Here is a 111,753-nt window from a genome sequence, read left to right as displayed (position 1 = left end):
TTTTCTTGTTGTCTATTCTAACTCCTTCCCCTTCTTTTTCTTGGCTTATTGCTACAGCTAGCATTCCTAGTACGATATTAAATAATAATGGTGATGATGGACATCCTTGACTCTCCCTCAGCCCTCTTAGCTAAGAAGATTGCCTTACATTGTACAGAGAAAAATTACGGCCACCTGCTCCTCATTTATCCCTCAGATGCCTTGTGTCACTTTCCCCTTCACCCGTCTCACAGGATGTAATGGCCTCAATTCCTTAGCCCAATTCCATGCCCTTTCTTCCAACAAGCTCCCCCCCCCACTCTCACTTTCTCTCTACTGGCTCATTTCCTATTTGCTGTGGACCTGCCCATGTCTTCCCCATCCTGAAAAACCCCACACTTGATCCTTCCATCCCTGCTATCATCCCACATCTCTTCTGTCCTTTGTAGATAAACTCCTTGAAAAGCTGCCTCTACTTCCTCTCCATTCGCTCTTTTCTCAACCCCTTACAATTCAGCTCCCTGTTTCATCATTCCACTGAAGCTGCTGTCTTCAAAGTAATGAATGACCTGTCAGTCACTAATCCAGCAGCCTCTTCTCCATCCTCCTTCCCCTTGTCTCTCTCAGTCTCGGATCCTGCCCTTCACTCCATCTTCTCTGGTATTCTCTCCTCTCTGGGTTTTTACCACACACACACACACACACACACACACACACACACACACACACACACACACACACACACACTTTGCTGGATCCTCCTCCAGGTCACACCCTCTCACTCTAGGTGTCCTCCCCAGGGCTCTGTCCTACTCCTTCTCCTCTTCTCCTCCTAAACTACATTTGATGATCTCATCAGCTCCTGTGGATCTAATGACCATCTTTGTGCTGATGATTTCAAATATACTTTTCCCACCCCAAACTCTCTGCTGCCCTCCCATCTCACATCTTCAAATGCCTTTCAGAAATCTCCAACTGGATGTCCAGCCAACATCTTAAACTCTGTATCTAAAACAGAGCTCATCATCTTCCTCTCTAAACCCTTTCTTCCCTCCCAACTTCCTCTCCCTCTCCTGAGCTAAATTCCTCATTCTTAGTAAAAGTCTTCTTGTTATAATATTGAATATAATAATGATTATAAATCATAATTTCATGGGGCTAGGAATGCCCACCCCTTGAGTACTGCTAATCTGTTCAAATTCCCCATTCCTGTGAAGGTTCCAGGTTCTTGTCAGAGAGAGTCACACAAGATAGATCCCATGATGTTAATGGAAACTCATGTAATTCCCTGACCCAGGGCCTTGAGGCCACATGTAGCTTGCCTGGCCCATCAGAAATCACAAATGTCCATGTTAGTCAATATCATGTTCCCCGACCTGTGATCAGTGTTCCTTGTTTATGTTCCCCCTTTTAATGTTCCTCATTTACATCTCTAAAAATGCCCTGTCAGCTCACAACAAGGTCCTTGTACCAACTAAGATGGTCTTGGGCCCAGATTATCAGCAAATCACTAGCCATTGCCAATAAACTGATCTTGCGGGAACTTATGCCCAGGTTTCAATCATGACAATTGGTGACTGCAAAAAGAGTCCAGTGTGGGATTCTGATGAAAAAATTTCACCCTTTGAAAAAAATTCCCTGGAGCACACTCTAGCTGATTTCACTGAGGGCTTCTCTTCAGGGGATCATTTCTGGAGACTGCACTCCCCCCTCAAGTCTGATCCAGATTTTCTCTGATCAGGAAAGTCCTTTTATCTTGTTTGATTGGGGGAACCTAAGGGAGTCCTTTTGTATTCCTTGCTTGGGGAACTTCTTTGTCCCTTTATCTGATTCAACTGGGAAATTCTTTTTCTCCCTTTATCTCCTTTGACTGGGGATCTTTTATAGGGGAACCCCACCTGCTACCAGAAGAGTGTCTATTAGAGATAGAGGGATCTCTCCTACAGATAGAGAAGTCCTTGGTGGAGATAGAAATTAGAAATTAAGCTCTTGCTATCACCCTGGTGCCCAGACAGGTCATTTCTTCTGTGATTTAAAGAATCTTTGTTATAGATAGAAAAAAACCTTTTGGAAGTAGAATGAATTCTGTCTTCTGTAAATAACCAGAAACTCTGAATGCGGGTTTTGGTTTTGGTTTTTCCTGTTGTGACAACTGGCAAAGAGTCTAGAGAATTGAAGTGTTGGTGTTTCCCAACTAGCAGCGACTTGGCATCTAAGTCTTTGGTGAAAGTTAGGGACCAAAACTCTGCTAAATGTGTATGTGTGTGTGTATTTTGAGTACACACTTATTCCTTCCACATAGAGACTTTCCCCATCATGTTTTCGATGTCACAAGTCAGCACATGAAATTAAAAGGCAATTTGGAGGGAAGTTTTACAGAAACTGCAGATGACAGGCAAAAACCAGCAGACAAGTTTAAAAACTCAGAAATTTATTTTAAAAAATGTATAGTATTATATAACATCAACATACTTTATTTTAGCACAATTTCTTTTTTAGAGTTAAAATAAGTAAAAAGTTAGTTTGCAAAAAGAATGCAAAAGCTAACAGATGACACACAAGGTTGGTATTTTTACTTAACATTAACCTACATATAGCCTATGAGCAAATACTTAATCCAAGTTTTCCGATAAGGTACTATAAACACCCCATAAAATAAAAAGAAAAAGTTCAGACTTCTCTGATACAAAAGGATGGCCAAAAAACTTTATATGTATTTTCCACATTGGGAGGGCACCACACCCCTAACATTTCCCCTCCCCCCCGAACTGTGAAAAGGATAACCGTAGCAAACTGAGTTTTCCTATTGAGATGTCTCAGGAAATAGAGTGGCACCTTGAATGCGGGAATCTAATTTGCAAGGTAGAGATTCCCTGTGCCCAAGATGAAAAGCCTTTCTGAATCTAGGCTATTCCCTGTTACAGACAGCACAGCGTCTTCTTATTCATTCAGGAGGGACCCCAGAGCTGCAGGAGGAAACTTTCCTCCTACAGGGGCAGGAAGTCTTGTTACACAGAGAAACATCATTTGTGGAAGGAGAGAAGAGCCCAACTTCTGGAGACCCCAGAGAGATTTAAGGCTGTTTTTGTCTTCATAATCTGTTCTGATCTTTATTTCCCCAGTCTGAGGGGGTGTTTTGGCAGAGTTTTAGGAAGCAGAACTTGGAGTTCTTCCAATTAACAAAGCTTACTCTGTCAATCTATGTTCTATGTGCTTGCTTGTTTATTTTCTGGTCTCTTTTGTCATTTATCCTGAGTGACAGATTCTGACTTTTGAGTGATGGAGCACATAGGGCAAGCCCCAGTACAACTAGGAGAAGTTTTGGTACTCTCAGAGAAAGGGAGAGGATTTAATCCTCTGGAAAGTAGAAGGCTTCCTCATGCAAGCAGAACAGTCTCTTCTACAAGCAGAAAAATCTCTTCAATTCCCAGAGGAGGAACTTGATGACAAGTCAATGAATTTGATTTTTGACTCTAAAAGGTGTGTGGATCAGCTCTGATTTTGATTGGCAGCAAGTAGGAAAACCTTTGTGGTTCAAAGATACCACTAATTATTGGGAAATAAGGCTTGCTTCTAAATAACACAAGAGGTCAATTGTGTGTGTGTGTGTTCATCCTTTGTTGACAAAGAAGACCATGCCATCAGAGAAATAATGACATGACTTGCATTTGACTTTGTTTTGAGTGAGGAAGGGCTGTGCAGGTCACCAGCCTCACTTCTCCTCCAGAGCCATCTGAATCCAGTGATCAGATATTCATCAGGATGACTGGAGATGACACAGGATGAGGCAATTGGGGTTAAGTGACTTGTCCAAGGTCACACAGCTAGTGAGTGTCAAGTGTCTGAGGTGAGATTTGAACTCAGGTCCTCCTGACTCCTGCACTGGTGCTCTTATCCACTGCACCACCTAGCTGCCCCTGGTCAATTGTATAATTATGGGAAATACAAAGTATTCCTGCTGGAATTCCCTTGGAAAACTTCCTAAGATCTTGGGACCAAGGAAAGCCCCTTGTATGAGAGAAAGCCTGTCTGCCATCAGGGTAGGTAGAGCCCCCTCCCTCCCTGCCCCAACCTTGTTCTCTCAAATTCTACAACAGGATTTAGCTTCCGCCCTTCTAAAAGGCTCCACTCTGGTTCAGAACGTGGACAATGTCCTTCAAGCTGCAACCAATGTCGGAGTCTGCCAAGAAGGCAGCCCCACCTTCTTCTCCAGTTTCATCAAAGAGGCCATGACATATATTTCTCGTATCGAATATCTTGGCTTTGTCCTGTCTGCCAGTGTCTGCACTGTATCTCTTAAGCATGGGCAAGCCCACCAACTGTCCACTGCAAAGACTGGAAAACAGCCTTGTGCCTTCTCAGGTTCAGTAGATGGAGGTCAACAGCAGATGCCATCTTTGGTGAGATCCCCAAACCTTTAACTGCTCTGACCAAAGACCCTTCCAAAACCCTTGTAACCTGAACCAGGTCATCTCATGGCTCTCACCATCCTTGAGAAAACTTTACTTGGATTCCCAGATGAGTCTTTTCTCTCTTTTTGTGCATGAACATAAAGGACTGTCATCGAGGGTGCTCACCCAGGACTTTGGACACTCTTCACCAGCTGGGCTACTGCCCTTTTGGCAGAAACAGCCTTTAAACTTGGTTTTAGGGCCCCACGTGTCATTCAGTCTCTCTAGTCTCTTTGAGATACCACACTTCAGACTTTTCTGATCAGAGACTTGCTAGTGTGAAGTGACTGTTAGGGAAGGAAAATGTGATTCTCAAGCAGGATTCAGTTCTCAAGTCCACCATGCTACTCCTCAGATTTACTCACCTTGAGTAAGCCTCTCTGTAACTGTTCTGTTGTGGTTGATGTGGCCAAGTGATGACCTTACCAATATTCCTCTACAGAATCCTGAACCAATGGCTCCTCTTTTATAAGGAATGGAATTCAGTACACAGGTGCTGCCATGGTCTCTGATCGTGATACTTGATGGTCTGCTTCTCTTCCATCCAATCTCAGTGTTCAGGATGCCAAGATCATTGGCCTTGCTCAAGCTTGTTGAGCATAAAGCGCCATTATCTACACAGACTCACACTGTGCCTTTGGAGTCTACCAGGATGGGGAGTTTTAACCCTCAGTAAGGCTATTTTGAATGCTGACTTTGTCAAAGACCTTTTAATCATTATATAGCTACCCAAGACTTTGGGCATTATATACTGCTCTGCCCATACTAATGGCACCAATTCTGAGGGATCTGACAAGCTGATGCAGCAGCAAAACTGGCCATGTTGAATGGCCTCACCCATGTGTTTCACCTTGCCACAACCAATAGTGTAAATTTCCCTCTTCTCTACAATAACATTGACTTGGTCCATCACAACATCAAGGTTGAGAAATGGAAACAGGTACAAGGTAAAACAGATCTCTGGTCTCTAGGTGACTGTGGAGGGTTAGCCACCTCTTCCCTGGGCTTCCAACACTATTTGTGTCTTTTTGTTCATAAGGGGTGTTAACCTGAAAACTTGGTTAAAAGAAAGACTTCAGACTAAAGGCATGCGTTATTTATTAATTAATTGATTCCCTCTTAAAGATAACAGTCATAGCGCTATGGAGTCAGAGGTGACTCTGACTACCTAGTACAGAAATCATCTGTCTTAAGTACATTTTGCCGCAAGAAAAAAACTCTCCTAATTAAGGAAATCATAAATTCAGTAAGACAGGACAATTAACAAAGCAATGTTAGTCAGGCCTTGAGATTCCAGGCTGGGTAAGCATATGTCTCAGAAATCCCACCACTAGTAAGCGGCAGGCTTCCTGCCCCAAACAGATAACTGACGCAGGAAAGGGCAAACAATGATCAATAGAAACCCAGGATACCTATATTTTCTTTGCCATTAATATCCCATAACATAGTATGTGTCTATAGATAATAAGATACAAAGGAAAGTCTCATTATTCAAGATATAGTGTCTTAGGTTAAAGGTCTCCTTAAGGAGTGTAGAGTCGGCCTTGGCTGGCATTTGCTGACATAGGAAGAGGCACTCTCTGAGTTTACTTCAGAGAGAACAAAGAGATTATTCCAAAATTTTATATTAAACATTATCAGGGGTGGACATACTTTGGCCCTCAAGGAATAGTGGACACAGTAAGGTGGTCTTGGGTCTCCCCCCGAGGCGGCTCCTGTATGTTCTGCCTCCCCAACTTGCAGAACATTTAATCAGCACGCTTTCTGTAACATTATGTTCAGTGGGCACCCCTGGACATACTCTTCATTTTAGTGTTTACAAATTGATTTTATAAAGATGCCCCAGGCTGGCCATTATAAAATTTGTCTTGTTACTGGAGACTAGCTCACTCGTTGGGTTGATTCATTTTCTGGTTCTAAGGCTATAGCTGCCTTTGTTGCTAAGGTACTTCTCAAAGAAATTGTTCCCTGCTTTGGCCCCCCAGCTCATGATTCTGGTCGAGTATCTCATCTCCTGAATACTGTGCTTTCCCAGATCTACTCTAATCTTAGGGTCGCTCCTAAATCCCATGCCCCTTAGCATCCTCAGAGTTTGGGTCAGGTCAAATGCAAGACTCTCATTGATAAGTTTTCTTCTAAAACTCACCCAAAATGGCCAGATCTTTCCCTAACCTTGTTTCATCCACAAAAAAATTGCTTATTGCTCTCTGTGAAATGCTATTTGGTCATCCTCCTATTGAGGCAAAGCCTTTCTCTCTATCTTTCCTGGCAGAAGACATATCCATTGTTTCCTACATACAAGGACTACAAGGTCAACTGATAGAACTTCACAAGGCAGGGGCTGCAGCATAGACAGGGCCTTTGAACTTTTTGCTGCACAGTTTTCAACCTGGCAGTAAGATCGACATCAAGAACTTCCAACAAACCAGCAGAACTCAGTCTACCTAGGTAGCCCTTGTCAAAAACTTCAGCTTAGCCCAGCTGTGATGGAGATTGGAGATCAGGACCGTTGGAAGCTGCCCCTAGATCTGGAGCCCCAATCACAAACAAAGGACAATTGCCATCTGTTGTTAAGCATTGCGATTATCCTAAGCAACTCTCCACATCAGAGTCAATGCCTCTGAGAACACAAAAAGTCCGACACCTGGAGGAGAATGGTTGCTTCGCTCTTTGTCACTAGCCCAACCAGCAACCATATCTAGAAGGTCAGGGGATGAATGCTGCTCTTCCTGACTCTGGGAGATAATCCAGCATGGGGAAAAGTGTCCCTGTGTACTTTGCCTGCTTTGTGGTTCATCCTCTTTCCGCTTATTAGGATTTGCACCAAACTCTCTTGCGGCTGCATTACGACTATTTTAGCTAGGCTAGTTACCCTTTGGATTATTTTGTGGCAGAGACAAGGGCTCTTACACAGCTCAAACAGACCCCTGTCTAGAAGACAGACCTGCTTAGACTCGGCCGGCCCCTCCTCTGCCTCCCGCATCCTCCAGGAATGGCCAAAGAGGCACATCTTCAGGTGACACAGCTTTGGTTCTGGTTCCAACCAACAGCTCTCTGGGAAAAGCAAAGAATGACTGGTTCCCCATCAGAATTTTCCATTTCTAGAACCTCACTGACTTTTGTAGGAGCAGGGTCTAAGGAAGGACTGTTCCCTGCTGTTGCTTTTCTCTTAACCACGGTCCTTTTTTCATAGGTCTCCTTGTTTTTGTTTAATGACATTAAATATAACTATTGTTCCTCATTCACATCCTACTCTCTGTGACTCCATTTGGGCTTTTCTTGGCAAAGATCCTTGGAGTGGTTTGCCATTTCCTTCTTCTACTCATTTTACAGATAAGGAAACTGAGGTAAGCAGGGTTAAGTGACTTGCCCAGGGTCACCTAGTAAGTGTCTCAGGCCAGATTTGAACTCAGGGAGATGCGTCTTCCTGACTCCAGGCCTGTTACTCTATCCAGCTCATCACCTGACTGCTCCTTTTCCTTTCATTAATGTTTGGGCAAGGACTAACACTCAAAGTCAGATAGGGCACAGCTTAGGAGATGCTAGGATTACTGGATCCCATGGCTGTTGGGTTTCTTGTCATATCCACCAGAGCACTCCTGACCTATGGGTCCTCCTCATTCCAGCAGCATACAATGTTATTATACTATTTTACTGAGGGGACATCCTTTTGCTCCATTCCTAGCTTGTCAACTGTGAGATTAGCAGTACAGATCCTAACATAACAGGTTTCACACAGCCAGTGAACATTAACAGGGAAGCCTCATAGGTATTCCAGATTCTCACCACAGTTAGAGCCAATGCCTCTTATGATAAGACAAAGATGCCCCTTGTTGGTTGGCGTGGCCTTTACCAACTTTTCCTCTCTGTATTAACAAAACAAAGACCAATGACATGATTATATTTTAGGAGACAGCATGGTGTAACCATATATTTTCAACCCCTGACATACATAGAGCAGAATCCTTCATATGTGCTAAGATTGGGGTTTTCAATGGCACCAGAGGCTCCCCTAAGAATTATACCTTTGTAACTCTTCTTTATGGTAACACAGCAGCCTCTGGAATGTTCTCAAAGATTCCTGAGATGCCACAGGGACTGGTGATCCTGGGCCAGTTGTGCATTTGTGCAGGAGAAGCCTTTCATTCCTCCCTCTTGACTGGCACAGAACTTGTGGAATACCCTCCTTACTACCAGCAGTATCCGTGTTTAATCATTCAAGGGGCCAATTAGGAAAAAATTGCTAGAAATTTAGAAACATGGTGGCATGAACGCAGAAAGAGAGATTCTGGTTATCAGCCTCCAAACTCTGTAGCTGAATACCCCAAGGCAAAGATTCCTCTGGTCTCTGTTCCAGAAGTTGAGGGTGACCTATGTCATGGAACCAGTTAGAAACATCTCTACTGAAGTTGAGAAATGGGCTCAGGAAGCAACTGAGGCCATAGCTGAAATGGCCATAGCCAGCACCTTCCTCCAGGTGGAGACGATTCCATAGCAGAAATGGTATTTGAAGCATCATCTGGTATTGGATTTTCCCTCTGCTGTCCATGGCAGAGCATGTGCTGTTTCAACCTGCTGTTCCTACATTAACCACAAGCGGTTAGATGGCTCATTGGATAGAGCACTGGGTCTGGAGTCAGGAAGATCTGAGTTCAAATCTGACCTCAGACATTTGCTAGCTGTGTGACCCTGGGCAAGTCACTTAACCTCTATTTGCCTTAATCCACTGGAGAAGGAAAAGGCAAACGTCTCCAGTATCTTCGCCAAGAAGACCCTATGGTCCATGGGGTCCCAAAGAGGAGGAGATGACTGAACAACAACAAAACATTAAGGAGACATCATCACCAATGTTCAAATCATGTCAAAAACTCAATAGATTGCCAACGAAACCCACGTAAGTGACAATAGCTCCCTTCTTCTTGGTTTCAAGGAGATGGCATCCTTGTTACCATAATTAAATGGACCTTTATTTTCTTGGCTCTTACAATTATCCTTCTACCTTGCGTTCAACTCTGCACTAATTGTTATACTAAACAAACTCAAATAAAGTTCCTAAGAATATTATGCTAATCAGGCATGTACAGCAAGAATGAGAATATGCAGAATTGTACAAATTCTACATTTCTCTTTCACTTCTGTAACGCAGTTTCTGCCAATATAGATTGAGTTTGTAGATAAAGTAATTCATGGGAGAAATGTCTCCCAAGAATTGAAGGGGAAAATTGTGAAGTCATAATCCATCAACCTGTAATCAATCATTTACTTTTAATCAATTTTCTGTTTCCTGTTCTGTTAATCTGGACAATTTATATTTTTGTAAATATTCATCTATTTTGTTTAGCTTCCCAATTTTATCTGCGTGCAATTGGGTGAAATAGTTCCTAATTATTGCTTTTATTTCATCTTCATTGGTTGTGAATTCACCCTTTTTATTTTTGATACTCATAATTTGGTTTTCTTCTTTCTTTTCTTAAATAAGTCATGGTTTATCTCTCTTCTTGCTTTATTTTGTTTGTCATAAAACAAGCTCAGTTTCATTTTGTAGCTCAATTTTTTAAACTTTAATTCTATTAATCTCTCCTTTGCATTTCAGGATCCTATTTTGGTGTTTAGTTGGGGTTTAAATTTGTTATTTTTCCAGGTTTTTTTAGTTGTATGTCCAATTCATTGACCTACTCTTTCTCTCTCTTACTGATGTATAAACATTTAGAACTATAAAATTTCCCCTAAGTACTGCTTTGACTGCATCTCACAATTTTTGGCATATTGTCTCATTGTTGTCAGTATATTTAATGAAAGTATTGATGGTTTCTATGATTTGTTCTTTGATCCACTCATTCTTTAGAATTAGGTTGTTTAGTTTCCAACTAATTTTACATATGCTTCCAAGGTCCTTTTTTATATATAATTTTTATTGGATTATAGTCAGGAAAATATGCATCTAATATTTCTGCATGGTTTGCAAGATTTCTATACCCTAATACATGGTCAGTTTTTGTGAAGGTGCTATGTACAAAGATGTATGTATACTCCTTTGCATTTCTATTCAGTATTCTCCAGAGTTCTATTGTTTCTAACTTTTCCAAAATTCTATTCATCTCTATAACTTGTTTCTTATTTTATGGTTATATTTATCTAGGTCTGAGAAGTTAAGTTGAAATTCCCCTACTAGTAGGGTTTCTTCCTGTAATTCATTTAACTTTTCCTTTGAGAATGTGGGTGCTATGCCATTTGCTTCATATGTGTTTGGTAATGATGTTAGTTCATTGTCTATGATACCTTTTAGCAAAGTGTAGTTTCCCTGTTTATTTATTTTGCTTTTACTTTGTCTGAGATCATGATTGCCATCCTTGCCTTTTTAATTTCAGCTGAAGCATAATAGATTGTGCTCCAGCCCCTCCCTCTATTTTCCCTCCCTCCTATTTTCTTATACTTTTTTTACCATCCCCTCCTCAAGAGTTTGCTTCTGACCATTGCCTCCCTTAATCTACCCTCCGTCTTATCTCCTTCCCCTTCTCATAATCTCTTTCCTTTCTACTTCCCCATTGAGTAAGATGAGTTTGTGTACTCTGCTGAATGTATCTATGCACTCTTGCCTCCTTGAAACAGTTCAGATGAGAGTGAGGTTCTAATGTTGCCCCCATCTACTCCTTCATCGTCCCCTCAGTTGTATAAACTTTTTATATGTACACCCCATTTATGAAGTAATTTTCTCCATGCTTCCTCTCTCTTCCCACTCTCACACTGCAACCTTCCATTTTTCTTTTGAGACCATCTCAACACAATAGGACCCAGGCCTTCTGTTTGAAACTCCCTCTAAGATCTATTGATGACAAAATTCTGAGGAGTTACATGTATCATCTTTCCATATAATACTATAAACAACTTAACCTTGTTTGGTCCCTTATTTCTCACTAGTGCTTACCTTTTATGCTTATCTTAAGTCTTGTCTTTGAGTATTAACTTTTCTATTCATCTCCAGTCTTTTCATCAGGAATACCTGGAAGTCCTCTATTTCATTATTCATTTTTCCTTTATGAGTATACTTGGATTTGTTGGGTAGATTCTTCTTGGTTGTAATTCTAACTTCACTGCTTTCCAGAATATCTTATTCCAAGCCCTCTGTCCTTTCTAGCAGTAGCTGCTAAGTCTTGTGCAATCCTGACTGTGACTTCTTGGTATTTTAATAATTTTCTCTGGCTGCTTACAGCATTTTCTCCCCAACCTATAAGCTTGGGGTTTCAGATACAATATTCCTGGCAGTTTTCATTTGGGAAGTTTTTTTTCAGGAGATGAATGATGAATTCTTTCAATTTCTGCTTTGCTCTGTTGTTCTAAGATATCTGGACAGTTTTCCTTTATATTTTACTGAACTATGATGGGTATGGGGGTTTTTTTGTTCATGATTTTCAGGTAATCCAATGAGTCTTTTTAAAATTTTGTTTACTCATTTTTGTTACATTTTAAGTTCCAAACTGTGCTCCCTCCCTCTCTTCCCTCCTCACACTAGAGAAAGCCATCTTTTGATATAGATTTATAAGCATATATAAAACCATACTACGTCTGCTTCTATGTATCAGCTTTTTCTCTAGGAATGGATAGTATCTTCCTTTATAGGTCTTTTATAATTGATTTGAGTATTTATGGTACTCAGAATAACTTCATCGGTTACAATTATTCTTTGAACAATATTGCTGTTACTGTATACAGTGTTCTCTTGGTTCTGCTTACTTCACTTTACGTTATTTCATGCATGTCTTTTTTCTAAAACCAACCAGTTCATCATTTCTTACAGCTCAGTAGCATTCCATCACCATCATATACCACAACTTGTTTAGCCATTTCCCCTCAATTTCCAGTTCTTTGTCATCACAAAGAGAGTTGCTATAAGTATTTTGAATATATGGGTTCTTTTCTTTTTGCTCTGATTACCTTGGGATACAGACCTAATAGTGGTGTTCTCAAAGAGGACCAAAATGATATCACCATGATAAACTCAAGTTTCAATGTATCCAACTGTGGCTGATCGGACCAATACAAGCTCGGAATGATCTACCACAGATTGGGCACAGATAAGCTGTGTGAACATTTGGGGTGGATACTCCAAATCTGTGCATCCTGTGTTTACTTTGTGCTGTCTCAATTCTGCTTTGCTCATAAAGCACAGCATGCTTTCTGACGTGGGCATGCCATGCTGAGAGATCCTGTGCCAATATCTCCTGAGTCACACAATAAAATCCAAAATTTTTGAGGGAGACCTTGAGAGTGTCCTTGTATCGTTTCTTCTGACCACCATGTGATAGCCTGCCCAATGCCAGTTCTCCATAAAACAATCTTTTCAGCATGCGTACATTTTGCATTGGAACAACATGGCCAGCACATTGGAGTTGCACTCTCTGAAGCATAGTTTGAATGTTTGGCAGTTCAACTCAGGAAAGGATTTCAGTTTCTGGTACCTTATCCTGCCAGGAATCAGCTGGCCTGATCATAGACATATCCTTTCCAAGTTAAATATTCACATTCAACAAAAGTGCCACCCCCAAGGCAAAATAACTACTGGAAGAATTAATGTCCACAAATTAAAGCTGTTCTCTGAGCATGAATAGTTTGCTGCTAACTTGGAGGGAAAGTTGAGCCAATACACAGTTGGCAACAGTGGAGCAGAAAAGGAGTGGGCAGCTCTCAGAGATTTGGTGTACAGCACTGCATTTGCTCATCTGGATCAGAACACTCACAAACACCAAAACTGGTTTGATGAAAATGATGGGGAAATTCAGAAGCTGCTAAATGAAAAACGAGAACTCCACAGGATTTACCAGCAGGATAGGTCATCCACCTCTAAGAAGGCAGCATTTAATTCCATCAAAAGCAAAGTACAAGCAAAGATTAGAGAGATGCAGGATTCCTGGCTCAGTAAGAAGGCAGATGAAATTCAATTTTATCCTGATAGTCACAATCCAAAGCATTTTTATGATTCCCTGAAAGCTATTTATGGACCAAAAACCTATGGTGTATCACAACTACTCAGTGCTGATGGAGCCACATTGATTAGTGATAAGGACATGATCCTAGAGAGATGGACTGAACACTTCAAAAGTGTTCTCAACAGACCATTATCAATCAATGCTGAGGCCATTGACCATTTACCTCAGGTTAATAGTAGTATTGCTGGGTCAAAGGGCGTACACAGCATTATAGCTGTTTGGGCATAATTCCAGGTTGCTCCCTAAAATTGCTGGATCAGTTCACAATTCCACCAATAGTGCATCAATGTCCCAATTTTTCCACATCTCCAACATTTGTAAGTTTTCCCTTCTATCATTTTAGCCAATCTGATAGGTGTGAGATGATATCTCAAAGCTGTTTTAATTTGAATTTCTCTAATCAATAATGACTTGGATCATTTTTGCATAAATATGTATAGTTTTGATTTCTTCATTGAAAAATTGCCTGTTCATATCCTTTGACCATTTATTAATTGGGCAATGACTCATAGGCTTATAAATTTGACAAAGTTCCCTATATGTTGGAAAATTAAGACCTTTATCTGAGAAACTGCCTATAAAAATTTATTTTCCCAATTTTCTGTTTTCCTTCTAATTTTGACTACATTGGTTTTGTTTGTACAAAAACTTTTTAATTTGTAATCAAAATTACGTCTTCTCCATCTCACAATGCTATCTCTTGTTTATGAATAAAGTCTTCTCTTATTCATAAGTAATGTGTTCCATGTTCTTCCAGTTTTCTTCTGATATCTTCTTTTGTACCTAGTTCATTTTAACCCCCTCCCACCATTTTATAGTTAAGGAAAGTGAGGCTCAGAAAGTTAGGAGTCAACAAGGTGGTGGGAACCTGGGCTGCCTTCAAAGAGGCATGTGGCCCTTGACCAGACCTGTCCTCTGCCCTAGCCGCACCTCATATGAAGGATTGTATTCAGTTATGAACATTCGAGTCAGGATGGGTGTGACAGCCAGTAACCCTGTGGCTCTACTCTCCATCCCCATGACTCCCTTTCCTGGCTGCAGTCCCCTGTATGTCAGTCAGTCAGTCAACAAGCATTCATAAAGCACCTACTACGTGCTTTCTTTTCCTGAGAAAGACAAAAAGTCCCTGCCCTTAGAGAACTCACATTCTAAAGTGGAAGACCACATGCAAGAGGCTACATACATAGACAGAGAAATACAGACATATATAGATATGGGTTTTGTATTTCAGTCATTTCAACTGTGTCCGACTCTTTCTGACCCTATCTGAGGCTTTCTTGACAAAGATACTGGAGTGGTTTGCCACTTCCTTCTCCTGTTTATTTTATAAATGAGTAAACTGAGGCAAACTAGGTTAAGTGGCTTGCCCAGGGTCACACAGCTAGTGAGTGTCTGAGGCTAGATTTGAATTCAAGAAGATGTCTTTCAGGTTCCAGGTCCAATTCTCTATCCATTGCCCCCCACATAGTTTATATTCATACATAAATCTCTATCCATACTTGTACCTACATCTGTGGGCAGCTAGGTGGTACAGTGGATAGACTGTCTGACCTCAGGCACTTTCTAGCTGCTTGACCCTAAGCAAGTCACTTCAGCTGGAGAAGGAAATGGCAAAGCACTCCAGTACCTCTGCCAAGAAAACCCCAAATGGGGTCAAAGAGAGTCAGAAGTGACTGAAATGACTAAACAACAACCACCTCTCTCCAAAGCCACCAATGACCTTTTTGTTGCCAAATCCAATGGCCTCTTCTCAATCCTCATTCTCTGTGACTTTTCTCCTCTACCACCCACTAACTCGCCCCCTCCTACATCTGCTAAGATATTACATATAAGTTATAATGGCTGGCTCAGTATTAAGGGCCAGCTAGATGCAAGACCCCATGCTCTGTGGGTACTGGGGATAGAAAGGTGAAAAAAATCCCACAGATGCTTATTATCTACTAAGGTGATGACAATATCCCCACAGCTAAGTGTTACACAAGAGGTCTTTCTGACATCAAAAATCAGCTGCAACAGACGTCAGAGTCCATCCAGTCCAGCCCATCCTGACAAAGACACCCTCTTCATTGCCTGAGAGGTGGGCTTCTGATCTCTGCAGTGTGCTATGTAGTAGAAAGATAGCTGGATCCGGAGTCAAGAGAAGTGGGTTCTAATCCTGAATGAGATGCATGGTAGCTGTGTGATGTCAAAGAAATAGAATGTCACCTTAGGTTTAAAACCAGGTGCCGCGACAAGAACATTTTTATTTATTTACAAGCAGCCTGCTGGGAGCTTCTTGGCTCATGATGCCCCAAGAGCGCTGGGGACCAGGCAGGACCAGACAGCGCAGGGCCAATGCCATTTTCTAGGCTGCCACTGGCAGGTGAACACCTGCGTCTGGAGCGTTACGCCAAGGACTCTCTGGATTTACAGACGCAGACCGAGCACATTATGTCAGGGCTCTGAGCTGTACAAAATGGAATGATTGTTGCAGCTTCTCACAGGGTGGGGAATCTGCAGCCTCGAGGTCACATGTAGCTCTCAAGTGCCACTGGAGGACCTCGAGGTCTACATGTGGCTCGGGGAGCTCACATTCTAACGGCGGACACACAGGGACAAGAGAAGGTAGAGCGAGTAGCTTGTTCTGCTGGCCCCAGAGGACAGAACGAGGAGAGGGCGGGGACTGGCAAAGCGTCTGATTTAGGATGGTATGTCAGAGCCCTCCCTACGGGGAATGGACTGCCTCCCGAGGGAGGGAACTCCCCAGCCCCGCAGCTATTCCTAGGCATATTCGCCTTGATGGGTAGCGAGCTCCCGGTGATCCCACCCCACCCCACCACCCCAGTCCACCACCCCACTCCCCGCTGGGCGTGGGAGCATCCTCCAACACGGCTCCCCAGCCCCAGCCCACACGGCCTGCAGTTGGCGGTTTCCATGGCAACGGAGGACGCGAGGACTCCTATTGGTCACGGGGGACGCCCATCAGCTCGGTCGCCTCCCGGGTTGGTCCTAGTAGGCCGCCTTCCCGTCTCCAGCCTCTATGCAGCCCCGGCTCCAGCCGTCTGCCCAGCAGCTCCGGACGATGAGCGGCCTCAGTCACGGAATCCGCCCTCTGGGGGCCTTAGTCGAGCGGAACCCGGGCCCGTGGGGAGACCCCTTGGGAGCCAGGGTGGACCAGTGTCCGGGGCCGTGGGACCCGGTCACCGCCTCCAGGCTGCCCTCTGAAATTGCGCGTGGAGAGGAGAAAGAGGAGGAGGAGAAGAGAGAGCAGGAGCCGAGGACTCAGAGCGGGGAAAAGACTGGGCTGGAAGTGCTGCTAAACGTCCACGAGAATGTACGACTGGGGAAACTGAGTCCAGGCGGGGCAGGGACCCTCCTAAGCCGAGCACTCTTTGCCCCAGTCTTGGGGAGAGGGGCTTTAAAGGCCTCCGAGTCCAACCCCCTCCTTGGACAGAGAAGGCCACTGAGGCCCAGAGAGGAGAAGGAACGTGGGTAAAGTCAGATAGGCAACGAGTGGGTGTTTCCAAGACTAGAACCCGGGTTCACTGACTCCACTGAGGGGGGAGGTGGGGCCCCGGGGACAGAAAACAAATGGTCTAGGGCTGGATGGGGGCTACAGAAAGCAACCCTTTCATTTTACAGATGGGGAAACTGAGTCCCAGAAAGCCGCCAACTACAGTGGAACCTTCATTTTCCCCATCTGTAAAACGGGACTGTGATGAGAAAGGAACTTCCCTGATCTAGATCAGTGATCGTTCATTTTACAGACGGGATGGCGGAGCCCCAAAAAGCCAAGGGGCTCCCAAGCAGGCAGTGGCAGACTCCAGCCCCTCAGAAGCCCCGGCCTCACCAAGCCTCCCCAGACACCTGTCCCCAGGGTTTCCCTGTCTAGATTGGGGACGGCTGCTCTGGGGCCGCCTCAGCCCAAAATACCTTGTTTTCTTGCCTTTCCAGAGCGTGCCCAAGACCCCCTCCAGGGGCCTCAGCACCAACTTCCCTCTGAAGTGTTCCCTGCTGCAAACCGAGGAAGAGGAGGAGGAGGACCCCAATGAGCTGGGAGGTCGCCCTGAGGGGGCTTATGAGACGGACAGTGAGGGATACTCTGACTCCGACCTAGAAAGGGGAGGTAACCTCCCAAAACACCCCCACCCTGCTTAAGGCCAGGCCTCATCACTCCCACACTGACCAATTTGGAGCAGCTAGTTAGGAGGCTGCTCTTGGCCTAGAGGAGACAGTGAGGATGGGAAACATAGGGTCACAGAAACAGAGCTGGAGGGGTCTGCAGAGGTCATCCCCTCATTGTACAGATGAGGAAACTGAGACCCCAGGAAGGGAAGGGACTTTCTCATGATTGCACAGGAGGTAAATTCCATACCTGAGTTTAAACTCAATCTTCAGCGACCCCAAACCCAGAGTTTATTCCTCCTTACTATGATCGAGCAACTGTCCTGGGATCTTGCCCCTCTACTGTCTCCCTCCCTGATCTCATCAGCTCCCATGGGTCCAATTATTGTCTCTGTGAAAATGATTCCCATATTTCTATATCTACCCTAGTCTTTCTCCTGAGCTCCAGTCACCAACTTCCTATTGGACAGTTTTTTAAATTAAATTTTATTATTTTCAGCCAGCAAAAATCTACCTTCTCTCCCTCTCACTCTTCTTCCCCCAAAAAAAGGAATCAAAGAGAAACAAAATCCTTGTTACAAACATGTACACTCAAGCAAAACAGATTTCTACATTGGTTCCATCCAGAAGGAATATAGATGTATAATATATACCTCATATATTTAATATATAACATATTATATGTAATTGTATATAAATAATACAACCCAATATAACATATAATAATACATCATAATATACTTTGATATATTGTAACATAACATAATTTTATATAGCATCTTATAATATATAATGTATGTATGAATATACATTATTCAGAGTAGAGAATGATTATAAACGTAAACTATATAATCATTCTGTACTCTAAATCTTTCACCTTTCAGTTAGGAGGTAGGTAGCATGTTTCATCATTAATCCTCTGGATTCTTCATTCTAAGTTGTTTGACTTTACAAGATTACCATGTTCTTCTCCCTTCCCTCTGCATCACACAAGTCTTCTCAGGTTTCTCAGAAACCATCCCCTTCATCATTTCATACTCCATGATAATATTCCATTATATTCAGAGACCACAACTTGTTCAGCATTCCCTGATTGGCACCCCCTTCAGATTCCTATTCTTTGCCACCTCAAAAAGAGCTGTAAATACTTTTGTCTATCCTTGCTTTATTTTGCTTACAAGTACTCTCCCATAATCTTTCCCTCTAATTTCCCCTTCTCTTCTTTTCCTGCTATTTCCCTGCTGTTGTTTTTCAGTCATGTCTGACTCTCCATGATCCAATTTGGGGTTTTCTTACAAAGAAAGTGGAGTGGTTTGCCATTTCCTTCTTCAGCTCATTTTAAGATGAGGAAACTGAGGCAAAGAGAGTCAAGTGACTTGCCTAGGGTCCCACAACTAGTAAATGTCTAAAGCTGGATTTGAACTCAGGTCTTCCTAACTCCAGCCCCAGCTCTCTATTCACTGCACAACCTAGCTTCCCATTTCCCTGTTGAGGGAAATGTATTTCTGAGCCCAACTGTATGTACAAGTGTGTGGATTCTTCTTTCCTTTGACCTGTTCAGATGAGAGGGGGTTGAAGTGTCAGTCATCCCCTGCCTTCCTCTTTGTATAGACTTATACTTGAGTACACCTCCATTATGTAAGGTGATGTTTCCTGACCTTCTTTTCCCTCCCCCCACCTCAGTGTAATCCTCTTCCCCTCCCTTTCTGTTCTTTTCTAAAGATCGTCAAAATATCACAGAACCATTCCCAGGCTTTGTCTAATCCCACTCCCTCTATGATCCTTGATGATGTTAGGGCTGTAAGGGACACAAGTATTCCCTCCCCAACAAAAGTGGTTTATACCAGTTTAATCATTTGTCATCGTTCTTCTGTGCATACATTTTTATGTTTCTCTTAATTCCTGTGTTTGCACTTCAAAGTTTCTGTGCAGCTCTGGTCAGCCTCAAAAATCAGAAATGCTTGAAAGTCTTCTTATTTCCTTAAAAATCTATTCAGCCCCCCAAGTAGGATTGTATTCAGTTTTTCTGGGTAAATTGGCATAAGTTGACTGTAAACCCATGTCATTTGTCTTCTTGAGTGTTGTATTCCAAGCTCTCTGCTTCTTTTTGGTGATCACTGCTAAATCTTGTGTGATCCTGACTGGATCCTCATTACTTCAATTCTTTCTTTCTGGCTGACTGCAGTATTTTTCCTTTGGCCGGAAGCTCTGGAGTTTGACTATAATATTTCTGGGAATTTTCATTTTGGAGTTTCAAAAGGTAACTGGTGGATTTTTCAATTTCTACTTTGCCCTTTGGTTCTAAGAGATGTGGGTAACTTTTTTTAAAGATTTCTTGAAATATAATGTGGAAGCTCATTTTTTGATCATGGCTTTCAGTCCAGTGTTTCTGAAATTATTTTTCTTCTATTTGTTTTCTAGGTCAGTTGTTTTTGCTATGAAGTGCCTTACATTTTCTTCTATTTTTTGAGTCTTTTGACTTTTTTCTCTAAAATTTTATGTTTAATAGTAGTTCCAAATTCTCTCTCTCCTTATACTCCTCCCCCACATATCAAGAAAGCAAGAAATACATACCCATCATGAAGTTTTGACTGTTTTAATGCTTCTCATTGTCTCAGGGAGTTCTGACCAGACCATGTCCACAGACCTCTCTACCTTTATGTCAACCAGGGCTGGAAAAATGACTCACCATGCTTTTTTTTCCCTTAGATTTCTCCATAAAGTTTGATTTGATGCACTCTCTAGATCTTTTTTAGAGGGGATTTGGTGGGGATCTCGCCGTTTCCTACTATTCTCAGTTCTGGCTATTGGAGATTTTGAAGTGGGCATTCCAACAAGCATGGAAAATTCAAATGTGTAAAATTAAAACCCATTATTCCCCTCAAATCCTCTCCTCTTCCTCTTATTGTCAAAAAGTCTCCACCATCCTCTCCATCTCCCCAGGTCCACAACCTAGGAATCCTCCCTGGACTCCTCACTCTCTCTTAACCTTCACCAAACCGGGGCCCAAGGCTTGTTGATTTCACCTCTGCAGCATCGCTTGTCCATTTCACCTTTGCAACGTCTCTGGTTGATATCACCTTTGCAGTATCTCTCCAATACACCCCTTTCTTTCCTCTGACACTACCTGCGTCCTGGTGCAGAGCCTCATCGCTTCACACCTGGACTCTTGCAGAAACCTGGGGAGGGGGGGTCTTCCTGCCTCCTCTCTCCCCACTATAGTCCATCCTTTATTTAGCTACTACTGACTTTGCTAGAGCTCAGGTTCCCCACACACACACTCAGTAAACTCCAGTGGCTCCCTTTTGCCTCCAAGAGCAAACTGTTTGGCTTTTAAAATTCTCCATGATCTGACCGGCTCCTGCCTTTCCAGTCTTACCCCCCTTCATATACTCTTTAATCCAGTAGCATTGGCCTCTTTGGCACTTCTTAAACAAAATACTTCATCTCATGACTCTGTGCTTTTGAACTCATTATGCCCCAACCCTGGAACACTTTCCCTCCTCAACTCTGCCTCCTGGCTTCCTACAGGACTTAGATCAAATCCACCTTCTGCAAGAGGCCTTTCCCGGTGCTCCCACCCACCTTGGCTGCCATAGTCTCCCCCTCAAGGGTTACCTTTCATCTGTAGGTACCTTGTGTGTAACTAATTATTTACACACTGTCTTCTCCATCAGACAACGGTAAGCTCCTCAAGGCAGAGTCTGTTTTTTGTAGTTTGGTATCCCCAAAGAAATAAGATAGAGCATGTCCAGAGAGTCAGGAATCCAGTTTGGGGAGTAATGAAGACATGGCTTCCAAGGTTTGAAAAGAACCAGCCAATGAGAGGAAGGGGCTTCGGGAGTAGAGTGACCCTCCAGGGGGAAGGTGTTTCTGTGACTTGACCGGGGTCAGGAGTGTAGCTTGGAGAGAAAGATACTTGGAGTTATGATGTTTCTCTCCCTATCCTGGCTGGCTTCTCCGGATGCTTCTCCAGATACAACCATGCAGGGGTGGAAGGGTTGGTGGGGATATGACACCACACACATAGGCACTCTCCCACAGGCAAGCCCTACAGCTTCTCTGTAAAAGGAGAGGAATGATGCTGGCCCTGGTTACCTCCCAGAGTCTTTATTTTTTTAAAGTTTTAAATTTACTTAATATTTTATTTTTGCCCAATCACACATAAAATTTTAACATTTTTAAATTTTGAGTTCCAAATTTTCTCCCTCCATTCATTTCTCCCCTCACCTCTCATTGAGAAGACAAACAATTTTATATGTTATACATGTGTAGTCATACAAAACATATTGGCATATTAGTCATGTTGTGAAAGAAAACAGACCCCAAATTAATAAATATGCTTTGCTCTGCCCTCAATCTTTATCAGTTCTTTCTCTGGAGGCGGACAGCATTTTTCATCTTAAGTCCTTTGGAATTATCTCAGATCTTGTATTGCTAACAAGAGCTAAGTCATTCACAGTTGACAGCTGAACCATGTTGCCATTCCACTGTACAATGTTCTCCTGGTTCTGCTCACCTCACTCTGCATCAGTTCATGTAAATCTTTCCAGATTTTCCCAAAATCCACCTGCTTATCATTTCTAATAGCACAGTAGTATTCCATCACAATTATATACCACAACTTCTTCAGCCATTCCCCAGTTGATGGGCATCCTCTCAGTTTCTCATTCTTTGCCGATACAAAAAGAGTTGCTATAAATATCTACATATGTATGTATATATGTATGTATGCATGTGTGTGTATGTCCTTTTACTTTTTATTTTTTATCTCTTTGGGATACAGACCTAGTAGTGGTATTGCTGGACCAAAGGGTATGCAGTTTTATAGCCCTTTGTGCATAGTTCCAAATTGCCCTCCAGAATGGTTGAATCAATTCACAATTCCACCAACAATGCATTAGTGTTCCAATTTTCCCATATCTCTGCCAACATTTGTCATTTTCCTTTTTTGTCATATTAACCAACGTGTAGGTGTCATCCAAGGGTTTTTAAGACAAAGTGCTGAAGTGGGAGTAGTGGGAAGGGGGCTGGATTTAGAGTTAGGGGCCTGAGCTAGAATTCCAGATCTACCATTTTGGGGTGTGACCTTAGGCTAAGTCCCTGCCCCCACTGGGCCTGTCTCCTCCTTTGTAATAGATAATGATGGAACTAGTTAATGTCCAGCTCTGAGTCTATGACACTGTGGTCCTCAGAGCAAGTATGAAGCCAAGTCTTTCCAGAAGATTGTACCAAGTGAGGATCAAGGAGGCTTTGCTAGAGGAGGATGCAGGGGAGTAAGGACTTAAAGCCTGGAGAGGACTTCAAAAGACGGAAGGAGACATAGGAAGGGCATGCAGAGCATAGTAAGGCAAAGACTCAGAGGTGGGAAAGTGTGGAGCAGCAAGACCCACCATCATCAACTGTGAAAAATGGTTATTGGGCTGGAGTGTTGGGTTGCTGAATGGTGGCCTTCTAAAATAGTGGTTTTCTTAATCACTCACACTCATCACTTTTGCCTGGACTCTTTCAATACTCTCCTCCTTCTTCCCAAGGTCACTCCCCTGCTCCACAGCCCTCCATAGCTTCCTAGAATGTGTGGTCCCCAAGGACAAGGACTCTGGAGGGAGGTGCTTTTTTGTGGCCCTAGAGCCAGGTCCAAGGCTTTGCACACAGTAGGTTCTTAATAAATGTCCCTGGACTTGAATGGAGGATAGGTCAGAGAGAGAATTCTCGTGTTTTTTTTAAAGGGGGACCACAGTAATGAGAAGAGCTCTTTTCATTCTCTCTGACTGCATTCTCTCTCTCCCACAGAGCCCCGTGGGTTGTATGACCTCACTGGCAGGTCCCAGTACCTGGCAGCCTGTGAGGCCTATGGAGTGGTACCCATCTCCTACTTCCTTCACCACATGCATGACCCTGAGCTCATGCTGATGCACCGTGGCCTTGGACCTCAGGTAGAGATACATTCGCTGCCCTCTGGGTCCTGCAAAGTATAAGTTCCCAGAGAAGGGGAACTCCTCCATTTCTGGCTCTGTGTTCCTGGCACATAGCACAATGCCTGGCTCTGGCTGTCAGCTCTGTGACCAGCCTCAGCTTCCCCCTTAGCTCTGAGCACCACAAGGAGACTGTGGCACAGCGGACAGATGGAGCCCTGGGCTTGGCCAGAGAAGACACCAGCTCCAGGCCTGGTTCTCTTATTAATTCACTGTCACACCCAGGCCCAGGTGAGGAAATTGCATGCTCTGGGTTCTGGTCCCGGTTTCATTATTTGCTAGCTGTGTGAACTTCAGCAAATCCTTCCGTGTCTGGGCCTCAGCTGCCTCCTCTGAGAAAGGAGGACAAGATGATTCTCCCATTCCCTTCTCTGGGCCTCAGTTTTCCTGTCTATAAAATGAGGAGGTAGGGCTAGGTGACCCCTAAAATTCTATCTGTTCTAACAAGCAGGTCTCCGGGTCTCCCCAAGCAAGGGCTTGAGAAGTGACTTGTCCAAAGTCACATAGCCAGCAAGTGCCTGTGTCAGAACTTGAAGGAGGGTCTCCCACCCTCCATCTCTCTGCCTCCTCTGCTGTCCCCCCTGGCAGGCATGTGTTGTGTTGCAGGGGGCCCGGGCCCTGGCCTTATCCTTGATGTCCAACACCTCCATTCTGAAACTGAATCTTCGTGACAACTGGCTGAATGAGGAAGGGGCTGCGGCGATTGCCGGAATGCTGAAAGAGAACTGCTTCATCGTAGGTGGGTGCTCCAGCCTCCATAGGGCTGGTAAGCCGACAAGCCTGGGGGAGCACAGGGATCTTCATAACTATTTTACAGATGGGAAAGAGGAGGCTCACCCAAGGGGATGCATGGCTGAGCTAGGCCTAGAGCCCTGCTCTCCCCCCTCAGCTGGGTGGCCGTCCGCAGATGCCACTCAGGCTGGGACCCAGATACTCTGACTCAGTTTCTGTTGCCCTTCCTTATAATGTCATCAGTAGCTCTCCCAGTTCTGACCTAGTCCTGCACATGCCCAGTCCAAGCTGAGGAGGGGCCGTCCTCCTCCACTGTCCAAGGGCATTCTCTCTACTTGTTCTCTGCCAACCTTAGGGGACCATAGATCTAAGACCTGGAAGGGACCTCAGAGGTCATGGAGTCCCTTTCACAAATGAGGAAACTAAGGCCCAGGAGGTTAAATGAATTAGGGTCCTGGGCTCATACATCGAGGAAGACCAGAGGTGATCAAGACTAGCCATATACTTTTACAGAAGAACTAAGGTCCAGAGTAGTAAAGGGGTGAGATTTGCCTCTCCAGAACCAAGGTTCTCTACACTGTACAACACTTCCCTCTGCTGCCTCAGCATTTCCCTTCTTCCTGCTGAGCCCCAGGTGGACACACATCATCCATGAGGAAAAGGGGCAAAAGGGTAGAGTAAAATGTTAGAAAAGGCACGTACGTAGCAAAGACATGTGGCCAAGGCCACTTGTAACTGCAGTACTGCAGGGCCTCAACATCCTTTCTGTCCTTATGGAGTCTTCACCAAGCTCTACCCCAAGGTACATCTCTGCAGGGCTGCTCAAATAGGCCCCCAGGGTCTACTCATCTCCACAGCTTGACACAACTTTTAGGGCTAGCTCTCTTGAATCCATGACCAGCTCTCTTCTTTTCTTCCAAAGACCCCACTCCTTAAATCTTGATTCTGTTTCCAGGGCTAGCTCTCTCTTACCACTGGGGGCCAGCTCTCTTCGTTTCTTCCAGAGGTTCTACACCTTGAAGCTGCTTCTGGTCTTAGCTACATATTTGTGTCTAGAATGTGTGTCTCTATTTCTCAAACTATCTTTTAAGATCATCTGGAAGCATGACCATCTTCCTTCAGTTATTGGGGTTGCTCATTGCAAATCCCTCAGAGAAGGTGTTCACACTTTGTAAAGAGATGGCCAGGTGTTATCACATTAAGCTTTATCATCTGAGATTATATGAGGGTTAGGAGAACTAAACCCCTCTTATAGACAAGGGAACTGAGATACAGAGCAGTTAGGTGATCTTTCCAAGGTAACACACACATACACACACATACATTAAAGCCAAGACTTGAACCCAGGTCTTCCTGGCTCTGTCCACAACTTCTGATGTCCAACCCCTGGGTCTTTCACATCAGATCTTGATCTGTCTGATAACAAACTGGGGGCCAAAGGTGCCAAGGCCCTGTGTGCTGCCCTTAAGGAGAACACCTCTGTGCGGCGGCTTTGGATTTCCGGGAGTGACCTAGGCACACAAGCTGCCAACGACATTGCTGATGCCCTAATGGTCAACACCAAGGTGGAGCTGCTGGACTTGAGCCACAACCTTCTGGATGAGGAAGCTGGTAGGACAGGGCCAATTCCAGGGGCTAGGGTAGGCCTTGGGGCTTTTCAGTACAGCAGACAGCCCTTCTCCCCCATTTACCTTGAGCTACCCACCCCCCTCCCTTGGCAGAAGGGAATCAAAGACCCCATGGGACCAACATTGAGACTTTGTTTCTCCTTAAGGGGAGAAACTAGGACCAGCCCTGGCAGAAAATGTTGGCATAAAGGAGCTGAATCTCAGCTGGAACCACCTCCGAGGCACAGGAGCTGTGATCTTCACCCGCAGCGTTGGGGTACGGCCACCCTGCCACCTGCCCTGGGCCTCAGTCAGGCCTGGGGACAGAGAAATACATCTTGGCTGGGGGGGGTGGTCCTCCAAGATGACAGGGATGTCAGTGACTCATAACACCAACAGCTAGACTTCAAGTCCAGGTCCTGGACAGTAGAGAGGGCAGAAGGCTCCCAGAGCTGCATTTAGGCTCCCAGAGCTGTGGGCTTTGGGTTTGGGCTGGGATCAGGTTGCCCCTCACTAAGGGAATCCATGCAGAGCCTAGATGGCCATCTGTGTCGTGGGCCCAGCTGGGCATTCTTGGCTCTGCAGGCTCTGGGATGTGTGTATTCAGCAGTTTCTGCCCCATATCCCAGCTCAGGAACCCTTAAAGTAGGATCTGTACCTGGCCCCTGTGCTGCCTCGGGAAGCCAGAGATGAGGAGGCAAAGCTTCCCGTGACTTTCACCTCTAGCTGCTCTTTCTCCCTTCCCAGAGCTTAGTGAAAGATGAAGCCTTAATGAATGTGCCATATCCCCATCTTCCCCCTCCTTTCCCTCTTCTTCCTCTCCTTTTTCCTCCATCTCCCCCCTCCTCCTTCCTCCTTGCTTCTCTCCCTCCTCTTCAGCATCATCACTGTCCACTCTGTCCTGTCTAATTGCACAGGTCAACATCTACCTCAAAGTGCTGGATCTCTCCTACAATGGCTTTGGTGACCAAGGAGCTGCGGCCATGGGGGAGGCTCTGAAAGTCAACAGTGTGCTTGAGGAGCTCAACATCAGGTGAGCACCCCAGCCCCCACCCCTTCTCCCTCTTCCACAGCAGGGGCTGACTTTTTCCTTGTATCGCCTGGAGACAACATGCAAATCACCGCACAGACAGGACAGAATAAATGGAATTAGATAGAAGATGAGGAATCGCCATGATAGCGGGGTGCATAGAGCACTAAACCTGGAATTTGGATGATCTGAGTTCAAATCCAACCTCAGACACTTACTAGTCATGTGACCATGGGCAAGTCACTTCATTTCTGTTTGCCTCATTTTCCTCAGCTGTAAAATGGGGATCATAATAGCATATCCCTCCCAGTAGGATGCAGCACAAACTTTAAAGTTCTGTGTAAATTTGGGCTGTTAGCATTAAGGTAATGTCAGAGGGAAGGCACAAGCCGTGGGGGGAAGAAGGCTTCACCCAACATTCATGAAGTGCCTACTATGTGCCTGTCACTGGGTGAGCTTAGCACTAGGGATGTAAAGGCAGAAATACCTTGACATTTATGTGGCATATCTATTTATATCGACTACATAGCATTGTCTCTGCTCATAGAGCTTACAATCTGCTGCCTTTCTGCATACTTTTGTACATAAGAGTGACTTCTTGCCCCTCATTGGGGCACAAAGCCAGCAGTACTGGAATGAAAGGGACCTGGGTGAAATGGAATGACATTCTGTGAATATGTCATCGTTTGTGATGCGGGGCCTCCCACCCCTATCTCTGCCACCTGTGTGACTGTGAACCATCCTCTGCCTCTCTGGGCCTCAGTTTGCCCATCTGTAAAAGGAGGCAGTGATGTGTGTGCACTCCCTGGCCCCTTTACACCCTGCCCACCAGCCTCTCAACCTCACTCTGTGACCCTGTGACCCTGATAAGAGGACAGAGACAGACTCCTGAGGAGCTGTTTTTAAGCCATCAGCAATGAACGTCTTCTCTCTTAAGTAACAACCGAATCTCACTGCCCGGGGCCCTCCGCTTCTCCAGTGGACTGAGGGAAAACCGAACTCTGAGGATCCTCTCGGTGAGTGGTGCTCCTGTCTATGAGGGATGACCTCTGAGGAAAGGGCCAGGCTGGAGAGAAGATCAGTGCCTTTCTGGCCTTGAACTTTCTAGGAGACAATCAGGAAGTGGACAGAAGGGGATGCAGTGCACAGAACACTGGCCTTGGAATCAAGCCCTGAGTTCAAATCCTGCCTGACACAACGCTGCGACTCTGAGCAAGTCACTTGACCTTCATCCTCCTCAGTTTTTTTGTTTGTAAAGTGAGAATTGTAATAGCACCTTCCTCAGCGTTGTTTAGAGGATCAAATAAGATAACACGTGTAAAGCGCTTTTAAACCTTAAAGCACCATAGAAATGGGGATAAATAATATTAATGGATAGCACTGATATGGCGCTTAGTAGGTACCTACCTGTACTACGCTAAACATTTTATAATTATCTCATGTGATCCTCAACAACCCTGGGAGGGAGGGACTGTTATTTTCTCCATTTTACAGATGAGTAAACCGAGACAAACAGTAGAGTGATTCGCCTAGAGTTACATAGTGAAGTGTTTCAGGCTGGATTTGAACTCAGGCCCAGCCCTCTATCCACCGAACCACCTAGAGGCTATCTTTAATTATTAGAAAGGTGATGGAGGAGGGATCAGCTTCCTTTGTCCTCCTCAAAGAACAGAGTTAGGAGGAGTAGGGGGGAGGGGAGGAGGTGTGTATGCAGCATGAGGGGCCGGGGTTAATCCCATCTTTTTAACCCTAAAAACCATCCAAAGTCGGAGTGAGCTGCCAGGAGAGGTAGTGAGAGCCCCATTGTCGGGAGGTCCTCGAGGGCATATGGAGAAGAGGCTCATTGTCGGGGGCGTGGAGGTGGGGATCCTCAGCCTTGCGGGAGCTGCCCTGGGTGACCCCCAAAGTCCCTCCCCTCTCTGACTGTGGAGAGGCAGAGTCCAGCCCCCTAATAATCAGTGAGGTGGATTAGCTCGAAGCGGTGGTAGAGGCGCTGGGGCTCACACAGGTTACTAAGTAGTCTGCCTGCGGTCCCATAGAGCATTCGAGGGGGCTTAGGAGCCGACCTCCCAGTCCCTGGTGACGTGCCCGGGGCTGCCCCGACCCTTACCGATTGCCCCCCTTCTCTATCCCTCCGCAGATGGGCAGGAACCCCATGAGGAGCGAGGGCTGCCTCGGCCTCCTCAGGGCGGTCCAGATGAACCCAGACTCGGGGCTGGAGGTTTTGGACTTCTCGGTACGTAGGAGGAGACGGGCACCAACCAGTCCGTGACCAAGGCCGCTCATTCAATCAAAAGGCTGCGTTAAAAGCGCCTACTGTGTGCGGTGCCCTGCGGGCGGACCTCGCTTGGTTCCAGGAGACAGCGACGGTCAGAGTCGGAAGCAGGGCACCCAGCTCACTGGGGGGCTCCGGAAGGAAGAGAATGGGCGTGGTGAGGGAGCATCTGGTCCCCACCCCCGTCTCTATGCATAAAGTGAAGGAATGGGGCCAGAATCACTGAAAGTCCGGCCTGGAAGGGACCTTCCTTAGAGCCATGGGACCAGCCCCTCCCCTTAGTACCTGGATCGTCCCCCTCCCCTCCCATGCATGGCAGAGATGGGGCCACCTCTCCTCCGGGAGTCACTCATTTCTTCCTTCCTTCTTTCCTTTATCTAACAAATATATTCATTCAGCGCCTACTATGTGCCAGGCACTACGCTTAGCGCTGAAGTTACAAAAAGAGACAAAAGGAATTCATGGTCTAATGGAGGACCTGACTACATACGAGCCGTATAGACAGGCTGAACTCATAGGTGTTTTCCAGGTGTGTCTCACACTCCATAACCCCACTTGGGATTTTCTTCACAAAGATACTGGACTTGTTTGCCCTTTCCTTCTCTAGCCCATTTTACAGATAAGGAAACTGAGGCAGACAGTGAAGCGACTTGCCCACAGTCAACGTGGCTTGGCAGTGTCTGAGGCTGGATTTGAACCCCTGAAGATGATTTTTCCTGACTCCAGGACCCCCTAGCTGCCCCAGCTCTAGACAGCATAAGCCACAGACAGGAAAAATAGGAAATAATTAATTGAGGGAAGACACCAGAAATAAGAGAGGTTGGGAAAGACTTCCTGTTCAAGAATAAGCTGTGACTTAGGAGGAAAGCTTCCCTGGCCAGAAGTCGACTCCACAAAGGGTAGAGCTTAGCCATGCCTCTGATGGGTACATTGAACGGGAGGGGGGCCCAGCCTCTGAAGCTTGGAGCTCAGCGGGCACTGCCTGCCACCCTCCAGGCCATACACTAACTACTGAGCTCTTCTCCCCTCCAGGACATCCACCTAAACAAAGACTTTGATGACCTGGCTTGTTCTATGAAAGAGAACTTCCCAAGGCTCTGCATTAGGGGTGGCAGCCCCACAACCTAGACTGGCTGCCTTGGATCACTGCGGCTAACCTCATCTGCTACCCAGGACATGACTCTGCCTTCCTAGACGGTTTGGCATTGGCATCCCGGCAGCCTCCACATCCGTGTCCTGGAATCATGGCATCCCAGAGCTGGACAGAGCCTCCACGGTCCCCTCCGGAGCTCCCATCTGAATCAGGGTCTCTGTGCAAGGACTTTAGACAAGTAGCCATCCAGCCTGCCCTGGTGGTCCTTCTGTCCAGTGGCAGCTCTCCTGGCTGGGAATTGGCGCTCTCCAGCCAGCCACAACCTGACCCCCACAACTCCACACCCCCCACCCCAAGTTCTGTCAGCTGTGACTCTCCAGGCTCCTTGTTCCCTTTGTCTCTAACCCTCCACAGGCAAAAGCCTCCATTCCCTTTGGTACCTTTCTGACTAAGCCTTAATGGTGACTTCCACTAAGTCAGTGTCTGCTGCGTTGACTGCCTGAGTTCTCACAAGGTGACACTTCTTCTTCCTTTCCACTCCCCAGACCATGCTCATCCTGGCTTCCACCATTGCCAGCCTAGAGACAGCGTGGGCAGTTAGGTCTAGGACAGAGTCCAGGATGCTACTGAGAGATCTGACCCCCTACGACCCCTCACCAACCCTGGGTGGTGAACAAGACTTTGAGAAAGTCATTTCCCAGAGGCCACCCACCTAGCTGAGCCCCTGTCATCCCACCCAAAGACCAGGGGGCTTCCACTTCTGAGAACCCAGGCAGAAGTGCAGGGGAGGGGTATGGGTTCAGTCAGGCAGGTGAGGACCAGCCTCTCTATCAGCCTGCAGGTCTCCATAGGATAAGGGACTGGGGGGAAGTAGAAAGGGGGCTGTGCTCTGGTGGGTTCCTCCCCCTCAGCCACTCATCTGCTGCCATCCCCTCATCCCTATTTGCCCTCACTGCTGCCAATGCCCCCTGACCCCTCCCCCCTGGGATCCCAAGGACCTCCAGCTAGGCTGAAGCCATCCCTGTCTCCTGAGCCCACCCTGTATATCTGGACTGAACTCACTCCCTTTAATCACCAGCTCCAAGGGCCACCCTGATGTCTGTCACCTTACCCTCGAATGCCTTTATCATGAAATTCCACAAATCATCTCCTTCACAGAACATGAGTTCCATAAGGGGCCAGAGCTGTGGCTTATCCAAACCCAGCACCTACATTGTTCTGAATGCCGTAGTCACTTAACGCTTGCTAGATTATGGTTGGGCTGTTTGGAGTGACTCAACATTTAGCAAGAGTCCTATTCAATGAAGAGAACACAGGCTCTGGAGTCTGAGATGACCTTGGTTTGAATCCTGGCTCTGTGTAACTGGGACCGAGTCACTCTCCTCCTATCTCTGGGCCTTAGTTTTCCTCCCCTGTAAAATGGGGGTGGCCAAGATCACCAGGAAGGGTTCTTTTGCTTAGAACTCCTAACCACCTGACCTGGAAGTTTGTCTACATATTCATCTTTCCCTCCCTCTGACTGCCCAAGCCTTTTTTGTTTTTGTTTTTTACAAGGTGATCAGGGTTAAGTGACTCACCCAGGGTCACACAACTAGTGTCAAATGTCTAAAGCTGGATTTGAATTCAGGTCCTCCTGACTCCAGGGCCAGTACTCTTCCATTGTGCCACCTGGCTGCTCCCTAAGCCCATGTCCAAGGCCTGCTGATACTGTACAGGCTAACTCCAGCCCTAAGATCTGGGCACTGAATAGCCTCTAAGTTACCAGCTGGTCCACAGACCCTCAGAGAGGGATGGGAGTTCTCAAGTGCCTAGTCTGACCTATCCTCAGAAGCCCTTTGCAATGACCTGGTGGTGCTTGTCCAGCCTCTACTTAAATACTTCTGGGGAGGGTGAGCTCAATACCTGTCAAAGCAGCATGTTTCTTTCACATAAACTAAACCTGCCTGTCTAACTTACCCTTGTTGCTCCTGGTCCATCTTTTGGGTGGGAATAAGACACATTTCCCAGGAATGAAGGTTTCTCACTCTTGAAGAGACCAGGGGACTCGGCAGTGTGGGCACCTCCCTGGGCGTCAGTTTCCTGATGTACAAAATGTCACATTAGTGAAAAGGCCTCAGCCTCACACAGCCACAGCCACCAGTCACTCTCTGGCTGAGGTCTGTGCTGGGGAAAATCTTCAGGAAAATCGAGCAAGTGTTAATTAAGCATCTAGTGTGTTCCAGGCCCTGAGACAAGCCCTGGGACTACAAAGGGCATTTTCCTCTGAGGCAGCACTCAGAGCCCACCCTGCCTGGCCCTCAGCCTTCTTGACCGCCCAAGACCTCTCAGGGCTTGCTGTTCTATTCATTCTTTCTGATACCAAACTGCTTTTGTCCCTTAGCCCCTTCCACCCTGAGGCTTGGAGAGACAAGGGCCAAGAATATGGGGATTTGGTCTCAGGTCTTGGGTTCCAATGCTGGCCCTCCTCAGCCCCTGTGACTTTGGGCAAGCCCCTCCTCCCCACCAGTTCCCTCCTCTGTAAAAGGAGCAGGTCAGACTTGGGGGTCTGGTTCTTTGCTGTCTGGACCTATTTCCTTCTGTGTATAATGAAAGGGCTGGACTAATTAACAGCCTCTTCACAGAGATTTAAGGTTTGCAAAGTGACCCTCTGATCTCACCACAACTCCCCATTTTACAGATGAAGAAACTGAGGCAAAGAGAGGTTAAGTGACTTGCTGAGGGTCACAGAGCTAGTAAGTGTCTGAGGCAGGGTTTGAACCCAAGGCTTCCAGGGCTCTATCCATGGTGCTGCGTCCAGGTCCAGGACAGTGATCCAGGGGAAACCCCTCCATGGCCCAGGGGCTTGGGGCACTCCCTAGGGGTCCAGGCGGCCCAGGTTCCACAAGCCAACCTGGAAGGCTGTGCCCATTAGAGCTGCCAGGCGCCCCTGCCTGGGAGGTCTCCTCGGGCCTCACTTTACCCATCTGTAAGAAGAGGTCAGACTAGAATGGGGGTTCTTGGGCTGTCATAGGGCCTGTGGGGGGAAGCCCAGGATCCCTTCCCAGGAGGCTGATCTTAAAGAACACCAGGCGTTCCACAGGAAGCCGAGAATGGGGAGACACCGTCATCAAGGAGGTTCCAAGGCTGGACCGGTTTTCTGAGGCTCAGGGAGAGGAGGAACAGGTTCAGGCCCACGGAATTCGAACCCAGATCTTCTGCCTGTTGTGGGAGCCCCTCACACCACATGGCTCCCCTCCCCCCTGCCCCCCGCCCCTCTTGGCCCGCTGCCCTCCCCAGGGACGGATTGCTTGGCCCTTGGGATCAATAACCAATCGATCTGATCAGGAAGCACCAAACGCGACCTCACACCGGGAGACAAGAGGGGAGGGGCCTGGGCCAGAGTCACGTGGGCTCGTAGAGCTGGAAGGGGAGGAAACTGAGGCCCAGAGGAAGGGGGTGGGGCTCTGCCTTGTCCAGGAGGTCCCCCCCAGGACGGACGGCCAGCCCCTCAGGCCCAGCGGGAAGCAAAGCTGACCATCGCTGCTCTCCTCCGGGGAGCCTGTACCCATTTTATGGAGGAGGAACATCAAGGCCCTGGGGGGGGCTGGGCCTGGCTTTCCGTCCAGCGCTTGCTCTCTCGCGCAGGCGCAGAAGTCACTCGCGCCCCTTTCCCCGCGATGCCCAACCACAGCTTCCGCCCATCCCTTTCCAACCTTGGTTTGGGGCACGGGCAAAGGCGCAGGCGCAGTAGCCAACGTCCTCGCGCCTCGCGTCCCGCGCCTCGTGGCGCCGTCCCTGCGCGCGCACCTCGGCCCCGCGCAGCCAATGGGCGGCCACGTTCTGGCGGCTCGGCCAATCAGGGGGCGGCGTGCCGCAAGCGGCGCGCACAAGGGCCCGGCGCGCACCTCAGTCGGCCGTTGGTCGTTGAGGGCGGCGGTGTTGGTGTCGGTGTCGGCGTCGGCGTCGGTGTCGGTGCGGTGTCGGTGCGGTGTCTCATCATGGTAGGGGCGCCGCGGAGCCTGGGCCCCCACCCGCCTCCCCGTCCGGTCCTCCCCGCCCCGGCCTGGCCCTGCCCGGCGGCCCAGCCTCAGTTTGCTCCTGCGGGGCCTAGGCCTGGGGTCGGGGCCTAGGCCTGGGGTCGGGGCCTGCGGCCTGCCCAGCCCCAGTGCCCCCGTCTGTAGAAGGAGGGGGTGGGTTTTCTAAGTTGCCTTTCAGCACACAGCAGGCGCTTAATACGTGCTCATGGGGGGGCTGGGGGAGGGCCGGGCCTGACGCCCCCAGTTGGGGCGGCTCCGGCCCGCGGGACTTAGACCCGGAAAGGGATCCGGAGAGATGAGGGGGACCAGCCCCTCATTTTACAGATGGGGAAACTGAGACCCACAGGCGGGTCTTAAGAGCTTTCTGCCTGCTGGGTCCCGGGCTATAAAGGCCAAAAACGCGAGCCCCCTGGCGTTGTTAACGTGTTCGTTATGATTACGTAATTATTTAAAGTTGAAAAGCAGTCGCAACAACGGAAGCTTAAAAACCCATAGGATTGGGGGCTCAGTCCCAATTCCTGCTCCCCCTTTGGCACTTCCCAGGGTCCCCAGTAGACTTCCGGCGCTTTCCTTTTGAATTGTAAAGCTTGTTCAGTCTGTGAGCTAACGGGATTCGGGAGTGAGGGGGACACGAGCCTCCTTAGCTCCTTCCTTAGCCTGCCCCCTTGAGGCTGCTCGCCCCTAAAACCCTGGGTGGTTTTCCCGCCTGAAGACCTGGTAGATGATGAAACAAGCCCTGGGGGTCTGCACTAGGTGAAGGCCAGGCGTCCCCGCACCCAGGGCATTGCTGCGGTCCAGACACAATCGTAGGCCATTCTGGCACAGTTCTGGGGGAGCCAGCGGCTGGGCTGCACCCCCTTAGGCAAACCACTGAATCCTTTTCGTACCGCTCAGTTTCCTAATTGGTAAAGTGAGGGCAACAGCGTTCTCCTTGCCTTCCTGTTGTGAGATGACCCTAAGACAAGATGTGGCATTTTATATTTCAGGAACTTCTCTTCGTCCTGGAACAATAACAAACAGCCTGTTTTTCTTTCCATAGCGTGAGTGTATCTCCATCCATGTTGGACAGGCCGGGGTTCAAATTGGCAATGCCTGCTGGGAATTGTACTGTCTCGAGCATGGAATTCAGCCTGATGGGCAGATGCCAAGCGATAAAACCATCGGTGGTGGGGATGATTCCTTCAACACGTTCTTCAGTGAGACTGGGGCAGGCAAGCACGTGCCCAGAGCTGTGTTTGTGGACCTGGAGCCAACCGTAGTTGGTAAGTACGCTGTCCCATAATGGGTGTTTTTAGCCAGAGTGGTGGGGAAAACCACAGAGAGCTGGGCTGTTTTCTTGTTGTGTCAGGATAAACGGAGTCAGAAGTGGGGCAGGCCTGTGGGTGAAGGAAGGGTATCCTCAAGAGCCATGTCAGATTGATAGAAGGAACTGGTTCTGTCCTTCCCATAGCTCACTTAGATGGGCTGGGATGCAGAGGTAAAGGCCCACTCCCTCCTTTTGGATCAATGTGGTTACCACGCTGCCACCCAGCAGAGATCCCAGCATGCCCAGTTGCTGACAAGGACTCCAGGCCATTTAGTCTTCCCGCTGCGTTGTCCCAAGAGTCTTTGGCTCCAGGCGTGTTCCTAAACACCTCAAGGGATGGGGAGCTTGCTCATTTACAATGTGTGCTTTGTTTAACTTCTGGAAAAAGTGAGGAATGTTAAGATGTTTCCTTAAGTGGAACCTAACCCTGCCTCCCAGGTGTTAATACCCGTTGTTCCTAGTTCTTTCCTCCTGAGTCCAAGAGACTAAGTCTAATCCTCCTCTTGCACATGACAACCTTTCCAATATTTGAAGGTAGGTAATTGAGGGCTGGCTGTAATTACATTGTGGTGCATGTTGACTCTGCTAATTTAAAAAATTCTGTTTAATCCTGAAGAATTGGAAGCGGATTTGTAGTGCTTAGAGCTCTTGTTTCATTTAAGTCTTTTATCATCATCTAGCTTTGGGAAGTAGTTCCTTCTTTATGGGATCCATGATGGTCTCTGAATTTGCCCATTTCTCATCTAAACCCAATTAACATAACAAACTGAACGAAATAATCAACCCCAAACTGACTCTTATCCTAGATGAAGTCCGCACTGGCACGTACAGGCAGCTTTTCCATCCTGAGCAACTGATAACTGGAAAGGAGGATGCAGCCAACAACTATGCCCGAGGCCATTATACCATCGGCAAGGAGATTGTTGATCTGGTCCTTGATCGGATTCGCAAACTGGTAAGAGCCCAGTGCCAAGGATGTGGGTGAATGGGACCCTGGTTGTGGCCATGGACAAGTGGGAAGACAGTTGTTTCCAGCGTGAGAGAGGGCTTCATAAAACTTTCCCCAGTATTTAAGGTTAAACCAGGACAAAGGCTTTCTCGGAAGTGCCCATTTCTGAGTATCAGCCTTTGCACCACCAATGGGAAGTTTTGCATGCATGCAGCTTACATTTGACTGCATTTGGAGATCATGATTCTTCAAGTTTTTTGTCAAGAGTGACCCATTAAGCTAGTAGAAATGCAGACTGGCCAACCCATGCATGGGCCCCATGGGAAATAAAACAGAAACCAAAAAAATTAGCTTTCAGATCCACCATGAACATCAGCTGTTCAGCTGAATCCATACCGTTTTTCAGGGGATGGAGGGAGGCAGTTGGGGTTAAGGGACTTGCCCAGAGTCACATAACTGGTAAGTATCTGAGGCCACATTTGAACTCAGGTCCTCCTGACTCCAGGGCAGATGCTGAATGCACCTGAATCCATACCCTTTTGCATGAGATATTGTCAGGATCTGGGAACATAAGGAGAAAACCAGAAGTCCCCAACCCTCAAAGAGATCCTTTGTGTAAGGGAAGACAGCAGCACCAAATTTGAGAAGGGGGAGAGGAGGAAGGCTTCCCAGAAGAAGCAGTGCCCGCGCTGGGCCTTGCAGGAACAGAAGGACTTGAGGGGCCCCAGGCTTCCCAGTGAGGGGCAGCTCATGAAGGGGCTGGAGGAGCTGGTCACGCAGCTCAGGAGGGGTGGGCACAGACCAGGCATGGATAGGAGGCTGAGGAGGAGCTATGGAACACCCCTCTTGGGGTAAAGAAGGAGGGGCAGAATTAATGTGATGATGCACCCCCAGGCAACAAGCCAGCTGTTCCAAGTGAGTGGGATTTATATTCATTAAGGCTGTGGCACAGACATCCTGTGAGATCCCAGGCCCTGCAGAGCAGAGAATTTGGGAGCAAAGGCTGTCCCCTGACAGGTCAAGGGTGGGCCCCCAGGGTTTGTGCTCATGTCCTTCCTGGGTGACAGTGACTGGAATGGCACATGGAGCACCTTCCCTGTCCTGGGGTGAGCACAGAGCTCTAAGTGAACCTAGAGCCCCATCAAAACAGGCTGTTCTCTGGTATCACAGATGTGGTGGTCTTACAGTACCAACACTGGAGGAATGGACAGCGTTCAGTCACTGGGTGGGGAGGTCTGGGAACCTGCTGGCAGCCTTAAAGTCCCAGGACTGATGGAGTTTCTCCCCCTTCCTTCCTCAGGCAGATCTGTGCACCGGATTGCAGGGCTTTCTCATCTTCCATAGCTTTGGAGGAGGCACCGGCTCTGGCTTTGCTTCTCTGCTCATGGAGAGGCTCTCCGTTGACTACGGCAAGAAGTCCAAGCTTGAATTTGCCATTTACCCAGCACCCCAGGTTTCCACAGCTGTCGTGGAACCATACAACTCCATCCTCACCACTCACACGACCCTGGAACACTCCGACTGTGCCTTCATGGTCGACAATGAAGCCATATATGATATATGTCGGCGTAACCTCGATATTGAACGGCCTACGTACACCAACCTGAATCGTCTGATCGGGCAGATCGTCTCCTCTATCACAGCTTCCTTGCGCTTTGATGGGGCGCTGAATGTCGACCTGACAGAATTCCAGACCAACCTGGTGCCCTATCCACGTATCCACTTTCCCCTAGCTACCTACGCCCCTGTCATATCGGCCGAGAAGGCGTATCATGAGCAACTGTCTGTGGCAGAGATCACCAACGCCTGCTTCGAGCCCGCCAACCAGATGGTCAAGTGTGACCCCCGCCACGGCAAGTACATGGCCTGCTGTATGTTGTACCGAGGGGACGTGGTCCCTAAAGACGTGAATGCTGCAATCGCCACCATCAAGACAAAGCGTACGATTCAGTTTGTGGATTGGTGCCCCACTGGATTCAAGGTAACCTGGGCTCCCTGGGGTCATGTTTCAGTGGCATGAAGCCACAGAGCCACTAATGCAGCAGTGATTTACAACCAGACCTCAGATGCAGAGCTGCAAGGAGCACTAGACGTCACCTAGTCCAGCCCCATCATGTTACGGATGGCAAACAGGCCCAAGGGGGGTGGGAGAGAGCCAGCACATCCTTTGACTCTAGATCTAGCAGGGTTTTATGGCATTGTTCCAGATATGAGTTGGGGGTAAAAGTCAGGTTTCCTTTTTTTGGTGCGTCTACTAAAAGCCAAGGTGTGCCCCACACCCCATAGTGCCACGTTAGAGCAGGAAAGAACCTCCAGTGGTCTATAACCATGTTACCTTGGAGGAGCTGATGGCAGAGCTGCTGCCACCAAAAACTTTACATCAATTTGAGACCAGCATTGACATTCCAGGGAATTGGATGCTTAAAAATTGTAGCCCATCCTATACTGGGGGAATTGTCTGTCTAAAGAAATCCTCAAGTGTATTCTCTTGAAAATCTGCTTTCTGAAGAGGATTATTCCAGGTAGAGTTTTCTTAAAAGAGTGCAGATGTAGGGGCTCTTGAGGGGCTTGTCTCAGTGATGGGAGTCCTGGGCTTGGTGGGGGAGCATCACTCTGCAGGACCCTCCCCCAGCTGTCTTCTCTGCAGCCTTGGCTACCCTGCTGTTTCCTGAGGCTGCAGGGAGTATTGCCTTCCTTGGGGCATCGGTGTACGGCTCCCAGAACTGAGCTCTTTCCTACCAGGGAGGCTGATCAGAGCACAGGGCCATGGGTTGGGGCAGCCCAAGATCAGATTAATTCTTTCAGGAGACCTCATTACACAGCCGACTCATACAGCACTTACCATCCACTCACGAATCATTCTTGGGAACTCTGGGCCTGAGCTAGAATGGGGGTTGGGGTTTGCGGTATCTGTGCCCGGACATGAGCTCTGCCCTTGGACGTTGTCCTTGTGGCCTAAGTGATGCTCCCATCCCAGGGCAGGCACATAGCAGCATAAGTAGTCCTTGCTTCCTCCTCAGGGTCACTAGTCCAACCCTCCTCCTTCCTTCATAAAATCTGTATTGATGGGGAACAGCAAGTTACTCTAATCCTTTTGTATGGTGACCCTTCAGATACGAGCATCATGTCTTAGCAGCATCTCCTCGTTGTCAGAATGGGGCACTTCCGGCCTCTGCATGAGGCAGCTGTTTTGATGCAGTCTCAGTTAGTGGGCTGCCATGCTCCTCTGTTGACCCAGATGGAGCCTCTGGCCGTTTCACTCCCAAACCTCCTCTGGTCATTCTCTTTTGGAGAAGATACCCCAGGGGATTGCATTGTGCCTGGGCCAGTCTGGGCAGGTGACTCCACCTCGGTGTTGCTCTGGCCAAGGGAGTGTGCCCATCTGGGAGTTGTCTGAGCCACAGCCTGCAATTTTCAATTAGCCTTCCCTCTCCTTGACAGGTGGGCATCAATTACCAGCCCCCCACGGTAGTGCCTGGTGGTGACCTGGCCAAGGTGCAGCGGGCCGTGTGCATGCTAAGTAACACCACAGCGATCGCAGAAGCGTGGGCACGGCTGGACCACAAGTTCGACCTGATGTATGCCAAGAGGGCCTTTGTCCACTGGTATGTGGGGGAGGGCATGGAGGAAGGTGAATTCTCGGAGGCCAGAGAAGATCTGGCAGCTCTGGAAAAAGATTATGAAGAGGTGGGCGTCGACTCGGTGGAGGCAGAGGCCGAGGAAGGAGAAGAGTACTAGGGGGCAGCGTCACTTCCCACCCCTACAAGTATACCTGATTACATAATTTGTTTACAAATAAACATTTCCGTATTAAAGCAGAGTTTGACTCCTGCCTGTAGATGCCACTTTACTGGAATCCCAAGACCACAGATGCTTGTCTTCATGAGAGGCATCACCCTACTGTGTGGCCAGTGAGGGTTGGGGGAGGCCCTGCTTGGGCCACTGGGACTGCTGGGCTAGGTGGTGGTAGCAATGACCTTCTCTTGACAAAGACCTCCTAAAAATAGGGGCTTCCCACTGCTTAGTCTGCTCAAGCTTTTCTGGGACAGGCTTTTCTGCCCCAACCTAAGTCCACTGGAGAAAAAGGGAAACGGGATGCCAAACCAGCTCCTTACATGAGGGTGGAGAACCCCTGTAGCCCCCTGAGATAACAGCCCAGGATCAGGCTGGAGCCTAAGTGGCTTGGCTCTGTGCAGTCATGCTCAGAACCACCAGAGGGTGCTCCCGCCTCAAACGAGAGCAAAGGGAAGTCTTGTGGGTTCACAAGGCCCTGCTTGGGCCTTGCCAATGACCAGGTGGTGGAAAGAGCTTGAGGTCTGGAGTCAGAAGAAATCCTGGTTCCGTGCTTGCTACCTGTGTCTCCTTAGGCAAGTCCCGTTCTCTAGGCCTCAAATCTCCCTTTGTGCCATGTGATCTCTAAGACTCCTGAACTCTGTGCCCGCAAAGGGAAGCTCCCCAGAGTGAACTCTATAGCTTTTGGCCACTGTGAGGCCCACAGCGCCTTCAGAATAATGTTTTTACATGCATGAAAGAAAGGATTCCAAAGGAAACCTGTTGGGAGGCAATCAACATTTTTTTAAGTTTACAGACTCCAAGTTAAGATCTCCATGGATATGTGCAGGGACCTGAATAACCAATAGAACATAAATTCCTTGAGGGCAGGCAGGAGTTTTTCACTTTTGCCTTGAGTTTCCAGAGCTTGCGTGAGGGTATTCACTCAGGCCCCACTTGAGGGGCAGTCAGGCCACTGTCCCTTCATGGGGCTTCTTCTTTGCCATTGGCTGGAGCCTTCACCAGCTTTGTACACATGTACACACACACACGTGCACGCACATGCCCTACCTGTTAAGGGGCCAGTTTCATTTAAACAACATTGATTTGTTGTTTAGTCATTTCAGTTGCATCCAGCTCTTTATCACCCCATTTGGTGTTTCCTTGGTAGAGATATTAGAGTGGTTCACCATTTTCTTCTCCAGCTCATTTTACAGATGAGGAAACTGAGGCCAACAGGGTGAAGTGACTTGCCCAGGGGTCACACAGCTAGGGAGTGTCTGAGCTTAAGTCTTCCTTACTCTGTCTGGTGCTGTATCTACTGCAGCACCACCCAGCTGCCCTAACATGAATTAGTTTTTACAAAAGGATTTTTACTTCCATTCAGCCAGGACAAACATACAGACAGTTCCCCTAAAGTCAGCAGGGCATACTTTACTCATCCCACCTGGGTCCATAGACAGCATTTGTCTGCCCTAGTTCATGTCCAAAGGCATCATTTCTGCTGGAGGAGCCTGTCTCCCTTCCGGCGGGTGGAGGGTCTCCTGGCCCTGAGGCTGGTTTGGCCGCAGTGCTCCCCAAACTTCTGAGAGTCCCCTCCCTTCACAGGATGCCGTGAGGAAAGGAGCCACAGGTCCCTCCAGCCGTGAAAGAGGCTACCAGGCCTCCAGGAATGTCCCAGTAGCTGGCTTTGTTGCCTCATGACATAGCTAACCAGAAGCAGCAAGAGGGTGTTTACACATTTGAGACACTGACTGCTAACTATGGATCACATTGTCATGATTGTCCCAGAAGCAGCTCCCCAGGTTCTCCACGTGGGGTGGCACTGTCTGGAGGGACCTGGGCACACGCTGCATTCCCACTAAATAAGCATCGGTTGACTGGACTATTTTTTAAAGATGTGAAGCAAGAGCAGATGAATGCAGAAGCATGGTTGGCAGAGGCGATGAGCTCGTGTCCCCTAGCCTTCTCTTCCTGAAAAAACAGAACTGAAGTGGCTGATAATGCCTGAGATGAGCCGGGAGGTTGGATGAGAGCTTTGTTCAATTAACGTCAAAGGGCCAAGCTGATGAACTGCCTTCAGTAAAATTGTCATGAGGTCGCTGGGTGGATGGAGCACTAAGTCTGGAATCAGACCTGAGTTCAGATCTGGCCTCAGACACCTACTAGCTGGGTGACCCTGCGCAAGTCACTTCACCCTGCCTCAGTTTCCTCTTCTGTGAAATGAGCCGGAGAAGAAATCGACAAACCACTCCAGTATCTGCCAAGAAAGCCCCAAATGGGGTCAGAGTCAGACAGGACTGACCTGAATTCCTAGTTATTGTCCCCTTGAAACGGCATAAAGTGGGGCGGGAGAATGGATAAAGGGGCCAGGGCCCACCACGTCACGCAGCATTAAAGATCAGTGAACGTGGAGAAGGGAGTGGCAGACAGCAAAGCGCTGCGGGCCGAGATTCTGACCACGGCCTGAAGGGGTGGAACCCTGCCTACACGGGAGGGTGCGGGCAGCACGCGTGGGGCTGCCAAGAAATGGAAAGGGGGCACTTCTCTCACAGTGGAACAGGCCTCTCCCCCTCACTCACGATCTCCAAGGGAAGCCCCATCACGTTTTACAGTCAGGGAAACTGAGGCACTCCAAACGCAGCCCTCTCGGCGGACCAGAAGGGCCGACAGGCAGCGGCTGGGTGGATGCAGGGCTGGACCTGCAGTCCAAACGCTTCTGGACCCATCCCCGTTTCCAGCTTCCCAGCGTGTGCTCTTCTCGGGTTAGACCGCGCCCCTTGATTTGCATTTGCACCCCCGGCGCTCAGCCTGAGCAGGAGCCGGATAAGTGATTGTTGGCACATGGGTCACAGCGCCCCTGCGCACCTGCCCTCCAAGGCGATGGCGCGAAATAAATGCCCTCCTGAGACTCAGTTTCCCCAAATCTAAATCGGAAATATGAACTTCCCCGGGGAGGTGGGGGAGGGACGAGGGGAGGGGCTTACGCGAGGGACGACCTTCCCTCAGGCCGCACCCGAGCCAAGCACCGATCATTCCCGCCGGCCCCGCCCCAGACCCTCTGATTGGCAGAGACCTTTCCCCTCCCACCTCATCATCACACAGCCCCGCCCCCTCCCAGTCAGCGCCAGCCTTCCGAGCCTCGCTCTCTCCCCGCCGCCGCGCTGTATCCTGGGTAACCCGGCCACTAGCTCGTCTCACTGCGCAGGCGCGATCCCCGCCCCCTCTCCCGCCGTGTAACGGTGGGCGCGCTCTCGCGAGAGCACGTCAGCGGCGTCGCGATGGAGGAGCCGTGAGTGCGGCCGAGGGGGAGAGGGGTCGGGGGCGGACCCGGGAGGGGAGCAGGGGGCGAGGCCGGGCGGAGGGGAGGGGCAGGGAGGGTCGGGGCGGCGCGGCCCGAGCGGGCCGAGGGAGGACGCCCCGCATCGGCTGAGGCCACACCCTTCCATCCTTCCTCCCGCAGATGCCCCGGCACTGCTCGGCCGCGGGCTGCTGCACCCGCGACACGCGTGAGACCCGAACCCGCGGGATCTCCTTCCACAGGTGAGCGCGCCCCCGCCCGACGGCGCCTGCGCGAGCGTGCGCCTGCGCGGGGCGGGGCTGACGGCGTGGGCGGGTACTGCGCCTGCGTGGGCACGACTGGCCTCGCCTCCAGCAGGGGGCGCTGGGGGGCGGGGGGGAGGGGAGGGCGTGGGTTCACCTGCCCTGGGAGGCTTCCCCCAGGCCCCTACTGCTTGTGCGGCGGACACTGCCCCAAGGACTAGACGGGCCTGCCGTCTAAGGGAGACCTGAGGGCCTACTGTGTGTGGGGGGAGGGGAAGGGGAAATGCCAAATGATGGGGGGGGCGGGGCCCGCACCAAGACTTGGCCCAGGGCCCTTCTCTTTGACCACGTGGCCGCTCAGACCCCGCCCTTGGCCTTCCCTGGGTGTTTCATCTCCAGCCTCCGAGCCTTTGCCTTGGCTGAGCCTTTGCCCTGGCTGTCCCAGTTTTGCATGCCCGCTCTCCGTCCACCCGTCTGACCCCCCCCAGACGGACCAACCCCATAGCTCGGTCTGTCCACCCTGGGCAGCGGGCGCCGCTGTCGCCCTCATGTCACATATGAGGCCGCAGGGCGGGGGCACGCAGCTGGAGGAGCCCCAGTGCAGACCCCATCGCCCTGCTGTGCGCCCCGGGGGTGGGCTGGGGAGCCCCGCCCTGCTAAGGGCTGCGGGCGGGGCTCCCCTCAGGCTGCCCAAGAAGGACAACCCTCGGCGCGGACTGTGGCTGGCCAACTGCCGGCGGCTGGACCCCAGCGGGCAGGGGCTGTGGGACCCCGCGTCCGAGTACATCTACTTCTGCTCCAAGCACTTTGAGGAGAGCTGCTTCGAGCTGGTGGGGATCAGGTAGGCCCCGGGGGCGCCAGGGGCGCTGGGGGCGGGGGGGCGCGGCCGCCCGCGGCGCTCACCGGCTCTCCCTGCAGCGGGTACCATCGGCTGAAGGAGGGAGCCGTGCCCACCATCTTCGACTCCTTCTCCAAGCTGCGGCGGCCGCCCAAGGCCAGGGCGCACGGCTACCCCCCGGGCTCCCCTGACCTGGCCCGGCTCCGGAGGCGCAGGCGCCGGTATGTGTGCCCAAGGTGGCCCCCTGGGGTGGGAGGGAGGGAGGGCTGAGAGGAGGGGGCGGGGGGAGGGGCAGAGCCCTGGCCGCGCCTGACGCTTGCCCCCACAGCTGCCAGGCCGGGAGGGCACCCCCTGCCCCCGCAGACACCTCCCTGGCGGACGGGCCCGCCCCCGCAGACGTCCCCTGCTTCCCTGGGGAGGAGCCGCCCCCCGAAGGCCCCCCGCTGAGCCTGCCAGCCCTGCCTCCGTCGCCGGCCCCCAGCGGCCTCGTCAGCCCCTTCTCCGACCTCCTGGAGCCGCTGGAGCCCCACGGGGACGCAGCCAGCTGCGGGAGCCCGCCGTCCCCCGAGCGGGGGCCCTCGCCCTCGTCGGCCGCCCGGCCCGTGTCGCCCTCGGCCTACATGCTGCGCCTGCCGCCGCCGGCCGGGGCCTACATCCAGAGCGAGCACAGCTACCAGGTGGGCAGCGCGCTGCTGTGGAAGCGGCGGGCCGAGGCCGCCCTGGACGCGCTGGACAAGGCCCAGCGCCAGCTGCAGGCCTGCAAGCGGCGGGAGCAGCGGCTGCGCCTGCGCATCGCCCGGCTGCAGCAGGAGCGGGCCCGGGACAAGCGGGGCCAGGCGGAGCGGCGGGCCCTGGAGCCGCAGTGACCGCGTGGGCCCGGCCAGACCTCGGACCTAGGACCTCGGACCTGGCGGGAGCCCCGGCCGGACCTCGGACCTCGGACCTGGCGGGAGCCCCGGCCGGACCTCGGACCTAGGACCTCGGACCTGGCGGGAGCCCCGGCCGGACCTCGGACCTAGGACCTCGGACCTGGCGGGAGCCCCGGCCGGACCTCGGACCTCAGACCTTGGGGCCGGCGGGGCTCTCCTTCCGCCCACCTCCCCCGAGCGCAGGCGTCTGCCCCTGCCTGGGTCCGGCCCAGCAGCCAGGGGAGGTGGCTCCTCCCGGGGCGGCAGAAGAGAAGAGCCAGCAGAAGCCAGGGCTTTGTTCACTTGGCGCAGCAAACCGCTCCTTGGTGGCGACTAAAGACGCTGGAGACCCAGCTCCTCGCCAGGCTATTGAGGCCCCTCTCCTAGGAGGGGCAGCTGGCAGTGCCCACCGCTTGGAGCTCCAGGCGGACTTCATTGAAGGCCATCCAGAGAGGAAGTGATCAGTATGGCATCACACAGGCAGGATGGACGCACCACCCGCCTTTCTCAGCACACATGAAATCCGTGGTCATTCTTCCCACGAGCCTCCTGATGGGGTTTATTCTTTCTGAGAAGCCATGGGTTAGGAAAGGGGCGCTGACCCGGGATCCTGAACACTTCAAATACATCTGTATTTTTTCATGATTCGTTCTGCAGCCTCGATGACAGATGGATAAATGGGCCAGTAAGAGCAGCCTTTGCTAGTTCATTCTTCCTAAACCAGACAGTACAGGTCTGCATCTCCCTCCACGTGCCTGATGGTGCATTTTAGAAACTATACACTTAATAAGTGCCCACAAAAACGCACAACAAGGGGGCCAGCTCAGCCCAAATCGAGCTTTTAGGGCAGAACCAGAAGGCGAGGGTGTGCCTGGCCCCAGCCCTGCAAGGGGACAGCTCTAACTACTAGGCAGAGGCTGCTGCACACGGCTCAGGGCCGTGGGAGGGGCCCCTCTGGGCTGAGGATAACTGACCCAGTGACCACCCTTCCCCTCTCAGAGCTGAGAGTGAGATTATACCACCTAATTTAGCCCATTTGGGAGACAGTTTTGTAGAACCCCAAGTCCTCAGGAAGTATGGGCTGCCATCAGGAAACAGGGCAGCCTCTGGGAGCCCAGGGGTCCCTCAGCTGGGATGAGGGCCTGGGAGGCCAGGGGGTGACTCTTGGCTAAGGCCTCTTTCCACCCCCTCTCCAGATCTCGATTGGCTCTCAGTCCTTAGGAGGCACGCTAGGGACAGGGAACCAGTGGCAGAAGTCATAACCACTGGCCTGGAAGGATAGGGACAGGGGCCTGAGACAGGAGCAAGGGCACTAGGAGTACCTGCGCCTGACTCGTCGGTGGGTCCCCACCTGGACCTTCCCCCTGTGCCTCATGCCTCAGGGTGACATGGAACTTGTAAAGGCTGGGCCTCCAAAGATGGCATGGCTTGTACCCCCCAGCCACAGAATTGACATGTGGAGAAGCTTCCGTGACCAGGGAAGGGCAAGGACAGTGGGTACATGCTGAAGGACCATCCAGGTCTAAACCCTGGGCTCTGGTAATGAGGGCCAGCCACAGTGCTCCCAATGCCCAGCCTTCATCCTTGGTCATGGGGAGGGGAGGGGAGTACAGCACAGGCCTCCCTCCCCTCCAGCTGGCCCAGGCTCCTTTGCGGGCTGAGGCACAGAACTGTGACAGCTTTTACTTCCCTACTGGTCTTTCAGAATAGAGCAACTTTTGGTCTCTCAAGATACCTATGCCCAATACCTGGGAGGCCCAGGCCTTATGTACGTGGCTCCTATAAGCTCTGAAGGCAGAAGGGGTGGTCCCACCCAGGTAGCTGTGCCCAGCCCAGTCAGGGGGGTTCTCCCTGTTGGCCCCTTTGCCCCAGTCCCATTGAGCATCTGGTTGCTTCTGCCCAGGCCACCCTGAGCACATGGAGCTTCCCAGGGCGGCAGATGGCACCGAACAGCCAGCTGGGCCCCCGAAGGTGGGGGCTGCAGGGTGTATCAGATGTCAGAGCCGAGCTCAGCACACTGCTTGTCAGAGATGTGGGTGGCCAGAGACTCAATGATGTCCACGAGAAGCGGCTGACTCAGTGCCCGCAGGTTGGGCAGCTTGGAGACCTTTGGGAAAAGTAGCAGTGGGTTTACAGGCTCTGGACAGCCCAGAGGGGATCGAGGGGGCCAAGGGAATGGGGGAGTCACAGCTCTCATCTCCCACAGGACAGTGGGCTCCAGGGAGGGGCCAGGGCACCCCACGAGATGGCAGAGGCCTGGCTCAAACCCCATGGGCTCACACATGGCACTGTCCCCTTCCCCCAGTACATGCTTATACACAAGCACACCCACATAGCACACGTGTTCACACCTAGACATGCATACAACCATGAAGCACATGTTCACACACACATGCAGAGCTCCTCAGATATAGTGATGACAGTCATCCCCTCCACCCAGTCATCATCTTGAAGCTAAATATGATGTGGTCCCACATCCCTTGACCACACGGTACGGTGGGATGAGCACTGGGCTTGGGAATAAGGGCCTGGGTTCAAATCCTGGCTCTCTCACTTCCTGTGCCCCAGGGCATACCACACCCTTGCTGGGCCTCAGTTTCCTGATCTGTAAAATGAAGATCCTCCCAGCTCTCAGTTGTAACCCCAAGCCAACATGTGGCATTTCTCCTTGTGAACTACATAAACATCTCCCTCCTGAGCATGCCCTCCCTTTGTGATGAGGGCCTTCCTCTCCTCTCTGGACACAGGCCACACTCATGGCCAGAACCCCAATGTCAGTGACCAAGTGGTGAATATGGAGGCCCGGCCCCCCACCTCACATACAGGGACTCTCCTGGACCACCTGGAGTGATGTTTGGGTAAACAGCAGCACATTTATTTGCAGGAAGCCTAGACCCTGACTGCTTAGCTGGGCCCATAGGGAGCATCTCTAGTGAGCCTGGAGGCCTTGGGAGCCTGGGCCCTGGGCATGGCCGCCCTTTCTTCCCTTCTCTGGGACCCACTACGTGGCTGAGCCCAAACAAACATGATTTCCAGCTCCACGTTTGTAGCTTTGGCCTGCATGTGTGAGGAGGTACCCTTACAGCATATGGCATGACCAGTCTGGAGGCCCAGCCCAGACCAGAGAGGAGGGGCCAGCAGGCCCGGGAGCCCTAGCAACATCCCAGCTCTGCCCCCATCAGCAGCCATGTTCCTGGGCCTCCTGGAGCCAAGCCCGCCACGCCGGGAGTCTCAAACTCCACCACCACGCCTGTTTACTCCCAGTCTCCTCCTAGGACTCAGGCCCCACTGGGAAGATGAGGTGGGCCCAGCTACTTGGTGGGAGGTCAGGCAGGTTGGCAATGAAACCTGCACTTCAGAAGGGACCTGCCCCACTGCCTGGGATGGGGGGTGCCAACTGTCCCCTCCAGTTACTTCCAGCATCCCAAGACCGTGCCCTGCTGGAGACCCCTCCCTTCCTCCTGACCCAGCTGGAAGGAGGCTTTTTGAGGCCTTGAGTTGCTTTAACCCCCAAGGAAGCTGTAGGACAGTTGGCCCTGCAGCCTTCCCAGGGAGGGGAGGCCAGGGACAGCAGCTGGGGCAGTGCCTGCTGCCCCAAGGGCTTTGACAGCAGTGGAAGGATCTGGGGCCGGAGGCGTGTTCTGGGTTGTGGATGCAAGGCTTCCTTCCAGTCTATGGCCAGGGTGCCGGCCCCTCAGAGCCAGGGCAGGCAGGGTGGGCAGCAGACCCCCCAAACCCCAGGAAAGAGCCAACCAACCTTGGTGAACTGGTGCACGATGATGTGAAGGCAATGCCTCTTCATGTCCAGGGCCTGGGTCTTGTCAGCAGCCTCTAAAATCTGAGACACAGAGAGGTTCAGGCCGTTAGCGTTAGCTGTGAGGGACTCCCCTCTGCTGACCGTTCTAGATGCCCAAGGAGCTAGACACAGCACCAAGGGGACCCTCAGACTACCAACCTGGAGCACATTCTCCACCGTCACGTTCATTTCCAAATTCTGCCGACAGTAGGCCTGGAGCCGGTTATTGTAGAAGCCATAGTAATAAGGGGCTGCAAAGAGATAGCTGGGGAGCAGTTAAGGAAAATGGGGCAGCTCCCTGGGGGGTGCAGGAGCTCTCAACCTTGGCTGTAACACGAGGGCTTTGCAGTCAGGGCCGGCCCTGTCTGCAAGCGCCAGGCTACGCCACAGTGGACAAAGCTGCCTCCAGGCTCCTGGCTGGATGACCTTCCGCAAACTGGACATTGTGGCCAAAGGCGAGCAGATTGGGGTGGGGAGGGAGGACGTTATGCTCAGTATTGGTGCAGCCCGAGCTGCAGAGACACAGGCAGGGCCCCTGCAGAAGGTCTCCGTGTACAGGTCCCCTCTAGGGGATCTGTAGCACTCCAAAGGCAAAGGGAAGGATGGGGGTCAGAGAGTGCCGTGGAGAGAGGTAGAGGGGCCTGGAGGCCGGGGGCAGAAGACCATGACAGCCGAGGAAGGGAAAAGCAGAGCCAGGACTAGGCCGCAGACTCTGGGCTCCCAGGGCCTGCAGCCATTCTGGGCAGAATCTCCCCTCCCAGCCCGACTGTGGGCCTGAAGCTGCAGGATACAGAGAGTCCTCGGGGGGCATGTTCACTTCCCCATAGTAGATGTAACGGAGCATGGACTCAAATGCCTGCTTGCTGGGCACCATTTCCCCAATGGAGATGTTGACTTGACCGTCTTCAGGCATGAAGGACCGGAACATGGCTTCAAAGTAACTAGAAGATGAAACACGCCCTGCTGCCATCAGGCCCCTGGCTCCCCAGACCTCCCCCTCTCCAACTGGAGCCTCTCCACAAGGTTTCCAACCTCACCTCCTGCCTCCTCCTGGGCCACATCCCCTTTTACCATGTACCTGGAGCGGGCGGCCAGGATGGCCTTATGAGCTGGGCGTGGGTGACCATCGAGGAGTAGGGTAATGTCACAGAAGTCTGTCCCTGCCCCCTCCAAGCAAGCCTTCATGTCCTGGATCAGCGAAGTTCCTACAAGAAGCAGGATCAGCATGGGGGCACCAGAGCCATGGGCCCTGTTGGGACAGCCCTGAGCTTGGGGTCCCACGTGGGAGGGGGCAGCAGGGGTGACTTCAAGGTCACCAGAGACAACAAGGACTAAGGAGGACCCTCGGTGCCAACGGAGCAGACCCTGCTGTTCCCACAGTGGGGGGCGCAGAGAGGCCCAGCTCACACCCGGCAGCCCCAAGATAGGTCTAGTCTCATGTATAAGTACTGGCCAGGCAGTCAGGCAGCCCTGGGCACATCAGGGGCATCCTCTGAGCTCTGGCTTCTTCATCTGTAAAATGGGTGTCTCAAGCCCCATGGATATACCTCCACAGGTGACAGAACCCCATGGGGACAGGAGGGAAGGCAGGGCGAGGGAGGGGGTGGCAGCCCACCTATGTCCACCGGCTGCTCTGAGTGTGCCCGGATGGGCGGCTGCTGTTTCCTGCGCACGATCTCCACAATCAGGGAGGATGAGAGGTGCTCAAACTCCTTCATCATGATCACCTGATTGAAGTGGGACTCCTTCACCACAAAGTTCAGGCAGTGTTCCTGCGGGCAGAGACATGGGGGCAAGAGATGAGAGACATGGAGAGACAGAAAGACAGAGGAAAGGGGGCCAAGGGGGCCAGAGTGTTGGGCCCAGCCTGGAGGGTGGCCCCAACATTGCCTCTGGGCCCCCTGACTGAAGGGATGATTCTCCCCTCCTCCCTCTCCCTCTAGGCCCCTGATGACAGAAGGATCATGACCCCGGATTTGAGCCATGCTCCTCCCACCCGGGCGCCTTCACCTTGAGCTGGTCCAGTTGCAGCTTGCTGGCATTCTCGCACACGGTGAGGACATTCTGCAGGTCCACAGAGGCCTCTATGTACTGCAGGCAGAGCTGTTCCAGGCGGCACAGCTTGAAGTTCAGTGCCAGCTTGTACACGTCCATGATGAGCAGCACCTCATGCACATGCCCTGGCAGCCACAAGGGACAGCTGAGCCACCCTGGCTGCCTCAATTTCCCTCACTGTAAAATGGGGACCCTAACCACTGCACTACCTGGTGCCCGGCACACTAGGGGAGCCCTGTGGCAGCCACGGCTGCCTCTCTTGGCTCCAGGCCCAGAGCTGTCCATCCATCCATCTGTCCTCTCCCTGCTCCGCAGTGTCTCCAACAGATGCAGCCTCCCCTCCACCCAGGTCACAGAGGTGACCCTGGCAGGGCCAGGGAAGGCCTCCACGTGGGGCACCCCCATGCTGCTGGGCCCCAGGACTTCTGGCTAGGCCTTACCTTTGCGTGGGTACTTGATCTTGTCCGTGTACAGGAACTGCATGAGCACCTCGAAGGGCTGGGCTTCGGCCTCACGAATCGCTACCTCCAGTAGGGAAGGCGGCAGAGGAGGCTTCCCGCCTGCAACCCCCGGTGCCCCCTCCTCAGGCTCTGGCTTAGACTTCTAGACATGACAAAATGAGGAAATGGAAGTGGTGGCCTTCAGAGCCAGATTCCCGCCATGTGATCGTGCACAGCCTCAGTCTGCTCAGCTGTGAAATGGAGCCCCCCACCCTCTCGTTCTCCCAAAGGGCACCAAAGCCCATCTTGTGACTGGTTCACAGGATCTCCTAGAGGTCTTCAAGTCAGGGCTGGGAGGAATCTCAGAGCTGGGGGACCCATAAGTGACAGGCCCTCTGCCTTTACTGTAAATTATCTGCCATGCACTGATCTCACTGGGTCTTCCTAACATCCCTTTAGGTAGATGCCCGGGCCCATTTCAAAGATGAAGATACAACAGCTCTGGCGCAGGATTCGCACCCAGGTCTCTGCCCTTGCTGCCTCTAAGAAAGTGACCGTGGGCCCCAGGCTGTCAGGCATTTCAGAGGAGCGGAGGTCAGCACTCCTGAGCAGCTGCTGTCCTCTGGAGGAGGCCCAGGGTGGGAGAAGACGCTCACCTGTCGCACTCGCTCCCGGGCCTGCATTATCTTTTTTCGCAGCCACTTGCAGCGTGCTGTGACAATTGCAACGTGTCCTCGGACCCGCTCCTCCTTCTGTCAACGCAGAGAAAGTAGGAATGTCAGGCTCTGTGGGCCACAGTGGTGCCCACCTCCTCCAGAAGGGGCCCTGTGGCCTGGGGGAGGGGCAGGAGCCATCCTGGGGAGTCTCAGGCCGGGAAAAAGACTTGTGAGGGGGGCAGGGGGGCGCCAATCCTGGCTCTGCGCGCGACCACTGCCTGGGTCTTCTTGGGCAAGTCACCTGACACCCTGTGCCTCGATGTTCTTCCCCAGAACATGAGAGGGACAGCCTGAGGCCTCTGCCAGGATGGGCCCTCAGGTCAGCTGGCTCAGCTCCAGCCCAAAGCATGCATGACGCATGCATGACCCCCATTGCCTTGGCCTGACCATAATAGGTATCAAGGTCACGTCTGACTTCCCTCACTTCTGGAGTGCCTTCAGAGTGCCAACACACTTCACTCCAGGCCTGGAAAGGCAATCTGGCCCCAGGGGGAGTGCAAGGCCAGCTCCCAGAGGGCCCCAGTACCCGCATGCGCCCACCTCTCCTAGAATGAACTCCACGTCGCTGAACTGGCGACTCTCCCACAGGCGGCCATAATCTTCATGTAACGTACATTTGGGGTAACAAGAAAACTGGAAGACAAGAGCCCCCTTGGTCCTGCTGGGCTTCTGCCAGGCCCACCTAGAATGGAGCCTGGAGAACCCAAAGGGGGCTTACAGGGTCTCCTCAGCACCATCCTGATCCCCTCTGGAACCGTAACCAGTTCAGCAGGCTCACCAGGGCCCTGGGTCTGAGCACACAATGATCACAGAACCAGAACAGGGAGGAACCTTCTCACGTCCAGAAATACACCCTCCCCCTGCCCCCAACACCTCAACAAAGAGTGAGTAGGCATGACTTAATCCTCACCAGGGACGGGGAGCTCACTGCCTCACTACCCAAGCCACCTGCTCCATCTTTGGGTTTCTCTAATGCTCAGAAAAGTTCTCTTTTCTCTCGACCTGAAACCCGTCTCCTCTCCTGGAAAGCCCTGAGAAGTAAGGCTGACCTCTCACATAGGACGGCCCTTCAGAAATGTCTCCCCAGGATCGGCATTCCCAGCTCCTGTTCGTCAACATCCTGCTTAAAAGGTGCTGCCCAAATGAAGGGATGGAGGCCAGCCAGGGCTAAGGTTGGGGGGTGACCCCCGTTCTGGACCCCAGACCTCTGGAACACAGCACCCTCCCCCTCCGAGGCCAGGCAGGCCTGTGCAGCCCATAACAAAGGGAAGTCTATCCCTCTACCCCAACCCATTGGGTTTCAGCCCCTCATCTTGGCTGTCCCCTCCTTGCCCGCTGTCAGTGACAAGTCTGGCTTCCATCTCAGACCTGGATGCGCCCAGGCAGAGGACGGAGCCCTCCTGGTGGGCAGGCTCTCAGGGGAATTACCATCCTCTCCACACAGCGTCCAGCCACCCAGCTCTTCCCCTTGGCCCACCACCATCTCCAAGGGGGACACCAGGAACACAGCCCAGTACTCTGCCAGGTCCCAGCCCTGCTGGGGGGGTCCTCCCCACCTCAGGACTGTTCCAGGGGGCCCCAGGGACCCAGGCCACGTTCACCAGGGATCTGGGTGGCAGAGGTGAGTGTGGCCTTCTTTTCGTCATGTGTTTCCACCACCCCATGTGCTCCATAGCAGGGCTGAGTCCACCCCTGCATGGACACCCAGGTCAGAGGCCCACCTGAGCCCTGCCCCTCCTCCCAGGTACCTGGAATCTGTACATTTCACCACTGCGAATATTGTTGTCCACCGTCCCGCCAAATATGTACATGGCATCCGAAATGACAGCGGCCGCGTGGAACAGTCTCCCGCTGGGCAGCTAGAAGACAGGAGGAGAGGAGACAGCCAGGGTGAGGAGGGGAAGGGACTGGGCCACCACAGGCAGGGCTAAAGGTGAGGACGTGTGAGCGGGCCCCCCCTGCAGCCAAGCAGGCAGCTGGACAAGCCAACCCCTTTGTCTCTGCCTCCTCTGTGCGTATCCACACCACACCACCTCTGCCTGCCTCTTCCTGGGACCAGCCTGGCCCTAGAGGGCAGAGGCCACCTTGCTGCTTATGCACAAAGTGCACACCTAATACTGACTCCCTGCAGGACAGCGGCCAAGCCCTTTCCTCTCCCTGGGCAAAAGGCGGGGTCCCCTCCCAGCAGAGGTCCTAGGAGCAAAGTCAAGTCCTCACTCAAACATGGGCCAATTCAAATGAAAGAGAAAGTGAAACCTTCCCCTCATTGGGGAAAAGCCAGGTCAGAGCCCAGGGTGGAGCCGGTGGGGCATCAGCAGCTCTGGGACTATTGGGGCAGCACCCACCCCACCAGAGGATACCAGCAGTCCTGGGGGCTCTCCCCCAGCACGTGGAGCCCACAGGAATCCTCCATGGAATATGTGAACCCAACAGACCCTCCAGGAAAGGGAGGCGTCTCCTGACCGGCCTAAACCATTCCCATCTCTCTTGGTGGTGGCACATAGACTGGCCAGCAGAAGCAAGCACCCCTGCTGCCCCGGCTGCCTGCCCAGCCCTCCCACCACCATGGATAACGCCATTACCTCGCTGTCAGGACTCGGCTGAATAACTTCCCACGTCTGGAAATCCACATCATAGCAGTGAAGCTCATTTGGGAGGGTGTTGTCAGCCGCGCCCCCAAACACGTACAGGTGCCGGTCAAAGGCGACCATGGTGTGCCCATATCTTCGCTGCGGAGGGGGCGGTGAGCCCCGAAGCAAGTGCTCTGTGGGAATCCGGGTCCAGCTAGGAGAGGGGAAGAGGACAAGGTGGCTAAGTCCTGACCTCCAGGCAGGCGAATAGAGAACTGTGTGAGTGTTTCACAGGGCGATGGCCAAAGAGCCCCAGGATTTTCTGGGAGCTCTCCAAGGCCTGCAGGGCCGGGAACCCCCCCAGAAACACTTACACTTTGTCTCTGAATTCAAACTGGAAGAGATTATTGGTGATCTTGGCTCCGCTCTGCCCTGAAAACACAAACATCTTGTCCCTGCAGACAGCCACGGGGAAGTTACAGCAGGAAGGTGGGATCTCACCACTCTGCTCGATCTAGGGACATGAGAGGGGCACAAAGCGGGGTGTTGGCAGATAGGCCTGGGCACGAGGCAGGTATGAGCCACTGGCCTGTTCTGAAGGGTCAGGGTCACCTTGTGCCCTGTGGGCAAAGCCTGAGCTTTAAGGCCCGGAGCAGGGATGCTCAGGTCCCCCCCAAGGCTGACAAGGCATAGCAGCATCAGCACCATCCTCTCTCTTCACGCTCCTGTCCCTGCTCTGCTCAGGGGGACCTCGTCACCACCCCATCCACCTCCTCTGATCCAGGCACAGGCAAGCAGACTCGATCCTGCTCCCTGGTCCCTGGCAGCTGGGAACCCCTCCTGGGTCAGGGCTGGAGGGCCACCTCCTTCCCCCATGAACTACGGCCCAGGGGACAAAGGCTGTGTCAAAAGCACTGGGATCTCTTCACGACCCAGTAGGACAGACTGCTCTCAGGTCGCGTCCTTGGCAATGTGCCTGGGCACTGGACGTGCTGACTGCTCTGTCCTCTCCCATATACTCTCCTCTGTTCTCTGGGCTTTCCCTTCTCCTACCCATGAGACCTCTCCTTCTTAGCCTCCCCCACCAGCTCATCACCCATATTGTGCCCCTGAACTGTGGGCACTGCCAAGTTCTGAGCCAGGCCGTCTCGGTATCTGGCCCAAGGATCTCCTCCACAGAGAGTGCCCAGGTCTACACATCCCCAATCAGATACTGACCAGGTGGGGGACTCTGGAAGGGGCCTTTCACTGCCACCTGCCTCAGTTTCCTCAAATGAAAAATGAGGATAACAGTACCTCCCTTCCAGAGTTGTAACAATCAAATGAGATAATGTCTGTAAAGCACTGAGGCCGGTACCCAGGACACAGTAGGCACTTAATAGCACTTGCTGCCCCACTGCCTAGTGGATGTTTCCAACTGGATAAACCAGGACCAGAATCTCAAATTCAATCCCAAACTAAAATCATCTCCCCTCATGGGCCTGCTCTTTTCCAAGCCTTCCTCTGTTCCAAGGGCCCCACCCTCTGCGTGGCTTTGCCAAGGCTAGGTCTCTCACCTCCTCCCAGCAGGTCAGTTCTCGGTCCTGAAGGCCAATGGTCCAGATATCATTGAGCCTGGATCAGGAGGGAGGGAGGGAAGGGGGTACAGGTGGTCATGATCTCAGGCAGTTCCCCACTGTGCCACAGAGAAATGGGCAGCTCTGGGGGCAGCATCTGGCCCAGCTCAAGCTGCCACTCCACAGGGACCCCATTGGAGAGGACCAGACCGAGCCAGCCCAGCAAACAGCAGAGACTGCAGCATGAACCAGGGCCCCCTGGGATAACCAGCCATCACCCAGCCTAGAGGCTGGCCAGGCCTGCCGTCCCTGCCAGGACCAAGAATGCAGCAGAGCAGGCTGCTCCCCTCAGTCACCATGGTTGGGCCCCAACCACAGAAGGGGAACCCCCAGAACCCCCACATCTAGCCCAGAGAAGAACTGAGCTGGTCCAGAATGGAACAGGCCACCTGGGGAAGTAATGAGCTACCCATCCCAGACAAAACCTGGCACCCCCTCTCCACAAACTGGCCAAGGGGATTCCTGCTCAGGTACAGCCTTGACCCCCTCCCAGGGCAGGAGAGCCTCTCAGCAGCCCTGCCATCCCGAAGGGCTGGGGGGCCGAGCGGGGTCTTTGCTGAAGGCAACAGAAATGCTCTAAGCCCAGTTTAGTGGAGCTGGCTGGGACAGAAGGGTCAGCCCCACACCCACGTACCGGGCATTACCATCGTAACCGGCAAAGATCCACAGCTTGTCGCTGTACACTGTCGCCCCATGCGCTGACCTTGCCACTGGTAACCTGGGGGGACCGAAGGTTGTATGAGGCTGGGTCACCCGACCAACCCTAGACTCCCAGGGATGACATCCTGCACGCTCCTCAGACTGTGTCATCATGGGCCCTGGAGGCCTCAGAGTCTGCTCACATGCCAACCCCCGACCTGGGTGGACCAAGCACTGGCCCTCGAGTCAGGGAGACCCAATTCCAAAATCGGCCTCAGGTACTCCCTAGCTGTGGGACCCAAGGCAAGTCTCATGCCTGTGTGCCTCAGTTTCCTCAGCTGTAAAAGGGGATCATAACAGTCCCTATAGAACACACATGACATGACACAGGGACAGGGCTTTAAACACCTTAAACCTGTGTGTTGTCGCTGAGTCATTTCCCTCGCATCCAACTCTCTGTGACCCCACCTGGGGTTCTCTGGGCAGAGATCCTGGAGAGGTTTGTCTTTTCCTTCTCAGTCCATTTTACAGATGAGGAAACCCAGGCATGCAGGGTGAAGTAAGTGTGTGATACGAACTCAGGCCCTCCTGACTCCAGGTCTAGCATTCTATTCACTATGCCACCCAGCCACCCCCAAAAGCACCATATAGATGCTGGGCATCATTATCATCTTCCCTGCCCCCTGCGCCGGGCACAGCCACCCTGGGCATCCTGCTGGGCACCTTCTCCATCCTCCCTCCTGCTGCACCCTCTGCCCCTTCCACAGGCCCCTTGGACCCCACTGGTTCCCTGATGTTCCCTCCATCTGGAGCGCAATGGAGGTGGGGCTGGGCTAAGCAGGGAGTCAGGGCCACCCAAGGTGCAACAGCCCCCCAAGGGCCACCCACCTCCAGACAACAGCCCTGGGGCAGGATGGTGGGAGGAGGCCCACCCTGCCCCACCAGGCGCCAGGCTGCCACTCACCGCCCTTCAATCTTCCACTCTGCCCACTGCCCAGTGGCAAATTTGTATTCAAACAGGTCATTCTTGTTCTTCAAATTGGAATTGGAGTAAATGTCGCCAGTGTAGCCACCTGTGAAGACATGGCTCTGTGAGCTAGGCGTGGCTCCTCCATATAAAGCTCAAGGGGGAGCCCTGCCCCACAGACAGAGGCCCAGCTTCCAATCCCAGCAGGGGGGCTCTGGGCACAAGACTTGGCCTCTCTGGGTCTTGTTCCTTCTTTCTAAGAACTTTGATACCCCTTCTGTGTTTTGATCTATGACGCAGGCAGAACTGACAGTGTCAGTAGGTAAGGAGTGAGCCCCTTGTCACTGGAAGTATCCAAGGGGAGCACCACTGGGCACAGTCTTTAGGGAAGGGTTGGTCTTGCTCCTAGAGGTCTGTTGTCCCCCTAGGATCATGCAGGCCCTGCGACCCCAGGTTCACAAGGGGCTCCTTGTAATGGCTGAAGAATGAATGTGCTCAAACCTGAACCTCTGATCCCAGGGGTCCCTGAGCTTGACTGACAAACACAGCACCCCTCCAAGGCCTGACCTTCAGTGGGAAGCCAGGCCCTCACTGGAGGCGAGGGCACACCCTAGGGGACTTTGGGCGAAGGCCTGTGGCTGAAAGACAAGGCCCAGGACAAAGCCCAAGACCCTTTTGCTCACTGTGCCTCAGTATCCTGATGCGTAAAAGCACACCCCCCTCCTGGGGCTGCCCGGTGGGGAGGGCAGGTCAGGTCATGTGGGCCCTGGAGGCACAGCCCTGCTGGGTCCTCACCAAACACAAACATGCTGCTCCCGTAGACAACGGCAGAGTGATGATAGCGGGGGGCTGGCGGTGTCCCCGTGGTAAAAGCCCTAGAGAGGAGGGGCAAACACCATCAATGCTGCACACACAGAGGGCCCATGGAGGGTTCTGGATCCACCAGTAAACAGAGAACAGAATTCTGCAGTAATGGGTTTGAAACTGAGCCCAGGATGAACTGGGGCTGTGAGCCTGGGGTCTGGTGCTCTCCTGTTCATGTGTGAATGTCCCCACAGAACTTCTGAAGAGGCTCTTGGGCAGGTGACCAGAGAGTGACTGAGGCCCAGGGATCTCAGGAGATGGGGCCAGGGCAGGGCCGGGAGGGTGGACAAGGGGCTTTCCACAGAGCCAGCTCTGACCTTGAAGGAGGTGCACCCAGATGGCAGTGTCCAGCCCAGACCCAGCCCTGGCAACTCTAACTGCCTAGTGGACATCTCCACATCAAGACGCGGCCTGACAGGCCTCTCCTCCTCTCCCCCTGACAAGTCCTAGCCAGCCTCAGTGCCCCCCTGCCACCTGCCCTGGGCTCACCCACCTCTCCCTTCTCTGAACTCCCACAGGACAAATCTGGTCTAGTCTGGTCTGCCCCACTGGGGGCCAGAGGCCAGGGGCCCTGGGAGCCCATGCTGGGGGACTGGGTGGCTGGATGAGGCCGGGGTCCAGGATGGGGCTGCCCTAATGCTCCCCACCCCTACTATGGCAAGGTAAGTAGAAGCAACGGGGGAGCCACAATGACAGCAGCCAGAGCCCACCTGCACCAGGAGCAGTCCTTGACATCAAAGCGCAGGAGATCATTCAGCATCGTCTTTCTGAAAGGGATAGAGCAAAGTGAAAAAAGACATTGTGACCTAAAGGTCAGGGGATAATCCACAGAAATGGGGCTTCTGGTCCTGGTTCTCAGGGAGGGGACATGGGCATGGCCCTGACTGGGGAGCCAATCTGGGCACATCACTTCACTGCCCTGCCTCAGTTTCCTCACCTGTAAAACAGGGAAGCTGGACCAGGTAGCCTCCAAGATTCTTTCTAGCTCTGGAGCTGGGGGACCCTGACCTCAGAAACCTGTTTTTCCACCATACAAAAGAAGAGACTGAGCCAGCCCCCCCTGCCCTGGCCTCTCACCTCAGCCTCCCCCCCAGCCTTGACACTTTATTGTTCAGTGAATTCAAGGTATGATCTTGGCCGATTCATTTCCAACTTTCTCAGACTCAGTTTCCCCCTCTGTCAAGTGAGGCTTTAGTGCTAAGGATTCTCCACCCTCCTCCCCCTCGCTCACCTACCCGTTGTCACCTCCAAACACGTAGATGGCATCCTTATAGGCCACCACAGTGTGTTTGCTGCGCCTGGCAGAGGAGGGGGAGAGGGGGTCAGGGCAAGGCCCCCTGTTGGGAGACCTCCCCAAAGGTGCCCACTGCCCAAGCCCCTCCATGGTCCTGCCCCGCCACCAAGATCCTGCCCCCTCCAAGATGTCACCCCAGCCCTGCCCCACCCTCATCACCCCGCCCCCACCATGGCCCCACCCAGACCCCGCCCACCACCATGGCCACACCCCCAAGACCCTGCCCCACCCCTTCCATCATGACCCCACCCCAGACCCCGCCCACCACCATGGCCACACCCCCAAGGCCCTGCCCCACCCCTTCCATCATGACCCCACCCATGACCACACCCCCAAGACCATGCCCCGCCCCTTCCACAATGACCCCACCCAAGACCCGCCCCGCCCCTCCCCCCACCCCCCACCCGCCCCTCGCCGGCCCCTCCCGACGCCAGCACGCACCGCGCGCCCACGAACTCGTCGCAGGGCGGGAGGCGGCGCCATCGGTGCACAGTCTCGAAGGGGCCAAAGTTCAGGGTCAGGTACTCCACGCTGTCCGAGCAGCTGTGGTCGAAGTCCACGCTCGGGGCCACCTTGGGTCGCGCGGCCGCTGCAGGTCCCGCAACCGAGCCCGAGCCCGAGCCGGAGCCCGAGCAGCCTCCGCCCGGAGCCGCCGCCATGCCCGCTCCGCCCCCTCGGAGGCCCGCCCGCGCCTCCCAGTGGCCCCTGCGTCAGGACTACAGTTCCCGGCAGCCCCCACCCACGTAATTGGTGCCGGCTTCTGCAGCAGATGCGCGCAGTGGCTGTTGGGAGATGTGGTCCCGTCTAGGGTGAGGAGGCCCGCTGGGAGGTGGAGCCTGGGCAGGTGGGGTCCGCGATTTCTTCCCGGAAGTGTAGTCTGGCCGGTTCCTGCTGGGAGTTGTAGTTCACAGCCCGGGGCCGCAGGGAGGTGGAGCCTGATCGAAGCGCAGCGCAGGCAGGGAGGCGTGTCTGGAAGCTAAGACTGAGTAGTTCTCCTTGTCCCTTCTAGCACGCCAAGAAGCATTCCGTTTCCAGGCTCCCTGCCTTTGCCCAGGCTTAGCATTCACTCACTTCACCTTCCTATGATCCTTACCTTCAAGGTTCTGCTCTGGTCACCTCCTCTGGGAAGCCCTGCTTGATTCTGTCACATGTTGGTCTGCATGTCATTCCACTGGACTGTTGAGGGTGGAGTGGTTCCATCCATCCATCCATCCATCCATCCATCGATCGTTTAACTCTTGTGCGTGTCCCAGACACCAGCCCTCCCCCTTTCCTTCTGCCCTAAATGGAGAGGGGGGCAGGGGCAGTGGTGGCACCAAAGACCACCTCCCCCCAGGATCACTGCCGGCACCGCTGGTCTTCAGCTGGGTTCAGGCCGGAGCCTGGCGCCTGCTCCTTGAGCCGCTGCCTCGCCTGAGCTGAAGACCCCTGAGGCAGAGGGGGAGGGGAGCTTCATGGGCTGACCCCCAGGGGAGGGAGCCCAGGGAGCAGAGACCCCAAGGCCCCGCGGTCTAGTCCATGAGGAACCTTCCGCAGTGAGCAGTGACACCAGCCTTGTACAGATGCGGCCCTTTCGGTCCAGGGCTGGGAAGGGGCTTACCCCAGGACCCAGCCTGGATCCGACTCCCACTGCTGTGCAGCAGGAGCGCCTGCTGTGTACTGGGCACCGACCTAGGCGCCGAGGGACACACGGACAAAGAAGGAAACACGCACGACTCTCAAGCAGCTTCCATCCTTTGGGATCACAGATTCCCACTTCTACCATCTAGCCTTTGCTCGAAGACTGCCGGTGATGGGGAGCTCACCACCTTCTGAGGCTTACAGCTTCCATGGTTAGGAGCAGCCGGGTTTGACCTCTTCAAAACCTCCTGGTTTTGTCCCGAGGCCAGACAATCCAATTCCCCTTTCAAGGGCCCTGTTCTCATTCGGATCCAGAGACCCCTGAATTTACAGGAAGGATATCACAGGCACCCAGCATGCAACAGCTCGCTGGATTGGAGTCAAGATGCCTGTCTGAGGTTCACCTCAGACACTAGCCAGGACCCTAGCCTTGTCATTTTCTCCCTCTGATCCTCAGCTTTCTCATCTGTAAAATGGGGTATGAGGTAGAAGGGGGCTTCGGGTGTGCACTCCTGGGAAAACTCTGAGACAAAGAGTGGAGCCGGGTCAGAGGAGGCGTCAGGGGATGGTGGGGAATAGGGGCCAGAGAGGCCTTCTCACAGATGGTGGGGTCCTCCTGACGAAACTCAGCGACTGCCTCTCCAATCCCGCACCCAGAGGGAGGCTGGGAGCCCCTAGCCCTTCCCACCCTCTGAGATTCAGCATCCTCATCTGCGTATGGCCTCCTGCTGGCCGAATCCTGCCAAACCTGCTCCTGCATCTGCCTCTCCACAGAGCCCTCCTCAGTAGGCTCCAGCCCCTGCAGCTGCCCTGAGCCTCTGTAGCAGGAGGCCCAGGTGGCCCAGGCAGGCCTGGGTCCCAGTCCCAGCCTGGCCCCTTCCGAGCTGTGAGACCTTGGCCAAGATGCTCTCTGAACCCTGGCTGTGTGATACAGAGCTGAAGATGCTGCCCACTCCCTCAGCAGGGGTCCTGCCCCCAACAGCAATATTCCGGAAGGACTCAAACTCAGCTCTCACCAATGCCCCACGGGGCATCCTCCCATGAGGAGGCTCCCCTTCACAGCCCAGCTCAACCCCTTACCATCTGTGTGACCTTAAACAAGTCACCTCCCTCTCTGGGCCTCGGTTTTTGAACTTAAGAGAAGGGGTGAGGGGGTGATGGATAAGGTGCCTTCCTGCATCTTTGGCTCTCTGAAAGGTCACCTAGCAGTGAGGGTAGCTGGGCCCCCTGAGCCCCCTGGCCTTCTTCCCTATGAAATCAGGAAGCCAGCAGGCTCTGCCTCCCGCAGACTGGCACCTGCCCAGCTTGTGCCTGCAGCTTCTGCAGCAAGGAGAAGCCACCCACTGTGGGCTCAGGGGCTCCCCAGGGGGGATGGGGAGCGGGTGGGAAGGGAGTCACTCAGTCCACAGGCACACAAGGAGAGAGGCAGGCTCACATTCTGCTCCAACACAAAAATTAGATTTGTTTATTGCCTATTATTGCTTGATCTGTGCAAAGAGGAGGAGGAGGTGGAGGGTGGGCAGGTATGCTCTGGTTTCCAAACTCAGCAGTCCCTGGAGGAGGGGGAAGGGTCACCTGCTGACCCCAGGAGGAAGAATCATCCATCTGGGGGAAGATCCAGAAGGACCCCAGGGACTGGCTGGTCCAAGTCCTTCCATTTACAGGTGAGGACCTAAGGCCCAGAGATGCAGGACACCCCATCCTGAAGATGGTTGGGGGTGGGTCCCAGGGGGTGGGAACTGGCAAGAGGCAGGCACGACTGCCAGAGAAGAGATGAGCCAGGGAACGAGTCCCCCAAGACCCGGATGCTGGCAGAGCCGCTTCAGGAATCAGCCCAGTCCCAAGGGCCCACGATCCCCATGCCACTCAGGTGGTCCCAAGGTTCCTAGAGGAACTACACACCCCGGACAGCAAACAGCTTTGCAGCAGGGACCAGACAGGCTAGATTCGGCTCAGAGGGAGAGAATGGGAAAGTGGCGGGTTTGGCAAGAGTCTGAGTGAGCAGCTGCCCCCCTCCTGGCCAGATGTGCTGTGGCTGCCAGCTGGGTCTTCAGTAGCCTTTGCCCGTCAGCCATGACATGTCTCCGGTCCTGGAATAGAGAATTGGAGCTGCTTTACTTGCATACTGAAGGATGTGGACAAACATCTGCCCCCAGCCCACACCGAGCCCCAAGACATGCCCCAGCTGCTCCCCTCAGCTCCCAATTACAGCTGCCTTATTTTCTCCCTAGGGCCAGCTCTTCTACCTGGACACTCTTTCCCCTCCCTCCCACTTTGGGGAGCCTCCATCCAACAGCCCTCATGCAGCCAGCCCATTGGCTTTCCGCTTTCAGACTAAAAACATGCCCTGGTCTCTGACATTCCGGGACTCCATCCCCCTTCTCTGCAAAGTTTCTGAAAAGTGCCATCTGTGTCCGATGGCTCCACTGTCACACCTTACCCTAGGTGCTAGACTCCTGGCAATTGAGACTCCATTACCATCCCTCCCTCAAGTGAAATTCTCCCCCACAAAACCATTCCAGCAACCACTCAATCCAGTGGCCTTTTCTCAGCCTTCCGTCTTGACTTCATGGCAGCTCTCAACTCTGCATTGCCACAGCTAAGATGTGGAGGGGACCCCAAGTCAGCAAGTCCACCAGAGAGCTGAATAGGTATGTCCTCTACAGCTTGTCCAACATGTGGGCTCCCACCCTTCACTAGAAGAGCACCAAGGACAGGGAATTCACTATCTATTTAGGCAGCCCAACCCACTTTTGTCATTGTCAAGAGGCACTATGGAAAGGGCCCTCTGTCTCTGGAGTGGGAGAACTTGGGTTAAAATCCAATCGTGACTTTTGTTTTTGTGACTGGGCAAATTGCTTCCTCTCCCTGAGGTTCAACTGACTCATCTGTAAAATGGGAAGGTTGGATTAGTTGGCTCCCCTGGGCCATCTTTGGATGACCCCATGGTCTACTTTGGGCCTAATTCTCTGTCTCTCCAGCCCCACTCTCTCTCCTGAGCTCCCCTGGTGCATCGCCAGCATCATTCAGACACCAGTTCTAAGACATTTCCACCCGCTCTGACCCATGCCTGTCTTGAACTCAGCGTGTCTGAAACAGCCCATCTTCAACGTGGCCCAAAGCTGTGATCCTCTGAGCTCCTGTCTCTGGGGAGGGCACCACTGCCCTCCCTCTCATTCATATCATTGACTTCTCCTGTCAACTGTCAGACCTCGTCTCATCTCCACCCCCTGCTCTCACTCCTACAGCAGCTCCTAATTCAGGCCCTTGTTACTTGATCCCCTCTCACCTGGGCCAGTGCAAGGATCCTCCTCATTGGACTCTCCACCCCACCCCACTTCTCACTTCAATCAGTCTTTTACTCTGCTCCCAAAGTGATTTTTCTAAAGCACAGGTGTGACCATGGAGCTCCAGTAACTGGGTTAGCCCCAGGACCAAATATAATCTCTGGTTAGCTGTTAAAGCCTTTGCAATCTGGTCCCAACCTCTCTTTCCATCCTTATTGGATGTCAACTCCCCTTCCTGCTCTCTACTGTCAAACCAAACTGGTCTTCTCACTGTTCTTCCCACAAAACTCTCCATCTCTCACCTCCAGAGTTTGAACTGGAAAGGACCTTGGAAGTCATCTAGTACAACCTTTTCATTTTTTACAGGGAAGGAAACTGAGCTCCTGAGAAGGGAAATGATTTGTCTGAGGTCTCGCAGTTAAGGTCAGGGCCAGGATTTGAACCCAGGTTCTCTGACTGCAAACTGTGCCCACTTTCCATTGAACTAAGATTCCATCGGCATGGGTGATCTCCCTCCAATGGTGCAGATCACAACCCATCAGCAAGACTGGAGGAAGAGAGGAGGTGGACAACTCTGAGAGCTGTCATGCCTGACCCACTTGCCCCTGATGGGTGGCAGGCTCTGCTGCATTTGTCCAGGCTGGTTCCCAGAACTCTGACTCATCCAGCCCTTCACTGGGACACCTGGAAAATTGTCCAAGTTTGAGAGGAGCCACCCAAGCTTGGGAGACTCTGAGAATCCCTGAACCTCTCCCTCAGGGCCCCAGGGGAGGGCAGCAGAGAGCAATGGGAATGGCTATGAGGCTCATGGGCATTACTTAGGCTGTCAGGAAGGTGCCAAGAAGGGAAACATACTTGCCAAGCCGAACAAAGAGCCTTTAGGTGTGAAAGCAGAGGAGAGAGACAGAAGAAAGAAAAGGCATTATTAGGAGGCTCCAACTTCTCCACAAGTGGCCCTGGGCTGAGGCTGTCTTTGTTTTCTGGGGGCCTTTGTCTTTCTCCATTCCTGGAACCTGGACCTTGCCAAGGATCTCAGAACCTCCCCCTGCCCTGGCCCTGCCTCCGCAGGGGTGATGGAAAGCCCACTTGGGATCAGAGGTGGGAGAGAAGGACCATGGCCACCCTTGAGTGAAGGTCAATGGTTCTGGTGGATTCCCAGCCCCCTCCCCAAGGTGTCCAGGTATCTCCAGCCTTTCCCTGAGGTTATGGCTGAGGACAATGAGCTGCAGGTCCCAGAGAGAGTTTGGGTGATCTTTGCCTAAATGCTCCCTGGGATGGCCAAGTATGTTCTGTCCATGGCTTGTTCTGTGTTACAATAATCTGTTTGGGCTTTGTTCCTTCCCCGCTCCCTCTCCCCAGTAGACCATGAGGGCAGGGACTGTGTCTTGTCTGAACTGAGTGTGCACACACACATGCGCACATACATGCATGCATGCGCACACAATGCATACATGCACATGTACACATATGTGCCTGTGCACAGATGCATGCACAGGCAGACACAGGCATGCGCATGTGCACACGTGCACCTGTACACACATACAGGCACTTACATATGCAAGGCAGACTGATGCACACACATACAATACACACATGCACATGTGTGTACACACAGCTCTGAGCACACTGGATACTTTGAGAAGGTTGCTTTGTTCACACCGAGATGCCATGACCTTCTGAGTCTTCCCAGGTTTTGATCTCGTCCCTGGGCTATTGCTCTCTGGAAGGGCCTGGGGCCACCTGTACATTTCTCTACCCTCTCTCACATCCAGATCATTTAAACCAACATTCCAGGTCCTGGCACCGATGCCAGTGGAACCCACCTTTGCTCTCCATTTGCCTCTTGCTTGCTGATTTGCAGCCAGGGCTGGGGCTTGCCTACACAGATGACCCCAACCTCACACCAGCTTGAATCTTAGGTAGCTACTGAGAAAAGGGCTAGGGAAGACCCCTTTGCCCTGGCACAGGGGTGGCTCCAGGAGAAGCATGACATGAGCCCCTCTGCCCCCAGTCTCTTCCTCACTGGCTTGCCAGAGTAACAGGTTTTTCTTCAACATTTCAAGATACCTGTTCCCTCAGCGGAGGACAGAGACTCTTCATTGCCTCAGATCCTAACTCCAAGAAACCTCACTAGATGGTCTACATGAGACGTTGGGGCCAAAGCAACTCATTCCCTGGTAGCCACCCCCTTGGGTTGAGCCATTCTGTCCAGAGTTAGGCTGGTTCTCAGACATCAGATCCATCATCCTGGCCTCAGTCTCACCTTCTGAAATTGTGACCTTTTGAGTTTCTCCCAATCAAGGACAGAAGGACCCTGGTCCCTGAGCCCTCAGCCATTAGCCCACAGAGAGAGGCTATTCATTGGCCTAGCTAGTGGCCATCCTGGGCCTTGGGATGAGAGGGGAGACACACAGATGCCTCTACTCACTCCACGTCTCGCTTTCGGATTGTCCTCCCAGAGGCCAGGACTTCAGCCACTTTGGAGACAAGTGGGTCATAGTTCATGCTGGCCACAGCAATCACCTCATCGTTCCTGTGAGGAGGAGCCGAGTCACTGCCCGGGGATGAGAGAGGGCTTCCCAAAGTGGCCCTCCCCCTCTCTCATGGTTGGCAAGGGTCAGGGGTGCGGGGAAGGTCTTCCCAAAACCAATCCCCATCCCCTGTCACAGTTGGCAAGGGTCAGGGGTGCAGGGAAGGTCTTCCCAAAGCCAATCCCCATCCCCTGTCACAGTTGGCAAGGGTCAGGGGGGTGGGGGAGGTCTTCCCAAAGCCGACCCCCCTCCCCTTCTCATGGCTGGCAAGGGTTAGGGTGGAAGCCACCAAGGACTCACTCACTTGGTGTAAAAGGCCACAAACTTCAGCTCGTCCAAGTCCCCCTGGATGATGACATCATCAAACCCTTCCCCGTACCCTGGAAATAGTCAGAGGGGACAGAAAGGTGACCAGTGAATGGTAGAGCCAGGATCCAGGCACCACCCTCCCTTTCTCCCAGCTCTCCTGGGCTGCCATAGGGAAGCAATCATCCCCTCATATACTCATCTTCCCCTGGCTGCAATGGGCCTACAGGTATCTGAATGGCCATCCTGGGGAAAGTAGGCTAGCCTTGTCTCTTTGTACCCAGAGGGCACAGTGAGGAGCAATAGTGGGAGAAGGGATGTTCAGAGAGGTAGGCTCAGGTCTGGAGTCAGGGTAAGTTTCTCAATGACAGGACTCCAGGGGAATCAACCAACCGATAAGCATCACAGTGGACGGCACGTTGACCCTAGAGTCAAGAAGACCCGAATTCAAATCGCCCGAGACACTTAGCAGCTGTGTGACCCTAGGAAAGCCACCTAACCTCTCTGGGCCTCCACAAAATCAGGGGGGTGGACTCAATGTCCTCTGAGGTCCCTCCCAGTTCTCAAGCTCTGATCCCATGATCCTAAGTGAAACAATCCTTTATCTCAAGGAATTTAGAGCCTAATGAAATGTGGACCAAAGGTTAAGAGTTTGACAGGACCTGAAAGATGGCCTAGTGCAACCCCCCTCTTTTTACAGAGGAAACTGGGGCTCATGGAAAGACTTTACCACCGGTGTCATACAGCAGAACTAAGATCAGAAGGAATATTCCTTCCACCAGCTCCAGATCCCCCATTGTCTCCATCACACCCCGGGCCCTGCCATCACTGGGCACAATCCGGAACTGGAGGTGGGATTTAGAGAGAGGCAGAGTTTGGGGCTTCATCAGGTGTTCCTAACTTGGGGTCCATGAACATGAACTTATTTCTTTTAAAACTGATCACCACATTTCAATACAAGGGGCTTCCTTTGGAATCTTATAGTTTTCATTTTAGGCATTTAAAAGCAGGATTCAGAGAAGGGAGTCCACGGCACAAGCAAGGTGAAAAGCCTAGCTCTAAGAAAAATCTTGTTACTGCTAGGAGCTGTCCAGCAGGGGATCCATCTGCCCAGGAGAGGGTCAGCTTCTTGGCTCAACAGCAGGGTCCCTTCCATCTCAGACCCTGGGGACTGGTAGAGATTCTGTCCTCTAAGATTTGTTCTCTCCCCTCCCCCACTTCCTTCACGCTGGTGGCCAGTTGGACTGGCATCTCCCTGAGGGCAAGTTCAGCTGCCATCTCCTTATTGCTCAGGCTATTCTTATAGCCTCTCAGCTGCTCTCGCTGCCTGATTCTCCCACCTTCCCTCTCTCCTCTCCTCTCTCTGGAGGGTGAAGATTCTTCACCCAGGGCCACTGCTCCCCACCAGTACCTGTGTAGCGGATACTTTTCCCAAACATGGCAGTCCAGAGACAGGGCACAGTGCTGATCTCGGCTTCCTGGGCCAGCATGTTCTGAGCCGCCACACGCCCTGATGGGGGAGGAGACCTGTGAGAACCAGGATGCCAGCCTGGCAGATGGCCCCCAATTGGCTTCACTAAGACCACCCCACACAGCCTGGACAAGACCGTGCCTACAGTGTATCATAGTAGCCTAGAAACTGTAACAGCCCTGGGTGAAGCAGTATCACTGTGTGCTATGTGACCATGAGTGGAGAGGAGCTGTGTGTAAGTGATCAGATGCCAGAATCTCAGACTCTGAGGCTTAGAAGGGGCCTGAGCAGACACCCAGTCCAAGTCGTACCTGACCAAGGCATCCTGGCAAACGTTCAGCCTTTGCTTGGAGACCTTCAGTGATGCAAAGCTTACTACCTTGGGTATAGCCCTCCTTATGGTATATGTGAGACCTTAAGCCTGACATTCTCAAACACACACACTCAACCACACTCTCAAACAAATACACACACTCAAACACACATACACACACATACACTCACAAACACACACACACTCAAACACACACACACTCTCAAACACACACATACACACACATACCAGTGTCTGGGGGATAAATACACCTGCCTAGCACACCTCTTCCTTACATCACTCTCCCCCCGCTCAGTCCCACCATGAGGGTCACCAATAACAAGAGGAGACATCAGGTGGCTCTGGGCTCTGGGGATTGGGGGGACCATGTGTCCAGTGAGGGGTCTCCTGTGATGTTTGACCACGCATGCAGTCGGTGACAGTGAGTGGGTGAATGTGTGCACAGGGCAGGGCTAGGCCTGGGCCCCCCATTTTAGGAAAGACATAGAGAAGCAGGAGAGTGCCTGGGGTGGGGAAGGGTCTTAAGAGCCTGCTTGGAGGAGCTGTTTAAAGAGAACTGTTTAAAGCTGTTTAAAGAGAGTGTTTAAAGAGAACTGCCTGGCCATCCCCTAGAAGGGGAATTAACTGGTTCTGTCCGGCCCTAGCAGGCAGAACAAGGAGTAACAGGGCAGTTGTGATTCAGTCGTTTCAGTAAGGTCCAACTCTTTGTGAGCCCATCTGGGATTTTCTTGGCAGAGATACTGGAAGGGTTTTGTCATTTCCTTCTCGAGTTCATTGTATAGATGAGGAAACTAAGGCAAACAGAGCGAAGTGACTTGCTCAGGGTCACACAGCTAGGAAGTGTCTGAGGCTGGATTTGAACTCAGAGGATGAGCCTTCTTGACCCGTCCAGGCTCTCTGTGCACTATGGTGCCACCTAGCGGCCCTGAGGAGCAACAAGGGGCATCAGGGAGAGCTGAATCATTGCAGCCATCCCACTGGAGGGTGAGTTGTCTTGGGAGGCAGTGGGCTCCTGACATTGAAGGGCTCTGGCCAAGGCTGGATGACCTACAGGAGGAATGTTCTAGAAGAACCTCCTTTTCAGGAGCAGGTTGGCCCCAGTGCCCCCAAGGTCTCTCCAGCCTGAGCTGCTGGAATTCTAAGAGTATCCCAGGGAGGGACAAGCAGGTGACCAAAGCATGAGAGGTTGTAGCCAAAGGTGAGGCGGGGGGACCATCAGCAGCTGCAGGTCTGACAGTAACATCCAGTTCATCCATGGCTCTTTACAGCTGACAAAATGCTTTATATTCACAATTTCTTTGGGAAATGTATCTTTCCTACAGCTCGGACTCGACCGTGTTGCTGTCCTCTCTCCCACTCAGGTGGCTCCCATCACCTCCAGGATCAAATACAAAACCATCCGTTGAGTTTTCCAAGCCCTTCCTCCCCTGGGCCCTCATCTTTCCCATCTTGCACCTTCTGCCTCCCCGTGTGCCCCTAATCCAGAAACACCCTGGTCTCCCTCCAACAAGACCTCCATCTCCCAACTTGGCCTCCTCTCTGCCTCCTGGCTGCCCCGGCTCCCTTCAAGCCCCCACTAAAATCTAGGGCCTTCCCTCTGTGGATGATGCACCCATGTCTTATTTATGCGTAGTTGTTTACATCACACTAGGAGCACCCTGAAGCCCAGGATATCTTTTGCCTTTCCCCAACACGTAGCCCTAGCACATACTAGGCACTTCACATATGCTTATTAACTGACAAACAAAACCATCTCCAACTATAGGCCAGGGTTCTCCACTAGCATCCCCCTCCTGTCTTAGGCAGATGACCCTGAGCTCTCAAAGTTGATCCCAAGCCCTGGATGACCATGCTCGAAAAGCCCCCAATATACACAGATGGCCTCTCTGTCTTTCATCAAAGCCAAGCTGGGACAAATGCATCATGGCTCAGTGCCAGAAGGCTGGCCACAGGGTATGGAGATTCTGAACACAGACACTCATGAAACCATCTGCTAAGACCTAGAGGGAGGGATCTGCCCTGATAGAGAGGAAGGTCCTTTATCCATGGGTAAGACCATGGTATTTCTGTCCATGCAAGATTGGTTCTTAGTGAATATTCAAAGGCTTATGGCAGGAGGCATTCTCTCTACTTCACTGAGCCTCTGGAGGGGAAAAGGGAAGGGAGAAAGCAGATAAATCATGCATATCTTTCCCTGAACTGTTTGTTCCTGCCTGAAATATGGGGTCTTGTTCAAAGCGTTAAACCTCATTCAGAGTTCTGATCTATGATTTAGATGAAAAGATGTCTTCCATTCATCCATCACTTCATTCATTAATTCATCCATCCATCTGTATTCATCTAGCTGTCTATTCTATCCATCAATCCAAGCATCCATCAACATCCCATTCATTTATTGACCTGTATCTCCATTCACCAATCCATCCATTCCTCTTTTCTCCTCAATCCAATGAATCTTCATACATTCACCAGCAACACATACGTTACTTCATCTATCCATTTCATACTGTCTCTGCGTCCAACTGTCCATTCTATCCATCTGTCCATTTGCTTACCTAGGTATCCATCCACAACTCCCTGGACTCCTGGACTCTGTCCCCCATAAGCACCCCCTTCCTTTCTCTCCTCTCCTCTTTTCATTCCTTTTCATATGTTGTCTTTCCCCATTAGAACGGAAGTTCTTTTAGGGCAGGAATACTCTTTAGTTTTACTTGCATTTGCATTCCCAGTGCTGAGCACTATGCCTGGCACATAGCAATCACTCGATAAATGTTTTATCTATTTCTCTGTTCACTCTCCATCCATTCATCTATCCATCCACATGCCTGCTTATCCATCCATCCATCCATCCACCCACCCATCCACCCATCCATCCATCCATCCATATATACTTCCATCCATCCATCCACCCATCTATCCATCCATCCATCCATCTGTACTTCCATCCAACCATCCATTCATCCACCCACCCATTCATCCATCCATCTATCCTTCCATTCATCTGCCCCATCCTGGCTATCCCCATGAGATTGGGCCTACTCTTCAGCCTCCACCTCCATCCAGCACTGAAGGTCCCACGTCTATGACCTCGAGCTTGTTGGTGAGCTTATCTCTTTGTCTTGAGTCTTCTCAAACCCACCAGGTCACATCCCTGGCTTGTGTGCCCTCCTCCATAACTACTCCCAAGACTAACTCCGGGGATGGTCATCCATCCAACCACCATTTCCTAGAAAAGCATGTCAGCCAATTGTCCAATTACATCAGTCATCATTCTGTCTGTCTCCCTGTCCACAAGACTCCTGCTGACCTTCTTCAGTTCTCTCTTCTCCTAATAGAATGGAAGGTCCTTGAGGGCAGGGTCTTCCTTCTTTACTTGTGTTGGTGTCCCTGGCCCTCAACACAGTGCCTGGCACACAGTAATCACTTAATAAATGCCTTTTCATTCATTAGAGACTGCGAATTCTAATGGAAAGAACGCTAGATTTGAAGTCAGAGGAAATGCATCGGAGTCTCAGCTCTGCCACTTCCTGGCTGTGGGACCCTGGGCATCCATCAGAACCTCAGTTTCCTTCTCTATAAAATGGGTATCATGATGCAAGGTCTACTCCAACAGGCAGCTGTGAGGAAGTCACTCCATCAACTAAAACAGTATAGAAATGGGCATCACTGCTCTTCACTCAACAAACATTTCTTAATGCTTACTTGGTGCAAGGCCCTTTGAGGTGCTGAGGGAGACGTAGTTCTGCTTTCTTGGGACCACACCCAGGAGAAGTGTTTTGTGTCCCACCCACCCCCATCCCTTCTAAAACAGTGCAAGGCGGAAAGCTGCCTTCTAGAAAGGCCCAGGGGCCTCACACATGCACACCATGGATGTGGGCCATCTGCCAGTGTGGAATGTTCACTTTCTTGTTGCTCCTCAAGGCCAGCGGGAACGTGACAGCATCGCCAGCTGCAAAGACGCCAGGGATGTTTGTCTGCATCATCTGGGGAAGGAGGAGTAGAAGGCGGATGGTGACTAGGGCAGGAGAGGGAACACAAAGACACATCGGGCTGGAAGAGATCACAGACTAAGAGCCCAGCCTAGAGCTGGGAACCCCCAGTGCAGAGCCTAGAACTTCCAACCCAGAACAATCTATCCTGCCCAGCTCAGAGCCCAGTACTCCACTCCAGGTCAAGGTCCTGACCACTCATCCCTGCCCATCTAGACTCACCCTTGGGTATCGTTGGAGCAGGGAGAGCCTGCAGACTACCCCCCACTGTGAAGCTTCCCCACCCTGACCCCCAGAGGGAGACCCAACCCGACCTTGTTAACAGGAATGAAGCCACGGGCGTCCATGTTGATTCCACTCTGTTTAAGGAAGCCTGTGGCTGGCACTGCCCCTGATGGGACAGAGGTGGATGTGAGGCAATGTCTCCCACCCCCTGGCCCAGGTTGTCCTGAGAGATACCCAGGACCCAGCAAGAGGGAGGAAGGATAGATAGAAGGGCAGCAGAGAGGGGCCCTGGGAGTGTGGCTGTGGGAGCCTGGACCTTGCAGCTCCTCTCCGGATGCTTCTGGAATGTGAAAGGCGTGTATCATCCACCCCAATGCTGCTTCGGCCTGAGCCCCAAACTTAATTCATCATTCACCTTAAACCCTAAGGGAGGCCCAACCCAACATTCAATCCTAAGCACTATGCCACCTACATGCCCAACTGTATCCCTAACCTACACCCTAAACTCAATCCTAGGCCTCACCCCAGATCGAACACCAGTAACATTCTTAACTCAGGCTAGGACCCTGACTCCAGTCTGGCTGTAGCCTTGAGCCACCTCCCCAGCTGACCCAAACCTCTACCATCAGGTCTAGACTGGAGCCTTGAATGCCAACATCACTCTTATATCCTTCTGACCCACTCCCTATAACCGATACTTCATTCGGGCCTAGCGCCAGCCTCAATCCCATCCCTGCCTGGCAAGGGAGTGGGAGGGAGATCCCGAGGAGGTGCCCACTCACCAATGCCCACCACACAAACGTCGGCCCGGACCACCTTACCACTCTTCAAGATCACCTCCTTCAGCTGCAGGGAGGGGAGAAAGAAGCAGAAGATGAGGAGCTGAGACCTGGCACAGAGCAGGGGAGGAGAAACACCAAGGCTGAGAGCCCTTCATCACTCTCAGGCCTGGGCTTGTATCCACATAACAGAGTGAAATGGGGCACTTTATTTAGGAGGGACCAGCTCTGGGCGGGGGGTGGGGGGGATGGAAGGCCCTCACCCTCTCTGAGCCAGCACCTTCTCCCTAGACCAGCCCCCCTACCTCAGTCATCTGGGGATGGGGGGCAGGGAGCAAATATGGCAGGGCTACTGCCCTTGTGACCTGCTGAGAAACCAACAAGGCTGGTGGTGATGTCTCCACTGATGCAGTTTCTCAAAACTAATCCTGTCAAACTTGGCAGCCTTTGCTTGGATGGGGGGGAGCCCTCTTTGGTCCCTACCACCCAGCTTCTAGCTCCACAGCCCCTTCAGATGCCACAGAAGCACCAGGAAGATTAGCCCCATTGTACAGGAGAGAAAGTTGAGGCTCAGCGTCTAGGGAAAGGAGCTGGGTCCTCTGACCCTATACCAGCATTCTTTCCACTATCCCAGGCTAGCCCATTCACTTCTGTTCCTATAAGCCACCTATGTAAGAGGCAACTTGGCAAGTTGCATGGTGAAATAAGGGTTCTAATCCCATATCCTGGCTGAGTGATCCTGGGTCAGACTCTTAGCCTCTGGGTGCTCTTAACCACTATGGAAGATGGTCTTAGGGAAGTCCCAGGGGGAGCTTCATCAGCCTAGAGTTCTCTATACCAGTGAAATCACAAGGTCAGTCCCTATTCCTCCTATGGACCAGGTCCTGTGCTAGCCACTGGAGATACAAGAGCCAAAAAAGAAACTGCCCTCAAGCAGTTTACTCTCTTACCCATGACAACCCTTTGAATTACATGGCACTCTACAGTTTATAAACCACTTTACCATTCACAAAGCACTTTATCCTTGAAAAGTACTTTACAATTTACAAAGAACTTCAGATCATAAGATGATAGATGTATTGATTGAAGGGACTCAAGAGGTCATCAAGCCCAACTACCTCATTTTACTGAAAAGGAAAATGAAACTCAGAGGTGAAAATAACTTGGTCACATTGACAGAGCTGACTCCATTTGGCATTAAGCCACCATTTTGTGATGAAGTATAGTAAACCATATGTGTGTTGTTCAAAAATGAACAATATGGAACCTCCAGAGAAGCACAGACAACCAACTGAAAATTTTAATAAACAGCTATATTATTGGTTTATGGCATTAGGCACCAATTGAATGAATTGGTAAATCAATTAGGTTACTCCTTTGACCTAGCAATACCTTTGACCTAGCATACTAGGTCTGTATCCTGAAGAGATTTTTAAAAAACAAAAAGGACAAGGCCCTATATGGACAAAAATATGCTCTTTTCTGGGGGCAAAGAATTAGAAGTTGAGGTGATGCCCATCAATTGGGAAATGGCTGAGCAAGGTGCGGTTTGTGATTATGATGGAATGTTATTGTACTATAAGAAATGATGAGCAGAATGTTCTCAGAAAAACCTGAAAAGACATGCATGGTGTGATGCAAAGTAAAATGTACTGTGTACAAAGTAACGGCAACATTGTAACAACTTAGCTATTCTCAGTAATACAAGGATCCAGGACCACCCTGCAGGACATATGAGGAAAAATACTATCCATCCCCAGGGAAAGAACCGACAGTGTCTGCACACAGATTAAAGCATACCTTTTTAAACTTTATTTTTCTTGGGTTTTTTTGTCTGTTTTCTTTCACAACATGACTACTATAGAAATGTTTTCCATGACTCCATATGTATAACCTATATCAAATTCTTACCTTCTTGATGAGGTGGGGAGGGAGGAAGGGAGAGAATATGGAACTCCAAGTTTTAAAAATAAATGTTAAACATTGCTTTTACATGTAACTGGGGAAAAATAAAATTTAAGCAAAAAAAATAAGGTACAGGTCACATGATAAGCCTCCCTACTTCATACGCTAACAGAAGCCTGTAGACCGTATCTCCTTTCTTCCTGGCAGCAAAAAAAATAAATCTGAATCTATTATTTAAAAAATTAGGTTACTCCTACCAACCAAAATTTGGGTGTAATTAGCAACCTCCCTAGCTGGTACTACAAGAAATCTGCCAGAGACTCTCATGGGGATCACTGTTCATAGGTCACTCCTAGGTTGTCCATCCAAGACTCCAACATCCACCATGTTCACTTGAGGGCACTGATAGCTGATGAAGATTTCCAGATTTGCCAGGCAACCACATTGGATGGAGACACGATCTCCAACCAGACAGAGAAGGCACCTTGTCACTGAGTACCGATATAAAACATGGTAGTGGGAAAGCCAAGGAAATCAGGCTCATTCCTACTGTGGTCAATGTTTGAACTGTCTAATCTGTATTACAAACTAATGTTTATACCTATTTAATTAATAAAGCTTGTTGGCATTGAGAACTCTGAAGTCTAATGGTTTTTTCCATTGCACTAGTCAACTTAGGTAATGGCTTCCCAGTTCAAAGTCTAGCACACATATTATCTACCACATTTTAAAAGCATCTCATAATTTCCAAAATACCTTACATGTTGGCTAGTGAGATGGAAAGGCTCCAGATTGGGGGTCAAAGGACTTGGCTGGAGTGTAACAACTTGGCCACTTGCTGAGTCTGGCCTAGGAGAAGTCCCCGAACTCTCAGTTTGTCCTTTGTAACATGGTGTATTACATGTAATATTTACCTCTCTCACAGAGCTGTGGTGAAAACATTCTTTAAAGCCCTTGACTCTTCATCTTGCACTTGAGTTGGGGGCGGGGGGACTTAGTTCCTCAGAGCCTCTGATCACACCTCTCCCCCGCCTCATACTTGGGAAGTTGACTTTTTGAACCCAAGCATAAGATTTGACATTTATCCCCATTTGGTTACATCTTCCTCAATTTGGTCCAATGTTCTAGCTCGCTGAGCCCTCTTTGGGTCCTGACCCTATCATCTAACACTTTGGATCTATTTTCTCCACTATAAAATGAAATGATCAGACTACATGGTCCCTCCCAACTACGATCTCCTTGGAGAATCTAGTTTTTTGTTTTGTTTTGTTTTGACTGTAAACTCCCTGAAAGCAGGGACTGAGTGTGTTTCCTAACCTCTGGTCTCAGCATCAGGGACAGTGATTTCTACCTGCCCATCCCCCTCTGACATAACCCATGTTTTTCTGCACTAGGTTGGAATTGGACTAGACCAGAGGGACATTCAAAGAGGCTCAGAGAAGGGTGAACCCAGGATGTCATGGGGACACCTACCTTCCCTTCCTGGGCTCGAAGCTCTGAGACTTCTGTCTGCATGTAAAACTTGATTCCATTGTTCTCAAACATCTGTTGCAGGGAGAGAAGGGGGAGGTGGATCCCCTAGAAGTTTCCAGTCCCCAGGAGAAAGGTATCTGGGCCTCCCTCTCCCAGGAGCACCATAAAAACACATGCTCAGCAGGGATGCTGCTGTTCCCCCTCAGCCTGGGACATCAGAGTAGGTGCTCTCCCGTTAGGCCAGAATCTCACCTTCATGAGGGCTCTGCCAACCTTCTCTCCAAGGAACCTCCGGAATGGTGTCTCTTCTAACTCCACAACTGACACCGAGTGGGCCTTGTCAGTCAGGTATGCAGCTACCTCCATTCCTGGTGATGAAAAGGACACGCTGAACCCGGGGGACTGAAAGGGAGATGGGGACCCTCTGATAATTCCCTCCAATGTTGGGGCTGAGGGAGAGAGTGGAGACACCTAGTTTTTCAGGGACTGGGAGGGGGGTGAAAACTTTGACCTCCCCAAGGGAATGAGATACGGTTAGGCACTGACCTCTTGGAAGGAGAAATGCTCTGACCCGCTAAGGGCCTAAGGCAAGGACAGTCCCTCCGGGTGTGAGGAGAGCCTGCAGGCCCCTGACCAAGGCCCACTCACCCAAGAAGGCAGCCCCAACAACAACTGCGTTCCTCCCACGGGCCAGCTTCCCGATTCTATTGGCATCTTCTGGGGTCCGAATAGTGAAGACATTCTCTACTTCTTTTCCTTTACAGCTGAGTGTCTTGGGGCTACACCCCCCCCCCCAAAAAAGACAAAATTGTTCCAGTGTCATCTCTATTTATTAGGTTTCCTCTCTTACTTTTAACGTTCATTCATTCAAAAAACACTAAGTGCCTACTGTGTGCCAGGCTCTACACTAGGGGCTGTGGATACAGAGATAAAAAAGGAAACATTCCCTGCCCTCAAGATGTTTATGTTCTCCTGTCCTCTGTAAAGGCAACATTGTAACCACGGTCGTCTGTGGGAAGACTTGGTTACTCTGATAGAGCCAATGGTCCCAGCCAATTCCAAAGGAGCCATGATGAAAAATGCACCAACGTCCAGAGAGAGCCCTGCTGAACCGAGCGCAAATTGATGCCAATTTTTAAATTTACTCATTTGTCTTGCTTTTTGGGTACAACATGACTTAATGTAGAAATATTTTCTATGACTTTGTACATACAAGGAGATCGAATTTCTTCCCTTCTCAATGAGGGGGAAAGGAGCAGGAGGAAGAGAACTGGGAACTCAACATTTTTAAAAATGAAAAGCAATAAATAATTTTTTAAAAAAAGAAGTTTATGTTCTACTGGGGGGGGATTGTTAGGGGAGCAACATGTCTACAGAGAAGCAAATGCAAAGCAATACAGAGTAAATGCGAGAGGAAGGCTAAGTCCAGGGGAGGAGAGGGAGGAGGAGGAGGGAGTAACCGAGGAAAGAAATCTAGGCCATAGAGATGGGGAAAGAGCACAGCCCAGGCATGGGGGCAGCTGGCAAAAGACCTAGAGGCCAGGCCTGGCCTGCTATGTATCAGGGAAAGTGCTGGGTAATTGTAATTGATCTGGTAAGATGGGCTGGAGCCCCACTGGGAAGGCTTTAAAGGATCATGGGAGGAGTGGTCGTTTGTGGCCTGAAGTCAGGAGGGGGTCATGAAGCTTTCTGAGCAAAGGAGTGACCTGGCAAAAGCCAGCCTGATTAGTGAATGAATTCATCAAGAAACTCTTTCCTTCCCCTCCTTAATCCCCCTTCCCCAGCCTTCCCCTTAATCCTCTCAGTCCCTTCAGTCTTCCCCCAACCTTCCCATTAATCCCCCTGAGATGCCTGCAATTTTCTCCTGTAGTCTCCCCAAGTCCCCTGAATGTCTCCCCTTAATTCATGCTCCCACCTTTTCTCTGAAATGTCCTAGTGATCTCCAGGTAGATGAATAAGGTCCAAATGATGAGGTTACCACCTAATCATTTTATGGAGCAGAACTGAGACTCCAAAGGTCCAGTGATTTAAATAAAGGTCACCCAGGCAGTGAAGAGTGGAGTTCGGATGCCAATCCAGAGCCTCCAACTCCAAATCCTGATACCCTTCCACTCTGCTGGGGTTAGGAGCCTGACCAGGGGGATGAAAAGATCAGTGCAGTTTCTCCTCAAGGGCCGGCGAGGGCCAAGGGAGGCCCAGACCCTCTGTGTGGTGGGGCAGAATGCCATTCCCCTGGAATCCTCTGCCTATTAAATCCTCCCCCTCTCCCAAGAATATGTCCTCTGGGAACCCTGCCCTGACCCACTGACAATCAAGCATGAGCCTTTGTTCCTCAGAGCCATCAAAAATGCCATGTCTATACCTCTTATGAGAATTCTTCTTGTTTCGTTATTATTACAGTTAGGACACAGGTTTGGTAGTTTGAGTCTCTGCCTCTGTTCTACACCTCATGGGATTCTTGGAAGGATAATAATATATATAGTGCTTTAAGATTCAACAAAGCAGATGTTGAGAATGGTCTTGCTGGTAACTCAACAGGACTCCCATCTTCCCAACTACATTGTAAACAACGTGAGGGAAGGGATTATGCTCTAGGCATCTTGGTAACCCCTTTTGTACCTAGTAGAAGAACATGAACAAAGCAGAATCAGTAAATGTTGGATGAGTGGTTTTTCCCCTAGGCCTGAAAAGAGTATATATACTCTAAGCTGACTTTACTTTGGGGCTTATTTTTTGGAAGAAGTTTCCAGTGCCAGATGAGACTTTGAGAAGCCACTAAAGAGCCCCCTGGCTTTGAAAATCCAGATGTTGGTGTTTCTCTCTCTGGTAACAATGTATGTATTATCTACAGTCTGACGGTTAGAAGTCCCATCTTTCTGTTTGTAAATTTCTACTTGTAACTTTTGTTTGTATTTTCTCTAAAGTCCAAGGTGCTGACTTTTCCCCCTGAACTAAGTGAATTATATACATGCTTGAGTAAAGTCAATTTTTGACCCCCTCAAAGGTTGCTTTCCTTTTAGAAAAGCAGATCTAAGAACCTGTGATAGCAGGTCCTGTTATATATTTCAGGGTCCTTGCTGATACAGCCTAGCAATCCACACAAGGAAAACCAAGTGGATGAAAAAAAGATTTTGAAATGCAGTTGGATGAACTGCTCAAAGCTCGTCAGTGCATATAATTTGTTGAAAAATATCAGATGAAATAGATGTGTTGGGAAGAGATGAGTCAAGAACTGGATAGGGAAGAACAAGCTGGATTGTATTTGGGGAACTACACAGAACTTTCAATACATCCCAAGCTGCCCCCTGAGACAATCCCTCCTCTTTCAATAAAAACATTCTTCTGGACCGGCTCTATGGCTGTGAACACCATTATCTCAGGAGAATCAAAATCGTGGGTGACTTCAAGGGCAATAGAGAAACAAACGGGTGTCAGTGAGTGGCGAGACATCACCAGCAATAACTTAGTAAAAAGAAGGGATGTGAAAGACATCACGGAGGATGCATCAGACCAGCAAAGTCACACAGGGAGGACAGCTTGGCTTCCAGAGTGACCACAGTGCTGGATCTGGGATCAAGAAGACCCGAGTTCAAATCTCCCCACATACACACACTTCCTACTTTACTCTGCTGGGCCTGAGTTTCCTAATCTGCATTATGAAAGACACTGGTTACATTCCCTGCCTTGCAGGGTGAGTCCCTTGAGGGTGGGGACTGGGTTTTTTGCCTTTCTTGAGCCCCAGCACTTGGCACAATGCCTGGCACACAGTAGATACTTAATGAAAACTTGTTGACTGACTGAGGAAAGTGATTTGCAGACCTAAGAGATCTAGTGCCCCCCCAGAGTTGTTCTCCTCCCCATCCCCAGGGCCACTCACGTGCTTCCTGGGGCCAAGAGCAACTTATTGTATTCCATCTTAAAGCCATCCTTGAATATGGCTTTCTTGTTCTTCACATCCACAGTGACAACCTGAAATTGGTAAGATAAGGAGGGGTTAAAACAGAAGGAGAGAGTGGCAAATAGTCCAGATCAGGATTCCTGTCTGGGTGGAGAGGGAGGTGGTGAAACAACTGACCCAAGGTCACATGGAGGCAAGGCAGGATTTGAACTCAGATTTCTTTTTCTTCCTAGTTCTATTTTACCAACAGTATTTTGTCACCCACTGCAGAAAAGGAGATAGAAAACACAACTGAAACTAAGATGGGGCCACCCAGACCTTGTCCTAGGGGGTTGAAATTTACTTGGTGACAGTTGTATTCTTTCAGCAGATATAAACAGCTAAGTTTTGCACCTGGCAGCCACCATGTCGCTTCTATGGTTTTGCTGACTTGAGGGATGCTCACATCAGGAGTCAGAACTGAAAAATCGAGTAGGCTGCGCTAATATAATAAAAATGACAATTCTACCTAAATTAATTTACTTATTTAGTGCCATACCAATTAACTATCAGACAATTATTTTCTAGAGCTGGATAAAATAATATCAAAATTCATTTGGAAAAACAAAAGGTCCAGAATATCAAAGGGACTAATGAAAAGAAATGCTTGGAAAGGTGGCCTAGCACTACCAGACCTCAAATTGTACTATAAAGCAGCAATTATCAAAACCACTTGGTATTGGCTAAGAAACAGAGAGGTAGACAAGTGGAATAGACTTGGCACTCAAGACGCAGTAGGCAAGGAATATAGCAACCTTCTGTTTGATAAACCCAAGGACCCCAGCTTCTGGGATAAGAATTCACTGTTTGACAAAAATTGCTGGGAAAACTGGATAACAGTGTGGCGGAAATTAGGCATAGACCCATACCTGACACCGTACACAAGAATAAAGTCCAAATGGGTACATGATTTAGGTATAAAGATTGATACCATGAATAAACTGGAGAAGCAAGGAATAGTGTATTTATCAGATTTATGGAGAAGGGAAGAATTTTTTACTAAAGAAGAGATAGAAAGCATTATGAAATGCAAAATGGATAATTTTGATTGCATTAAACTGAGAAGTTTTTGCACAACCAAACCCAATGCAACCAAAATCCGGAGGGATGTAGTAAATTGGGAAAGAATTTTTACAGCTAAGCTCGGGGATAAAGGCCTCATTTCTAGAATATATAGAGAACTGACTCAAATGTATAATCATACAAGTCATTCCCCAATTGATAAATGGTCAAAGAATATGAACAGGCAATTTTCGGAAGAAGAAATTAAAGATATCTATAATCATATGAAAAAATGCTCTAAATCACTGTTGATTAGAGAGATGCAAATCAAAACAACTCTGAGGTACCACATCACACCTATAAGATTGGCAAACATGACAGAACAAGAAAATGATAAATGCTGGAGAGGATGTGGGAGAGTTGGAACACTAATTCATTGTTAGCGGAGCTGTGAGCGCATCCAACCATTCTGGAGAGCAATTTGGAACTATGCCCAAAGGGCTACAAAAATGTGCATACCCTTTGACCCAGCAATATCGCTACTAGGACTGTATCCTCAAGAGATCATAAAAAAGGGAAAGGGTCCCACATGTACAAAAATATTTATAGCAGCACTCTTTGTAGTTGCCAAAAACTGGAAGTCAAGGGGATGTCCATCAATTGGGGAATGGCTGAATAAATTATGGTATATGAATGTAATGGAGTACTATTGTGCCATAAGAAATGATGAACAAGAAGACTTCAGAGAGGCCTGGAAGGATTTATATGACCTGATGCTAAGTGAAAGGAGCAGAACCAGGAGAACTTTGTGCACAGCAACGACCACAGTGTGCGAGAGTTTTTTCTGGTAGACTTGGAATTTTGTAATAATGCAAGAACTTCTTTAAAAAAATAATAAAATCCCAATGGTGGTTCTCTAAGGCAAAATGCCTTCCACACTCAGAGAAAGAAATATGGAAGTCATTCGCAGAATGTAGCAGATCATGTTTGTGTATGTGTATGTTTTTGTGTATCATGTTTTGATTTGTTATATGATTTCTTCCATTTATTTTAGTCCGACTACATAGCATGACTATAGTGAAAATGTACTCAATAGGAAAGTATATGTAGAACCTATACAGAACTGTATGCAGTCGTGGGGAGGGAGGGGGGTAGTGGGGGGTAGGTGTGGGGGGGATAAAATCTCAATTGTATGGCAGTGATTGTTAAACATTAAAAAATAATTAAAAAAAAAAAAAGAACTGAAAAATCCCCGCCCCAGTTCCTCGTGTTTACAAAGAAATGGACAAATACAAAATCCACTGCCATTCTTTAAGTGCCTTTGTGGGAAGTAAGAAAGTTCTGTTGTCCGCATTCCTAGGTAATAAGGGTTGTGAGCTAGCATGGACAGGTTAGAGGTCAGAAACTAGTGTGCAAGCCCGAGGAGCTGTATGAGGAAGGGCCTATCAGAGAGGAGAACATGGAGTCACTTGGCCAGGGGATGGGTGTCATGGGAGATCCAAAGTTAGGAAAACAGTATAAGAAGCCCCATTGTAACCCTGCTGGAAGGTTACCCATCCATTCAGGGGGAATGGATGTAAAGATTAATAAAGACTTTCCTGATTTCACACCACGTGTTGATCTTTATTTAAGGTGAGCATGTTTCTCACTGTTGGGAGCTTGTTAGACGGGCTCACTTCTAACACCTTCTACGTGGAAGGCCCTGGGCTAGTCATGAGGAAGAGCCTGGGGCTGGAAGGGATCCCAAAGAGGCTCCTGTCCAACTTGCTCTACAAAGAAAGCAGCCCTGGAAGAGGAGGATGAAAATCATCGTAATGATATCAAGCATTCCATAGCCCTTTAAGGTTTGCAGACACCTCATGTATGTTACCTCATGGGATCCTCACCGTAGCCCTTTAAGGTAGGTGCTAGTACTAGCCTCATTTTGCAGATGAGAGGCTGAGAGGTTAAGGATTTTGCCCTTGATGACGCAATTAGCAAACATCCAAGACAAGGTGCACTGAGGCTTCTCTGAGCCTAACATTCTATTCACCATTCCAGACTTCCTCCTTAGGATCCTGTACTCCAACATTGGACCCGGGGGTAGAAAACTGGGGCTTGGATCTCAACCCTGCCATTTGCCAGTGGTATGACCTTGGAGAAGTTACTTAAACCTCCCTGAGGTTCAATACTCTCATCTGTACAATGGGGATCAGAAAACCTACCCTACTTGCTTCACAATGGTAGAAGCATTATAGAATGAGATAATGGAATGAGACTTGGAAATGGACCATATGAGATAAGAGCTATAAACTTGCTCTGTAACTGTCAAGTGTCACAGAAAGGTCAATTTGGGAAGTTGATTGTTTGAGCCCAAATGTCAGACTTTACATTTATCCCTCTTAATTGTCCTTTTCCATAGCTTGGTCCATTGCTCTGGCCTGCTGAGAGTTCTTTGGGTCCCAATGCTGTCATCTGACAAATCAGGTTGGTTTTCTCCTCTATAAAATGATCCCTAGGGTCCTTCCCATCTCTGACAACCGATTTCTTTTCCCTTGACACTCCTCGCTAGGAGGTCTCACCATGGCCAAGAGGGGCCCTTGGTCTCTCAAAGACCATGTCTGTGGAGCCCTAGCTCTGCCAGGTCCTGCCCAGGGGGAAGAAGGTGAAGGACAGGCCCAGAATTGGACTGGGCAGAATTTTCTGCTTCTGTAATCCCCATCTCCCCTCAAGATTCAGCTCAGCTATCACATGCTGATGCTTCCTCCCATGTTAAGGACTCTTCCCCCACCAGCTTCTCTGCATTACTTTGTGTAGAGCTCCTATTTCCTTATCTGCAGGCTTGTTATCTCCCTCTAGTGGACAATAAACTCACCGAAGGCAAGGACTGTTTTGTTTTTTTGTCTTTGTATTTCTAGTACCTAGTACACAGTAGGAACTTAATTAATGCTTATTAAGTTGAACTAAAAGAACCCTGTCCTTAGAGCACAAAGTCCTGACTCTGCCACTCACTCACTGAGGCCCCAGAAAGGTGCCTTCTTCTTCCTCTGAGTCTTTCTCCCTTAAACAAAGACACCATGGCCTCCGAGGTCCTTCCACCTCCTTCAGTGGTTTCTATCCTGATTCTTATCAAGGTGAGCAGAACACTCCTGAGGGATGACACCCTGTCTGAGTACCATGTTTTAGGAAGACTGTTGGTCAAATGTAGGGCTTCCAGGCAGGATGAGCAAAGCAGTGAAGGACCTTACAGTCATATGCTATGGGGACCAGCTAAAGGAACGAACTAGAGATGTTTAGAAAGGACCAAGGAGCTGTCTTGTGGTTGAGAGCTTGGGCCAGTTCTGCCAGAACCAGGACAGAAAAAGAAGGGGGTGGGAGGGAGGAGCATAGAGGCAGCTTCTGACTTGTGCAGAACTGCCTAATCATTGGAATGGTCCAGAATTGGAGGGAGCTGCCTTAGAGGTAGTGACATCTCTGTCACTGAAGCTCTGCAAGTAAGACTACTCATCAGAGACGCTGTAGAGAGGATTCCTGGTCAGGAATGGGTTGGACCAGATGGTCTCTGAGATCCTTTCCCATCCTAAATTCTAGGACTATAAAACATATGCTTACTATATATGGACTGCTTTATTCCCCCAGGTCAGGTATTGATACTAGTCAGAGAAAGGGGGATTGTGACCCAAGGTCTGAAAGCTATGTTTTCCCATATTACACACATATACACACATCTCTCCCCCTGCCCCTTAGCTCTTCCAAAAGACAGTAGCAAACTAACTGCTGTTAAGCTTTCATCCTTGTTTTCAGAGCCATGAATCCTAGAAATTCTGACTCCTCCTCATTTGGGAGTCAAACCCTTCACTCTCCCATCATGTGTACAAACATCCTGACAAGGCAGTCTCCTCAGCCATATCCCTGAAAGATCAGAGCATGATCATCAGGATCCATGTGTCATTTGCGACCCCAGGGGAATGGACTTCCCTTGCAAGGAGGTGACTACATGTCTGCATGTCTGGGTAAAGGGCTGGGGAAATCTGGAAGCTGCAGCTACAGTCTCTGGGAGGAAGGGCTCTCGATGAGATCCGGCCACACTCTAGTCTGTTACAAACTCCCACAAGAAGCCCCAACACTAACCTAGTCCATGTTCACCACTAGAGGGAGGTAACCGCATCATGGACAAAGGGGTATGAATGGCAGGCACTTTGTCACAGAAGGAAATATGATTTTCTCTGGTATGATCTGCTCTTTGGTGTCTCCCAGGAGTTTGCAACTTGATTTTTTTTCAAATAAATTGCTCCAAACCCTTTATGTGTCTACAAAGTAATTACCCTTCCTCCCCAAGGCCTCCTTGTTTCCCTCAGGTTGACTTTCAGGAGCCATCCTCAGAGGCAACTTGATGATTCAGACTCAATAGAAAACAATTCCTGGAATCCCCAAGGCTAGAATCTTGTCCAGGATAGAAGATTCTATGGAGACAGCCAGGCAAAGCTGCTGGGATTCATGAGGCTGGTTTCATCAGCCTTTGAGAGGTCAGATTTATAGCTGATCCCATTTCCTGACAGTGTGATACAAGGAAAAGTCTGGTAACTGTTAAAGTTTTGACCCTTATTTCTACTATTTATAAGTTGTGTGACCCAAGGAAGGCCATTTTCACTTTCTAGTAAAATTATTCTGACAATGCTTGTACTTCCCAGCTAAGAAAGTTGTTGGAAGGAAAGTTCTGCATGCGCTGCAGAGATAAATGTTATTGTGACACAAAACATAGAGAAATTGAGTGGGTTGGGCATGAGTATCTCTTGGACTTGGTAGGTTATGGCTTATGGTGGGAATACAATAATGAAAGGTCATTGCTCATTCAAAAGGGGCAGATTAGGTAAAATGAGTGGTGAAAGGAAAAGTGGGAAAAGTGTTCTTGTATGGAAAGCCATGAGATTAAGTGAAGAAGAAGCAGAGGTAAAGATCAAAGGAGGAATCACCAGGAGGGATATCATGGTGGGAATATACAACAGACCACCTGACCAGGTAGAAGACACACAAGATAGATTCTTGAAGAATACCATAAAACTGGGGTATGTGCACCCTGATGAGGAGAGAGCAACTACTTGGACATTTGATGGAGGATACTCTGAAAAACGGAGCAGTTAAGATAACTCTGTCCCATCATAAAAATCACTTCATCTCTCAAAAAGGGAAGGAAGTGAGGAAGGGAGGCGCCTTTTTGGATCCAAGTCTAATCAATGAGGAAAAAAAGGCTGCAGATGGAGAATGTCAAAGACCTTCAGATATGGGAACCACCCCGATGGCTCAGTGTGCGAATCTCTGCTTGATCCCCTGATTCCGTATGCTCACTATAGCACCCTGTTTTTGCTTGCCTTGGTCCCATCCTTTGAACAGCCTCCAATGCACCAATACAAAAAGATTTTGAGGAGCCTCTTCTCTTTATTTCTTGGTACTTTGGACACTAACCCTTTCTCATTTCTCCACAGTCAGTCCAGCTCAACCCTCACCTCCAGCTGGGGCCTTTGTCCTCACATCTATGTAACATGGCTAGAAGATAAGCTAGATCTTGGGCAAATTTCTCCCCTTGCCTTAAAAATGACGGGTTGGACTGGATGCTCACTAGCTGCCTTCAAATCTCATTCCCAGGGCCACTACCCCAAACCAATGGGTCTTCATAGGGCTGATAGCCTTTCCACAGTAATGCTTCCCTCCTCCAACAAGAAAGACCCTCAAAGCCCCCTCACCTGGGTCTCAGTCAGGACTTCGATGTCATATGTCAGAAAAAACTCCTTGGGCCTGAGGGCAATCTGCTCTGGCTGGGAGTCCAGGGACTGCAAAGAGGAAGGTATGAGAATCATTCCTGACCCTCTGGTCAGCCTCCCCTACTTCCTGTTGGGTCCCAGCCCTGAAAGACTTCATTGGCTCTGACAACCTCCCCTTCCTGGCATACCCTGGTCTCATTCTTGTCCATTACTATAGACAGAAGTAGAACTATCAGGGCCAAACAAGGGTCTGAAGCTCCAGGGTTTCTGGAAAATTTGTCCTGAGAAATAGAGTGGTCAGGGTTTATCAAGCAGGGCTTCTGAGCTTCTGTGGCCACTTGCCCTCAGCTCTCATCCCTGGGATCCACCACATGTTCCCTTTAGTGGCTTAACAAATAATAGTAATGAGATAAGGACAGCATTTAAGGGGCACAAGGCACTTTACCAGGGTTCCCTCATTTGAGCCGGGGACCTTTGCTTGATCCACATTCTCCTTATCCTCTCTCAGCTTTCCTCACTGTCAGCCAGCCTCTTACCCCAGATATTCTCCCTCCCTTGGTTCTGTGGCACTGGGGTCTCTTGATTACACTCAGGCTGCGTGGCTGCTGCTCCTCAGTCTGCTCTGATGGGTCATCCTTCTCCTCTGTGAATGTGGGCACCCCCAAGGCTCACCGAAAGACCTCTCTTCCTCTCCCCACTCCCTTGTCTCCTGGAGATCTCATCAGCTCCCAGAGGTCTACTGAAACTGCTGATGACTCCCAAATTCCTGCTAACAGTCTCTCTCCTGAGCTCCAGTGCTGATGGACAGCTCCCACGCCATCCCACCAGGGTCTGAGATGTCTTAGTGCTAACCATTGTCCTTAGCACAGTGCTGGGCCCTAAAACAAGCCTTTACTAAATCTTCATTTGTCCCAAAGTCAACAACTGTAAACTGCGCCCCTCCCCCAGGCTCATCCGCCTTCTTAACCTATTATTGAGGGGGACTCTTCCATCTTCCTCACTCATACCCAGTCAATTATCTAACGTTGCTAGTCCCCCACAATCTCTTTCTCTTCCTTCCTCTCCTCACGTGAACTCTACCCTAATCCAGGACATTGCTGCTTCTCCCTTGGACCTCCTAATAGGTCTCCCTGGCCCCAATCTCTCCCCTCTCCGATCCATTCTTTACAGAGCTACCAAAGCGATCTACTAGAAATATAGATCTGACCCTGCTCAAAAGTATTCAGTGAGTCCCTAATGCCTTGAGGATAAAATGACAAATCCTCAGCCTGGCATTTGAAGTCCAGGCTCCTGCTGACCTTTCCAGTTTTTCCAAACCAGACTCCAGCCCCTGCCCTACTCCAAGCATGTCAGGAGTCAGGGGCCAAGTGGAGAGGAGGCTTCTCAGAGGATGATGTGCCCATTGGCCAAAAGCCTCAGGGCTTCAGAAGGTGAAAGGACCCTGCCTTGGGATGGTCTGTGGGTTCAGGTGAGGAAGGGCTCAGGTGAGGAAGGGCTCAAGTGATCTTCCCAGGGTGAGAACTGGATGTTTCCTTCTGAAGTGAGAGCAAGCTGTTTCCTTGTTAAAACCCCTTCCCCTGTTTTTATTCATTTGTGTCAGTGGTGCCCAACTCTTTTTGACCTTTTGGGGGTTTTCTTGGCAAAGACACTGAAGTGGTTTGCCATTTCCTTCTCCAGCTCATTTTGCAGATGAGAAAACTGAGGCAAACAGAGTAAAGTGACTTGCCCAGGGTCACCCCACTAGTTAAATGTCTGAAGTGGGATTTGAATTCAGGTGTTCCTGAGTCCAGGCCTGGCACTGTGTGCACTGTGGTGCCCCCAGCTGCCCCCTTCTTATTTACAGATGAGAAATACTCAGTCCAGAGAGGGCTGGTAAGTGACAGAATCTGGATTTGAACTCAGGTTCTATGACTCCAAATTCGGTCTGCCTCCAAGGGTTAGAAGCCAGGCTAAGTTTCTGTCCACTGAATCTAGACCTGCATCCAGTCCCACAGAGAGAAGCATCCTTAAGAAGTCTAGACCCTGGAGAATCATTCTAGCCAAGAGGCACAGCAAAGAGAAAGAGAAAGAGCACAGGGCTTAAGGAACAGGAAACCCCGAGTTCCCAGACCACCTCCAACACTTACTCACTGTATGGTCATAACCTCTCTGGGACTCAGTTTCACCATCCTTAAAATGGGGATAATAACAGGATCTGATGAGATAATGTTTATAAAGTGCTTTGCAAGCCTGAAATTGCTTTATCAATGCCGGCTAGCCTTACTATTAGATACAATGCCTTGCAAACCTATAAATGCTAGCTGTCATAATTATATTATACTGTATTTCAGGTCTGAGGTGCCTTAGAGGTGAGGTCATGGTTTCTTGGGTGTCTTACTGGGTACTCAGGATCTTCTGGGCATCTCTGAAGGTGGGTGACCATCAAGGCCCTCCCCAGGGCCCTGCAGCCAGCTGCCTGCCTTTCCTCTCCCCAACCCCTCTGCTAGAGGGTAAGCCCAGTGGGCCTGGGTAGGGCCTAGGAGGGGAGGAGATGCCCACCTTGCTGAGCTTGGGTTTGTCATAAGGAAGGTGTCTGTCCATCGTGCACATGATGATTCTGTCGGAAAAGCCCTCCTGTCTCAGGGTCTCTGCACACACCAAGCCTGCTGCCCCTACCAAAAGAAGACAGCCTTGGAGGACTGAGCAAATCTGATTGCCTTTCACCACCCTCCCCCTCCCAGGGCCATGAGCCACCCATCACCAGTCACCCCTCAGAGGTTGGTAGAGCACCCATGTATGGCTTTTGGGGGTAGGAGGGAACAGGCAAAGCCTGAGAACTCCAGAGACAGAGAAGAGCTAAGAAACAGGATGGCAAAAGAGGACGAATAGACCTGAGGCCAGATTGAAGCTCTCTGTGAGGCAGAGGGAGCGCTGAGGATCCCAGCCACAGAGCTCCGAACCAAGGTACGGCAGGGTGGGTCTGAACCATCTCAGCTTTGGCTCTGGGACAAGACCAGGGGTGGCTAATATTCTCAAATATGACATTGGAGATTTTCTTCAACATGGAGCCAAACCTGACCCTGATCCCAAAGCCAGGCTAAGCCTTGATCCCTAGGTCCAGCCTGAGCCCCAACCCCATGCAGGGCACCCAGGCATGTGTTTGAAGCCCCCAGCTGCTCACCTGCACCCACAATCAGGACATTGGTGCTCCCCACATGGTAGTTGCTGAGGGAGATGCACTTGGCCATCACTTTTGTCCTCCTCTGTGTCTGCAGGGCCTGTGGGACCCAAGGGTGATGAAGGAACCCTCCCACCAGGGACACCCCAGAGCCTGGGAGGGGCCAGCTCTGGGGGTCAAGAGGAAGGGTCCAAGGAGAGAGGGGCAAGGTCCCCAGAGGTCTCTAGGAAGGAGACTGCCAAGTTGTGCAAAGTGGCCTAGGCCCTCTCCCAACAAAGAGCTCTCCCCAGCATCCACTCAAGCCTATGCAAAGAAGCTACTGTGTGCAGGCACTGTGCTATGGATGGGGGATGGAGGGACAAAAAAAAACCAACAAAAAGCACCCAGAGCATCAACAGAATCCCTGTGTCCCGCTGAGGATCCCCTGCTGGGGTGAGTCTGAGCCTTGGGTTCCCTACACGTTCTTAGAGACTCACACACAGACCCCACCTCTTTCCAAGGAGACAAACAGGGTCGGCTGACAGACATCCCCCCCCCCCCTTCCCGGAAATGTTCCCTGGGGTGTTGATCAGGCATTTCCAGCGGCCAAGCCTTTGATCCAGTCCTGGCCTTTGTTAAGGAGGAATGGGGCACTTAGCCGATAATGACCCAGAGCAAAGAGGAGGCAATGAGAGGATATCAGGAGGGGTGAGGGGCAGGTTGGGGTCCTGGGAGAGCAGGCTCAGCCCCCCTAGAACCCTAAGAGGGACCAGAGAGCCTGGAAGACAGCATCCAGGGAACAGAGTACCATGAGAGGCCTAGCCCGGCCTCACTGCCTGCCTACCCATGCCCAGCCTGTCCCCCTTGGGGGAGAGGAGGTACCACAGAGCACAGGGACCCTCAGAGAGCCTGGAAAGGACTCAGGGTCACAGAGGCAGGAGGCAGCCAACCTTTGTCTGAGCCCAGGCCCAGGCCTCAGCTAGGAAGTCTACAGAGGCCAAACCTTTGACTTGGCGTCCCTCAGGGAGTCTCCCAATCACCCCCTCCCAACCCTCAGCCTGCAGCAGGGCTGGAAAGGTCAGAGTCCTTGGCCTGGTGGGGGGCAAGGGAGGAGCAGCCTTTTTGTCCTGGCTTCCCACAGGGAATCCTTGGGTCTCCCCAGAGGTGGGAAGGGGCTGACTCATTCTTTAATCTGTCTCAGAGGTGATATCTCAGTTGTTGCAAGGTCTGATAAGCAGAAATGTAGGAAGAGGAGCTTCTGCAAAGTGCCCTAAATGCATTAGCTCATTTGGTCTTCATCATCCCCATTTCACAAAGAAGGAAAGGGACCCACAGGGACCTGCCCACCATTAATAAGTGTCCGAGGCAGGATTTGAACCCAGGCCTTGCAGAGCCTAACTGGCCTCTAGAGATGGAGCTTCCAGGATCATTTCCTAGATGTGGGCAGTGAACCCTTCCCTTCTTCCCCACTCCTGATGACAGAGACCAGCTTTGTCTGGTGAAGGACGCCTGGGGAAGGGATAGTTCTCCAGGATCCCCAGGCACACCCAGGGGTCTCAGCTCAGAGCAAGGGGAAAGGGCATGTCCAAGGTCACCCAGCCAGTAAGAACCAGAGCCAAGACTTGAATCAGGTCCCTTTGGTTCTGGACCTTACACTGATGGGCACATCAAGACCCTGGGCTAACTCAAGACTTTCCCAAGGTCACAAAGGAAGTGTTGGAGATGGGACAAGAGCCCTGCTCTCCCCCACTCTGGAGTCATGGATGAAGTCTAGGTTTGAATCCTAACTGAAACATGACCTGAGTGGCTCAAGACAAGAAAACTCACCTCTGTGATCCTCAGTTTCCCCATCTGTAAAATGGAGGTAGTGATGGCACTGTCTCCCAGGCTTGCTAAGAATATCTCCATAAAGTGTTTGGCAGAACAGAAAGGAAGCTATCGATAGCAGCTGTGACTATTTGGGTTATTAGGCATTGTTGAGGGCACAGAGGAGCTCAGTTTCTGGGGGAGGAACAGCTTGAAACAAGCTCTAGTGGATGCAGAAGGAATGAGCACCCTCCATTTTATGGGGCACAGAGAAGGAAGCGGACCGAAAACTGAAGAAAAAATTCAACATTGGCCGATGTGTCAGGATGGCCCTGAAGATAAAAGGAGAAAACCTATGTCCCTCCCTTCTTTGAAGGGGTTGTGGCCTATGAGTGAGGAGCATTGCAGGCCCTGCCAGCTCAAGCCATGCCAGGGTTCTTCCTGCTGCTATGTTTTGTTACCAGGGATGTCTCTCACTGGAAGGGGAGCCATTCAGAAGTGATGGTGAAAGAAGAAACCAATCTGATCAATGAAAAGGATCATCAGATCCAATGAGGTTGACCAAAAGGTGTCTTCAAATGCTGGGGTTGGATCAGAAGCCTGCTCTCTGGACAGAGGCCAGGGGCACATCCCAGCATCTCATCAGGAAGGGACCTCAGAAGCACTGGGGCCAAGAAGGGCCACAACCCCACTCCATGCGCCCTGACCCTCAGCCTCCCTGACCCACAGGATTTTGGCCTCTGCTTGGATCCCTCCAGTGCTGGGGAGGCACTCACTCCTGAGGGGCCCATTTCAGACCAGCACAAGTCTATGGCTACTGAGCTTAAATCTGCCTCTTTGTAGCTCCCTCCACCCATGATCCCTAGAAAGGAAGCCTGTCTAGGAAGTCCCCAGCCCCTTCCCTGCAGCCCCAGCCCCAGAGCAGAGTCCAGCAGCTCCCCCTGACACACACACACACACACACACACACACCTACCTGTTTGCTGGCTCGAATGTACACCTTCTCCTTCTCAATTTTCACCTGAAACAAAGAGATGAGGAAAATGGGCCCCCCTATACCCAATGGATCCTGAACCAACCCAGAAAAAAGGGGCCCTAAGGCAGTCAGCCCCTCCCTGGGCAGAGAGCCTGGGCCAGCCAAAGGCTTCTCTGACACTCCTGTCTCCCAAAGTGAGCCCAGTGAGTGGCTGGATGCTCAAAGGAAGCTTGACCTAGGTCCCAGTTGCATCCTGGTCTCTGTCCCCTGGCTACCACCCCCAGTCCTGCCATAGTTGGAGAAGACTCCCAACATCCTCTTCATTGTTCTCCCCATGGCCCCTCTTTTCATCATCCTCCCTACTATCCTCCCCATGGTTCCTCCTCCCTCCCCCCAGGGGCCCTTCCACTCTGGGCCTCTCATCTCTCTACCATGGACCTCTCCTCCCTCCTACCCATGGGCCTCGTTCCCCGACTCCTATCTCACCTGGAATTTGGGCAGACTGTCTAGGCCTGGGAAGTCTTCAATGTCTCCCGTGGCGATATTGAAACAGGCACCATGCCAGGGGCATCGGACCCTGCCCCTGGAGAGAACACCTAGAAGGAGGGAGGCCTTGATGGAGGCCCAGCCAAGAAGCTAAGGAGGCCCAGGGGCCAGGGGCCCAGGGTGCAAGAAAGGGCTCACTCCAGCCACCCAGCCAGGCCAGGGCCTTAGGGGCAGACTCCAGCCTTTCCAGAACTGTCTTGCTCCCAGGAGGAAGGGGAAGAAATGCTCCCGCCTCTTGCTCTATGGGATATTCAAGGTCCTGGGGTCACAGACCCCACATTCCAATCTGGCCTTCCAGAGACTCCAGCTCCATCCCTATGGTTCTTAGAGACCGCTCCACCTCACCCTTAAACCCCCTTATGGTTCCCCAGGACCCCAGCTTCTCCCAGCTGTCTTTCTCCACTCTTTGAGCCTCTGTCTCCTGAGAGGAAACATCCCCACACCATCTCCTCCTGGAACAAAGGCCCCAAAGCCACACTTTGCTCCAGACAGAGGTCCCCAATAACAGCCTCCCTCCCCAGTGATTCTCCTTCCCACACAGGATCCCTGGCCCACCTTTCACCAGGGGGGCTCCGTAGTGAGGACACTTATGACCCAGTGCATGGAACTCCCCATTCTCCTTTACCAAGAGGGCCTTGCCCCAGCCCAGCTCTACCTCCCGCATCCTAGGGAAGAAAAGGAGTCTCAGAGGCCAGGTGCCAAGGCTACCAGCTCAACCCAGCATTCCCACCAACCTGGAGACATCCCAAGTGCCAAGGAGAGGACTGGAGCCCTAGGAAGAGAAGGCCCCTCAGCCTCATGGGACCAAGGACCGAAAACCAGGTGAGAAGAGTCATGCTGGTGAGTGGCCCTTAGCTGAGAAGCCTCAGGGGCCCAGCATTGGAAGAGACTTTAAGGGACCAGTTTGGTCCTGCATGACCCAAGGAACAGCCCCAAGAGCAGTGAAGTGACAGCGGTGTGGGGGTGTAGGGGAGAAAACAAGAGGATGGCAGCTGAGGCAGCCCTGGGGAATGGTGGTGGGGTCACTGCTGCAGGCAGTCAGGGGCTAGAAAGGGAGACTTGTGCATGTGGGGGGTCCCATCTGAAGGCACTGAGGCTTTGTCACTGGCAACACCCCTTTCAGAGCTCTGCCCTCTGGGCACAGGGCAGGGGTTTGTGCCACACCCCTGGATCCAAGGGGAACCCACCAAGCACCTACTGGCCATTCTCCAGATCCTTGACATAGCACACTGCAGCCTCCACTCGGTCGTGAGGGCTGGGGTAGGGGTGGAGGGTAGAGGGCCGTTCTTCTGGGTGGTAGTGCCGGGCCCGACCATTGGCTTTGTAGGCCAGAGGGCTGGCCTGGCCGTTGGGAGAGGCATCATCTTTGGCTCGTTCCTTCTCTGGAAGTACCACTTCAATTTTGAGCTCCACTGTGGAGGCGACAGAGAGTGAATGAGGCCAGGCTCTTGGCCCATCCCTGACCCAAGGGCTCCTAGAGCCTAGTCTCCAGCAGGCTGGATGGCCAACACCCTGCCTCACACCTGGAACTTCCCAATAGACAGCAGGGCCTGGAGGCCAGCCTCCTCTCTACCCACTCTGACTCCCCCAATTCGATAAACGCACCACCCCCAGGCAGAGGCCCAGCAGCCTGCACAGCTGCCACCTCTTCCGTGAAGACTCCTCACAAGCCGAGTCTGCGCCTTTTCATGGTCCAGCTCTCATCACTACCAGAGTCCAGACTCACATTTATGGTAAAATGCGGACTCCCAGGCGCAGGAGCTATTCGAATTTTGTCTGTGAAGCCTCTGTTAGCGCAGTATTGACTGCGTAGTGGGTGCTAAAAATACCTGTTGACGAATCACAGGGACTCATCATTTTTCTAAGAAAAGACAACAGAAAGCTCAGTGGCACAGAGGCCAGAGCCCCGCCCAGGAGTCAGGAGGAGCCACGTTCAAATCCAGCCTCAGACTCTTAGTAGCTGCGTGAGCCTGGGCCTGTCACTTAACCCCAAATGCCTCCAAAATAAAAGACAAGACATAAGGAACATTGATTGATGGCATGATGGACAAAGTGCTGGGCTTGGAGTCAGATACTTCCTCTCCCAGCTTCAGTTTTCCCATGTGGAAAATGAGGATCCTACCCAGAGTCCCGATCTCATTTGTAGCACTCAGGGAGATAATAAGAGAAACCTTAAAGGGCAGCACCCATACTAGCTACCAGCTTTACTCAGTCAGTGCATACCTAGGAGACCCAACCCCCCAAGAGCCTCAGAGGGCCCAGTGGGTGTGGGTGGCTGCCACACCCTGCCGAAGGGAGAATTTACAGAGAAGGGATGAAGGACATTATCAAAGTTCAGAAAGGATGGGCTGGCGACACCTGATGGGCTCCCAGCATCCTCTCCACACAAGGCCCTGAGTGCCTAGAAGGAGCCCCCTCAGCTTGGGGGCGTGGAAGAAGAAAGACAAGAATGTCCCAGGATGGGTTCCCCTGAATGAAACTCTGGAATGGATGAGGTCTGGGATGGGCTGAAGTACTTGAGAGAGGGTAGCTGACTCGAACCCTGACCCTAAGATAGCAGACTCTCCTTCCCTGGGGCCCTCTCAAAGGAGGACAGGAAGCATTTCAGTCTCCACATTCCCTGCATCTAGCAAAATGCCTGGCATACAGAAGGTGCTCGGTAAATGCTTAATGGTTGATCAAGCCTTAGAGGGAGCTGGAACGCAACTTGGATGCCATGTAGGCCAATCCATGCATTTTACATATAGGGAAACTGAGGGCTACTTGATGGAAGACAGAATCATGACTGGACCCCAGAGTCAATGGGCATGAGGAATGTGCCTAACCACTGAATGACTTTTAGAGGAGGCCAAGTAGAGTGGCTACTGCCAGCTCTTCTGCTTTGGCTATTTCTTCATTATCAATCATTCCATCCTAGACCTGCTCCTCTCTGCCAACACAGGTACCCAAGGCCAGGGATCACTGGGCTGGTCCCATGACCCTCCTCCATTTGAAAGGTCCTTGCAATGTAAACCCAGTCACTCTCTGTGTCCACCCTGAGGGGTCTTGGCTATCCGAGTCAAGGGCAGTAGACACCCTATCTCAAGGCCATCCAGGCAGACACAAATCTCGTGCAGCTGAATGAGCCTTGAAGGCAGAGTCAGGAGAGACCAGGGTTAACTAGCTAGGCAGCACCATGACCTTGGGCATTGTGTTGTGCCCAACCACTGCGTTGTAGTTTGGTTGTTCTAGTCAAGGCCAACTCTTCATGACCCCATTTGGGGTTTTCTTGGCAGAGATCCTGGAGTGGTTTGCCATTTCCTATCCCTACTTTCCAGATAAGGAAGTGGAGGCCAGCCAACAGGGTGAAGTGACTTGCCCAGGGTCACCCAGCCTGTAAGTGTCTGAGGCTGGATTTGAGCTTCCTTCCAAATACTCTATCCATTGGAGTGCCACCTAGCTGCCCCAGAACTTGGGCATCCTGTTTGGCAAATTAGGCTTCCTTGAGGATGGTTTGAAAGCTTATAAACACTTTCCTACCAACACCATGAGATCAGTATTGTAAGCCCATGAGCCCCAATGTCCAGGCCACAGAGGGGAAATGATCTGCCCAAGGGCAATCAGCTGGTTCAGCCTCCAAGACCCAGGAACCCAGACCCCCTCCCTAGAAACAAAGCAGCCTCCCCCTCGGAATCCTCTTGCAGCCCCTACTTCTCCATGGATCCCAGGGTCCTTCCCTCCCTGACCCAGGCCTCCCTGCCCCCCCAGCCTCTCCAGAGAAGGTAGATCTGACAAAAGGCAGGAGGTCCCCGGATAATGCCAAGCCCTTGCAAAAATAGCTGTTGATAATCATCACGTAAGGGGACACCGGGCCTTGAATGATCCAGGTCGGCCGAGCCAGGGCCTGCACTCAGAGGACGCCTGTGGTGGCTCGACCCAGATACTGCCCAGCGGCTTCTGGGCCCTGGCCCAGCACTGGAGGTCACAGGTGGTGGCAGTAGCCAGACCCCCGAGCTGGAGCCTGGGAACAGTAAGGGGAAGACAGAAAAGTAGGGCCTTAGGGGGCCCCTGAGATAGCATGAACTCCTTCAGGATCCATCTAACTCTCTCTGCCCCTTGGCCCTGGCTCTGGGCAGAACAGCCTGTAGTTAGGGCTTGGGGCTCTCAGGCAGTCTCTGCCTGACATCCAGAGAATTCCCAAAGGCCAAGATGGGACATGGGGCACCCAGAGCAACCCCAAAGGTGCTATCAGGATTGCTTCTCTAGTCTCTCCACGTGAATACCTCCAGTGATGGGGAGCTCACTACCTTACTACACTGTCTACTCTTTTGGACAGCTCGAATTTTGTTATGTATTTTTTCTGCTTTCAAACTCTCCTCTTCCTCTCTGCAGTCTCCACCCTGTTCTGCCCTCTGTGGCCAAGAAGAACAAAGCTGTTAGAAGACAGCTGGCGTGTAATCAGGCCAGACAGACACAGGTCCTTTACTGAATCCCCATAGTACAGATCCCCACCCCAGTCCCTCTCTTCACTCCAGCTGGCCATTATCCTTTATGAACATGCTCTGACCAAGGAATAGGACAGGGTTGTGCCTTCCTCACTGACGATATGATTTTCTGCCTCCCTCGAATTCGCCACTAACAAGATTCAGGAGGAGGGGAAGGAGGCCCTGTGGTACCCTGACATCCCAGCATCCAGAGAGGCCTTCTGGGCTACCCACTTCTGTGGGATTCTGGGAGAGTTGACCTCTCTGAGCAGCAACAATATTGGGGTGAGGAGAGCACCCATATGCCCTGCCTCCTGGGGTTCTTGGAAAGAGGACTTAAGACTTGTCCTATACAGTGAAGGCACCGCCCTCTGACCACTACCAAGAGCAGAATTCTGGAGACCGACTGGAGGGAAAAGCCCCAACAGACCCACCAGGGGAGAGGAAGAAAGGGGAACCCAGCTCCCTGTCTAGTCCTTGAGATGTGAACAATGCTGGAGCAGGGTTGAAAGGCCCTAAGGCCCCTCCCAGCCCTGATACCCCCTGTTCTCAGGCCCCCCCGCCCCAGCCCTGCCATCCCCTGTTCTCAGGCCCCCCCAGCTCTGACATCCCCTGTTCTCAGGCCCCTTCCAGCCTTGCCATCCCCTGTTCTCAAGCCCCTTCCAGCCTTGCCATCCCCTGTTCTCAGGCTCCTCCCAATCCTGCCATCCTCTGTTCTCAGGCCCCTTCCAGCCCTGACATCCCCTGTTCTCAGGCTCCTCCCAACCCTGCCATCCTCTGTTCTCAGGCCCCTTCCAGCCCTGACATCCCCTGTTCTCAGGCTCCTCCCAACCCTGCCATCCTCTGTTCTCAGGCCCCTTCCAGCCCTGACATCCCCTGTTCTCAGGATCCTCTCTGAGGGGCTCTGATGTCCTCTTGATTCCCCAGGACAAACTCGTATTCACAGACTTTGACATTTCCCCCAAACTCTGGTGGGTCTTGGGCTGCTGACCCCATCTCAGGCCCTCGGGGCTCCTCTGCAGACAGCTGGGAGGCCTGGGGGGGCCCACTTCCTCAGTCAATCTGCCTGTGAAGAGATTCCCCTCCATTCTTACCCACAGACAGGATTTGAATCTCAAACCCCTTGTCCCATCTGCCGTGCCAAGAGACCTGGTCACTTCACAACCTGCAGGGACAGACTAGGGCAGCCCCTCCGCCAGGGGGCCCATTGATATCTCCCAGACCTTTTTCAGAGGCAGGGGTTTGGGGAAGAGAGCCCAGGACCAGGGAGTCCACGTAGTAGGCCTGCCTCAGGGCTCCACTCTCTGCTGGCCTGCAGAAAATTCCCCAAGACTCAGCTCCCCCATCTGTAAAATGGGGGTAGGCATGCCTCCCCATTGACTTCAGAAGGCTGTCTAGAGGAAGGCATGTTCTAAGGAGAGTAGCTGCTCCTAATACCCTTCAACCCCCCAGCTTAGAACAGAGTGTTCCCCGTCCCCCACCCCCCTCAGCTGGCTCCACATTCAGTGCCGAGTTGTTGGCATGCAGGGGTCTCTGCAGCTCCGAGGTCTCTGGCCTCCGCCCGGGTGGCCCCATATTAACATTCCTGGAACTGTCTCCCTGTGGAGATTGCCACAGGCCTGACCTACTTTGAGCCGCTGTTTCCAGGACGAGCTGCAGGGGGTGGGGGTGGGGAGGGGAGGGGAGGGCAGCACCTGGCTTGGGTTTGGAGAAGCAGCCTCCCATGGCGATGGAGATGTGAAGTGAGGCCCCGAGGATGCCGGGCTGGAGGCTAGGCCATGGTGGGAGCGCCCAGAGGCAGCCAGGCCCCTCATCAGGGACCCAGCGCATCCCACACGGGTCCCCCAGAGGGCCCCGTCATTGCTGCCAGGAGGGGGCTCCGTCGCTCGACAACCTGAATTGAAGGCAAAATTCCAGTTAGGACTTCAGCCTTCTCCCCTGATGGCAGCCTGTCCCCAGCCTACCCCAGAGCATTATACTGGGAGCCACAGATCTGCAGCCCAGCATTGCTGAGAGGCCCCGGATCATCCAGGCAGCCACCCCACCAGCCCCCACTCCCCAGGGAAATATTCTTACAGATGAGGAAACTGAGGAGGGACAGAACAGTGAGCAGGCTTGCCCATGGGCACAGCTAAGAGGTGCCCTCCATTTCCAGTTCTTTCCCAGCTTTGATGTTCTCTTGATGTTCTGTTATCTATTCCAAAGCCCCTCCCACCTCTGACATCCCCTGTTCTAAGCCCCTCCAGCCCTGACATCCCCTGTTCTAAGCCAATTAGCATTTTGTAAGCACCTGTGAAGCCCCTCACTGCGTCCTTTCTTGTCCAATGTGGCTGTATTAGGGGAGCCTCATAGCCCATAAGGAAAGGTCACTGGGTTCTAAAGGCTTTTAGACCCTGAATTGACTTTTCAATCTCCTCCTCCTCCTCCCTAACCCCACACCTTCTTTCACAGCCCAAGTCCTGGAGCTTCCATCCCCCTCTCTCTTCAGTTCACCTCATCCTCTCTGCTCCAAAACCTGGAGCTGACCTCTGGCCAGCTGATCCCTTAACCACTGATCCCAAGCCTCAGTTTCCCTGATTTGTTCCACCCTATTCAAGACTGCCCTGCCGTCTTCCTCTTGAACAAATCTCCAGTCACTCTTCTGATCAAGTATCTAGAGCCATAAGGGATCCCAGAGGCCAACCACCTCAGTTTCCCAGAACGAGCATTTCTTAGGTCCTGCAGCATTGGCCAGACCCTGCCCACAGGAGGATTCCTCAAGTGTGACCATGAACAGAGCAGACAAAGTGGGGAGGCTTGAGGCAGGGAGAGCCACTGGCAGGCTCTGTGATGAGGGCTTCCACAGCAACAAAGACCCAGCCCCTGGCCCTGCTCCTGCCTTCTGTTCCGTGACCCCTGTCCCAGGGGATTCCTTCTTCTTACTCATACAACAGGCAAAAGCCATAGCTAGGAATCTAGGTGCCCAGGGCAGATTCAAGTGCTGCAGGGGAGGTTGGGGGTGGGCTCACTAAGGGAATCGGAGTCACGTTGGGGCACCTGGCTAGTTCAGGGCCTGGAGTCAGGAAGACTCCAGTTCAAACTATGATTCTTATGCTTACTGGGTATATGACCCTAGGGGAGTCACTTCACCTGTCTGTCTCAGTTTCCTCACCTGTAAAATGGGGTAACAAAAGCACCTACCTCTCAGGGGTGTGAGGATAAAAAGTATTCTGTAAGCCCAACCCTGAAAGAGTTTAGGTCATACCACCCTGGCACGGATGGCTGTTGCCACCCCTAACCTCACAGAGGAGCACAGCAGTGCAGTAGATCAGGCTCTGGGGGAAGGGTATCATAGCAGGACCCTGGTGGTGGCAGTCCAGGGCTGGGAAAGAAGAGGTCACCCTGGGGTGCCTGAGGGCAGGGGGTGGGGGATACAGACCCGAGGAGAACTTCACACACACCCCTCAATCAGACCTCATGAAGGAGGTCTGGAGTGGGACTGGGCAGCTCCTGGGCACTAAGCTCTCAGCCATTGAGCACCTACTGTGTGCCAAGGGAGGTGCAGGGTACTGGGGAGCCAGAACAAACAAAACCTCAGCCCTGCCCTCAAGACTCAAAACTCCTATAAACAGAATAGCAGCTCCCTGAGGACAGGTCCAGTTCTGGTTCTGGTTCAGCCTTTCTTATATCTCCAGCACTTAGCCCAAGTGCATGGCACACACTGGGGACTTATGTTCCTGTCAACAGAAGGAAATTCAATGTACATCTAAGGGAATTTCAAGAGGGAGAGATCACTAACAAGGGTGGGATATTAGGGAAGACCACCTGTAGGAGGCAGCCCCTGAACTGAGGGACCTAAGTAGGTGAAGGCAGGGAGTGAGTGCATTCCAGTCTTGGGGGAGGATACTTGTACAAAGGCATGGAGGTGGGAGACTGAATTTTTCATTTTTCACTCAGGGAATAAACCAGCAGGCTCAGAGCTGTGTCGTCTACTATAAGCAAAAACACCAAGGAGTGGTTTGTGTCTGGTACCTGGCCTTGAGCACTGTCTCTCCCAAAGAGCGGCAGACTGCCTCACTGGAGGCCCTTGGATGGAGGCTGAAGGACTATTTGATGGGTAAGCTGAAGAAATGCTTTCTCTTGGGGGGGGGGGTGCAGAATGGTGCTGGATTAAACATCTCTGAGGCTGCCTCCAACACTCAAATTCTATGACTGAGGAGTTGTCCAATTCAGAATAGACCATGGAAGCCCAGGGCCCTAATTGGGATCCCCAAGTGGCCAGACTTACTGGGGGACCAGAGGAGGTTGCCTGCCTTTGCCCCCTAAAGGCTAATAGATCTAGAGCCTGGAGGATCCTTAGAAGCCAGTGAGTCCAACTCTCCCATTTTACAGAGTGGGAAACCATGGCTTAGGGAGGTGGTCACTCAGCTAACATCTGGTCTGACAGACTCCAAGTCCACCACTCTATCCTCGCTGCCCCTGGGCCCCCCTTCTTCCTCTTTTGGGCCCCATGACCTCTCAAGGTCTTGTCAAACCCCTTCCCCTAGGGCAAGTCTCCAGGCCCCACCCTGCCAATGGTTTGGTTGACTCAGGTGCTGCCAGGAGTTAGGTGGGTCCCAAAGGCCTCAGGGGTGCAGCACTGCCCTGTAGGGGCTCTCCTGGAGATGGCAGGAAGCCCCCAGGAGGTAACAGGGAGCGAAACAAGGGGGAGGAGGATGAAGCAGAGGCTCCCAGGCCTTACTGGGCACCAAGTGCAACAAGGGAAAGGGATCAGTGAGGTTGGCCAGGCTGAAACAGCTGGAGTCGTCCTAGGCAGCTTTCAAAGGAGAAAGGGGAAGGAGAGAGGAGGAAGAGGAGAGGAGGAGGGAGACAGGGAGAAAGGGGAGGGAGAGAAGGAAGAAGGAAGAGAGGAGAAGAGGGAGAAAAGAGAAGGAGAGAAGAAAGGAAGAGAGGGGGGAAGGAAGCAGGGAAAGAAGGAAGGAAGGCAGTGGGCAGGGAGGAAGACATGGCCTCTGACCTGCTCAGACTCCATCTGGGGTTCTAGGTTCTAGGTTCCCACATCCCAAGAGATGGATCATTACTCCCAGAGGAATAGAGACCAGGAATAAGCCGAAAGAACTGAGGATGCTTGGTCCCAGGAAAGGGGGTAGGTGAGGGGCAGAGGCGGGGCATCTCCAGGCTTCTGAAGGAGGATTCTCCTTGGTCACCTTGGCCCCAGAGGGGAGACCCAGGAGCCAAGGGGAGGGAAGGCCTTGGTACCTATAGGCTGCTCACAGATGGGACAGGATCTTCACTAGGTAATGAACTCTCCATTCCCAGAAGTGATCAAGAGAAGCTAAGGCAGAGGGGTGGAATTCAAATGACCTCTGAGGTTCCAGGCCTCCTCAGCCTTTCTCCCCAAGGCCCAAGTCACTTGCTGACCAGCTCCACCATTCTCAGTCCTCACAATATTCCAGCTTTGGGGGAAGAGCTAGGTTTGCCAAGTGTCCTCTACTCTCCCCGAAGAGGGATGGTAATTATTATACCCATTTTACAGAAGAGGAAACTGAGGTAGAAGGAGATAAAGCAACCAGTCACTCAGGTAGACTCAGTCAGAAGATGAGCCCAGGTCTCTGATGCTAAGCTCCAGAGATGGAAAAGTTCTCAGGACCCCAAAGATCAGTGAGCATCCATCCTTTGGGAGCTGCTAGGATTAAGGAGGGATTTCCCCTGGCTGAAGGGACCTTGGAAGGCCTTGGAGGTCACTATCCTATTCACGTGGGAGCAGGCCACCCCTAGCCATTGTTTGCCCAACCTTGTCCAGCTCATCCCAGGGCTCTCCTTATCTCTGACCTAAGCAGCCCAGCTGGGGCTTGACCACTATCAGTGGGCTTGGGGGGAGGGTCCCAAGGCCAGAGAGCAGTTGCCTTCAGGCTTTGGCCTATTTGCATCCCAGCACTTCCCTTACCTGTTAGGGTGCCCTTCTCTGGCCTATCATACAGCACTGGGAGTTGGACAGGCTGAAAGGTCATCCAGGCCAGAACTCTGCCCCCAGCTTGGGCCTGACTACTGCCAGCTCATGGGGGGTTTAGGGCCAGCAGTACCCTCAGCCTCAGGGAAGTCTTCCAGAGAAGGAAACTGAGACTCAGCGAGGGGAGTCCTGTCCCCCCACACAAGGAGGGAAAGCTCTGTTGGGCTCCACTGAACTGAGTCTGGCCAGCAAGTGTTCAAGCTTGGCTCCTCTGGTGCCAACCCCAGGGCTTTTTATTTCTTGGGAAATTTTCTTTTCTCCTAAAACAAAATCTGTTTGCCTGAAACCCCTCCCCACTGGTGCTGGTTCTGGGCTCTGGGCTCTGGCCTCTGGGGCCAAGGGAAATTCTAATCCCCTAACCCGTGACAGGCCTCTGGGAGGGATGGGCAAGGGGGGCAGGAGGGACACCCTGGGGCTGAGGGCTGGGAGGGGGAAGCAGACCAAGGTAACCTTTGCCCCCAGCTCCACAAAGCTTGGGTCAGGTGGAGCTCCTGAGGGATCATGGGGCTCAGAGCTAGAAGGAAGCTTCCAGGCCAGCCAGCCAGTCTAATCCTCTCATTTTATAGGGGAAGGAGTCAAGACCCAGAGAATGCAAGGAAGAGCAGTATTTGCACCCAGACCAGGGCTCTTTACAATCCCCTACAACTGCTCTCCTGCCCTGGGTCCTCCTGTGAGGAGGCTTTTGCAAAACTGCTGGCCTGTGTAGAGGGCCCCAAACTGCTCCCCCTTTGTCCTCTGCTTCAGGGGCCCTGAAATGCTCACAAAACCCTGTGAATTGCCGTGGGCCCCTGGGCCCCAGGTCTCCCCTCCCAGGAGCCCACATGTCTATGGGCCTCGTAACTTCAGAGGGCTGGCCCATTCTGTCCATGATGAGTAGACTTGGGTTAATAGGTGCTGCCCTGCCCACCTTCCCCACCTTCCCCACTGCAGACAGCTGAGGGTCTACACCCAGGCCCCCACCCACACAAGGCCATGAGTCACCCTAAACCTCCCCACTACCAACACCAAGGGCAGCTTTCTCTGCAGTTTCTTTTTAGTAACAAACTGGGGGAGGGGGCCTGGACTGAGAGGCAGAAGAAAAAACTTATGGTTAGCAGAATCATGCAAGTCAGAGGTGTGAGGAACATCAAAACTTAGAACAGGGGATGGCAGGACTGGAGGGACCTGAGAACAGGGGATGGCAGGACTGGAGGGGCCTCAGGACAGGGGATGGCAGAGCTGGGAGGGGCCTCAGAACATCTGGGACAACTTTCCATTTTACAGTTGAGGAAACAAGGCCAGTGAGAAGTTACTGGCCAAGCACCCCCCCCCAGGTAGAAGGTGCCACAGATTAGGAGTCGACTAGCCAAGAAGAAGCCAAGTTTCCCAAAACCCAGCCCCCAGCGCCTCCTACTGAGCCACAATGTCTCACTGATTCAATCCAACAGTGACCACATTTCTAAAGAAGAGGGCAGAAAGTGCTCTCCTTTCAACAAGCTTGGAAAAAATTATTCCAAAATCATTATTTTCATTTTATAGATGGGGAAACTGAGACTCATCGAGGTAAGCATAGTATACTTTACAGACCTAAAGATATGAGAATGGTATAGTGGAAAGGGTACTGGATCTTGAGGCAGAGGACTCAAGTTCAAATCTGGCCTCGAAGCTTTCTCCCTTAATCCACTAGAGGACAGTCCCCTAGGCTCTCTGGGTCTCAATTTTCCCATCTGTAAAAGGGAAGGCTCTGTGTGTGGGCTTTCAGATCAGATGTGTCTCTCCTGAATGGCCCAAGAATCCAGCAGGAAGAGCAGAAGAGGAGGGGTGAGGGCAACACCAACTTCCAGACCTTCCCCTCTCGGGATCTCAGTTTCCTCTTCTGTAAAATAAGGGAATTAGACCAGTTGGTCCCTTTCCAGCTCTGAATCCTACGGAAGGTCAAAACTCCTCCACTCTACCAAGCTGTTTAAATAGTTACTGATACTCATTGCCTCGGCAAAAGACCCAGAACAAGCCACTTGGGCAGATCCCCTAGGACTTATGGGACCAGATCCACTGCAATGGAGGGAAAGACCATCCAAGGTAGTGAGAACATGGAGTCACATAAAGCATGTGAAGGACTAGGGAGCTCATGCTCACCTGCCTGCCCTGCCTGCCCAGGCTAGAGGGCCAGTGGATCCCATAGAGCCCCCCAATGGCCAAACTCATCCCTGGCCTCTGTTTTGCCCTCAGGAGCAACTGCCGTTCCACCCTCATGTTTCTAACAGTATCATTCTAGGCTCTTCAGTCTAGAGCTGAGACCACAGAGGTCATCGAGTCCTATGCCCTCCTATTACAGAAAAGAAAATTGAGGCTCAGAAAAGTTAAATAATTTGGGCCACAACAATGTGGCACAACAATACTTTTTATCTTTTTTTTTTAAATCCCTAGGGAAGACTCACAGGAACCACTGGCGACATGAGCAAGATCTTGAGAACAGCATTCCCTCGACAACCCCCCCCCCCCCCATGACAAGGATGCACATGGAAAGGACAAAGGGCAGGGAATGTTGAGAAGGTACAGAGAACAAGCCTAGACCCAAAGGAGAGATCCGACACCCCTGAAGGGGCACTGCATAGAGGGGGAGGCTACTTCTGCCATATTGGATGCTTTGCTCATATTTTTAAAAATCTTTGTCCTAAGGCTCTTGGGAAGCAGGGGAAAGAAGGAGTACAGAGAGAAAAACAAAAGATCGAAATCCATCAGCCTGTGGGGGCTGAGGTGAGGCTGCCAGAGGCCTCATTTTACAGAAGAGAAAACTGAAGCCCAGCCTAACAAAATCCAGGTGAAGCAGGAGGCTGCCGGGGGGGTCTAGCTCAGCTCCTTCCCCTACTGCTGCTTGGGACACTAAGCTCCTTGCTGGTGGCCTCTCTGGTTTTCATTGTCCAAAGCTTTCCCACTGTCCCCAAGCCTCCAGGGGTTGAGCATTCCATTTCTCAGGGCCCTCTGGACAACTCTCCAAGGCTCTGACTCAAAGAGATGGGGCTGGCCTGCCCTGCTCCCCACCCCTGCTCCCCACCCTGCTCCTGGAGGACTATGGACCGAGGGCACACTTGCATCCTAATATTTCCATTCAAATCCCCAAAGCAGTTACTTTATCCACAAATATTCTCATGCGAACATTGATTTGAATTCAGAAGAACACTGAATCTAAGATTATAATAACAGAAGAGTAATTTGTTTGAACTTCACTCACAAAGACCGGAACAAGACTGAGCTGATGATAATGATGGTGGTGATGGCATGGCAGCCAACATTTCCAGAGTGACTCAAGCTTTACAAAGTTTTTAATCTCTGAGCCTCACAACAACCCATTTAAAGAGTAGGAAACTGAGGCCCAGACCCAGTTGGAGCTCTGTAAATGGTCTTATAAACACTGAGCTGGATTCTTGGCTGTACCCTGCCTTCCTCCTGGCCATGAACTCCTTCTCCCAGAGGATGAAGTGAATGGACAGCTCACTGCCTATTCACCACCCAGTCCCCAAACCCAAAACATCTCTTCTGATATCCTGGAGCAGCTTGGCCTTCTGGGCCTTCTGCTTCCTTCCTCTTCCTCTCCTCCTTCCCTGAGCCTTGTTGGGGGAAGAGTGTCAAGTGAAGTCTCCATGTCCCCCACCGTTTGTCATCATCCCTCTTCTCAGCATTTCTGACCCATTCCCTCCTGATCCCTCATCAGAGCTGTCCTCTCCCATCTCCCCCAAGGCAGTCACCTGCCCACCACTGACTGACCTGACCCACCTTCCTCTCCAAACCAGCACTGTTCTCTGAGGCTCCCAATCTCTGCCAATATTTTATTAACTACCCACCCCAATCACCTAGTCTCTGAGACAGCTGACACTTCCATTTCCACCACCCCCCATCCCGGTGCCTGGTAGTCTCTCCCTCCTCATTTCACCTCCTGGCTTCCTTCAGATCCCAGCTGAAATCCACCTTCTCCTAGAAGCCTTGCCCAACCCCCATCTTTCTGGTGCCTTCCCTCTGTTAATTATCTCCCATTTATCTTTTCTCAATCTTTGTTTGCACGTTCTCTCCCCCATTCGATAGTCTTTTAACTTTGTTTGGATACTCTTGGCTTGGCACAGGAACTGGCAGACAGCAGGTGCTTACTAAATGCTCACTAAATGACTTTCCATTCCTTTAGCATCCCCAGCGCCTCTTCCTCAGATGATTTCAGTCTACTCTTCCAAAACTGTCGAGAACCTGAGTGCCAGGGGGAAGGCAGAGTGGAGACCATCTAGTACAGCCCGCATTTTCCTGAGGGCCAGTGCCAAGAAGGGATTTGCCCAAAGGCAGAGTTAAAGGCACGGCAGGAAAGATTAGAACCCAGGTGTCCCAACTCCTGCGGAGGGCTCTTTCCACCATAACCAGCTCCTGCAACGCAGGGGAGGAGGGGAGAGAAGCGGGGAGCCTGCGGTTTTAGTTAAGACTCACCCGTTGGGCTTCAGACTTTCTGCGCTCTCCCTTCTTCCCTCAGCAGATCCCAAAGCACAATCTCCAACTTTCACCAGGCCCTTTCCCGGTCCTGGCCTCAGTCCAAGACAGAGGTCCCTTACCAACCGCCCACCCCCACTGGCTAGCTCCCCGGTTCCCAAGACAACTCTCTCCTTAGGAGAGTCCTCAGGGCTCCAGAGCAAATTCCTCTTAAAATAGTGCTCCCCCCTTCCCCAAGAGCCCCTCCCTCAGAGAGAACCCCCCAACCCTCCCCCGCCTCGCAGCCCCTTCTTAGGAGAGAACCCACCAGCCCTCCCCCGCCTTGGAGCCCCTTCTTTGGAGAGAGCCCCTCAGCCCTCCCCTGCCTCCCTCGGAGAGAACCCCCTAGGGGAGCCTCCCTCAGCGATGACCCTCCTCCCCTCCATCAGAGAAGCCCTTCCCCAAAGCTGAACCCCACAGTAAAGTCCTGATACAGAGTCCATAGTAAAGTGGGCACCTCCTTCACAGCAGAACCAGCTCCCTCCCTCACTGAAGACAGTCCTCCCTCAGTCCTCCCTCAGATCAGCGAGTGCCCCCTTCCGCATAGCGGACTAGCCTGCATCCTGGAGGTGGGGAGAGGTCACAGCCGGGGCTCCGGAACCCCTTTGCCCCATCCTAGCATCCCTGCATCCCGGAACCCTAGCATCCTCGCACCGCCTCCACCCCTGCCCCGGGCCGACCCTAGGCGCCCCGCACCCCTACTTCTAACCCGGGAGACAGTGCAGGGGAGGGGGCCCGGGGCTCACCAGAGGGGAGGGAGCCCCCGGGGCTGGGCCGGGCCGAGCCTGGCAGAGCTGCCCTCTGGGCTCTCTGCTCCGTCGCGCTGCGCTGCGCTCCTCCTCCCAGGGCTGGCTCTGCTCCCTCCTGCCAGGCAGCATCGGGGTGAGAAGGGAGGAGGGGGAGGGGAAGGGGGAGGACCGAGGAGGGTGGGGGGAGGATCGAGGAGGGTGGGGCGGGCGCTGCGGCACCTCGGAGGGGCGGGCGGACTGAGGGACAGACCGCTCTACGGGGCGGGCACTGACTCCCCAAGGCACATCGGACCCTTCCCCCCACCCCGTGACTGCCCCCGCACCCCTCCCTCAGTTTCCTTCTGTGTAAAATGAGGTTGGATGAGAGGGTGTCAAAGGCGTTTCCAGCCTGAAAACTAAACTCCCGGCCTCTGCCCTCCCCTAAAGCGTCCCCTCCTCGGTGTTCATCCACCACCCCAAAGCTCTATCCCATCCCCCACCTCCGTGCG

At 51.5% G+C, this 111,753-nt stretch overlaps 5 protein-coding genes across 10 annotated transcripts; 3 read left to right on the top strand and 2 right to left on the bottom strand.

The window, feature by feature from the left end:
* The first annotated feature begins 15,475 nt into the window (after positions 1 to 15,475).
* On the top strand, positions 15,476 to 32,185 carry LRRC74B (leucine rich repeat containing 74B). 3 transcript variants are annotated; one of them, XM_072599720.1, is made up of 11 exons: positions 15,476 to 16,101; positions 16,429 to 16,727; positions 17,348 to 17,519; positions 23,312 to 23,454; positions 24,100 to 24,232; positions 25,630 to 25,836; positions 26,000 to 26,109; positions 26,750 to 26,865; positions 27,800 to 27,878; positions 29,003 to 29,098; positions 30,170 to 32,185. In XM_072599720.1, exons 2-11 carry the CDS (start codon positions 16,434 to 16,436, stop codon positions 30,263 to 30,265), a joined length of 1,446 nt encoding a protein of 481 aa, XP_072455821.1. In that variant the 5' UTR covers positions 15,476 to 16,101; positions 16,429 to 16,433; the 3' UTR covers positions 30,266 to 32,185. The 3 variants fall into 3 exon arrangements, 2 of the variants coding, with proteins under 2 accessions (XP_072455821.1, XP_072455822.1); XR_011965220.1 differs by lacking the exons at positions 15,476 to 16,101; positions 27,800 to 27,878 and having other exon boundaries at positions 16,109 to 16,727; XM_072599721.1 differs by lacking the exons at positions 15,476 to 16,101; positions 27,800 to 27,878; positions 29,003 to 29,098 and having other exon boundaries at positions 16,109 to 16,727.
* A 1,853-nt stretch (positions 32,186 to 34,038) lies between these two features.
* LOC140498933 (tubulin alpha-3 chain) lies at positions 34,039 to 40,316 on the top strand. Its single transcript, XM_072599722.1, has 5 exons — positions 34,039 to 34,210; positions 35,286 to 35,508; positions 36,359 to 36,507; positions 37,802 to 38,482; positions 39,943 to 40,316. The coding sequence occupies exons 1-5, from the start codon at positions 34,208 to 34,210 to the stop codon at positions 40,237 to 40,239; spliced, it is 1,353 nt and encodes a 450-aa protein (XP_072455823.1). The 5' UTR covers positions 34,039 to 34,207; the 3' UTR covers positions 40,240 to 40,316.
* A 3,141-nt stretch (positions 40,317 to 43,457) lies between these two features.
* THAP7 (THAP domain containing 7) lies at positions 43,458 to 45,640 on the top strand. 2 transcript variants are annotated; one of them, XM_072599718.1, is made up of 5 exons: positions 43,458 to 43,564; positions 43,736 to 43,815; positions 44,501 to 44,656; positions 44,734 to 44,874; positions 44,982 to 45,640. In XM_072599718.1, exons 2-5 carry the CDS (start codon positions 43,736 to 43,738, stop codon positions 45,517 to 45,519), a joined length of 915 nt encoding a protein of 304 aa, XP_072455819.1. In that variant the 5' UTR covers positions 43,458 to 43,564; the 3' UTR covers positions 45,520 to 45,640. The 2 variants fall into 2 exon arrangements, with proteins under 2 accessions (XP_072455819.1, XP_072455818.1); XM_072599717.1 differs by lacking the exons at positions 43,458 to 43,564; positions 43,736 to 43,815 and having other exon boundaries at positions 43,986 to 44,656.
* Positions 45,641 to 46,090: 450 nt separating this feature from the next.
* Positions 46,091 to 61,202, bottom strand: LZTR1 (leucine zipper like post translational regulator 1). 3 transcript variants are annotated; one of them, XM_072599713.1, is made up of 20 exons: positions 60,960 to 61,202; positions 60,460 to 60,522; positions 59,935 to 59,991; positions 59,156 to 59,235; positions 58,358 to 58,466; positions 57,389 to 57,472; positions 56,695 to 56,752; positions 55,513 to 55,652; positions 55,151 to 55,352; positions 54,317 to 54,427; positions 53,109 to 53,201; positions 52,509 to 52,604; positions 51,853 to 52,015; positions 51,368 to 51,537; positions 50,973 to 51,129; positions 50,436 to 50,562; positions 50,149 to 50,298; positions 49,517 to 49,622; positions 49,319 to 49,399; positions 46,091 to 47,668 (listed from the first exon to the last, which is right to left on the bottom strand). In XM_072599713.1, the coding sequence occupies exons 1-20, from the start codon at positions 61,175 to 61,177 to the stop codon at positions 47,552 to 47,554; spliced, it is 2,382 nt and encodes a 793-aa protein (XP_072455814.1). In that variant the 5' UTR covers positions 61,178 to 61,202; the 3' UTR covers positions 46,091 to 47,551. The 3 variants fall into 3 exon arrangements, with proteins under 3 accessions (XP_072455814.1, XP_072455816.1, XP_072455815.1); XM_072599715.1 differs by lacking the exons at positions 60,460 to 60,522; positions 60,960 to 61,202 and adding an exon at positions 60,162 to 60,241 and having other exon boundaries at positions 58,282 to 58,466; XM_072599714.1 differs by lacking the exons at positions 60,460 to 60,522; positions 60,960 to 61,202 and adding an exon at positions 60,162 to 60,185.
* A 2,372-nt stretch (positions 61,203 to 63,574) lies between these two features.
* On the bottom strand, positions 63,575 to 111,351 carry AIFM3 (AIF family member 3). The gene is made up of 20 exons (XM_072599716.1): positions 111,263 to 111,351; positions 101,737 to 101,936; positions 96,778 to 96,991; positions 96,135 to 96,244; positions 95,520 to 95,629; positions 95,034 to 95,078; positions 92,276 to 92,372; positions 91,654 to 91,766; positions 89,098 to 89,184; positions 82,316 to 82,407; positions 79,087 to 79,217; positions 78,691 to 78,806; positions 78,439 to 78,510; positions 75,064 to 75,127; positions 74,371 to 74,447; positions 73,933 to 74,050; positions 69,674 to 69,772; positions 68,261 to 68,336; positions 67,854 to 67,958; positions 63,575 to 64,228 (listed from the first exon to the last, which is right to left on the bottom strand). Exons 2-20 carry the CDS (start codon positions 101,870 to 101,872, stop codon positions 64,189 to 64,191), a joined length of 1,902 nt encoding a protein of 633 aa, XP_072455817.1. The 5' UTR covers positions 101,873 to 101,936; positions 111,263 to 111,351; the 3' UTR covers positions 63,575 to 64,188.
* Between the last annotated feature and the right edge of the window lie 402 nt (positions 111,352 to 111,753).

The sequence above is a fragment of the Notamacropus eugenii genome, chromosome 4, assembly GCF_028372415.1.
Source record: "Notamacropus eugenii isolate mMacEug1 chromosome 4, mMacEug1.pri_v2, whole genome shotgun sequence".
In the NCBI taxonomy this organism is placed as follows: Eukaryota; Metazoa; Chordata; class Mammalia; order Diprotodontia; family Macropodidae; genus Notamacropus; species Notamacropus eugenii.
The sequence above is the reverse complement of the archived record's forward strand: the minus strand, read 5'-3'. Positions and strand labels throughout refer to the sequence as shown.

What these genes read in the sequence shown, in the direction of transcription:
- LRRC74B (XM_072599720.1), top strand. Translation starts at nt 16,434, where the DNA reads ATGCAGCCCCGGCTCCAGCCGTCTGCCCAGCAGCTCCGGACGATGAGC. An exon ending in AGAGAACTGCTTCATCGTAG is followed by an intron (nt 24,233 to 25,629) that starts GTGGGTGCTCCA and finishes CTTTCACATCAG; the next exon opens with ATCTTGATCTGTCTGATAAC. An exon ending in TCTTCACCCGCAGCGTTGGG is followed by an intron (nt 26,110 to 26,749) that starts GTACGGCCACCC and finishes CTAATTGCACAG; the next exon opens with GTCAACATCTACCTCAAAGT.
- LOC140498933 (XM_072599722.1), top strand. An exon ending in TTGATCGGATTCGCAAACTG is followed by an intron (nt 36,508 to 37,801) that starts GTAAGAGCCCAG and finishes TTCCTTCCTCAG; the next exon opens with GCAGATCTGTGCACCGGATT. An exon ending in GGTGCCCCACTGGATTCAAG is followed by an intron (nt 38,483 to 39,942) that starts GTAACCTGGGCT and finishes TCTCCTTGACAG; the next exon opens with GTGGGCATCAATTACCAGCC.
- THAP7 (XM_072599717.1), top strand. Translation starts at nt 44,106, where the DNA reads ATGATGGGGGGGGCGGGGCCCGCACCAAGACTTGGCCCAGGGCCCTTC. An exon ending in TTCGAGCTGGTGGGGATCAG is followed by an intron (nt 44,657 to 44,733) that starts GTAGGCCCCGGG and finishes CTCTCCCTGCAG; the next exon opens with CGGGTACCATCGGCTGAAGG. An exon ending in CTCCGGAGGCGCAGGCGCCG is followed by an intron (nt 44,875 to 44,981) that starts GTATGTGTGCCC and finishes TTGCCCCCACAG; the next exon opens with CTGCCAGGCCGGGAGGGCAC.
- LZTR1 (XM_072599713.1), bottom strand. Translation starts at nt 61,177, where the DNA reads ATGGCGGCGGCTCCGGGCGGAGGCTGCTCGGGCTCCGGCTCGGGCTCG. An exon ending in TTTGAATTCAGAGACAAAGT is followed by an intron (nt 55,353 to 55,512) that starts GTAAGTGTTTCT and finishes CCCCTCTCCTAG; the next exon opens with CTGGACCCGGATTCCCACAG. An exon ending in ATGCCCCCCGAGGACTCTCT is followed by an intron (nt 49,623 to 50,148) that starts GTATCCTGCAGC and finishes ACTGCTCCCCAG; the next exon opens with CTATCTCTTTGCAGCCCCTT.
- AIFM3 (XM_072599716.1), bottom strand. Translation starts at nt 101,872, where the DNA reads ATGCGCTGGGTCCCTGATGAGGGGCCTGGCTGCCTCTGGGCGCTCCCA. An exon ending in ACAAACCCAAGCTCAGCAAG is followed by an intron (nt 89,185 to 91,653) that starts GTGGGCATCTCC and finishes TCCTCTTTGCAG; the next exon opens with TCCCTGGACTCCCAGCCAGA. An exon ending in TTGGCAGAGCCCTCATGAAG is followed by an intron (nt 78,511 to 78,690) that starts GTGAGATTCTGG and finishes TCCCTGCAACAG; the next exon opens with ATGTTTGAGAACAATGGAAT.